Genomic DNA, 144,179 nt, shown 5'->3' on the forward strand with positions numbered 1-144,179 from the left:
AATGCTGCTCAAAACATTTTCCAGACCTCAGTACTGAAATGAGTTCCTCAATCTAGCTCCAAAGAAGTCAGGCAACCAAACCTGGAAATACATTCCCTCAACAATACCTTGGCTACTGTGTGACTATCATTTCTCCTGGTTGGGTGTACTTCAACCCAATGCGGGAAGAGACACACAGTCACCAGAACATATCTCAGCCCATTGCACACAGGAATCTTGATGTAGTCCAGCTGCATCCTATTGAATGGCCCTCCTGATCTTACTATGTGGCTTAGTGTCACTGCAGTTCTTTTCCCTGGCATACAATACATCTGTGACACAATCTTTCAGCCAATAATCTAAATCTGGGTTAAACCAGATCTGTCGAAACAATTTGACCATTGCATCCATCCCAACAAGTGTGGGACCATGAAATGCCTAGCCATTGGAGACAGCAAGCTATCTAGCAATACAGGTCTTCCCTCTTCTGAAATCCAAATGTAATCTTCTCTTTTGACACAACCTGCTTGGACCCAACTCTGATGTTCTGCCTCTGTCACTTCCTCCTGCAACCTTTTTACTTCTTCCAAGTATCAGCTGGTATTCACAAAAAGTTATATTTGGTCTCATCTTCACATTCATTTACCATTGAATGTTTGGCCCATATGACTACAATATTGCGCAACCTCATCAGCATATCTATTGTCAACTGTCACATAGTGATCTTTACTTATATGGGCAGAACACCTCACAACAGCAATGTTGGTAGGCAATTGCAATGCCTCCAACAGTCTCAGGACGTGCCCTGTTACATAAAAGGGATCCCGATGACTTCATATATCCCCTCTATGACCATAACTGTCCAGAATTATGGACAACACCAAAGCCATACTATCAGTAATAATCGTCACTTTCAGCTGTTCAGAAACACAGTAAGCTCTAGTAAGTGGGATCAATTTGGCCACTTGGGTAGAAGACGCCCCTTGAAGCCAGGAGGCTTCCACTACCCCCATAACTGTACAGACTGCATGGCCGCTCTAGGGGTTCCTCCATCACGTCTCAGGCAGGACTCATCAACAAACAATATGAGGATAGACTCAGTGGCTCATTTTGTATAAATGATCTTGGCTTGGTGCATAGTCCAGTGACCTTGAGACAGTCATGCTCTACTTCTCCATCACAGCTTTCATTTTCAGGCAAAAGCAACAGTGTAGTTGGATTCAAAGTAGCACACCTCTTCGAACAAAATAATCTGTTCATACTTGGTCAGTCGACAGTTATTCAAGCTTTGAGTGTGGTTACGCATGAACAATATCTCCACAGTATGGGGTACAAAACCAGTAAGGGCATGACCCATGACAATACTCTTGCATATTTCTAAGGTGACACTTACTGGTGTTACAGTTCTAAGGCATCCAGGCAGTCCTGCGATTATGGGGTCAAGAGTAGCAGAAAAATAAGCCACAGGTCTCCGTGCATGTCCATCCATCTCTGTAAGCACTGAGAGAGCGCCCTGCAAAAAAAGCACAAATGCTATGTTAAAATCAGGCATTCCCAGTGCCGGGGCATGATAGAGACTTTCTTTCAGCTTTCTTTCAGCTTCAGAAAGGCAACCAAGTAATCTTTATCCCATGGTAACAGATCCAACACATCCTTGTGTGTTAGCCACTGTAAAGACTTGGCAACCAGGGAAAAGTTAGATATCCACTGTATACAGTAGCCCGCAATTCCCAAAAACATCCTGACCTCTCTGAGTGGTTGGCGGATTAATTTTCAGAATCACCGAGATTCTCTCTTGCGACACCTTCCTCGCTCCCCTGTCAATGTGATGTCCGAGATATAGAACTTCTCTTTGACAAACTGCAACTTACTCTGAGACACTTAATGTCCATTCTCAGCCAAGTGGTTCAACAGTGCATTGGTGTCTTGATTACTAGCTTCCTGGGTTCGATCATCTGGTCATCAATATATTGCACTAAGACAGATTTACAGAGCATCATTAGGGACTCGAGTTTCTTTTTGCGGCTCTGATTAAAGATTGAGGGACTTTCTGTATACTCTGCCCCTGTAGGGCTCGGCACCATGCCAAAACATGGTCTGTAACTGAAAGGCAAAAAGGTACTGGCTGTCCTCATGCAAAAGGATAGAAAAAAGGCTTGGCACAGATCGATCACAGTAAAATACTCAGCCTCACATGGAATTTGAAACAGAATCACAGCTGGATCTGGTACCACAGGACAACAGGGAACAACAATGTTATTAATCTTTCTCAAACTTGAACTGTGCAGTACTTATCACTAAGGTTTTGCAAGCCCATGATAAGTGAGTTACATAGACTCCTCGTAATGTCATTCAAAAGGTATACAGCAGGAATATCGACGTGGAAATATCGACAAGCAGAAATATCGAGGTAAGAATATCGACTGTGTTAAATATCGACGAATTAAATATTGATGTAGTAAATATCGTTTGTTTAAAATAGCAGAAATATCGACATTGTTAAATATCGTTGTAGTAAATATAGTTGATATAAATATCGATGTAAATAATATCGATATTATGTTTTTAGTGTTATAATTTGTTTATTTTTTAATAGTTCTGTTATTTTTAATTTTTCTTTTAACGTTTTTATGTGAGTAATAAATGTAAATTTATAATATTTTTTATTAATTTTTTGTAAATATTTTAGGAGCGGGTTCTTGGTTTTATAAGGGATAAGGGTGGGTAGTAATATAAAAATTGTATGTTAAATTTTTATTTAAATTTACAATTTTACGGAAAAAATAAATATAATTTCGAAATTTTAAATTGAAAGTCGAAATTAATTAATATATTTTAAAATGTTATATTAAATTAAATGTGTGAATGTTTTAGGAGCGGGTTGTTGGTTATATAGGGGATAAGGGTGGGTAGTAATTTAAAAATGGTGTGTTAAAATTTTATTTAAATTTACAATTTTAATGAAAAATAATTTAATTTCAAAATTCGAAATTTGAAAGTCAAAATGTATTAATATATTAAAATTTTTTATATTAAATACAATGGGGTCGATTCCGATCCGGTAAAATCCCCGTCCGTACGACTCGTATCCGGAGCCGTTTCTGTACGACTCGTACGGACGCCGTACGACCGGACGATTCCGATCCCGATCGGCCGACCCGGGCGCGATTTGTACGGTACACGTCGATTCGTACGGAAAAGCGCACGATCACCTACACACCGTACGGCGCGTACCCCCCATGATCGCAGGGGTATGCGCCGTACCCCTGTGATCATGCGGGGTACGTGCCGTACACCCACTGTACATGGGGTACGTGCCGTACACCCACCGTACATGGGGTACGGTGCGTACCCCATGTACGCTGGGTGTACGGCACGTACCCCGCATGATCACAGGGGTACGGCGCGAACCACTGCGATCATGGGGGGTACGTGCCGTACCCGGGTGAGGGCGTTCCGTACCTGTTTCGGCGCGAACTCTGCGTTTACGACTGTTTTCGGCTCCCGTAGGAAAAGGGTCGTACGGCGCGTACCCGACACGAATCGTACTTGCTGGGTCGTAAAAACCAGCCGCGAACCGTAGTGATGTCGCGTACAGCCGGTTCCGAGTGAAACTCGTACGGAGATCTGAGTCGTACGGAGTCCTGTACGACTCGTACGGAGTTTGGCACCTGGTACGGATCGTACTTCGTCGTACGTACAGGACGTCTACGGGTACGATTCGTATGGGGAAAAAACTCTCCGTACGACGATTCGGAGCGCATTTTACCGGATCGGAATCGACCCCAATGTGTGAATATTTTAGGAGCGGGTTGTTTGTTATATAGGGGATAAGGGTGGGTAGTAAATGTAAAAACGTGTGTTAAAATGTAAAAAAAAAAATTTAAAATTTTTTTTAAATTTCACATTTCAAAATTTTAATTTTGAAATTAGAAATAAATAAATATATTAGTATTTTTTAAGTATTATAAAATGTGTAAATATTTTAGGAGTGGGTTGTTGGTTTTATACGGGATAAGGGTGGGTAGTAATTTTAAAATGTGTGTGAACAATTTATTCATTTTATATTTTAAAAGGAAAATAATTTTTTTATGCGAAATTTTAAATTTGAAAAAAGAAAATATGTAATATATTTTTTAATTTCATATTTTCAGAAATTTGTAAATTTTGTAGGAGTGGGTTTTTGGGTTTATAGGGGATAAAGGTGGGTATTAATTTATTAAATGTTTTGGAAATTTTATTAAAAATTAAAAATTTTATGGAAATAAATTTGTAATTTAAAATTTAAAATGTTAACGTTGGTATTTTTTACAAATTTAAATAATTATATATTATAAAATGTATAAATATTTTAGTTGTGGAATTTTGGGATTATAGGGGATAAGAGTCGTTGGTAATACCCAAATTGTGTGTTGAAATATTTAAATTTATAAAAATTTGAAGAAAAAAAAATATTTAATTTCGAAATTTTAAAAAAATATTTTTAAATTGAAAAATTTCAAAAATTCATATTTGTACTGTCCAGCATTTTATTTGAATTATGTTAGTTTTGGAGTTAGAATAGTAATTTTTTATGGTTTACTATCCAGCACTTTCCCTGAGTTATGTTATATTTGGAGTTAGAATAGTAAATTATTATGGTTTACTGTCCAGCACTTTCCCTGAGTTATGCTGGATTTGGAGTTAGAATAGTAAATTATTATGGTTTACTGTCTAGCACTTTCCCTGAGTTATGTTAGAATTGGAGTTAGAATAGTAATTTATTATGGTTTACTGTCCAGCACTTTCCCTGATTTATGTTAGATTTGGAGTTAGAATAGTAAATTATTATGGTTTACTGTCCAGCACTTTCCCTGAGTTATGTTGGATTTGGAGTTAGAATAGTAAATTATTATGGTTTACTGACCAGCACTTTCCCTGAGTTATGTTAGAATTGGAGTTAATATAGTAATTCATTATGGTTTACTGTCCAGCACTTTCCCTGAGTTATGTTAGATTTGGAGTTGGAATAGTAAATTATTATGGTTTACTGTCCAGCACTTTCCCTTAGTTATGTTATATTTGGAGTTAGAATCTTACCTTATTATGGTTTACTGTCCAGCAGTTTCCCTGAGTTATGTTAGATTTGGAGTTAGAATAGTAAATTATTATGGTTTACTGTCCAGCACTTTCCCTGAGTTATGTTGGATTTGGAGTTAGAATAGTAAATTATTATGGTTTACTGTCCAGCACTTTCCATGAGTTATGTTAGATTTTGAGTTAGAATCTTAAATTATTATGGTTTACTGTCCAGCACTTTTTCTGAGTTATGTTGGATTTGGAGTTAGAATAGTAAATTATTATGGTTTACTGTCTAGCACTTTCCATGAGTTATGTTAGATTTTGAGTTAGAATCTTAAATTATTATGGTTTACTGTCCAGCACTTTTTCTGAGTTATGTTAGATTTGGAGTTAGAATAGTAAATTATTATGCTTTACTGTCTGGAACTTTCCCTGAGTTATATTAGATTTGGAGTTAGAATAGTAAATTATTATGGTTTACTGTCCAGCATTTTTGGTGCTTTATATAGAGTTTGGAATTAGATTACTATTTTCTTTTAATTACTATATAGTTTTTTATTTACTTTAATAGTATTTGGAAATATAGTACTGACATTTGTTGGGGTTTATTTTTTTATACAATATTAAAAATAATTTATATATATAAATATATATATATATATATATATATATATATATATATATATATATATATATATATATTCTGTAATGTATTTTGAAGTATTTAAGATTATATTTAATAACATATGTATAAAAATTATTTACACTTTTTTTAACATTTTATTATTTATATCACATGCATGTAAAATTATAAAGTACCATAATAATAATTTCTTCTATAATAAACAGTCTTTTTTGTGTTAGTTCTGTTTGTAGATGGAAACCTTTATACATTTAAATAAAAATTACATGTGTATTTAGTGATGTATAACATTGCAGTATTTGTAATATATACATTGTACATTTTTAAATATAATGTTTTAATAATTAGCATATTACATTTTATTTCATTTTAATAAAATGTAATATGTTAATTAATTTACAAATATTTTGCATTTACAAAAGTATATACATTAAATTGTTAACATTTGTCTATTATAACTAAATAAAGATTTAATTTTGTAAACATATTTTTAATATACATTATTATTTTTATTATATATATTTTAACATAAAATAAGTAATGTATATTTTACAATATTCATATGTTTCTTTTAAACATTTTAAAAATCATAACAATTTTTAAACAACAATGTGATTAATTTTTGATTTGTTTTTATTCATTTTTATGGGGATTAAGTCCTATTTTTGTTTTAATTATGCTGCCATTTTGTTTTCTTTAGTTCACTTTTTAGACTATCTACATCGTTGTTTGGGTCATTTGTGAAGACGGAACCTCGCGGTTGGGAGCTGCTTCGTGTTTGTTAATGTAAGTTTCATTTTAATTACTTTTAAGTTACTTTTAAGGAATTTTTTAGTTAGTAGTAGTGTATATGTGTTGCTATTTGTGTTATTTAACGGTTTAAGTAAAATGTACGTGTTATTTAAGCACGTTAGTGATAGCGTACTTTGTTTACTTTCTAATATGAATGTAATGTTAATGTTTTGCATTTAAGTATTACTTTATGTATTTTAATCCGTTTTATATGTTGTTTATTTGCTTTGTGGGTTTATTATTTGTTTTGGGTGGGTTCTGTATGTACTTTATTTACAGGTGCCGGTTTTGGTGAACGGATGGAATTGCTCTCGTTTTAAAAAAATAAATAAAGGAAATTGTTGTTACTAGTCTTTTTTACTAGTTTATATACATTTCCTTTTTTTTCGGGATTTTGGTCCGTTTTTTATCGTGAATTATTTTTGGGTTTTTATAGTTCCGTTATTGAGAGAATTGCTACATTGGAATCTTTTTATACAGGTTTATTTTTTAATTTTTTGGGGTTTGTTTTCACTATGTGGATTTTTTTTTGCTTGGATTGGTTTTTAAAGCATCTATTTCGGAAAGATTCTACAGCTAAAGAACCGTAAGTAATTATTTATTAATTTTTTGGGGTGGGTTATGTTTATTGGTGAGTTTGTATTTTAATTAGTTATATTATGTCTTGTGATATTAATTTCTATTTTACATTACATGACATAATTTAACTAATATTAAAAAAAATGGTCTGTGTTATATATGTTTTTATGGTTTGCTATTTGTATTCTATTAAAGGATAGATTTTGCTATTAGATCTATGTATTCTAGACCTTGGATACTTGGGTACATTCTTGTTTTTTGTTGGAGGTATTCGTACATATTTATTGTTTGTTTGCTTAGTTTTGGTCCTATTTTTGTTAGAGATTGTTCAATTCTTAGCTCTTGGTAGCTTTGTTCTTTCTTGATGCATTGGATTAGTTTGTGAAGTGTTGGTTGTGTTCTTTCTATTGTGGCTTGGAAGGCATTATGCCATCCTTCTACTGCGTTGTTTGTTTTGGCTTGTGCTGTAGTGCTAGCGTAGACATTCCACCAGGGAATTTGGAATTTAGGTTGTCTGCGGTGACCTGAACGATGTAATCTTCTTACCCAGGTGTCTTCGAAATAGTCTAAGAAGGGAGTTAATTTTTTTTCATTACTGCGGTAGAAAAGACTGTCAATTAATAAATTGTAGTAATTTGCCACTTCAGTTGTTGGGACGTATGCTAGTGCTATTCATTTTTTGATCTGGAAAGCAAAGTTGCTGTTTGTAGAGTATTCTATACTTAAGGTAGATTTTTGTAAGTGTCTTCATATACTTTGATTGTAGTGATAATAACACCCTTGTATTGCAGTGTGTGGGTATATGTTCAGTATAGCTTGTGTCATGGCTATTTCAAAGTCTATTATGATTATTTGTGGATAGTAATTATCTGTTAAATCTGTGATTGTTGTTAAGATTTCTATCTAGGTTGCATTTGTTTTATTTGGCAGCAATGTATAAATTAAGGGGATATTAGTTTCCTGATATTCACCGTGGATGGTATAAAGTTGATAAAAAGGTTTTGGACACACTTTAAAAGTTCCGTCCATCATCCATGTTTCACAATTTTTTAGTTTTTGCAAGTTGCTATTTGTTGCAAAAAGTAGAATTCTTTTATCATGGCTTTGGTTATCATACATCAAGAATTTGTCTTCTTTATGGTTAATAGTATATTCAGGATATATTTTAATTTCTTTAAAAGTTTGAGGTGGAGGTCGAGTTGGATCAGATGCTCTTTTCGTTTTAGCTATTAATCGTTTCAAGTTGGGGATTGAGGGTAACTGTCCTGTTACGTGTTCTGGGACTTTGGTCAATACATTTTTTTGAATTGTAGTGCTTGTTTGTTGGGAGCCTGTACTTGCTTCTCTAAGTGTTTCTAATGCTTGCCTTACGTCTACTTCGGTCACATTGGGTGGGTGGTTATGCTCTCGTACATTTACAACATTGTTATCTACAGTTGTAGCTCTACCATAACATGCAGTTGAATAGTATTTGCTACATTTCCAATGTGTTTTATTATCTTTGACTTTTTCTTGGGTGTAGGTATAACCCATGTAGCTGAGCATTATTTTTCCTTTTTGAGATGTTATAAAAGTAGCTCCTTCTGCCATTTCTAGGGTAGATCTGTGAAGACATATATATGTGTTTTTAGTAAATATGTAATACATTTATTTCAATGTCTATGTTTAATTAGTAATTTTACAATTATACTTACAATGTTGTTTTTTCTGTTTTTCTGATGTCTTTATTTTTTTGTATTGGAGTTTTACTGTTGTAATTCCTGTAGTTGTGGTAGAGAACAGTTGTAATTAATAATATTGTTTGATACTTAGTCGTTTCTCTTTTGTTATCATTTATTTAAACTGTGAGTATACTTACTTAATTTTGTAGAAGCTGTTGTTTGCGTAGATGTAGTTTGGTAGATGAAGTTTGTTGAAGCTGAAAAAATAAGTATTTGTATTAGTTGTATATTATATTTTTATTCATTTATAGCTCAGACAATGTAATTTCATTTTAAACTTTAGTTTGCTATATCTTTATTTATCTGTTACATTTCTATGTAGGCATTGATAAGGCTGCTCATTTTTTAGTACATTTATTCATTGTGGCTGTTGTTGGTAGGTATTTTTTGTTTAAATAAAAAAAGAGAGCATTTATTTAGTTTAGGGAGTTTAGCTAAGTTTCTCGAGGCTTTAATAGTATATAAAATGGGAGTTTACTTACTTGTGTTGTAGTATAATCTGTTGTAGTAGTTGTTCTAGGTGAGTATTCTTTTCTCTTCAGCAAAGTAACCGTTTTTCTTCGAGTTTGTTCCAAAAATCGTAATTTTAGTTAATTATGTAATTGTTTTTATAGTAGTCAGTTAAGTATTTCTGCATTTTGATTGGTTTGACAACATTTATTTTAAATCCATTGGTTGAGAAGTTTAGTTTGAATTTGGTATCCGTTATTTTTTAATTAGGCTGTTTTATTTGTTATTTAGTAGTAGTATATAATTAAAGATGTTTTGTATGTGTTTTATATTTATGGTTTATAATTGTAAAAATGTTTATATATGTAATGTGTTTTAAAAAATAATAATTATTGAGTATATTTGAATTATTAAGTATGTTTATATTTATTAGTGTATTAATAAATAATTTATACATATTTCAAGTATAAAGTATATTTATATATGTTTGTTAAGTATTTATTTAAAAGGTAATAATAATTTAATAGTTATTTTGTTGAGAGGATTGTGTATTTAATGTTAAAGAAAAATGTCGATATTTTTTGTATTCGTAAATAGGCTGTATGTAAGTCGATAATAGTGGTGTCGATTTTTTTGGTGTGTTTAATATTATTTTAAGAATTTTCGATAATTTTGTAGTCGATGTAATTAAAAACAAAATTTTTTTAGTCGATAATAAAATATCGATATTTGTGTAAATCCTTGGTTAAGTATATGGTGACGATATTTTTGTTAACGATATTTTTGCGCCGATATTTTTGTAGGTCGGTGTTTTTGTTATCGATATTTGATCAGGGATCCATTCAAAATGCCTTATTGCTTCAATCACTCAATTACCGGGGTAATCCCAGCAATTGTTTTGAGAATCACATTTTACTGCTAAGTTCTGGAATACTTAGTGTTAGTTTTAACATTTATATGGACAGGCTCAACTCCTTTTATGAGACCAGTGTCCTTTCCTGCGAAGTCCCACACTTCAGGTTTCACTGTATCTCTGAGATCCAGTGACAAATCATCAGCTGTCATTAAAGGGTACAATCCAATGTTTGACCCTTGACTCGCAAATGGGAAATCAACATCTTCATCATGAGTCTGAAATTCCACACATTTAGACGTGCAATAAATGGTGCAATTTAACTTACACAGCAAGTCGCGTCCCAAAAGATTTATATAACTAGAATCACACACCACGAACTGGCGACTCTCTTCAAAGGACCCTATTATAACAGGCCATTCTGGTGTAAAGAAATTTGTTATTTGTTTATTTCCAGCTCCTACAACTTAGATTCTTGCCAAGAGGGGTAGGTTGGAATCTTCCGCTGTTGTAACAGTGGAACAGGTAGCACCAGTGTCAATCAAAAATGACATGGGGTGGCCATTCACTTCACCTTCCAATAATGGACCACTCTACCTCTAGGACTGCACAAGCATGCAATCTTTCTCCCCCTAGGACATTGTCATTGTGACAGATCTGAACCGTAACCCTCAAGGATGTCAAACACAGGAAATTGCTTGAATGGGTTTTGGTCTGGAAGGAATTCTGATTGAAATTCAGGACCTGATTAGAATTCAATCTGGGACAATTTACATTATGCTATGGAATCATAGCTTGAGGAATTGCATCACTGGGACTTGTTGTACATTAAGACTTTGCATTCTCCGTATCAGCACATTTTGTAGCTGCGTCTGTACAAACCCTGAATTTTGAACCTGATTCGCATTCATTACACTATTGGAATTAGGACGACATTCCCTTTTCCAGTGCCCTAACTTGTTACAATAATAGCATGGATTTGATTTCTTTAATTTGGCAACATAAATTCCAGTACTCGGGTCAGTTGGGACACCATGTTGAAATGAGTGAAGCAGAGGCAGGCAGCAAAGATAAAACAAGGTAGGTTTATTTCCATATGTAAATGCCCATAGCACGTCCTGTCGGCTTGGATCTGAACGGCTCTCTGTTGTTGTGACAGAATCCCTGCCCGCACTAATACTATGCATGTGGAAAAACAAGTTAAACAATAACAAGCATTATTACATTACATAACATGGTGAGTATGGACACTAATCTCGTGCTGTCAAAGAACATGAATGTCAATTTAAAGAAGGCATTCCATTATAACACGTCCTCTATCCAGTTGCGAATAACCATTTTTGTCCTGCATCACAGGAACTCCCTGCAGATACCACCTTGCATTGCACCTTCATTCTCCATAGAAGCTTAACCCTGATTTCCTCTCTGTGCAACATCAACTTCCCCTTACACCACTTATGCTTCATATCCAATTCATTCTACAATATTTTGTCTTCCTCAAGATCTTCTCAATTGACCCATTCTGCCAACAAATTAAATGCTGTTAAATCATCATGCTAACCTCAGGTCTCAATCCTTCCAAAAACCGAGACACAAAACTTCCCATATCCTTTGATTCAAGATTTTCCATTCACTGTGCTGTTTAAACACTTGCAACAATTTCTCATAAAAAGAATGCAGTCTCTTTAGGCTGTTGAGTATGTCAATCTTAACCCAACGAATGTACTTCGCCGCAATCTTTCCTTTCAAAAAGGTAATCACCTGTTGACACTCAAGATTTTCCATTCACTGTGCTGTTTAAACACTTGCAACAATTTCTCATAAAAAGAATGCAGTCTCTTTAGGCTGTTGAGTATGTCAATCTTAACCCAACGAATGTACTTCGCCGCAATCTTTCCTTTCAAAAAGGTAATCACCTGTTGACACTTTTTCGTCACCAAAGGCGCCGGGCATGAGATATCGGATTTCTCTGTGGCTCCTTCTCTGGCCTCAGCATAGCCACTTTACACTTTGCCTACAAATCACTCGGTACCACATTGTCCAAAAAGGTGTTCAAATCTATCAACAATACCTGTGAAGCCTTCACAAATTGATCAACTTGGGTGTACCACTCTACTGGCTTAACTCTCAATTTGGGGAAATCATTTGTTAATGATGCAAGATCACTCCTACTCCACGGTACATGAACGTACCCTTCACCAGGCACTTCTCTCAATGGGAAATTTAAGCACGTTCCCCATCTATCAAGGATGGAGGTGGATCTTCCTTTGCTAGTAACTAGAACAGTTATTGCGCCTGGAGCATTAGAAACAGTATAGTTAACAGGGCCAGAAATCCCCTGAACTGTCTGTCATAAGGTTCCGACTTGTATTTCACTGGGCGGTGGCTCTCTCTCAGCTTCTATTGGTAATAACACCACTGATTTCTTCAGTTTGGGTCACATTATAAGGAGGTTGGCTGGTTGAAAATAATACACCCAGAAAGTCAGCACTAGAATCCTTAGCACTATCTTCACCTGATCCCTCTGCACTCTCTACTTTAGTCTGGTTTTTCTTTTTCTCTTTCTGAGGTTCCTCTTTTGTTAATGCAGGGTATAACTTATCTCCCTCAATCATGTCAGTTCTCCATTTTGGTTGTTCTGCATCCGATCTAGCCTCTGCAGAGCTACAGTACGCCTTTCTGACTCTACCCTGAAATTTCTACTTCTCTTTGGAATTTGCTACATGCTCCCAGGTATTAAGTGCCTCGTACTCTGCGGGTCTAGGAGTTGGCTTCCCAGATTTTCTCAAATTATACATGCCGTATCATGGAAACATCAATACACCTTCCTCTTCAGTGATCTTATGCCATTTACTTAAACAAATGCACGTGTGGATCTCAACATTTATGGCCATATTATGACTTGCCGTGCGCTTCTTCACCTTCTCTAATAGGGACGCTCACATCTCCCCTAATCATATCTTGTGTAGCCATTTTTCAGCAATTTTATCAACAATCTCAAGTAGAACTCTTGTTTCAAACCAGGAAATAATTTATTTACCCACAATTCTCATTTGGCGTTAACAGCCAATAACAGCACAACCCTCTGTGACATAATCAACCAATCTCTTAGAAGATAGAATGGCTCTGCTATGAAGGGGTTGGATTGCAAAAGACATAGGATCATGCAGAGGATCAGTCCTGGCTTGTTTTGACCCCTCAAATACTACCCTGAATTGTGCCTAGGTCCAATTAAAGGATCGCCTTCACCAAGAAGCTAGATGAGGCGAGATGTGAACGCGATGGACAGAGAGGTAACCTGCCCCCTCGCCCTCACTGAGTCCATCGCCTCCGGTCATTGACCAACAGACATGCTTTCGACTTCCAATCAATGCATGGCACAAGAGGAGTTTATATATCCAAATAGTTTTTATTTCACATAACTTCCTCCCACCTCATTTAGGAAGATGCCAAACTCCCTTCTTCAAATGAATTACGTACATAGTATCACTGACTGTGCATCATGCATTAGAGGCTTTTATTTCACAATGTATTTTTTATTAATTCTCAACTGTTTAAGATAAAATGTTATAAATTGTTAGACTTTAGGTTTTAACAATGTTTTTAACTTTACTCTCAAAGCCATTACCTAACATATGAGCCTCTGTCTTTGTATACTGTTGCAAATGTTTTTTTAACAAATCATGCAATAAAAAACAATATATATATATATATATATAATCAACCAATAACAACGCGGCACAAAGGCCAACTATCCAAGCTCAGCACTGCATACTATGAAGTATTTTTCACTCCTCGCAGCGGCTCACTCTACTTTGCAATTTTTATGCGCACATTCTTTCCTCAACACTAAACAGGCATAAAACAAAACGCTAAGAAATTTCAATAAATATAATTTTGTCTTTTTCACTAAAAAAGTCAAAGTATTTAATCACACCTAGCTACACTTTCCGTCCTACTCAGACACAAACTTGATCAAACCTCGACCAGTGGAAATCACCCTGATCAGTGCACCTTCTCATGTGCGCAATAGGATCCACTGCACCAACCACACCTTACTCTCACACAAAGGTATATGTCCCTATCTCAAATGTGCAGCCAATGGAACCTCAAGACTAGCATCACAAAACTTAGCGGGCAAATCACAATACAGTGCATTTTATACTTATATATCCATGAATCTTAAGCTAAATCCAGCCCAATACTATCTTCAAGCATTAAGTGCATTCACATCCATACCACAACTAAAACATCATCCTACCACGCAATCTCCAAAAAACACTGGAAGTTTGACATACACAATTAAAACGTTCAACCCTATTAATACTCACTCGTTCACTGTTGCAACTCTTTTCTCAACAGCTGGAACTCCACTGATCCTCTGAATCGAGAAACAGACTTTAAGGGCTAGGGCTATGTTTGGACAAGTCTAGAATTTCTACAGGCGATACACTAAATCCCTTTGCTTCAGTATCTAACCATCCAACAAGTTACCATCTGAGAGAGCACTGGGCCTTACTGCGTCATAACTTAATCAAGTTGTTAAAGATTTTTCCCCATTGGTCGTATGGACCTTTATTAGCTGAGGTGAAGCATTGAAAGGGAGTAGACATCAACATTGCATTTCAAACTTGTGGAACCAATGTGATTCCACAATAAGGACCAGGAATCAATGAATATGGTTAGAAGGTTTTATTTAGATTACCAATCAATCCAGTATATATGTAAACCAAAAATAAGTTCAAGAAGTTCATCAATACAGTAGGTAAGCTGAAATATCTCAGTATGTTAGGGCACAGTGAGATATAGAATTGTGATAGCCACCATAATACAGAAACAAATTAAAGCAAATAGGTGTTCCATAAAGAAACTTCCCTTCTCTCTTCCAAACATAATTCAGAAATAGGGTCATCTATCAAGGGTCTCTAATTCAGGAGCATAGAAGGTGCCAGAATGATCGGACTTTAGTATAAGTCTTTGAAAAAGGAAATAAGTCACGAATTTCAGCGTTTGCAATCGCAATTTGCCTTGATACATACGGCCCTTAACTGTGTCAACACCAATTTAAAAGTAACAGAAGATTCAGAAAAGTCCTTATCTCCTTTCACACCACCAGAGACTAATCAAATCATTACTTGAGTGCATCTGCAACATTGCTCTAATTTCCCAATGCATCGAGCTGAGAATGCAATTCTCAACCTTGAACAGCATGCCATCCTGGTACATGATGAACAGAAGACCTCTTTTGGGGCACTTTCAATAAATAACTTTTGTCCTTTTCACTAAAGAAGTTAAAGTATTCAATCACACAAAGCTATACTTTCCAACCTACTCAGACACACACCTGAGTGCAACCTTGACCAGCAGGAATCACCCGGATCAGTGCAGTTTCTCCTTTGCACATCAGTATCCACTGCACCAACCACACCTTACTCTCACACAAAGGTATCTCAATTGTGCAGTCAATGGTACCTCATAACTAGCACCACAAAACGTAGCTGGAAAATCCCAACACAGTGCATTCCACACGTATATATCCATGGATCTTAAGCTACATCCAGCCCGATACCAACTTCAACTGCTCAGCATTAAGCGCATTCACATCTGTACTACAACTAAAACATAATTGCACCACGCTATCTCTGCAAAACACCGCAAGCATGACACACACAATTGCAATGGGCAACCCTATTAATACTCACTCCTTCACTGTTGAAACTCTTTTCTGAACCACTGGAACTACATTGATCCTCTGAATCGAGACATGGGCTTTAAAGGCTAGGGCTATGTTTGGGCAAGTCTAGAATTTCTACAGGAGATACACTAAATCCTTGTGCTTCAGTAGCTAACCATCCAACAAGCTACCATCTGAAAGAGCTCTGTGCCTTACAGCATAATCTCTTAGTCAAGTTGTTAAAGATTTTACCCCATTGGTCATATGGACATTTGTCAGCTGAGATGAAGCATTGAAAGGGAGAAGACATCAACAATACATTTCTAACGTGTGAAGCCGATGTGATTCCACAATAAGGACCAGGACTCACTGAATATGGCTAGAGGGTTTTATTTGGATTACCAATCAATCCAGTATATACGCAAACAAAAAATGAGTCCAATAAGTACACCAATACAATAGGTAAGATGAAATATCTCGGTAGGTTAAGGCACAACAAAATGAGATATAGAATTGTGATAGACAACATAATACAGAAACAATATAAAGCAAACAGGTGTTACATAAAGAAACGTACCCTCTCTACCAGCAGTTTAAAAAAGACAATAAGCTTTTCTCTAACTAATGAAACAATAAAAGATATGTAAGAAAAGTTAAACATGCTGGCAAAGCAAAATGCATTTTAATGGATGCCTGCAGTCAGGTGCACTTCGAATACATGTTTATACATGCATACATGTAACTTTTAGGAATAATTGTAAAACTTGAGTAAAAGAGTACATGTTTACATATGCAAATATAACTTGAAGTGTAAGTGTAAAAACGTGAATAAAGAATACATGCCTTCATGTTAAAACTGAACATTAGTGCCCACGTGTATAAATCTCTAGTTTCTACAAAGAATGCATATTCTTAGTGCACTTAAATGTTTCAGACACGTTCATGAAGTTTGAGATCACAGTTGATATAATGGCAAATGCAAGTATAAAATTGCATTTCTGTGATGATAAAAGGTGGAGTCTAAATTGTCCTGCTCCACATCTGAACTAGAGCAAGAGTATGTGTGTAAATTCTGCCGTCCTCATTGAATTTACTGTCATATCTTGGCAGCTCTGAGATTTGTGGGTCTGTTGGTGCTGGTCTATTCATGTGCTTTTCAATCCAATCCAATCTAATGATTCACAAAACCATAAAAGTACATACATATCATGAGAATAAAAAACATGTCATGTAAAAAATATATAAAATACATGCTCTAGTACAATTTTTTAGCTATTGGACTCATGACTGGCCACAGTGGTCCAGACAGGATTCCTGCTGATTTGTTCAAATTGTCACTCGAGTTCTGGGCCCTGATTTTAACCTGTATGTTTCATTTGGCAGCTCCTTCTGGTCTCCTGCTTTCGTGGTCATGGTCCATCATTATCCCTGAATATATAAATGGCTCTAGAGACTTAATGACCAGTTATAGGCACATTTCTTTGTTATTCTCGGTAGTCAAGGCGACAAGAAGGCTCATTCTGGAGAGGGGTATGTCATGAGCAGAGGACAGTTCCATTCTCTCAGATCTCCAGTATGGGTTTCTCCCGGGTCTAGGTGCATGCAATCAATGCCTAAACCTTTTTTATTATTTAGTAAATACACTGTGGCGAAAGCAGGGTCACTGTTCATTGCATTTATGGATCTATCCTCTGTCTTTGACTTGGTGAACAGATCCAAGCTGTGGCCCATCTTGTTAGATATAGTTATGGACACAGACGTCATCAACTTTCTTACTGAACTGCACAGGGGCATGAAGGCACAGTCCAGTACCAGCACTTTTCTTCTAAAGAGCGGGGTAAGACAGAGATGTACACTGGCCCCTTTTTTGCTCATGTTGTACGTGAATGATTTGGTGGCCAGGTGTTAGGCAAGCAAGTGGACTGTCCACGAGTAGGCACCCACCAGATTTCCGCACTGTTATATGCGGACGATAACTTTCTGTTGACAAGACTTACCCCGGCCCTTCATGCACTGCTGGATGGCTGTGTTATGTATAAGAATAGTCCTAACCTCTCAACCAATTACAGTAAATCTCAAGTAATAGTCTTGGGCTTCAGGGGGACTAAGTCAAGATGCTTACACGCTCAAGGCCACAAGCTGTCCAGGGTACAGACCTTTACTTTCCTAGGCGTCGTTTTTCATGATCGATCTATTTGGGCCCCACTGAAAAGATCTAAAAGACTAGCCTTGTCTCTCTCTATTGGGGCGTTTTTCTCCTTTTCCTCCAGAATCGATAGTAAGCCAGTGGCTGCAGTGACTAATGCCCACATGCATCAAAGTAAATTGCATTCGCAAACGGTGCGAATCGCAAAAATCGGACGTTTGCGAATGCAATTTCTTGTTTTTGGATGCATCAACTTTGAAGTGCATTTTCGCAATTTTAGGAATCGCAAAAGCCATTGCGAGTTCTAAAATAAATCGCTAAATTTGTGAATCGCATTTTTTTGCGAAAAAATACTATGCATGAAAATTCGCAAATTGCGATTTTTTCAGAAATCGCAATTTGGAATTCTTAAAATTAGAAGAAGTCAAACCTGGTGTTATTTTTTCTAACTTTGTTCACAACAGGTGACAATCATCAGGACTGCATATAAGGGGCCTCAGAAAGCATCCAACTGTTTTTCAGAATGGCAGCACTTTTCTTTTTGGCACGTAGGCAGAGGTTGAGAGCAGCTGCAGGATGGAGGAGAAGGTTGATACAAGAAAGAATATTCAGAGTGCGCATTACCTTACTAGGGCAGACTGAAGCAGAAATCTATGATAGGTATAGGCTCAATGCTCACTTAGTATTAGATTTAATTGAAGAATTGGACCTAATCTTGCAGAGGCAAACACGCAGGACACAAGCTATACCAACACATGTTCAGGTATTGTGTTCACTGCACCTCCTTGCTTCTGGGTCATTTCAGGGTGTAATAGCCATTGCTGGTGGTGTCTCCCAGAGTTCACTTTCCAGATTTTTTAATGCCTTTCTAAATGCCATGTTGCAAAGGATAAGGCATCACATAAAGTTTCCTAGTACACAGCAGGATTTGGTTAAAACCAAGTTAGATTTCTATAACATGGCTCATTTCCCACATGTTATTGACTGTGTAGATGGCACACATGTTCCCATTTGCCCACCCTCTGAAAATGAGTACATTTTTCCCAACAGGAAATACTTCCATTCTCTTAACATTCAAGCAGTTTGCAATTCTAAAACTATCATCACAGACTTAGTGGCAAGTTACCCTGGAAGTGCCCATGACTCCTACATTTTTAGACACAGTGCCATCCACGCAAGACTGCTTGCTGGCGAATTTGGAGATGGATATTTGCTTGGTAAATTTAATTTTTCAATTTGTAACACATCCATATTTAATATAGACACATGTCATTCGTGCATTTTATCTGTCATTATCATTTTTTCTAGGTGATAGTGCCTATGCAGTTAGGTCTTATATATTAACACCATATCTCAATCCAGCAACCAGGAAAGAGCGGCAGTATAACCATGCTCACATAACAACCCGCAATGTGATAGAGAGAACCTTTGGTGTGATGAAATCTCATTTCCGCATACTTCATAAGACTGGAGGAGCATTACAATATCGTCGAGAAATTTGTTGCAAAATAGTAGCTGCATGCGCAATGTTGCACAACTTAGCAACTGAGAGAGGCATAGACCTGGATGTGGAAGATGTACTACCTCAAAATGACAATCAGCCTCAACAACCCCCACCAAGATTACATGGACCAGAAGCAGCAGAGGGAAGAAGGAGAAGGGCAGAGATAATCCAACATTATTTCTGAAAAAGGTAAGAATCACACAAGACAATGTGGTGCATGACTGTAAATTATTTATTTCGAAGAGTAAAATTATTTTCTTTTTCTTCATGAAACTTAAATGCAATTTCATGAAGTTGTAAATGATTTTGCCATCATTTTAGCAATGAATGTATTTATATTTAAATGATTTGGGCACATTTTTATCAAACATATAACATCACAGAAAACATATTATTTCTTACGTCCACGCACACCTAATGCCTTCCCCGTATTAATCAAATTGCCCATGTCCATGTTGCTGGCATTAATTTGGTTCCTATTGCTACGGCGTGCCCCAGGTAAGCCATGGTCAGGTATGCCACTGACACTACTGCCAACTTCACTACCCCCCATTTGTGGCTGGTTATCAGGTGCAGAATCACTATGTATTTTTTCAACAGCATCATGGAGTGTCCCCATTCCCCTGGCAATCTCTACACAAATTTGCTTCATATCCAATTGCATGGAAACAGTCTGCTTGCAGAGTTGAGCAGTTGAGTTTGAAAGGCAAAACATTCCCCTGGTTTGACCCTGCATGCAGGTCTTTGCTACAAGGTGCCTTTTACCACTTCTTATTTGCTGGTTCTGTATCACTGTGCATAGTGTATCCAAAGACGTTGTTTTATACCCTTTCTCAATGACATTTGTCATTCTTTTCATACTGGTGTGCATGGCACCAATCTCTTTACTGATATGTCCAAGTTTTTCCTTCATAATTCTAATGTCTTTGCCTTGTAGGCGCTGAACTTTGAGGATTTTATCTTCCACAATACTGCTGGTGCTGCTACCCTCTACAGCTCTGCCACTATCTGATGGTTTTGACCGGCGCCTATAAAACTGCTGAAGTCTCCTTTGCCTACTCTGCCTTGTGTTAGTGGTTGCTGGAGTTTGAACAGTCAGCATGTCAGTGACATTTAAATGTTGATCTTCTTCTGTATCAGAGTGCTGCAGTTGGCACACTCTGTGTCTTTCCCTTCTTGGAAAAAGGGATGTTGATGTTGTTGCAACATTTGCCTCTTCTGTGTCTTGTCCTTCTTGATTGTTGTAATCTCTCGAATCATGTTCTATAATTTCTTGAAGTGCTTCTATGATTAAGAAAGTGCAAACAGTATGTTACTTTAAAGTTTGCACTGTTGTAAAAAAAATTCACAAAAGGTTTTGTTTAATAAAAAATAACATGTTGCCTGTCTACTTTGGTCTCATTAATGACTATCATTCATTTAAAGTCACTTGCTTTGTTATTTAATGATTATTATATAACAAAACTACATCTCCCATGATGCAATGCTTTCTGAGTTACAACTGTAAATATCCAGATTTGAAAAACGAAAATAGACTTCTACAATACTAAAATGATATTTCAGCAAGTACAACAACATTGGCAGCCCACATGCAATCTCACTGCACATTTAAAATCAAAATAACAAGTAAACTTACCTTCAGAAGGGGTTGGGAGCTCTGACGTATCAATGTCAATCACTCCAACAACAGCCTCAGTTAAAAGTGTGCCTTCCACCATGTCCTCCTGGGGGGTATTGGGCCTATCCCTTGGGGTGCCACCACCAGTTTTTTTTGCTGTTTTAATCCTGGTCGCAATCCTCTCTTTGGCACGACTGCGCAGGTCATACCAGCGTATTTGTAAGTTATTTATGTCACGATGTGCAACACCCACAGCATTCACCTTTGCCTGGATAGCAAGCCAGAGATTCCTTTTCACTGCTTCAGGAACCTTCAAAGATTGTTTCCCAAAAAGCTGTTCCTGCCTCTCAGTGACCTCCTCAATAAGAATTTCAAGCTCCTGATCACTGAATTTAATTTTTCTTTTCCTGGCTTGCCCCTCTTCAACTGCATTTTCATTTGCCAAGTCTCCAAAGGATTCAGACACACAGACTGCAGCACTGCCTCCAGGCAAAGCTCCAAAAACCAACTGCAAAACCTCTACCTCAAACCAGGGAGCAGCTGTGTGTAATTACTCTCCTGGCTTCCTGGCTGTTAACACAATCATATTCATCATGTGTGCGTTTTCGCAATTTGCGAATTCGCAAGATGCGAATTCGCAAATAAGAATTCGCTAAAATCTTGCGATTCGGTAAAAATTGCGATTTTTACCGATTTGCAAAAAAATTGCGAAAAAATTATGCATTGGAAATTGCGATTCTTTATTTGCGATTCTTTAAAAATCGCAAATAAGGAATCGCAATTTCAAACGTTGATGCATGTGCCCATAAGATCTTGCAGGTAAAATCGATCTCAGTAGCTACATTCATCAGTGATTTGTAATTGATTGATTCTACGGAGCTTCAAGTGGAGGAGAATGGGTTCTGCAGAAGTCTTTTGGCAGTCTCAATCTACACCCTCCTTTATGCTTCAAGAGGAGTTGGGGCTGCTTTAAGTATCGTACAATATTGCTCTGCGTCCCCTGATTAGGTGTCTAACCATTTGGTTGAGACCTGAAAATCTTTTAAACATGGAGATACTCTTGGCCTGTATGTAGCTTCAAGGGTGGAGTTCAATTTAATTGCTGGCATATATACGCAATGCCTTTGTCAAGCTAGGCAGAGCTGCCCTATTTGATTCACCATGCAATATCCTGAAAGCAGATATATCTTGGACTTGGAATAACTTTCTGTTCATGGAGGAAAGCAGAGAGAGAGGTAGTAGAACTTGAAAAGCCCCATGTGCGAGTACATGCTCAGACCCTAACAGGGCCTGCTAATGAACCCTATCTGCTTAATGTAGTGATGAAATAATTTATTGCATTAATCATTTTATTACAATAAATAGAAAATAGACATACATAAAAATAGAATAAAACAATCAAATATTTACCATGCGTAGCATCATAAAAGAAAAGATATATATAGGTTGTGATACCTGTCTTTGCATCTATATACAGGTCCAATAAAACCCATCTAGTCAAGTAATATTTTATAAACATGCTCTAAAAACTGTACCATCCTTCTGATTGCACTTTCCCCTGTGAGTCTAAAACAATAATGTATAGCCTCTGTAGTTGTTTTTATTTTGGCATTATTAAATATGGGGCGTAAATATAACCTCTGTGTGGGCACAAGTCTCGGGCAAATGCATATTAAATGTTCAAGAGTTTCCTTGACAATTCCACAAAGCCGACTTCCCTGAATATCTTTGAGAGCCTTATTCCATGTCCCTTCAAACTCCCCTATCGGAATATAGAATTGTCTGAACCTTATGTATTTCTGTTTATTTTAGCTGGTCAAATTCCATTCCAAGTATTCTTGAGCCTGCTGGGTATATGAATCAATTATTAAGTCTGTGTGTGTTTATATTTCCCTGCTTGTAGGCGATCTGAATTCCACTGTGATAGCTTTAATGTTTTCCCTATTTGTTTTTTCCGCACATCTCTGGTCATTCGTCCCATCTCCTGAATATCTGGCAGTTTATAATGGTCTATTTCCATCATTGTAGTAGAAAGTTGCAGATCTCTCACTTTTTTACTCCAGATTTCCTTCATTATTAGATGTTTCATTGTACATGAATCGGCCTTAGCACAATCGATAATGTAGTTAACACAACTGATCTTATGCAGCATTTCCAGAGATTTTAGGCCAAATTCCAACCTTATCATACAATGTGGAGTAGCCTGTCGATTAATGGAGTAAGGTACGTACGCTTTTCATAAAACATTTTTCAAAATCAAAAATCACTTTCTGATTCATAGCAGGAGATGCGTACAATAGAAACTGAATCATTTTCATCTGTACAGCTTTTAGAGATGGGATAATTGCATTAACTCCGCACAGTTTCATAAATCTCGTGATTGATTTTGTGATAGTTATTGATTTAACACTTTTCCAGACCGTGTGGTTTGACCATGATAACTTTTTGTCGAATGTTACGCCAAGGTCGTTATATTGTCCACTACCTCGATTGGAATGTCTCCTAAAGTCCACATTTTTAATGGTGCGGACAGTCCAAAAGTAACAATTGTTGTTTTAGATAAGTCAGCTATCAGACCATTCACTTTGTTATATGTGTCTAGTTGGTTCAGTTGATGCTGTAATCCATTAGGAGTTAAGGATAGGATTTCTAAATCATCGGCATATGCTAGGTATGGTATTTTTTTGTCCCCTAATTTAGGTGCCACACCCATATCTGAACTTAACACCTAGTCGATATGTGCAATCTACAAGGAGAATAATAAAGGCACAAGGAGACAGCCTTGTTAAAGACCGTTGGTGGTATCCATTTTTGGAGATAGTGTATTATCATGAGCCAGCTTCACCCTCACCCATGTGTCCGAGTGCAAGGCAATAATAAAATTTAAAAGGTTCAGATCAACCTCCCTTGCTGTTAATTTATTCCACAACCTTTGCCTGTTAACCTTTTCAAATGCAGTGGAATAGTCCACAAAACAGGCGTATAATGTTATTTTCCGCAAGCTTGCCTTTTTTGCCATCATGCCAAGGAAACAATGTTATCAAGGGTCGAACTCCCTAAGCGAAAACCAGTTTGTGTTATTGGTATTAATCATTTTTCCTCCACCCATGCCCTTAATTTATTCTGGAGGTGCTACGCAAACAGTTGCCCTTCAAAATCCAGCAATGCTATTAATCTATAGCTGGACGGATCCTCTTTTGGGCCTTGCTTATAAATCGGGTAAATAATTGCTCCTGTCCAGGAAGATGGTATTGTTCCGCATTTAGTTACCTGTAGGAACAACTGTTTTAACATCGCACTCCAGAATGTTATGTTAAATTTTATCAAGCCGATAGGGATATTATTAGGTCCTGCTGCCTTGGATGAGCGAGAACTCTTTATTAATTTGACAATTTCATCTTCAGTTATTTCTGCAAGTGAACCATCCACGTTAGTTGTCATATATTCACTTATAACAGATGATTTGTATAGAGATTTGACGTGACTTTCCCACTTATGACTTGAGACAAAAAAAGTCATCTGGCTGTTTATACGAATTTGTACCGTGTCCCGCCAGGGACCAAAAAGCTCGCTCATTCCTAGTCGAAATAGCATGATATGGTTTAGCATAAGCAGTAGCCACACTATCCTGCTTTATCTGTAAGTTCCTATTCTTAAATCCTTTCTTTTTGTCTTGTATTTTCATATTCCTCTCATTCGATATTGGAAGTTTTAAGATATTACGTATCTCCTTACGATAGATTCTCCCTGATTCCATTAGTTTTTAACTCTTTGTTACGTTACTTTTAATCGCGGCTCTTGTATACTTGCTACAAGACTGGATAATATATTTTTTAAATTGATTGCCAAGGCATCCGACCAGTTGTCTCCAGACTTTAATACAACCATGTCTTTCTCAGTACAGACTGTCATGGTTTTTTCTAGTTTTGATGCCTTAATTTGTAGTTTATTATTCCAGATAAGTCTTTTCCCATTTACAGTGGTCAATCTTGCACTATTGGCCATTGTGTTATTCTCCCAGTGATCGAACTTGAAACTGATGACTAACCATTGAGGTTCATGATCACTCTCGGCTCTAGGTAAAATGGCATACTTTTCGCATCAATAAAAATGGGTGTAATGGATAAATGTAAAGTCTATAGCGAAAGACCCCATCGGCCCACGTAATGTTACGGAAGCTGGTTGATCTTCCTTTAGTCTTCCATTAAGAGTTCTATATCCTGGATCAGTCAACAAGACATATGTATCTCAAGACGAGGTACCAATCTTTTTTACCTTGTTTTGTGAAGGACATACTACTTGTGGAATATTATAAGCCATATCTGGTTCATCCCCAGCTACAGGATTGTTCGTCAGGGGCAACAGAGTCTGATTAAAGTCTCCCTTTAGTATGACAACCATGTGTTCAATCATTGTCATTATTTTTTCCAATTTGTTCAATGTCGCTCAATAGCTACACTTATGCTTCACTAATTGAGGAGGGAAATAATTGTTAATTATCAAACATTTAGTAAGGTTTTGATATGTGAAAAGCTCCTAATTTTGTTCCCGGCCTTTTTTATTTGATGCTCAAAACCCGGGACAAAATCCAGGACAATATTGAAAACTCACTTTGTTGGACCTTCCTTATGTTAGGTCTTTCAGGAATACTTCTTGGCCTCAGATAGATACTGCCTCTCCCCTAAACGTGGAGCGTCAGCAGAAATTCCATTATTATCCTGTTCTTTCCTTGTAATTATTTGAAGGTTCTCAAATCTGATGTTATTTTCAGCACCTTTGTATGGAATTCTGGTACTTAAAGGTGGTTTTTCATATTCTGTTTGTCTATTGGCAGTTCTCAGAATATGTGGGTATTTACGTTTCTATGGCTGTCTGATTTTAATTCCTCAGTCGGTTAAGAAGTCTTTAATGTTTAGTATCTTTAGTACCACACTCTGAGATACCCATGTTGTTCTTGTGATTTCGTACTCTGTGTTGGCTTTTTCATCTGAGATAAAGCAAACAGCCGCTGATGAATTTGAGTAGAGTTCTTCCAAACTTTCAAAACAGTTTAATAACTTTAATATGTTTTGCCGATTTAATATGTCATGATAGCCTCCCGACTTATATACCGGTATAAAGTCGATTATACAATTTTCGTCACTACATGGAGATTCATTATGTGGTATCTGCATCTCTTGGCATAATTTCCTTTTATTTGGTCTTTGGAATTCCTCCCTCTATTTGTTGAATTCCCACAAAACATTCTCTTTGTACATTTTCCAAACCTGTACGATTATCCATACTCTCTGTTTTTTCCATATTTACGGTTTTTATTGAACAACTTGGATCCCTGACTTCCAGTTTTTCTCTTATCTCTAGTATCTCATTCATAATCTTTTTCAATAAGAGTTCCTTGTTGCTTTGTAATGACATAGTTTTATCCTCCTTCTGTGTACATAAGTTAACCTAGGAAGTACTAGTGTTTTCTATTCCCTGTTGTAATACTTCACTGTACCTTGCTGTGGTACAGTTATTACGTGTCGGCCATTTGTTCATATCTTAATGATGGATAGAGCTGGTGATGTCGATATGATATCGGTTACAGCCCTTGGTACTGTTTCGTGCTCTGATGTTTTATCAGTTGATATTGTAGCTTTGACTCGGTTAACTGAGAGACAAGATTTTTCTTGACTTGGCATATTTACATCGGACATATGAGCCCCATTTAGATTCTATCATTTTTTGTTTTGTTTACCAATTTGTTAAATATTGGACAGGTCATACTTTAGCACTGATGCATCTAGCGATGTTGGTTTGTTCTCGTTTTTTCCCTTGAGTTTTCTTAGTTTTTTTAATCACCTTTTGCTTAAGTAGGGAACGAAGCCCTCTTGATATCCATCACAATGTAATCCACTACGGGTGTTTATCTTCTTTAACGTTGGCTCTGACAATGTGCTTACAGCATCTTTTCTCTGATTGGGGTTGTAATTTATTACGTTACTTGTTTCGTTTTGCTTCTATAGACCTCTCTTCCGTGTCTGGAATGTTTTTTTTTTCATGCAATTCGCTCCGTAGTACCCAATTTTATTTGGTAATAGTTGTAATAGATCCACAATATCATCCATAACCTGTAGATGTTTTACAGCTTTAATTAATTCACCCATGTCCTGTTTGATTGATGACAATATTGCGGAATTATCCTTTATTGATATAATTTCTGCTGCCATCTGTCGATAATAATCGACCTGTTCTGTTAATAGCTTCGATTGTGTTGTTAAAATTTTCGACATTTGCGCCAATGTACTATTTATTGCCCCCATTGCAGATAGTACCGGGAATTTTGACGGCGTTTGACCCACCCCATTGGGTTTGCCTTCATTATTTTCCATTTCCTGACTATTTATTCCCAGGACCAGATCTTCTTTACTTCTTTGTTTTATAATTGAGCTGTTGGTTTTCATTGTATTACACTGTGTCCTCGGTGTATATATATATATATATACTTGATTTTGAAAATGAAGTTAATGAGATGGCTAAATAATCTAGCTCCCTCATTTGGCTAGATAAAATTGAAGCATTAAATGACCCATATGAACCCTCATCTTGATCAAGATTTAAATCAGCACTACTGTCCTCATTCCCTATTACATTTTGATCTTCACGACCATAGATTGAGTCTGTTTCCGAGATTGCTACATCTTTGCTCATTACATTATTTGCTGATTCTAAATTGCGGTGTACCCTTCTGTCCATTACGTCTACATCCTCATCGCATCCACGTCCATGCCCACATCTGTGTTTCTCTTTTCGGTCACTCCACACAAGGTAGACAAGGGGGAACCTTCAGATGTGGTTAGAGGGTCCCCTCCCTTTGTGTTTACCTTTTTATATTTGTTGCCTGCTAAGGTACACAGCACAACTGGTGTTGATTGTCTAGGCAGCATGTTAAATGTAGGCGATACGTTTTCTTTGTCTCGAGTAAGCATGAGCGCAAAATCCGCTCCGATCGCGGATTTTGCGGATTTTTGGTAAATCCGCGATCCGCGAACTCTCGCGGATTTACCGAGAATCCGCAATCCGCGATCGGAGCGGATTTTGCGGTCAAAAGTTCAAGCCTTAGCCTAATGCATAATTTACGATGGCGCCGGCAAGCTGCCAGCGCCATCCTCAAATGGTTACTTAATTAGCTTCGACAGGAAGCTCTAACAGATAAGATAAAGCAGGGGCTCGAGCGCCTGCTTTATTTTATCAGTTGGAGCTTCCTGTTGAAGCTAATTAAGTAACTTTTGCAGGATGGCGCCGGCAGCTTGCCGGCGCCATCGTAAATTATTTACAATGCTGAAAAACGGAGGTGTCTTCTCGAATTAATATGAGGGGCAGGGTGGAGGTGTCTTCTCGAATAAATATGAGGGGCAGGGTTCATTCTGGCACGACGGTCCTGGCACAAAAAATATACCTCAACAGGAAACACTTGCGGATATCAATAAAGCATGTGCCCTAGTTGAAGCTTAAATTCAGTGACTCATTCATCAGCCCAAAAATTAATCTGCTGCTCTGATCGGTCTCTGCCCTTTTATACACACAAGAGGCATGCTCGCATGGACGCCCCGTCCGTTTGGCCCCGCCCACACACTCGAGGTGTGCACCGTCTTCCCGCCATTTACCCACTATGATGGACATTTCACTCAAGGGACCCCTGCGCACTTCGGCGCGATTGCATAGTAACACACACTTGGTCGCTGGAACTAGTTGAAGCGCAAATGCAGTGACTCATTAATCAGCCCAAAAAAAATCGTGAGCATTGGGAGGCTGGGCAGATGTGCCTTCTTCCCAAATATATCATCGAAAATCCGCTGTGATGCTGCTCTGATCGGTCTCTGACCTTTTAGACACACAAGAGGCATGTGCGCTCGCGTGGAAGCCCCGTCCGTTTGGCCCCGCCCACACACTCGATGAAGCCCCGCCCCCAAATCCGCAAATCCGCTAAATCCGCGGATTTTGCGGATCCACGATCCGTGGATCTGCTAAATCCGCGAATCGTGGATCCGCAAAATCCGCCCATGCTTAGTCTCGAGTCATTGGAAAAGAATATCGCGCAACTTGTGACATAGATGTACTTGTGATTATACTTTCGCTCCAAGTTGCTTTGTCTTTTACTCTAAAGCCATAGCCAGCCAGGCTTCTTTTTCTCCCAAAACATTCCTTAATTGACTGCTGTTTCAGGACTTGAGAGTCTATTAAACCTGTTTAATCAAGGGGTAACCATCTTGAAGTATCCTTTGCATCTCCGGATCGAGTCTTATACGGTGAGTCACAGACAGAGATCTTCTTCACACCTCTCTTTTTTGGTATGGATCCACCGTGTCTTCCTTATGCGACGTCCTGATTATGGCACTTGGGCTTGACTCTCTCCTCATATCACTTCCTAAACAGGAATCCTTAGTCATAACTTTTCTGGGGTGTCATGCTTTCCCTTGAGACTCTTGAGTCCTTCTGCTTATATTTTGCCTCTTCTGACCCGAGGTTGCTGATCTCATTTTCATCCTCAGCTTAACCCCCTATATTGTACCAATACAATATAAAGGAGCTATGATTCGTAGCAATACTCGCCTTCTTTCTGCTGCTTACTCTGCTACCACTACTTGAGTTTAGCTGAGGTTCAGTGCAATTAAGAGAATAAAGTAAAGTAAATTAATACCACTGTGTGCCACTGTGCACCCAGAACCAGGACAGAGGGCCGAGCTCTAAATGGACACACTGACACTCTAACACTGACTGGCTAAAAGGACACTCTATGCGGCCACCCACGGCCTTGTGATCCCAGCAGTGATCTCAGGAGTCACAGTCACAGCTGATCTATGATCTGGGCTCTGTCTCTGACTCTGAGCCTATCTCAGTGCGCCATATATTCCCAGGGTAGCCAAATGCTCCCAGTGCCGCTGCTGCAGTACAGTCCCCCCACACTGCGACCTCACCTTGCTAGGCTCAATCGGCTCAATCGGCGTCACCTCCCTCCGGTGGCAGCTCGCGGAGGGGGACCGAGACCGAGAGCCTTGGTTAGAGCGATGAGCAGGGGATTAGGTGAAAATCCATGGCGGCACAACGGTGGCGGCTCCGTGTCGATAACAGAGCGCTTATCCACAACAACAGCCCCAACTCTCTGTTCGGCTTCATGTCGCCGCCTCATGCCACCTCCGTAAAGAAATGTCCACAACAGCGGGGGCTCTGGGCTTTGGGCGGCAGGACCTTTTCCGAACAGGGGGAGCGGAACAGCAATCCTCCATCCTCCGTCGTCGTCCTCCTCCTCAGCACAGAGCGTTCAGTGAGAGCGCAAAAACCTGTTCTGGATTCCACAACAGTGCTCCAGTAGAGGAGGTCTGCTTAATGTGCCCAACTGTCATCATTGTTTTCTCCTCACCAGATTCCGGTTTAATCAACTTCATTTGCTGCTGGCTCATGTCAAGCTCGGTAACCGGAGTGTGGAGTTGAAGCCCTATATTTGATAATTTTTCTGCACAGGATCTTATGCACTTTGTATTTTTCTGTGGCTTTTATGATGCCCCTCGTGGGACAATTCCATTACGACTGTTGAAATCCTTGAAATTTGTCCATGTTAAACATGCTCTTCTGTATCTTCAGTTACTTCTGGAGGCTCATGTAACCTATGTTGTGGCTTGCTTCCTGGCCTCATCTCTCAGGCTGCGGAAGCTGTAAGACACAGGACTAGAACCGCTATAATTTCTCATATGTTATGCACTTTACCGTCCTGGACCAGCCAGCTCTAAATGTGAGGCACTTTATTGCGATTTGCTTCTCTCTTATTATTAATTTAGGAGGTTTTAACAAGTATATACAGCTCTGTTCTGGTTTTTATATCTGCCTATCTTGCAATGTATGCTTATTTGTCCTGTTGGTCCAGCTGGTTCTGAATGTAATGCACTTTATTGTGATCTGCTGCTTTCTCATTATTATTTTATGAAGTTTTAACAAGCATATACCTCCCTGGCCTTGAACAGTTTAGGCGGCTCATATATTTGTGTTTTGCACAATCTGCATAGTTGTTTTTAACGGTTGTATGATAGAGGCACGCATAGCTAAACCACGCAGTGGTGTGGCTCACTGGTTAGAGGCGGCAGACCCGTAAGCAGAGAACGGCCCGGGACCAGGGTTCGATTCCCGACGTGGCAGGGTCGTGGACCAGGGTCAAAACGGACTCGATAATTCTTGCCTCGGTGCCTACTCTAACCAGGGAACACACTCGGCAACTCTGGGCATTAAGCTTGCCTCATCTCTACAACAGCCCCCCACAGACGCCGGGGATGCCTGGTTTCACCTTGGAAATACCCAGAAAGGGACCATCTCACAGGGAAAACCAGGACAGGTTCCCCAGCGGTCTTCAGCGCCAGGATACTCCTTGGAGTCGCAGTGCGCTTTACAAGTACACCCACATTTACATTTACGCGTGCCTCTATCATGTACCCCGAACCATGAATGCGTCTTAACCACGCTACCCTTCAACACGCATACTTTTACCATGCAATTTTGTGGTAAATGCATGAATTGTAAGTGCGTATGCGTGGCTAAGGTCGCCACTACCCTAACCCCTTCACCCAGCCCTGTCCCTAAAACTACCCCAACCCCTTCCACTGCCCTGAAACCTAACTAACACCCACCCCTAAAAACTACCCCGACTACCCATTGCCCCCCTTCCCTGTGGCCAAAAATCCTGCCCCTTTACACACACTACCCCAACCCCCCCACTACCTGTGCTGTCAATAAAACTAACCTAACCCCTTCCACTGCCCTGAGATTTACCCTGACCCCTAGCCCCAAAAACTACACCGACTACCCATTGCACTTCCCCTGCCCTGAGGCCTAAAACCCAGCCCCTTTACATACACTACCCCGATCCCCCGTGCTGTCCCTAAAACTGCCCGACCCGCAGCCCTGAAAACTACCCTGACCCCCAAGCCCTAAAAACTGCCTGACTACCTATTTCCCTCCCTCTGCCCTGAGGGCTAAAACTCTGCCCCTTTACATACACTACCCCGAACCCCGACAGATGTACTGTCCCTAAAACTACCCAACCCCCAGCCCTGAAAACTAAACGAGCCCCCAGCCCTAAAAACTACCCCCAACCCTGAAGACTACCCCCCAGCCCTGAAAACTACTACCCCAGCCCAGCCATATTTACCTCACTGCGTCCTCTGGCTCTCTTCGTGATGTCTTCCTGCTTCCACCTTCACCACAGGGGCAGCAAGCAGCTAGACCGCGCACTGCTTTAACCACGCATATGCATGGTTAAGGCATATGCGTGGTTAAGGCAAGCATGGTTGCGGTTGCATAGTTGCAACACAGGTGGCTAAGGAGGCGGTTTTCCTACTTTTTTTCGTTCTTAACCATTGTATGACTTAGGAACAATCTGTTTGTTGCACCTCAACATAATGTATTCAAGCGTGACCCACTGTTTTGCGCCATTGTAGTGTGGGGTCCTATTGAATACATGCTGTTTTGACCCTGATTTGCTTGCATGGTCTATATACTTGCTAAATTTGTATAACATGTTCATTCTATTTTTAATCATTTATAGTCCATGAATGTAGTGGTGAGCCAGCCTGAGATAGTACTAGCCCTTACTCTGTCTGTTTTTTATTGAATGTTTTATGCATTCGGATGCATTCTGTTTTATTGCCTGTTTTATGTTATGATGTTACAATGCACATTTATGGTCTAATCAGACCCAATAAAGTTATTTTGATGAGGATGGTCAAGTTGATGATGTCAAATGCAAGTATATAATTGCATTTCTATGATATGGCAAGTTGGAGTCTAATTTGCGCTGTTCCACATATGACCTGGCGAGAGAGCATGTGTGTATATTCTACCATTCTCACTGAATTTACTGCCATATCTTGAGATTTGTGGGTCTGCTTGTGCTTGTCTGATCACATGTTCTTCATCCAATCCAATAAATCTGTATTCAGCTTAACCATAAAAGTACATACATATCACAAGAATAAAAAAACATGTCATGTAAAAAAATCTAAAATACGTGAGCCATTATAATGTTAAAAACCAATGACATATAATCAACATAAAATAGTAAGTACATCGTGAAGATAAATAGTAAAAACATATGTATAACCTCAACCTGGTTTGTGACTCAACCATACAGTAAAAGAGAATGTAATTTATTAAAAAGGTCTAACTAATTTTCCTGACTTGAAACAAAAAGCTAGCTACAGAGTTACAGATGACACTTGTATTAAGTAGCTGAAGATAAACAAGTGTGACTCTGCATTGCACAAAATGTAAATGTTTGATTACAGGAATGATCAGCTTTCTCCTAGGTGTTCTTCAAAGATTGGCGCTCAGAAGGCTCCCCAGTGGCCCAGCCACAATATTGGCCTGCCCCTACGATGGCTGAAGGGAAGGAGGCTTCAACGGCAGGGTAGAGTACTGCTGTGCAGCCAGCTGGCTCGCTGAACTCCAGCGGGCCGCACAAGGCTTCATAACAGCAGAACTTGTTGAGTTGTCCCTGAACCGGCTGATCCAGTGCAAACCCCAGAGAAAACCCAAGAGATTCCTGGGACAATTGAATCAACTGAAAATAATACTAGCCAACTGGTAGCAGAGCCGAAAACCATGATGGACTTTGATACAGTAAGCAGGCGCCTGTCAGGAAGCCTCCCATGGAAAAATCTATCCAACAAATGAAGCCTACACCATGCACATCTTCTAAACGGCCACCTCCATTGCTACTTCAACTGTAGTCTAAAGCAACACATTTAGGGAATCTCCATCTTTACAAGGAAGTAGTAATTGTGAGGGAAGATATGGCAGCAGAGACCCACCCACCAATCAAACAATAGGATCTGCAGGCTCAGAAGAAAATATTCCCTCAAACAAAATTTGGGAGGAAGCGCCACTAGCATCGATAGTCTTCCGGTTATGGACACGCAGCACTGAGCGGTTAGGAACTCACACAATTTTATACGGGGCAGGCTGTATTATACAGATCTGCCACTAATTGATGAAGCAACTGCATTACTAATGCTAGTTAACACTGTACAACAAAAGTCCCATATTTCTAAGTCGGCATTAGAATCAGATGACTCTTTGAAGAGAATGGAGACTCTGCAGCAGAATTGACTATCTGCACTGCCTAGAGTCACTATAGATTCTAAAGTTATAAAATTACCAAAGACTAGCAAATCATTTCAAGCTTTGGAGGGGTTAAGCTGAGTATAGGCTCTGAGCTCGCTCCTTTATGTCAGAGCAACCCTTACCTATGCTCATTGAGAATAGTTGTAAAATGTTGGTAGTCCAGGCTACCCAAGAAACATAGGAAACCCAAGAGATCTTTCTTTCTTGTCCTTGTCTTGTTCTTATCAGAAGCCAAGAGTTTTACCTCTCATAGAAATCCGAGCCTGAGACAGATTTAGAGCATGCTGGCCCTTACACTATTGGTGCTGTAAATGGGACATTAACAAAAAATCCCTTTTGGTTATAAAAGATAGGCATAGGAGATGGATGATGGGTTTCCATAAGTGGATGAAGAGGAGGGAGGTGCTGAGGGTCTAAAGATGATAAATTACAGTGGGATCCGAACAGGACTGCACTCACCCCGACCAACTTAGTGATCAACCATGTAGAATCTATAGTCCTTGAAATGGCGCATGACAATTAGTCTTCTCCTCCCACCTCCTGTCAATGGTCTTGGTTTGCTAACAGAAACGGGGCTCCTTCAGAACCCTCTCACTCTCCTATATTTATAACCTGATACAGCTCCACAGGCAGGAGCAAAACCTCCCATCTTAAAACATAAGTTGGAATATTTCAAACAATATTGGTACAATGAATAGCCTTCCTAATGAGACAGAATCACATACATCCCTTTGCACACCAAACAAAACCAGGTTGAGAAGCAGGAGATTAAAAAAAAGAACTTAACTCTTAAGATGGAGGATCAGGGAACCAGATGCGCCTTAACAGACTTCAAATTCACTGTCTTCATTGTGCACCGCTTTAAACAGACTTTTCTCCAACTTAGCGTCACTTTTTGTGACGTTCCGTGGCACAGTAGCCTGCTCCACATTTACAAGGCAGCACTAAGCCATGTTTTGGGGCTTAATGGTGCCTTGTAAATATGGTTCCCTTTAACGGAGTGTTCTGCGTTAAAGGGGCGTGCAATGGTGTTGCTGGGGGCGTTCCCAGCAACATCCATGACATTTATGAGAAATCGTAAATCCGAGGCACTGCAAAAAACGTACGCCTCCCCAGGGGAGGCTAAGGGAGGCACAACGAGGAGAAATAAAAGAACGAGGAGAAATATCTTTATTTCTCCCTGTTTTTCCTTTTTCAATGTGTGCTGCATTCTGCTGAACACATAAAAAAAGGACCAAGCCTCTTATGATTGTTTTTGTGCAGAAGGATTTCCTTACAGCACAAAAAGAATTATCCCTGCAAAGCAGTCACCCTAGTACCATGGTGCAAAGGTGCCTGCGTTGGCGCACGGCAGCCCATTGTGTGCTGGCGCAGGGGAAAAGGTCAGGAATGCACTGTATTTAATAGATACGACGCATTCGCGCCTTTTTCTTTTGCCTTAGGGCAGTGCAGCAGGAAGGCAAGCAGCGCTTCCCTATGGCAAAACCTCATAAATGAGGCCTTTAGGGATTGGGATATTGACTGTCAATTGCAAAGAGTTCCCAGATTTCCTTTCTGAAAGGCCATTAGGGACAAATTAGCCAACACCAAGAGGCTATATTGATACACATATGAAAATATATCTCTCTGAAGAGTATATATCAAGCAGCACACCAGAGAACACTTATAAAATCCTGTTTTGTGGAGTTCTTTGTGATGTCAGCCTGTTGTCAAGAGACATTGGAGCACAGATGACAACTTCCTGAGCCTATGCCATCGATTCAGAGGGCTGGAACAACAGCTTTTCCCAACTTATGTCAAGGAAGGCAGCAGGCCTAGGGTTGCTCCCCACAGAGTTTTTTTGTAAGAACTTTTCCAAGAATGTGAAATCCTTTATGTACAATTCTGCTTATTTGTATTGAATCGCTTGAAATGATTCACCATTCATGGAAAGAAATATACTTCTCAGTCTTCTGGAAAAAAATGAAAGATACAATGGCCTGTGGATCATGCCGACCCATCTTTTTGTTAAATTCAGGTTCTAAAATATGCACAAGAAACTTATCTAACCATTGTGTGCCTGATGGACGCAACGTGGGTTTATTTCAATGAGAGGAAAAACTTCCTATGTCAACCAAGCAATATCTGTTATTCGATGCTGCTGGCACACAAGCCCAACCTGCTGAGATAATCTTGCTGGATGCCTAAAATGGCATTTGACTGGGCCACCTGACACTTCCTGTGGGCAGTTATGACCACCTTGCGCTTTGGTTCAATCTTTCTTTTAAGGATTTTTAAAAATTATTATTTGGTTTGATTATTTTCCAGTGTTTAGTGGTACATGACCGAAAAAGAGAAAACTAAAACCCCAACTGATAGATCATCAGTTGGTTGTTTCTGTTCAAGGGAGGACCTGGCCTGGCAATTCGGGTTGGACTGTTCCCATGGGGAGAAGGGTCAAGACTGAATTGCTTATGGCTAGATCTAAACTGGAATGCCATGGTGAGACCCAGATATCTGTACTGGGGGTGAATGTTTGACATTGTTCAGCATTCCATCCATCAATTGTTCTTTTTACAATCTACACACCCCTGGCAGAATGTCTTTGACGTAACTCAATAGGACCATTACTAGTCACAATTCAATGCAGTAGTCCAGATTGTCCGAACATGTGTTAACCACCTCCCTCCAAAATGCCTGGAATGCTTGACAATTTCGAGCCAAGTTTATAAAATCTGCATGTTCTTGATCACACCAGGCATAGTAGTGAATCTGGAGACCTCTATTTTAGCGCGTTTAGCAGGTTTTGAAATGACGCTGTGGAGGAATTTAAAATGGAACAGCTTGTGGTGGTTTTTCAAGGAGACTAGGTTGGTTTGTGTGCAACAGTATTGCCACTGAACCTTTGTAATCGTGATTTCTATATCTCCCTCCCATGAAAGTCTGGCAGGGTCTGTGTGTTGTGTTTTAAGTGAGACACAAGTTGTATGTAGCAGAGAGACCCATCCGTGGCTTTTATAAGGGCGGTTAGTGAAGTAAAGTCTTCCATTTCTTCTACAAATCCAGGGAGATGCTCTCTAATGTACAAGTATCAAACACACAAAAGGGGAGAGGGCCAAATTATTTATACTCCAATACCCCAGACCCCCTAAAAGGACTATGTTCACAACAACAGTGGGTATACAGAGTTCTTCAAAATAAGTGAAGGGAAATTCCCAATTTGGAAAAAACTGCCCTCACTCACATACCGAAGTATGTGACATGCTTCATCATAGGGCCTGCTACAAACGCCCTGGTGTAGCCACATCCAGGGCGGAGCATTAGGGAGTGGGAAAAAATAATAAATTTCCACGTTACAAGACGTACAAAACATTACGTAAATACGTACAATGAGTAACATACATAAGTGATACCGTGTATAGAGGAACACCTCGTGGATCAAAAGTGCGACACAAATAAGTGCAGTAAGGACGTGTGTTAAAACTGATTAGGGGTGCCAAAAGAAAGAATTACTTTATTAGAACCAATTATGGTACCCTTATCAGGATTAAAAGAAAAGAAAGGATGGGAAAATGCCTTATTGAGAAAATGAGGTTTCTCAAGGCTTCCCTCCTACCACTGCTCGAGTCAACATGTTTCGACCATAGATTTGTGCCCCGAAAGTTCACCCTGGTCTTCTTCAGGACTGTCGCAGTAGGATCCACCGGTTACCCTTGTCTTAATAAGATCCTTGGGTAGCCCAGCTAGGTGTAGGTCACTAGGATCCGTACTCTGGTGGGTCTGTTTCTAAATTAGTGGAGGAAGTATCCCTATATGAATCATGGGAAAACATTCACGAGTTTAAACAAGTCAGAAACTCTAACTGATGGCCGCCCAGGGAGTTTTTTGCCCATGAACACAATCGTTCAGTACGGCAATTACCGCCAAAACATACTCGGGCTCCGAACCACCGCGTAGTACAAGAACAGATCAAGTGGGGTCGTCCTGTGGACTGACATGATGTTTTCTACAGACATGAATTTCCCATGGTCATATATGTTATCAAGTTCATGTAGCCACCCAACTTTTCAGGGTGCTGTGCATCAGGTTTTCGTTGGTCAAAGGCAGGAGTGGGTTCTGTGATATCAGGAGCTCTGGTGAGTAAATAAATGGGTATCCCAGGTGCCGGGCCAGCCTTGTCAATGTCCAGCAGGTTGTGGAGACAGCCTTTATCTGTAGGTATGCCCTTTGGTAATATTGCCTCAAATGGTATATTATCCGTTTGGTCAGGTTTGGGTTTAAAATAAGGCAGTTTAGCATCTGGATGGTACCAGTACCTGGCAAAGTGGGCCCGAGCCATCAGATAATACAATTCATAGTCTGGAACTTCCAGCACACCTTTCTCGTAGGATAGTGGGAGAATGTCCCATCTTACTCTGGATTGTTTGTCTGCCCACGCTAATTTAAGCAGTGGGCTCCTTTGAGTGTGGAAACCATGTTTTGTAAGTGGGGGAGGTATGTTCATGAAAAGATATAAAAAGTGGGAAGCGCCCCCATTTTTAAAATTGCGACTCTATCCGCAAGGGACAAAGGGAGATTAATCCTAAAATCTATCTGGGTCTGTAGGCGGCCCATGGCTGGACCACATTTAAAGTGAAGGTTATCTCTCTATCCATATGGAGTGTGATGCCCAGGTACTTCACTGAGTCAGTCATCCATCGCATAGGAAATTCCAAATTTGTTTGGAGTGTGGACTCTTTGAGGGGGAAAAGCTCAGACATGGACTAGTTGATAGTTAAGCCAGAAAACATGCCAAATCGATGCAAACACTCTATCATAGTATGTCAGCTTGAATAGTTTGTATGGGAGGCTTGTCAGAAATATTCTTTATCCAGCGAGGAACAAGGCAAGAATTTCATGTAACTTCAAGCTTTTTGCCCTATATCTGTATCCGTATATTCAGGTACTCAGAACTCTATCTACTATCCCCTCTATAAACAGGGATAGGAGTTAGATGATTGGCATACACCGATCATAAAGCAATGTCATCTTTGGACCTTCTATAGCCTTAGCAGCCATCAAACAGGCAGCAATAAAGTATGGCTGGGTATCAGGGTACAAGTTAAATACAGACAAAGCTCAAATTCTGAGTAATGTACTTGCAGACAGCTCATATACACATTTTGTGGCATCAGCTATTTCTTTGGTTGTTTAACGTTCTACTTGCATGGAGGAGATTATCAAACTAAACTATTTAAAAAGTCTCTGGAGTTTATGAAAGCATGGAATAGACTCTGCTTAGGGCTTCTTGGCCAATCGAATGTTATTAGTAAGTAATAAAGAGCTTTATTCGATTTTAAAACAAGATAAAATCATAAAAGCGACATACATAATAAACATTTTCATTATACAATCATAAAAATAGACTAAAAGTAGTATTAAACAGTTTGTAAATGAGTACCAAATAAAGTCTTTTTATAGCTACTGTTGAGAAAACGTTTGAGTAGACCAGCTAATTGTATGATAACAGACATAGAAGCTATAGATGGTTCGGATTCCAGCAAGAATATTATAATACAGTATTAAGACTATAGTTATTCATGGGAACGTCGAATTTTTAAGCAATTTTTAAGGAACATAGCTATACTTTTGGCATTTGATACTGTTTCTAAATATTGTAATGCCAGAAGGGCGGGGCGGCATCTTCTCAGGCCCTGTGACAACAGTAATGGAGTTATCCAGCGTTTACGTGGTAGATCATAAAACTTACAGAACAGTACTACATGAATATTAGACTGTTCTGAAATACCATCGCAAGGGCACCGGGTGATTAAGGAGGACCAATCTTGTGTCCTTGGAAAAGTAACCAGACGAAAGAATATATTAAATCTAAACCGTGTCAACATATATTTTTCATAGTTGGTCAAACAGTAAGTTAGATACGGTTGAATGCCCTGAATACATTGGATATTTAAAATGTGTCGATTTGAGACTTTATTAATTTCTTGGGCTATGCGTAGCTCTCTTAAATGTGACAGACATGTTGATCTTAGGGTCTTTCTAGTAACAGTATTTAATAGCGTGGGTTCATTAAAATATAAAGAAAGATTCAAATCCCTGAGAAAGTCATGTACAAAGGACAGCCACAGAATATTTGACCAATTGTCTAGGCCCAAACAGTCTAAAATTAACGCACGAGTTAAACACATTGTTCTGTTGTCCAAATACGGTGCCACATTAAGATTGGCTGAATTTTTATGTAATCGGCTATATAATCCATACCCCATTCAATATGACATGCAAATGTTGGAGAACGCTGTGAAACGGCCAACAGATAACAAATCAAAATTTTCTCCACCCTCTGCAAGTTATCCACTGGTACATAGCCCCACACCCTGGCGCCATAGACAGCTACGCTATGACACTTCGCATAATATATTTGCAAAAGTTCTTTTGGGGGAGGCTTCCCTACTTTGCGTGAAAAAGCAATTAGGGCGGATGTTGCTCTTAAGAATAGAAGGTGCCTGCTAACGATAGCCGGTTTCCACGAAGAAACACTATCGAATAAAATGCCTAAGTAGGGGTATGTCTTTGTACATTCCAACTTAGAGTCTTTAATAAATATTGCTTTTTCTTAGCTATTTTTTTCCCAAGGTGCATAACAAATGTTTTTTTAATATTAACCTTTAGATCCAATGAGGCCATAAAGTTACAGTAGGAATTTAACTGTATTTGAAGTTGTAGTGGGGTTCGCGCCATGATCACCGCGTCATCCACGTAAAGTAACGCAGAAATAGGACGACGGGCGATAACAGGTAAGTCCTGACTCCCCTCTAACATGGCCTTCTCAAGCCCATTTGTACAAAGGTTAAATAAGAAGGGAGCCAAGACACATCCCTGTCTGACCCCCTTTGTAACTGTAAAGGGAGGGGTAAGCTCCCCATTCATCCCGAATCTGACCCTGGCTGTTGCTCCCTGGTACAACTCGCGTAAGAAGGATACTATCGGGAGGTCTACACCTAGTTCTATTAGGATTTGTCAGGACCCGAATTCTTGGTTCAATTCTTTCCTGGCCAAAGACGGCGCATTCTGAATTGCCACCTATGAAGAACACTTGGTCTAGTAGGGTACAGTCGTGGAGACTTAAGATGGCCGCCGTCAGCGCCAGAGCAGAGGACAGTAGACGTTCCAGTCTTCCTGTCTATCACCACTGAGAATGCGATGTGGAGCGCGAGAGTCCCCGGAACGGCGCACTTCACTGAAAACCCTGACCTGAGGTGTTCGTTATTCCGGGTGCTAAACAATTACTGAAGTAAACTTGAAATTCCTGAGAGAAGATTCCGCTAGTCATATATCCTTGCTGAAACGGCGTTTGTCTCGGAAACTCGGCGCACGAAGCCAAGCGCGAGTACCCTGTGAAACTTGCCGTTATTCAAAGACTTTTCGTCCGGAGTAGAAATCAGTGCAGCAGAGCAATAAAATCCTGAAGAGAAACGGTGTAAGAGGAGGTGGCCGATAGAGGAGTTCAGAGGAGATTCGCTAGCGCTGGAACACAGACTAATAAGAAAACTAAAGCTAAGTGAATATTTCCAATACTAAATGAAAGTTCCATGTTAACTTACCTGTCCTGAAGGGAATCTATTGAGCGTTGAAATCCTGTAACAGAAAAGAAAGAGGTTAAGATCGTCTGGGAACTACAGTAGGAGAATTCTTAGTCATGAAATAAATAGAACACGAAGTACAGGAGTAAACTCACCACAGAAGCGTCTAAAAGGGGAAGGTTCTCATCCTGCAAAGAATAAGGAAAGGCTTGAATGTTCCCCCTCCAGAACTGATTGAAAATACACTTAATACAGAAACCCAATTAACAGCAGTCACCCTAATTTAGTGAAGTAAGTGCATTTTCGTATCCCTAGATAAATCAACCCTTAGCTCATTTTAAAAAGAAACTAATAATTCTGTTATCTTTTTATACAGTAACAACTAATTAGAGGTGAAGAGAGTCATAATCCAAAAACAAACCAGAAGAGGAGCTCAGGTCCAGCAGCGCATGGGTGGGTGAGAGTAGATGGAATAAAATAGTAGAATAGCTAGATAGTTATAGTAGGGCAGAACTGTAATGTTGTGTTGTTGTTTTAGGTTTCCATAAAGACAGTTCACCCAAGAGCAGCGGACTGAAGGAAGCAGCGCTGGACAAGTCTCTTCTCTGTTTATTTTTTATTTTATCCAATTCCCCCGTCCCTTCAAGTAATGATGGAGGGTTCTGAATAAAGACCTACCAGCATTGCTGAGAGGGATTTGGGTTCTAGCATCTCTGCTCCTGTGCAAGAGTCAGCAAGTCTATCAGGTATTTGAGTTCTGACAGAGTGAAGTGCCCAAGTTGCCTTCGCACCCGAGCAGAGATGGCGGAAGGAATTGATGCCCAATCCTTAGGAACCATTTTAGATGCAATTCAGAAGGAATTGGGAGCGGTAAGGGAGGAAAATCGAAATCTAAGACAAGAAGTGATTAGTGCTAGAAAGGAAACTGCCGAATTAGCATTAAGATTGCGCCAACCCAGTAGTTTAGAGAGAGAAGCCATGAATCCAGTACTGGAAGCTACCAATAGATCTACCACACAAGTGATACATTCCCTTTCACCAGTTATACCATTGGCTGCGCCAGAGAGATTTAATGGGGATCCACAGAAGGCGCAAATCTTCCTCTCTCAGTGCTCATTACACTTCATGTGCCCCCCTTCTATCTTCCCAGACGCGCAGTCTAGAGTGGCTTTCATACTCTCATATCTGAGTGGGGATGCAGCTTCGTGGTCTATGCCCTTAGTCACTAGAGATGACCCCTTACTGAGGAACTTCGAAGACTTCAAAAGAGAATTCTTACGGATATTCGACCGACGGAGAATCTCTCGGGTGGTAGATAATGAACTGCTTGCTTTACGGCAAGGAAATTGAGACTTAATTGCATATCTGGCCCAATTCAATAAGTTGGTGGTGGAAACCGATTGGCCGGAGAGCAAGAGAGCTGCAGTATTTTATCGGGGGTTAAGAGACGAATTAAAGGACACTCTGGCTCAGATTCCCAATCGCCCCACCGAGATTTCAGCACTTATAGACTTGGTGTTAGAGATTGATTTTCGTCAAGGAGAGAGGCGTGGAGAAAAGAAGAAAGACTTCAAGATGATACCTCCGCGTTTTGACCGGGCCCGGTCAGCCGGCGCAAGAACTTCAGAGGCTCACGCTGGAGTCGAACCCATGCAAATTGGAGCAATAAGAGGCCCTTTGACCAAGGAAGAAAAGGAGAAAAGGAGAGCAAATAACCAATGTATGTATTGTGGATCCGGAAGTCACTTAGTTCGAGATTGTCCGAAGAAACCTAAGGGCACTTTCAAGCCGAAGGAAAACTAACGGCACCACCTGTGAGAGGAGTTGAGCGGGTGAGTGCGACACAAGAGATAACTCCACATGAACATCAAGTGGCTAATACGCTACAATCAGCGGCTCCGCATTTGGTTCTAACTATGGAAGTGAAATTCGGACAGACTACCCTAACAGAAGTGGCAGTAATGATCGATTCGGGAGCCACCGGAAATTTCTGCGATCTAAAGTTTGCCGCCCAAGCTGGAATACGGGCCATCCGAAAGGCAAAGAGCGAGCCGGTTAGAGCAGTAGATGGGACAAATCTATCTTCAGGACCAATTGTGAGTCACACGGAAGTGGTCCAATTGACGACCAGTGATGGACATCAGGAGAAACTTCAGTTTAATTTAATCGATGCCCCCCAGTTCCAGCTAATCCTTGGTCTTCCGTGGCTGACGGAGCACAACCCCACTATCGACTGGAGTTCTAGAACCATTATAATGGAGTCGAGTTATTGTCATGAGAATTGTTTTGGCGCTGAGACCAGATTAGTAAAGAATAACCCGGCCCAGACTTTGTGTACCATTGAGCACTCCATGTGTGTGATCGATGTTCAGGAAGTTCCAGAAGAATACAAGGAATTCATGGAAGTGTTCAATGAAGTGGAAGCGGAACATCTACCCCCACATCGAGTTTATGACTGTAAGATTCAACTAGAGCCAGGGGCAAATTTGCCATGCAGTCGAGTTTATGCCCTGACAGAGAAGGAGCACCAACACCTAAAAGAGTACTTAGATAAATATCTTGCCAATGGATTCATACGGCCGTCCCAGTCACCCGTCTCTTCTCCCTTATTTTTCGTACCGAAGAAGGAGGGAGATTTGCGGACGTGCATCGATTACAGAGCCATCAACAAAATAACTAAGAAGAACCGGTATCCTTTGCCCAGTTCCCTGCCGTTCTGACTTCCCCTGCGCGCAAATCTCACAAGACTTAACATACCTCTCAATGTCCGATGCCATCTTAGGCCACCAATAATGTCTTCTGATTATCTCCTCCGTTTTGGCTTCTCCTTTGTGACCAGCTAATTTATCATCATGACACTCTTGCATCACTTGTTGCTGCAATTCCGTTGTCCGAAGGTACAAGGCATTCCCATGGTAGGGCATTTGTCGAATTATCTTCCTGTTAGCATCCTCCTCCGCCCAACTCTGCATATCCTCGGAACTCATCACATCTGCTATCGACTCCTGTAGTCGAACGGCTGTTGTGGCTCCTATGATCTTATCGCTGGGAATGATTGGCTGAATATCTGTAGTGTTTCTTTGGAGCTCAGTTCCAATCCTGGACAGAGCATCTGCTTTCCCATTTTGAGCTCCGGGGCGAAACGTAATCACGAAGTCATAATCTGCAAAATACAGAGACCACCTTAGTTGACGTGGTGTGAGGGTCCTGGCTGTCTTTAAAAATTTTAAGTTGCGGTGATCCGTGAACACAGTCACTTGGTGTCGGGCTCCCATTAAATAGTGTCGCCACTCCTTAAAGGCGTCCTTAATCGCCAACAGTTCCTTCTCGGTTCCTTCGGCAAAACAGTTAGCGGCCCACTTCAGCTCCCAAATTGTGAAAATACATGGAATACCTAAAATTGTCATTTCAGATAGGGGTTCCCAATTTGTGTCCCGTTTTTGGAAGGCCTTTATGGAAGGGTTGGGAACAGAGGTTAGATTCTCCACCAGCTACCACCCCGAGACCGATGTGCAGACAAAGAGAGTAAACCAAGAATTAGAACAGTATTTGAGGTTGTTCCTTTTAAAAGAAGAAGGGAATTGGTCAGATTATTTGTGGACAGCGGAGTTTGCTCACAATAATGCAAAGAACAGCTCGACAGGTTTTTCCCCTTTCTTTGTAAACTATGGCAGGCATCCGAATGCTACCATACGACAAATGGAAATGGCAGTTCCAGCAGTTAAGGAAGTCATGTCACACCTGCGAGAAATCCAGCAACAGACTAAAGAAAATCTACAAGCAGCAAAGGAAAAGTACAAAAAATATGCTGACCGGAAGAGACGAGCAGGACCACCCTTGGTTATTGGAGATAAAGTCTGGTTGAGTACCAGAAACTTGAGATTAAAAGGAAACAGAAAGTTCCAACCCAGATTCATTGGCCCTTATCCTATTGAGGAACAAATTAATCCGGTTACTTTCCGACTAAAACTGCCACCTAAGTTAAAAATACACCCAGTTTTCCATGTATCACTGTTAAAGAAGGCTTCAACTAACCTGAGAAATCAATCACCTCCAAGACCAATTCAATTGGAAGCAGGGACTGAGTATGTAGTAAAAGAAATCTTGGACTCTAAAAGATCCAGAGGCAAGTTGTACTATCTAATAGACTGGAAAGGCTATGGCCCAGAAGAACGATCCTGGGAACTAGAGAAGGATGTTCATGCTCCAAGATTAATAAAATCCTTTCATCAACGATTTCCTGCTAAGCCAGGAAAGAAAGAACCTGCCTTGTTGGGGGGTACTGTCAGGACCCAAATTCTTGGTTCAATTCTTTCCTGGCCAAAGACGGCGCATTCTGAATTGCCACCTATGAAGAACACTTGGTCTAGTAGGGTACAGTCGTGGAGACTTAAGATGGCCGCCGTCAGCGACAGAGCAGAGGACAGTAGACGTTCCAGTCTTCCTGTCTATCACCACTGAGAATGCGATGTGGAGCGCGAGAGTCCCCGGAACGGCGCACTTCACTGAAAACCCTGACCTGAGGTGTTCGTTATTCCGGGTGCTAAACAATTACTGAAGTAAACTTGAAATTCCTGAGAGAAGATTCCGCTAGTCATATATCCTTGCTGAAACGGCGTTTATCTCGGAAACTCGGCGCACGAAGCCAAGCGCGAGTACCCTGTGAAACTTGCCGTTATTCAAAGACTTTTCGTCCGGAGCAGAAATCAGTGCAGCAGAGCAATAAAATCCTGAAGAGAAACGGTGTAAGACGAGGTGGCCGATAGAGGAGTTCAGAGGAGATTCGCTAGCGCTGGAACACAGACTAATAAGAAAACTAAAGCTAAGTGAACATTTCCAATACTAAATGAAAGTTCCATGTTAACTTACCTGTCCTGAAGGGAATCTATTGAGCGTTGAAATCCTGTAACAGAAAAGAAAGAGGTTAAGATCGTCTGGGAACTACAGTAGGAGAATTCTTAGTCATGAAATAAATAGAACACTAAGTACAAGAGTAAACTCACCACAGAAGCGTCTAAAAGGGGAAGGTTCTCATCCTGCAAAGAATAAGGAAAGGCTTGAATGTTCCCCCTCCAGAACTGATTGAAAATACACTTAATACAGAAACCCAATTAACAGCAGTCACCCTAATTTAGTGAAGTAAGTGCATTTTCGTATCCCTAGATAAATCAACCCTTAGCTCATTTTAAAAAGAAACTAATAATTCTGTTATCTTTTTATACAGTAACAACTAATTAGAGGTGAAGAGAGTCATAATCCAAAAACAAACCAGAAGAGGAGCTCAGGTCCAGCAGCGCATGGGTGGGTGAGAGTAGATGGAATAAAATAGTAGAATAGCTAGATAGTTATAGTAGGGCAGAACTGTAATGTTGTGTTGTTGTTTTAGGTTTCCATAAAGACAGTTCACCCAAGAGCAGCGGACTGAAGGAAGCAGCGCTGGACAAGTCTCTTCTCTGTTTATTTTTTATTTTATCCAATTCCCCCGTCCCTTCAAGTAATGATGGGAGGTTCTGAATAAAGACCTACCAGCATTGCTGAGAGGGATTTGGGTTCTAGCATCTCTGCTCCTGTGCAAGAGTCAGCAAGTCTATCAGGTATTTGAGTTCTGACAGGATTGACCACAGCCTTGAATGGGAAACACTGTCAAAGGCTGCGGTCAAGTCCACATAGATCAGGTGAAGATTACCTTTCTTGGCCTGATCATACTTCCAAAGTAGAAGGGAGAGGTTCAGAGCCTGCCCCACAATACCAAGCCCCTCCCGGAAACCATATTGCAGGTCTGTCAAAATGTTGTTATCCTCTGACCAGATCCGTAGTCTATCTAGGATCAAACGACCTGCAACTTTGCCAAGAGAATCCAGGAGGGAAATGGGCCTGTAGCAAGCCGGGTTGTTGCGATTGCCCTTCTTAAAAATGGGAAGTAGGATAGAAGTTGACCAAGATTTTACGAGACCCCCTTTTAGTGCTGCTTCAATTACTCGGGTTAATACTGGTGCCCAGAGTTCTTGGGTGTGCGTATAAATATCTAACGGTACGCCGTCCGGCCCCGGGGCTTTACCAGACTTCGAGGATGTCAGAGCTTCAGTTCTTCAAGGCTAAAGGTTAAATCAATAGGGTATGGTGATATATTTGTACTTGCACTTGGGTTAACAGCTTCTGCTAGAAATATTTTAGAAAAGTAAGAAACCCATCCATGTGCATTAATTGCAACCTCTATACTAGGACCAGTGTTCGCATCATTCAAAAAGGGTGAGTTGACCACTTTCCAGAACATTTTACTATCCTTCCTGTTGCAGCTCTCATGTAGCTTTGCCCACAGATCTTTTTTCCTTTCCTTCCTGCATTCTGTTTTCGCCAAATTATAGAGTTTTATCAGCTTCCTAATTTCAGGCTGATCCCTCTCGGATTTGTGCAGAGCCCTTTTTAAATTTGAAAGGGCTTTGCGACATTCAGAATTGAACCACCCTTTTTCCTGAGACCCAGTCTACTTTTGCTTATGGAGCAGCTCTTTTCTAATTACTTCAGCAATATTAATAAAACTAGTTAAAATATCATCGACAGTGGAGTGCAAGTTTAAGCATGTTTCTAGCATAGGAAGGGCTTTGGTAACGACATTAGCTGTGATTACATCCCGGTCTACTCTGGCCCATTTTACCGAGTAGCCGTTGATTTTGTCTAAAGACAGGGCTCTTTGGTTTAGCAACCCAGGGTTACCTGTTAGGTCACGTCCTGTTGATACTGAAATAGTGACATTGTTGGAAAAATGATCACTACTAATGTCATTGCCAGTATTAAATGTAATCAGTTCGTCCTTCATATGGTTAGAGATCAAAATAAAATCAAGTGTAGTGTTACAACCCCTCCCATGAAAGGTAGGGGAGAAATCAATTGGGGGTTCCACTAATTCTTTTGCAAACCCCAGTCATAGGGTAAAAAAAAATTCGCTCAAAATATTCCCAGCACTGGAGTGTGCGAAATGCGTCATGGGGCTCCCATCCTCATCTACAATTCCACAGTTCGAATTAGTATAGTCTTTACATACCAATTAATCAGAAGGAGGGATAAGGGATCGAGATCTCCGTTTCATTCCCCAAGGTTAGTTACTAAGTTATCAAAAAGGAAACGGACACTAGTTACACCTTATGGCCATTGGCATAAGGAATACAGGTCAGAGTAGCCTCAAAAAACTCTAAGTAATGGTTAGAGAAGGTGCGGTATATCTGATTCATCCGCCCCACATTAGAGTTGTGGCAGTTATCATAGGCTACTCCGAAGTAGTGAATTTGCCGGCCTCACCCGAGGCGCCTCTGGTCTAGGGTGCAGTGTCCAGAGAATTCAGAGTGAAATAAGGGGAGTGTAAAGAAAACTGTGCAAAAAAGGAAAAAATAGTTAAAAATGGCAAACGACCCAGAAGTTCTTTAATGAGGGTTAGTTCATACCACATTAAAAAATGGTGATACGATTTTTAGACCGAGTTATTGGGTCCAATAGTATAATTAATAAGGTACGTCGACATGTTTCAGCTCCTTGGGCCTGGAGGGGTCTGTGGAGCTTTCGTCAGGACTAACAACAAATAAAATTGTACTTACACAATTTGTGCAGTGGTATTACACATATAGGTACTCTTATTTTGGTTATATGATTCGGGTATTTTCCTCCAAAATCTGCAATGAGATGAGATAATGTACACAGATTGCACACACCCACACACCTTATTTATCTTCTTATAACGTATCATTAATCATGATCTAGTCTGGTTAAACGACATTTTCCTTCTACCAAAACATTTTTGCTTTTCTTATATAAAAGGCAATACACATGGGAAGTAGAAATGCTGATATTGTTAAGGCTTAAAAGATACTGGTCTGCGGCGCAGGTTTGGATTTCATTTACAAACGTTCAGAATTGAGTGGCTAGTAGGTCTCATATTGCACAAAGCCATACACAACATTACAGGAATCAGGCGCCTGTGATATTCATTTTGTTTACATAAACTTTAAGACGCACTGAACTGTTTAAATTATGTAGCTTAGTCAAGTGTTAAAATGCAGTTGGAAAGAAAGAAAGAAAGAAATTTGTTCCACAGTCGCTCGTTCAGATTAAATACATCCGAGCGTTTTTTACAAATATGCTCCGGCGTTTGTTAAAGTGGGAGGTCAAAAGGTGCTGGCAAACATATTTAGCTTTTCAACAATAAGTAGGGATATGCAACAAACGTTAAGTAGGGATATGCAGCAAAAGTTAATCGCCTACCTGAAACCAAGAGCACTCCTGCTTCGCCAGGGTCTCGCTTGCAGGGTCAAGCACAGAGCTGTTTGCAAAGGAGATTCCATTAGGCTACTTAAAAGCGTGCATCTTACCGGAGTTGCAGGAGCTCAAAGGGTGCCGGCGCCATTACCCGCGTGTTTGGAGAATTCCTGCCTTGTGCTGGCTCTGCCCCCGGGGTGTAGCTCAGGTTGTGAGCCCTGATCTTTAAAGGGCCATTGGCAGCCGTGAAAACGTGACGTGTTTCTTTCTTCTTTATTTTTTTCAACAGCGCCTAGCTAACTTTATTAGTCCATCTCAGGCATTAAGACTGAAGAGAATGTTCGTATGGGCTCAATTAGCGTTTTAAATATGGAATAGGGCAGATATGAGACAAGCACCAAAGGAATACACGGTTACGTATAGTCTTATTATGGTTCATAGAGATACAGGGTTACACTCTTATGTTTTCCAAGAGGGTCAGTTGGCAAATCGGTGCCAAGGGATGGCATCGTTCAGCCCCTGGTCGCATGTTTTAAGGCGGTCCACCCACCTTTGTTCTTTTTCAAACAACCTGCGTTCACAGTTACTGTTTTTTTTTTTTTTTTTTTTTTTTTTTTCTGCAAGCATTTCGAGTACTGTCCAGTGGAGCTCTTCGCAGGAGTGGCCTGTCTCTACAAAGTGGGCGCAGAGTTTGGTGGTGTTTTTCTTCAGCCTGATGTTACTTTTATGCTCACCAATCCTGAGCTTAATTTTGCGACAAGTCATCCCGATATATTTCTTGTTGCATGGGCAACTGATCATGTAGATGACATGTGTGGAGTTGCAATTCGTATGCTGGCGCTGTGTCCATACCAGTGTGTCCGTCAGCTGCAACGTTTTTGATACTGTAGTCGTTTTGCAGGCTACACAAGAGCCACAGGGATAATGGCCAGTCACGGGGTTCATGGTAACACTCCTCGTGGTTACATGTTGTAGTTTCTTCACTGGGCGAGTATGGACCAGAACGTCCTTGATGTTCTTGGTTCTGCGATTTGCAAATCTAGGCTTGGGCCAGTTGAAGGCTCCAGTATTCAAGATATGCCAGTTTTTTTTGATCATTTTGTTTACCTCATATGTTTGTGGGCAAAAGGTGGTGACACATGTGGTCAGATCTTGTATTTGTGTCTTGGGATAACTCTGTAAGAGGCACTCCCTGGGTTGATTGCTTACTCTTTTTTTACAGTACTTCACTGTTTTGGCGGTGTAGTTCCTTTGTAGCAGCTTATGACTTAGATCTTGTGCTTGAGTCAGGTAATCTTCATTTCTGCTGCAATTTCGCTTCAGCCTCAAAAACTGGCTGAAGGGAAGATTATCCCTTAAAGGCTTGGGGTGGTAGCTCTGATATGAAAGCAAACTATTCTTGGCAGTGGGTTTTGTGTAGGTTTTTGTCTGGAGGGTGTTATTTTCCACAAATATTGTGAGGTCCAAAAAATCTAAGCTGCTATTGCTTGAAGAGTGAGTGAATTTCAGCCAGGGGTCGAGGTGGTTAAGCCAGTGTATGAATTGTTCCAGATCATCTGTAGTGTCCCAAATCAGGATCACATCATCTATATATCTCTTCCAGTAAAGGATACTGGAAGAGAAGATGTTCGCTGCGTCGTGGATATACTGGCGCTCGAAATTGCTCACGTACAACCCCGCTACCGACGGGGCAAAGGCACTGCCCATCGATGTGCCGTGTGTTTGGAGATAGAGATCTTGCTCATAGGCGAAAAAAATTTCTTTTAATGCTAGTTTGCAGCACTCGAGGATGAAATGTCTCGGAGTATTGTATTGCCACTCTTCAGCATAAAGAATATCTTCCAACACTTGCAGTGTGTCGTCTTGCGGCAAACTAGTGAACAATGATTCCACATCCAAGCCCACTAGGAGCATTGTTCCTGGATCAAATGCTTTGGCTTGGATCTGTAACAACAAGTCCCGGGTATCCTTTAAATATGAGGGCGTTCGTTGTACTAGAGGTTTTAAAAATTCGTCCGCAAATTTTGAAAGCGGCTCAAGGACTGACCCTATTCCAGACACTATAGGTCTCCCCGGAGGAGGGGACCTATTTTTATGAGTTTTCGGAAGTGAATAGAAGTAGGGGATTTTTGGTTCTGGCGTGATCAAGTAATCAGCTTCTTTTTTGGTTACCCATCTTTTAGTCTCTGCTTCATGTACCATAATCGATATTGTATTTTGCAATCTTTGTGTAGGATCAGTACTGAGTTTTCTGTAGAATCTTGTATCAGACAGGAGGGTAAGACATTGATCGTTATAACCGTCTTTACTTAAGATTACGATCCCTCCCCCCTTGTCGGCAGGTTTTACCACTATTGACTCATTCTGTCTCAAAGAGTCAAGGGCTGTACGTTCCTTTATTTGTTGTTAGTCCTGACGAAAGCTCCACAGACCCCTCCAGGCCCAAGGAGCTGAAACATGTCGACGTACCTTATTAATTATACTATTGGACCCAATAACTCGGTCTAAAAATCGTATCACCATTTTTTAATGTGGTATAAACTAACCCTCATTAAAGAACTTCTGGGTCGTTTGCCATTTTTAACTATTTTTTCCTTTTTTGCACAGTTTTCTTTACACTCCCCTTATTTCACTCTGAATTCTCTGGACACTGCACCCTAGACCAGAGGCGCCTCGGGTGAGGCCGGCAAATTCACTACTTCGGAGTAGCCTATGATAACTGCCACAACTCTAATGTGGGGCGGATGAATCAGATATACCGCACCTTCTCTAACCATTACTTAGAGTTTTTTGAGGCTACTCTGACCTGTATTCCTTATGCCAATGGCCATAAGGTGTAACTAGTGTCCGTTTCCTTTTTGATAACTTAGTAGTCTTTACATACAGCAATATTGAAATCGCCGCCCCAAATTAAATTAAAGGGCAGAGAGGGACATCTATTCCGGTGCTCATCTAGAATAATGGATATCCTATTAAGGACTTTCTCAAAATCAGGTGGCGACAGATTGTTAGAGAAATTTATCAGAAAATATGTATGTCCTTGGTTTACTGAGAGTTTAATTAACTGATAATTCTCATCAGTAGAAATTTTTGCCATTTCCTCAAATGTAAGGGTATTGGATACATAGGCTGCTAAGCCTTCCTTTGGTCTACCAGCAAGAGAAGGTCATGCGCTTGACTGGAACAATCTATACCCCTGGAGGTGAATTGCGGTTAATGACCATGTTTCCTGGCAACATACTATATTATGTTTTCTAATTATTTCTAGCCAGTTAGGTTGGCCGACTTTAGAACGCAAACCCGCAACATTCCAAAATAGGATAGAAAGAATCAGGGTAGTAGGTGGGATTGGAGTATCCATGTTGCGCCCCTGCGATAATGAGGAGGCTTCCTGTGTTAAGTTCTTCGGCCCTGCGATCAAAACAGTAGTATCTATATCCTCAATTGGGCAATCTCTAGCGGGGGAAAAACTGCCACAGTAATCCTTCAATAGAGGTACCTCTTGGGGTGTTCTTAATTTGATTGGGTAAAACAAAACAGGATTATCCTCAAGAGATGGAGTAAATGAAAGTCATTCAATGTCATCTAAGCCTGATAGAATGTTAAAACGATTTTGAGTAGGAATAGAGAATGGTCTTACTATCGGTTGGTAAAAGGAACTGCCCTCCTGAATAGAGAAATTACTCCAGATAACCTGGAGGGTTAATATAATTGTTCTGATAACAAGGTGTAGTTCTAAAATTCCTGCTGAGTGGGTTGAGACCTAATAAAAGCATCCTGATATTGGGATAAGGGCCTAGAATAGTCAGCTCTTAGGTCCAGTTGGGGCCTAGGATAGGTGGCCTCACGATGTAGTAGGGGTCTGATGGTATCATCCTGATAGTGGACCTGCGACCTGGGGTTTGTGGGGTTTATCAAATTTCTGGGATAGAAATAAGTCAAATCACGGGGAGTAATTAAATTACTACCAGAAGGAGGAGATCAATCTAAAATTTAGCTAACTGCCCTTGTGTCTCTAAAATGTATTATAATAACATCCCCTGTAATGTTCTTTATGCTTGGTCCTAACCAGGGGAGGCGCCTAACAAATAAAATTTCACCATTCACATTAGGGGGAAGAGGACGATTTTTCCTAAGCCAAAATATAACTTTAGTTTTTTTAGCTGGTTTTGATTTTTGTTTTTACTCTCATTCCCATCCTCCAGAACCGGAACTCCAGTGAGCACCACCACTAGTGGAACTGCTTCTGGAGGTAGTTCCACATTGTGTCTCTTAGAAGCGGGACGCTTCACTGGAGCTACCTTACCGGGGGTTTTGTGGGGATTACCCAGGGTATTAGACTTTTGAACCTCCTATGCCAAATTATCGCTGTTTTTCCCCTTTAGCCTCGATGTTTTGGAGGACATTGGTTTTAAATTTTGTATATCTATCTGGTTAATAGTTTTATTCACCATTTGATCGATAACAATTGGGGGCGATACAGTGGTTGTAGTCAGTAATGGAGTAACTGAAACACTCCTAGATCCTTCTTTAATTTCCTTAATTGCCTGTTCTAAATTACCCAATTGTTGCCCCATTTTTTGTAGTCTCTCTACCAAAGGCAATGTGAGAGACCTGACTAATTTTTCAATGCTTCCCAATAAAGCAATACCAGTTTGATCTAGTAAGGGGAAGGGAGATTCAATAGGTAGTATGGGTGAAGAAGGTACAACCAAGACGGGGCTCATAGATTTGCCACGATCTATACGGCTGGTTTTGTTTATCTGTAATTTACTACCCCCCTTTTTCCTTCTTTTCGGGGGAGGGCCTTGCAAGCGTGGTTTTATTGGGGGTTTGTTGCAATTTTTAGTAGCCTCGACCACTGGAGATGGTGAAGCTACCAAAACTTCTACCTCTTGCGTCGTATTACCTGTAGATACAGAAAGATTTATGGGCAAATCATTATTTGTAACAGGAGGGGGGGTAATATCTTGTAAGAGTAAAGGAATGCTGTTTTCGATCGAATCTTCAGCGTCCCTACTTTCGCAATAAATACTAGGGAGCGGAGACAAGGCTAACTGTAGCTGGCCCAGAGAGGAACGTCTGTTCTTAATTAGCTCAACCGATCGACGTCTCTCTGCCCGTCGTTCAGCGAGGGTAATGTCCCTGTCCGTACCTCTGGTAGCCCTGATAAAATAATTATCTAAAGTCCCTTGTTTTTCTCCTCCACCCACTAAAGGCGTTATAATTGGGGCAGGTAAGGACATTATATCAGCTTGGCGCTATAATTTAAGATCACACAATAGCAGTCACATAAATACAGATCTAACTAAAAGCTCTCAGTCCTCCAGGCCCAATTGTTAAAGCTGAAAAACAGTTATCTTATCAGAGCGTTAGCCTGGACGAACGACTGAAAGACATAAGCACAATCTAAAGACCGTTCGTGCCTCCCCTAGGATTACACATCTAAGGGGGGGGGGGGGGGCCCGGACCAGGCTCTTTCGGCCTCTGAGGGCCTAAGAGGGCCCGCCCTTTGCCCGGGCTTCGCCCGGCGCACGCCCGCGCCCGTCCCGCGTGCGCGGCTATAGGCGTGCCTAAATACAGGGGAGGAAGAGGGCGGGAAGAGTCACAGGTGCGGCTGATGGTGTTTGCGCTCAGCCCGCTGGGACTCGCAGTCACGCACCCTCTGGTCACGAAAAAGGCACAAAGTCAGTCTCTCCCCGGTAGTGCAAATCCGGTTAAAGTTCCTCACAGGCTCCTCGAAGGTTCTCTCCTCTTAAGGTCAGGAAAGCTGTATCCGCCACAAAACAAAACGGCTGCGAGCGGCGCCCGCGAAGCGGGGGCCGCGAGCCCTAATAAGGTGCAGGGGAGGAGGAGGGCGGGAAGAGTCGCAGGTGCGCCTGATGGTGTTTGCGCTCAGCCCGCTGGGACTCGCAGTCCCGCACCCTCTGGTCACGAAAAAGGCACAAAGTCAGTCTCTCCCCGGTAGTGCAAATCCGGTTAATGTTCCTCACAGGCTCCTCGTAGGTTCTCTCCTCTTAAGGTCAGGAAAGCTGTATCCGCCACAAAACGGCTGCGAGCGGCAATCGAATGTAATTAAAAGGATTGCCCCCCCTGTGAATTTATATATTTTTCAATCAATTCCCTTTTTTCTTCCAAAAACATATTTCATAAGAGCTGAGTCTAGTTGATAGCGCTTTATCTGCTAGTATAAAAAAGCTTGGTGTCTCATTTGCTGCCTGAAACCGGTTCTAGGATACTTGTTTCCAGTCCAGGGAGGACCTGGCCTGGCAGTTCAGGCTGGACTGGTCCCATTGGGCGCAGGGTCAAGACTGATTTGCATATGGCTGGGTCCAAACTGGCATGGCGAGCAAAAAAACTATGGATTTAGGCCCAGATCTCTGAACTGGGTTGAATGTATGACATTGTTCTGCATTCTGTCCATCAATTGTTCTTTTTGCATTTGTTTCATTTGCTTTGTCCAGCTTCCCCATAATAAAGGAGGAATGACACTTCCATCACAGTGGCTGTATTTCATTGCTGCCTTTCTATCTGTGCCGGAGATCTTCAAACGTTAGCTGAGCCCTCCCCCCCCCCCCCCTCCAAGCTAAATGTTTTGAAATTCGGCCTCCTTCCAACCCTTTATGGAAAGGAATATGGGATTGGAAGATGCAGGGCTGGGCACAGGTGATGGAGCAATTGAGATCATTTCAAGGGTACCTTTCCTATAGCTCGTAGTCCATATTGAATGAGAGCCTTATAAAAGGACAAATGCATCAAATAAAACAAAACAAGCCACAAACCAACTCTATGAAACTTTCCAAACCTGGGAAGACACTGTCCCCGTTTATCTGGGCATATCTCTGAGATGATATCTGATGGTGAATTAATTTTTCTAAACACCTGTATATTTGGAATATCACAATAATTGGGAGCTAGTACAACCACCTCGATGGAATCCTCCTGAAGGTATATAGGAAGGTAGTGGAAATTCAGAAAACAACTAAAAATGTGGGTACTGATATTTTAAGCAATTACTTCTGCAAACCTCACTGGTACAATATTTGTCATATAAATAGACACTTCTCTTCAAAGAAACCTGACCCAACAGAACATACCAAACTGAACACCCCATTCTACTCCAGAGAGTAAGCCTTCACTTTACTTAGTTTAATATGGCCCTACTACGTCTCAAAGGGCCAGGCAACAACCCTCTCAATTCCTACCTGATCCTTACTTTATTTTGGTGACTCTTTTTATATTTGAAATGTTTCGCCTTAACACGACGTTAAAACATAAACTCGCAAATTTTATTTGAAAAAAAACCATAAGCATTTGCATGTAGATTTGCTGTAGCTGATGTAGGCCTGCATTTTAAAATGGCTAACACTTGTTGCAAACCTGCTTTGTAACACATGAACATTTTAATTCTAGGTGAATCTGGAGTCCTAATACTGAAATGCAATATTCTTTTCTTTCCCAAGAGGAGAAATGTTTTCTTCACATTGCAATAATCATTGAATGTTTTAATGAGTAGCACACTTACAAAGACACCTGCAGAGTGCAAGTTGATCCCTGTATTTCATCTTGCTACATATAGTGGAAGTTTGAAGGACTCTGACAGAAGTTGTATTGTGAGGAATCCTGAAAGACTAACAAGCATATATTTGGATCATTTTGCTTTAACCTGACTGGACAGTCCCATGAGAAAACTGTGTGTAGGTGTGTAGTATATTAGAATTGTGTGATATAAGTTAGTGAAGTATAGATTATTGGGCAGACAGGTTTTCTATGCAGCTTAGAGCAAAATAGGAGAATTAGAGCACTATCACAATGAAGGAACTGACTTTTCTTTGCCCTTCCCTTTGAGCTGAATCTAGGCTGGTTTGTCCTCTGATAGGACTTTGAGTTAATTTTGAATTGTATATTAATCAAGCATATGCGTTTTGATCATTAAAGAATACTAATCTGACTTTTGACTTCTGTAAATCCTTATCCTTCAATCAATCAATTAATCAATCAGGGAATTGTAAGCGTGCTACTCACCCGTGAGGGTCTCAAGGCACTGGGGGGGGGGGGGGGGCAGATCTGTTTAGCCGAAGAGCCAGGTCTTGAGGGTCTTTTTGAAGGTGTTCAGGGAGGGGGCGCGTCTGATGTCTGCCGGTAGCTCGTTCCAGGTCTTGGCTGCAATGTGAGAGAAGGATCTTCCACCTGCTCTGGCTCTGTGGATGCGCGGGGTTTCGGCCAGTGCGAGGTTGGCAGATCGGAGGTTTCTTTTGGGTACGTGGAAGTTGATTCTGTCGTTGAGGTATTTGGGTCTGTTGTCGTGTAGGCATTTGTAGGCGTGAGTGAGGATTTTGAAAGTGACTCTTTTCTCCAAGGGGAGCCAGTGGAGACTTCGTAGGTGTTGACTGATGTGTTCGTGTCAGGGGATGCCGAGGACGAGTCTGCCAGCGGTGTTCTGTATTGTCTAGAGTTTACGGAGTAGGGACTTGTTGATGCCGTTTCCATATTCCAGTCTGCTGGTGATGAGTGCGTGGGTGACTGTCATCCTTGACTCAGGGGGATCCACTCGAAGGTCTTGCAGGGGATGCAGAGGGTGTTGAAGCAGCTGGAGGTGACCGTGTTGACCTGTCAGTTCATGGTGAGTGATTAATCAAGTATGATGCCGAGGTTCTTTGTGTGGTCTGAGGGGGTAGGTGGGCTTCTGAGGTCAGTTGGCCACCAGGTGCTGTCCCATGCAGAAGGGGTGGTACCGAGGACGAGGACTTCTGTCTTCTCGGCATTGAGCTTCAGGCCGCTGTTGGTCATCCAGACTGCGACGTCTTGCATTCCTTTCTGGAAGTTGAGTCTGGCAGTGGTGGAGTCTTTGGTGAGGGAGAGGATGAGCTGGGTGTCGTCGGCGTACAATATGATGTTGAGGCCCTGTTGTCGGACGATGGCTGCGAGGAGGGCCATGTAGATGTTGAAGAGGGTGGGGCTCAGGGATGAACCCTGTGGGACTCCGCAGGTGATTTTCGTGGGGTCGGAGAGGAAGGGTGGGAGTCTGATCCTTTGGCTTTTACCGGTGAGGAATGATCGGATCCAGTCCAGGGCTGTTCCTTGTATGCCTGTGTTGTGTAGTCTGATGACTAGCAGTGGGAGACGGTGTTGAAGGCTGCTGATAGATCGAGTAGGATGAGGGCTGAGGAGTGGCCTTGGTCCAGGAGGGTGCGGATGTCGTCTGTGGCGGCAGGTAGGGCACTCTCTGTGCTGTGGTTGATTCGGAATCCGGATTGGGACGGGTCGAGGACGGCATTCTCTTCAATTAATCGTGTCAGTTTCCTGATGACTGTTTTCTCTGCAACTTTGGCTGCGAAGGGGAGGAGCGAGGTGGGTTGATAGTTTTTGAGGTGGGTGGGGGTCAGCTGTGGGCTTCTTGAGCAGAGGTCTGACTTCTGCGCACTTCCAGTTGTCTGGGAAGGTGCCTGTTTTGAAGGTGGTGTTGATGGTACGCTGTAGTTTGGGTGCAATGGTGGCCGCAGCTCTGTGGTAGATGTGAGGGGGCAGAAGTAGGTGGGGGCCCCTGAGTGGATGCTTTTCATGGTCGAGGATTTTGTTGTGGATGACGTTCCTCTTGGTTGCTCTGATCTGGTTGTGGTGGTTCGTCATGGCGTCCATGTAGGTGGTGTGGCTTTCCAGTTGGCTTGGTGTTTCTCCAGTTCTTCTCCAGGTGTCTGCAGGTGCGTCTGGCTTCTTGGAGAGCGGTGGTGAACCAGGGGGCTTCCCTGGGGCGATGTCTGTCGAGGTTGCGCAGTGAGGCGAGCTTGTCTGCGCAGTCGGAGATTCAGGTGTGGAGTTCTCTGGCTGTGTTGTTTGCGTCGGGTGCCAGGTGTGGTTATCTCGGATAAGGGTGGAGTTAAGTTGCTCATTGGTAAACTTGCTCCAGTTCCTTCGTGAGGGGCATGGGGCTGGTTTGGGTGCCTTGGGTTTGATGATGGCGAAGTGTACGCAGTGGTGGTTGGTTCATGGCAGCTGCGTTGTGTAGCTGAATTGGATGCTGTTTCCTGCTGCGAAGATGGGGTCGAGGGTGTGTCCTGGTCGGTGTGTTGACGAGTTGTTGAAGTCCGATGCAGGCGAGGTTGTCACATAGGATGGTTGAGTTGGGGTCGCTGAGGTTGTCAAGGTGGAAGTTCAGGTCTCCAATAAGTATGTAGTTTGTTGAGGCGCTGGCGTGGGGTGCGGTGATGTGGTGGCGAAGGGTGTTCGGGGACCGGGGGGCCGGAGGGTCTGTAGACGAGGGTTTCTCGGAGTGTGGCTTTGTGGGTGGTCTGGATCTTGACGTGCAGGTGTTCGGCAGAGGGGAAGGTCTTACTGTAGGTGGTGAGGCAGAGAGTGCTCTTGTGGGCGATGGCGAGGCCCCCTCCTGGGTGGTTTGGGCGGTCAATAAACCTTTATGATTTGGAAATGTAATACATTTCTGTCTTTTTTGAGCAGCCTGATGTGCTTCACTTTTATTGAATGTATTATTTTGTAGACCAAGCTCAGTTATGAACTTCAATTTATCTGATAGTGCTTTATGGGCCCACAACATTTTCACAAAGAAAAGCCCAAACAATAACAATGGAAGATGGCAGTAGCAGCCGGCATGGATAGTGGGTGGCGGGGGATGAGGGTGTGGGGGTGGAATGTAAAAAAAGAAAGGAAGAAAGAAAACCTACCTTATCGCCTCCACATCTCTCCAGTCTCTCCTCTGAGTTATGACTTGGCCGGAAAAGGAACCAGAAAGCACCAAGGCTCCCCTGACCAATCACAACACTGCAATGCAGCTTTGTAATTGGTCTGAGTGCCGTGGTTCAACGCTCAGCCAGGAAATGGGGGTTTGGGCATGTTTTCCATTCAGGCTGTAATGCTGCCTGCATGGAGAACATGCAAAGTGTGGACATTCGCAAGCTCTTGGAGTGGGGAAATCACTCCTCCCCTGCCCTGCTCTGAGAGCAGAGCAGCCACGCCAGCCAAGGCCACAAAGCAGCAGGAACAAATACAATTATAATAACATTCAGTTATTATCATTTTATTTTTCTTTAGTTACACTGCTTAAGAGCAGTAGGGCGATGCTACTCTGCCTTAGCGAAGGAGCCACCACTGAACGATGGATGAAGGACTATGAAAATATCGGGAGGCGAGTGACAGTAGTTTTACAAAAACCTAATAAAATAAAGAAACATAACTGTTCCTAAAAGTTGTGCGTGCCTACAGAGTCTTTTTTACTGATGTGGCCGGCTGTTCTTTACTTCCCTCCAGTCTCTTGACTACCTCAACTGGCACATAGCAGCAACCTAGCAATTGAGGCATTGCACTCTGTCGAAATAGTTTGTTGTGAAACTTTGCACTGGCAAACATGAAGTCTTTACTACCTGGAAAAGCATCCAAGGCTCCCCGTGCTTCCTCTCTGCTAATGTGGCTGGTTGAACTGCTCAAGGTGTGACTTGGACTTAGCCATCAATGGCAATGAGCTATGGCTAGTACTGAGTGAAAATGTTAGAGACTGATTGCTGCTAACATAGCTAAGTGAGCTGATCATCTGCTATTGAATAGCAAAGGATAATTCAAATTAGCATGGCCCTGTATAAATGGTTAGATTAGTTTGTTATTATTTTAGCTGGTATTATCACTGTTTGTGAAGTAAATTTATTTTGAAGCAGGAGTATATCACAGGTTATTCTTGTTCATTGCATGACTTCTTTAAGAATGTACTGCATCAGAAGTGTTTTAAAAATGTGATCTAACCCATCATGTGTTCCTTGCAAATTAAGCAAACCAAGAATCACCAAGACAGTGTGCTTGAACCAGTCTGTCTTAGACAAAAGTTTGGCAATATTGTGTAATGAAAAACTTTGAAAAATGTTGCTAATTATGTATATTGTGAAAATTGTGAATTCACCCACAAGATTGCAATTTTTCACAGGGCAAATTACAAGCTTTCTGCTCCGAATGGCATGGAATCAAGAGAGTATTTTAGTACCAAAGTTCTACAAAGTATTCATTCTTGTAGGAGAATTGTGAAGCTGCACAGATGCGGACTGAAAAAGCTGCAGCCAGGCAGGCAACGTATCCCATCTCGCATGTCCTTGACATATTTTCCAGAGATCTCAGAGCTGACCCAGTTTCAATCCTATTTATTTATAAAGGTACATATTTTTTTAGGAGGTTTTGAGTCCTAATGCATATTTAGCACATCAAATATCTCAACCATGCAAGGTTTTTAGTAGATCAAGCAACAATTAACTATTGCCCATGGTGGAGAAATGTCTGAAAGTAGGGATGGATCAAGAATGGGCTATTAGAAAAATGGCTGACTCATAACTAGAGGATTTAAGTCATGTAAGATAGGAAGACAGCATATTATGTCAGTGCTTGCCAGGGAGAGGGTGTTGGAACATGGCCATAGGTTTCGAGGCTTCCATGCACTGACTATATTTTAGTGGCGTCTTATAAGCATCCTTATTAAGGTTGCAGAAAATAATAACCACTGTGCTTTCACCATGGTGATGGCATGGGTGAATTCATATGTACTAGCGTTGTGTGCAAATGTGCAATTTACCCATCTTGCAAATTAGCAAGACTAATCAAATAAATCGCAGAATCCCATATCTCATCCCACCTGAATTTCATTTTTGTCTGGCAGATATTGGAACTAAAGTGGGACTGAGAAGGACATCGCTAAAGTGGTTGCAGGTTCTTATTTTGAAAGATAAAATTGGATATATAGCCAGGTGAGTGCCTGCTCATTTCTCTTACCTCAAGGTGATCAGCTAGCATTGATCCAGGTGTGAATCATGTATGGAAGTAGTCATGAAAGCACCAGTGACTTAACAAGGAAGCCATGGGCCCTAACACAAGGAAGGAAACAGGCTTCCCCATCCCGTAGGGTAGTAAAAGGCAAGTATAATTGTGGGTAGCGCCCTCCAGCAAAATGATAGGATCAGGTATCATTACACCTGCTGCCTCTGTGATAGCAACACTCTGTCCTGTATTTTCTAGCTTCATTTTGTTTCTCAGTTCCACCCTCTCGCACTTTGACTCACTTCTGCACTGTTTTCTCCCTTCTTCGCTGTCTGCTTCTTCCATCTAGTGGGTTCAGTGACACAATAGTGAGGTCAACAATATTGTTTGGCACATATATTATGTTAAAAATATTGCTTACCAATATATTGTATCTCTATACTTATATTGGTAAGCTCAAAAATATCTGAAAAGAGGGGGCGTGACCAGCAACATGGCTGAGTAGGATGTGTGCCTGCGCTGCTCTGGCTACTTACATTGATCCGACGACATTAATGGCGGCCTGAAGTCCTGACACCCGTTTGCCATCCACGGGGGTCCCTGCTCCCCCCCGGACAACAACGAGCGCTGCTCAAGAGCTCCGGCGCCCCTGTTTCAGAGGAGGTGACGATCTGATCGGAGGCCTCGGTATGCGACCCAAGATGGCGCCTCTGGGGTGCTGGGAGTAGTCGGGGTGCAGCTGGTGGTACCGCTGATCACCGGGCACATAGAATCTGGAGCGGTGTTTTCCGCCTGCCCGGTTGGGATCGCAGAGGCGGACTGGGGCTCCGGTGGGACGCTGCATCGGTCCCAGGGAGCCGGTGAGGGGTCCGGAGGAGGAGAAGATGCCGGATTTGGTCTGTCGGCCCATCTGAAGCTTGCCACGTTGCAGGGTGCGGGCTGGCCCCGAGAGGAGCGGCACGTACAGTGGAGGCCCTGAAGGAACCAAGGCGGTGACTGGCTCCGGCGTGAGGCGGCCGCCCCGTCTGCCTACCCAGCCGGGGAGTGGTGAAGCAGTCTGGGCCGTGAAAGCTGAGTGCAACTAGAGGTTTCCCTGGAGCCGCGAAGTGAGTGCGGGGAACCTGGAGGCCCGGCGAGACTGACGGGAGGGGGCCGACATCCCGACGGGCTTGAACTGAGACCTGGAGCAGCCCATTCCCCCCCCTCGCTCCTTTGTTCTTGTGGTGCAAAAGGCCGTGGCGTGAGGAGGCCTCCGACCGCTCGGGAGACATAGGAGGGTGCTGCACAAAGCGGAGGCCTATATTGAACACCCTATTTGAGACCGCCACGCTGGAAGGTGAGGGCCGGCCCCGGGGAGAGCCCCACAGACGGTTCTGAAGATCCCGGGGCCGCGGCTGGTCACGGCACGTAACGCCCGCCCCGTCTACCTCCTTGGGCGAGGGCCGGAGAGACAGTCTGGGCCCGGCGAGCTGAGTGAGTCAGGAGGTGTCCGCTGAGCCACGGCACGGGTGTGGGAGAGCCGGAGGACTGGGGCGGATTCACGGGGGGCCAGCATCATTGCGGGCCTCATTTGAGACCTGAAGCGGCCCGTTTCCCCCCCCCTCTGTCCCCCTTCGCTCCCCTGTCATTGTAGCGTGGAAGATAGTGGAGAGAGGAGGCCTCCAGCGGTTTTCAGGTGGCAGCGGAGGGCACTGCCCGGATCGGGGGCTCATGCCACACATCCCTCCGGCGGCGGGAGCAGCGACAGGGGTTGTGCGGGTCAACAGAGGTGGGCGAGCTCAACTGGGGGCACTGACTCCGCCTGGGACATTTGGCATCCTGCTTGGGGCGGACTCCACGAGGTGCTGGGAGTTTGGCATGACCTCCTGGGTACTGCTTCCAGTGAACCCTAGCGGTCCTTTTGGGGATTCCCCGGCTGGGGGTGCGGAGCACCCTGTTTGCCTGCCGTGCCGGGTTTCCCCCCTTCCCCGGCTTGGAGCGGGGCACAACCATAGATTATCCTTGGAGCCCGGGAACAGTGGTCAGTGCGGCGCCTGGTGGAAGGCGGGGGCTGAGAGGCCCGCCTGAAGTGGGCTTTGAATTGTGCTGTGAGGCGGAGAGACATTGAGTAGTGCCTGGACAGCGTGGTCCCTGCAGGCGTGTGGCCACCGAACAGAGCAACATGGGCAACAAAAACATAGACCCTAAGCCCCCCAGACAGGGAACACTGGATCGTTACGCCACAGTACCCCCCCCATCCCCGGAGTGTGACCCTTCTGGAGCTTGTTCAGACACGGCCCTACTGATGGGTGCCATACAAGCGTCCAGAGAGGCCCTGGAGAATAAAATCGGAGAGGTGGGCACGGAGGTGATGCTACTAAGGCAAGACCTCCGAAATCTGGCGGAAAGAGTGACGGCTTCAGAGACTAGAATAGGGGAGGCCAAAGATACCATACAAGACTTGAAGAAAGGTATGGTGGACCTGCAGTCCTCTCACAAGCAGCTTCTCTGGAAGGTGGACGGTGATGAAAACAGGGCGAGACGCAACAACCTCCGCTTTGTGGGCTTTAGAGAGAGAATTGAGGGTGCAAGCATGGCGGTGTTCCTGCACTCCTGGCTTTTACGCACTTTCCCAAAGGATACATTTTCGACTTGTTTCGTAATAGAAAGGGAGCACCGAGCGCTGCTGGCAAAGCCACCGGCAGGAGCGAGGCCTTGGCCAGTCATTGCTCACTTTCTGAATTTTTTGGACAGAGATATGATTCTCCAGGAAGCTAAAAAACTTGGGGAAATCCGCCTTGAAAATGCCCAAATAATGATTTTTCCTTTGACTCGGTTAAGGCTAAACTGAGAGACCTCCGCATCCTGTACATGCTCCTATTCCCTGCAAAGCTGAAAGTGATTTACAAGGAGGAAACATACTTCTTTCAAAATCCGGAAGAGGCATGGCAGTGGCTGGAGGAGCGCCCTCCTCTGTCAAGACAAACATCTGGGGTCCAGAAGACACCAGCTATGGAGAAACCCGTGGAAGGCCCGAGAGGATCACCAAAACCGCAGAGATTGTGGCAGAGACACGGCAGCCGAAACCTGGCAGTTACCCCATAACCCAAATCCAGATCTGTACGGAGGAGGTAGCGGAACACTGCCTCTCTGTACTCTAATCGACCGATTGGCTCCCCGTTCAGCTGCCTAGCGGAAAAAGAGCAGTCGGAAGGGGAGGAAGAGCCTAGATGTATCTCCTCCGAGGGAGAAGAATCGGAAGGGCACTCACTGCATCCCCTGGTAGTGGCAATAAACGATATGGAACAGGAGACTACACAAGGGACGGGGGCCTCACAGGGGGACCCCTTGGACTCCAATTCGTGAAGATGGGACAGTAACGGCTGACCGAATATTGACTATGTGGCCATGGAGCATGCAAGTTGGACACCCTCTCCTGCTTGCTTTGTTCTCTTGGTTTAACTTTCTTTCTTGTTCTTACCTGCTTGTGCCTCTACCTTTTTATGTTTCTCTTTTAGAGGTCTAGAGCGGGTTCCTCATTTTCTGGGGTTGAGACTGGGTGGGCGACAGACCTCCTTAACCTGGACAGCTGTATCTCTGTCTCTTGGATGGCGATGGGACTGGAAGGGGGCGGGGGATGGGAAGGGGGAGTTACTGAGGTGGATATGCATTGCTATTGGGGAGGGGAGGGGGGAATTTTTGAATGAGTTTTGGGGGGTTCACAGTTACTTTTTTAAAGCATGTCGCAAAAAGAAATGCTCCATAGACCTGCATACCACACACCCGACGCCTGCCCGCGCATGAGCAGGTCGGGACTGATGTCTCCTGAGTTGGTGGGTGGCCCCAGGACGCCCGCGCACGATAGTGGTACTGTCAAAATCCTTACGTGGAATGTGAAAGGCCTGGGCAATAAGATAAAATGGGGGTTGGTTATGGCCTTTGTCAGAAGGGCAGCCCCTGACATAGTCCTGCTGCAGGAGACCCATTTACACGGTACACGATGCGGGTTCCTGGCTAGGGGGTCGTGCAAGGTTCTGGCCCATGCAGGGTACACGTCGGGCTCTAGAGGGGTTGCCATATTGACTAAGAAGTCCCCCCCTTTTGCAGTCACACGAACATGGACGGACCCACAAAGTACTTAGGTGGGGATCACGGGAACATGGAGACGCCAGAAGATCACGATAATTTCTGTTTACACACCACCCAAACTCCAGGCTAGAACCCTAGCGGGAGTAGTTGATATCCTTTTGAATACACCAGACACACTACATGTGGTGGGAGGGGATTTTAATGATGTTATGTACGCCCCTCTGGACAGGTCAGGAGATCGGACAGATCCTCTGGCATTGTCCCCTCTGGCGAGATACATTGACATGTTAGGACTGACGGACGCCTGGAGATGGCTCCACCCGGACGCTAGAACTTACTCTTATTTTTCAGGGGCCCTCAAGGTGTATTCTAGATTGGACTATGTCTTCCTTCCCCGCCATGCTCTTAGCACAGACGATCAGGCAGAATATCAAGTGCGGGGCGTCTCGGACCACTCGCCGCTTTTAGTTACAATAGGGACGAGACATAGAGCAGGGGGCAGGAGTTGGTGACTGACGGCATGGGATCTCCAGAATAAGGACTTGCTGCGGGGATTTAGGGCGGATACGAAGGTGTTCTTTATGGAAAACCTAGAATCAGTAAAGTCGGGGGTGATTCTATGGGAAGCTTTTAAGACAGTCATGCATGATAGGGCCCAGAATAGGTTAGCGTGGGAGAAGAGGAGAGTGCAGGGTGAACTACACGACCTGGAGACTCGTATTTTGGAACTTGAGCGGCGGCACGTGGTAGGTCGTGCCGCGCAATCTCTTAGACTACTACTGGATGCACAGCAACAATACAAGGCACTGGTGACGGATGAAGTCAGAACGCAGGCACAGGCGACCTTGCATAGATTGTATGATGTGGGGGATAAGTCTGGAAAACTCTTGGCGTGGCTGAGTCGTAAAGAGCAGGATGCGAGATGGGTGGAACAGGTGTCAGATGCCCAGGGCCACACTATGCGGACTGATGTCCAGGCAGCGCCGACATTCGCAGCCTATTATGAGGAGTTCTACAAGGCCAGAGACCTAGGCTCGACGGCGGAGGTAGGGCAGTATTTGGACAGCATTGAGACCCCCATCTTAGCGGAGGAGGATCAGGCGAGTCTGGAGGAAGAGAAAACAGTCACAGAAGTTAGGGAGGCTTTAGCTAAACTTCGCCCGGGGAAATCTCCTGGTCCGAACGGGTTCCCTGCAGAATTCTTTAAAAAAAACAGCGGACCTACTCACTAATCACCTGCTGGCCTTGTTCATGGGGGCGGTTCAGGAGGGCACACTGCTGCCAGATCTACGTATGGCCACAATTATACCATTCTATAAACAGGGTAAGCCGCCAGAGGAGTGCGCGTCTTATCGCCTCATCTCACTTCTGTACGTGGAGGTTAAACTCCTGGCGATGATTCTGGCGCTGCAACTGAGGCTCGTGTGTCCAGATCTGGTCCACTTGGATCAGACGGGCTTCCTGCCAGACAGGGCAACCAGGCAAAATTTGAGGAGGACCCATATCTGGCTGATGGAGGTGTGTGATCGCCCCATGTGTTTCTGTCTCTGGACGCCGAAAAAGCGTTTGAGGGAGTATTGCTTACGTTTGGCATCAGTCTGAAGTTTAGGAAGTGGGTGAACCTTCTCTATACTGACCCAAGGGCGAGGGTTAAGGTCAATGGGGTGTTATCAGCGGACTTTCCCATACAAAGAGGGACCAGGCAAGGGTGCCCCCTGTCACCGCTATTGTTTGCCCTTCCCATAGAAATAGTGGCATGTGAAATATGGCTTGACAGAGGGATAACAGGGTTTAAAACTGACCGGAGCCATGCAGTCGAGGAAAAAATATCGCTATACGCGGATGATATCCTCCTATATGTCACCCACCCAGAGGTCTCGATACCACGACTATTCACCCTGCTGAGCCGCTATGGCTCCCACTCAGGATACATGATAAACTGGCATAAGTTGATCCTGTAGAGCCCTAGGGGAGAGAGCATAGGGCCTACCCTGCCTGGCGCGCTTCAGGTAACGGGTGAGGGGTTTACATATCTGGGGATATATGTGACGAAGGACCACTAAATCTCATTTCAGAGAAATATTCAGCGAGTCCTCGCAAATTTCGCTAGTGATGCTGCCAGATGGAAGACCCTCCCCCTTATGATTCTAGGACGTGGGGCAATGTTCAAGATGATAACCTTGCCACGGTTCTTGTACGCCCTACAGAATGAGTATTTCCCCCTCCCCCAACAGGTTTTTAAAGAGATAAACGAAGAGCTTTGGGCATTGCTTTGGCTGGGGAAACAACCCAGGATAGCCCTAGAGACACTGCAGAGGAACCAATACAATGGGGGGGATCTCCTTACCAAACATTGAGGCGTACTATTGGGCGGAACATTTAATGCCAATAAATGACTGGCTCCACGCCCCAGCGCACCACCCCACATATAGACTGGAGAGAGGGACTATGGCGTACCGCACTTGTCTGCACTACATATATGGAGGTAGGGGAAAAGAGAAACTACTCTCAGCAACGCGTGTGACTGTGGAGCTGTGGGAGACGGCGACGAGGAGGATTGGCTGGGCACACCAACCGATGAAACATACCCCGATATGGCATTGTACATGGCTAAAGGAACTGCATAAGTTGAAATGGTTTAAAAGATGGGATAACATTGGTATCTCTGTTTAGGGAGATCTGCTAAAAAGGGGTGCTCTGAAGTCCTTCCAGGCGTTGAGGGTGGAGTATGGATTACATCACACTCAGTACTTGAAATACGCGCAGGTACGTCATGCATGGAGGGCGGAAGGGGCACTCTCGAGGCCACTGCCGGAGTATGCACCGCTTGAGGGCCGTCTGCTGCAGGAGCACACCCCGATTACCTAGTTTCCCTGACCTATAAAACTTTGATCAATAGTATGCCAGACGGACTGATGAAACTGAAAGATACGTGGGAACTAAATCTGGGGGAGATGGACACACTTGATTGAGAGACAGCCCTGATGCACCCTAGGGAAGTTGCGATAAAGTCTCAGCTTCGGCTCATACAATTTAAAATCCTCCATAGGGTCTATTATGATAGACATCGATTACACCGGATGGGGCAGGCCAGTGACCCTAATTGTCTGCGCTGTGGGTGTGCGGAGGGAGACTTTTATCAGACCATCTGGGACTGCCATGTTATCCAGGAGTACTGGGCCAAGATATTAAGGGAATTAAGCGGCATACTGGAAACGGCCCTCCCGGTGGAGCCTAAATTGGTTCTATTGGGAATAACAAATGAGGTGGATCTGAATCGCCCACTCTTAATTTTCCTTTCGCTGGCTATGGTGGTGGCCAAGAGGGATGTGGCTCGGGCTGGCGGCGCCCCTATGAGCTAGATGAATGGAGAAGAGGCATGGATTTCTACATGGCAGCTGAGAGGGTCACATACAAAGCTAGAGGTTGCCCCAAGAGGTTAAATAGAGTGTGGGGGAAAAGGTGACGGTATTATGGTCTAGACGGGGGACTATGAAAGAGAGAGCACAGACCACCCTGCGGTCCCGACACATGTGGGGGGGTTACGGATGGCTATGTTCACTGCAGCGATAGGTGGCACATTGCTGTATCCACGTGTAGTGTTCTTTTATGTGAGATTCTGGGGAGGGTGGGCGGAGGGTGGAAGGGGGGTAGGGTATGGTGGACGAACTTGCAAATAAAAATAATTTTAAAAAAAACAAAAATATCTGAAAAAAAATACTGTTGACACTAATTTCGTCCAAAAATATTTTAAAAAATAGATTATCTAATATAAGTTTAAAGTATACTTCCACTAAAATATATATATATATATATATATATATATATATATATATATATATATATATATATGAAAACTCCTTTTTGGCTCAGCAGCTGCTAAGTCTCGTTATGCTCTGGCCGCTTGGCGACAGTGGTTCGTATGTAGGTAACAAACCTAACCATTAAATCGAAATTCTGTAGTGTTAAGCAGCAGAAAACACACAAACTCTTCTTGCGAAAAAAGGCCTTTATTCCAAATGAAAAGGCAAACACCCAACGCGTTTCGGGGATTCTCCTCCCTTGTTCACGAGTGACAGTGTTTCTTTAGTGATAGGTTGAATTCAACCTCTCCTTCACGTGCCATTCAAGCAGTCAAGAAATAGATTTTCTTGACCTTAAAATCAAGGTGATTGACAATGTACTCACTACTGTTCTGTTCAGAAAGGAGACTGCAGGGAACAGTCTCCTCCATGCTCAAAGCTGTCACCCCAAAAACTTGGTCAACTCAATACCGTTGGGTGAATTTCTTAGGGCCAAAAGAAATTGCTCCAATGAAGGAGATTTCACCAATGAAGTTAAGACCATGACAGACAGATTCATAATCAGGGGATACAGCAACAAATGCATAAGGTCAGCAATTGATAAAGTCAAGACAATAGACAGAGACAAAATTCTGCAAGAAAAGAAGGTTGTAGATGACAAGGTCACCAACACCACTAGATTCATTACTGATTATCATGGCCAGACAAGAGAGGTTAGAAAAGCCTTCGATAAATACTGGAATGTCCTCAGATTGGACAAAGATCTTGCCACAGGTATCGGTTCCCACCCGCAGATCACTTTCAGGAGAGCTAAATCTCTCAAAGACATTGTCTGCACCAGTCTTATCCCCGGGAAAACTACACGTAATCCTGTCAAGGGATTCTTTGTCAGCGGGAAATGTAAGGCCTGAAGACACAGTACGAGCATTAAATCCATCAAACTTTCTAGAACACTGGAGGCTTTCAAAATCCTGTTGCACACTTCTTGCCATACTGACTATGCTGTCTATGCCCTCACATGCCCATGCAAACGTAATTACATCGGCAGCACAAAACTTCATGCTAAAGACAGGGTACTACAGCACATGAGGGCAATCACGAAAAAAGACAAGAGTTACCCCATAGCCAGACATTTTGAGGATCACCACAAGAGTAATGCCAATCTGTTGTCCTTTTGTGTCTTGGTGTCAGTCCCTCAGAGAGAGAGGGGAGGTGACAGACTCCAAGAATTACGCAGACTTGAGTCGAGATTAATTATTAAATATCACACAATGCAGCCGGGTGGGCACAACTTGGATGAAGAGTTAGAAGTGCACCTGGGTTAAGCTGCCCCATTTTTGTCTGCAATGTGGTATCATATCATGTCCATCGAGCTCGTTAAATTTTATAGTATGTGAGATGTTTGTCGTTTGTGTAATTAATTGATATACACTTGTTTTTACCTTTTACCTTTTCACTCTGGTCACACCGTTCTGTTTTTTATTTTACCAGATCTCTGAAAGGATGCACAAGAGAATTCACTGCACCATCATTTAACTTTATGACACGTATGGCAGTTGAGCACGTATAAATTGGGACATTGGCGCTGTACCACCCTGTTGCGACGATTATGCCTGATCAAGTATGCTTCTTGATTATGCCCACTGGGGCGAAACTGTGAGAATTAATACCTTTGCCCACTGGGGCGTGGTTGTTTTGATTTAACACTTTTCATCAGCGGATATGAGTACAGTTCTGCGAGGTTATGTTATGTTATGTTATTAAAATTTCTAGAGCGCACAGCTGCCCCAGCAAAGGGGCGTCCTGGCGCTTTGACAGATGCTATAACATAACACACTAAAAAGATTAGCCAGAAACTGGAAAGAGGAAAGTTTTAATGGCCTGCCTGAAGGCAAACATATCCTCAAGAGCACGAATGTGGACTGGTAGCGAGTTCCATAGGCCAGCCGCTAGAACCCTAAAAGAACGGCCACCCATCCTGCTCAACCTGAAGCGTGGGCAGACAGCCAAATGGAGACCCTCCGATCTTAAAGATCTCGATGGCACATAGGGTGTAAGCAGAGTAACAAGTGCCGGTGGCGAAGAAGTTTTCAAAATTTTGAAGGCCAGACACAGCGCCTTGAACTTGATTCGCTGTCTGACCGGGAGCCAATGCAAGGCCATGATGGTGCCCGACACCGAACAGTGTCTGGGAAGGCCCACAATGGCTCGTGCCGCGGCATTTTGTACTCTTTGGAGCCTAGAGGCCTCCGCTTGATTCACCCCTAACAACAGTGAGCTACCGTAGTCCAGCCTAGATAGTATTGAGGCCTGAACTACGAGCTGTCTGGTAGGGGGATCAAAGTACTTCAAGACTGGCCTAATACCACGCAGTATTCCATAACATGTGGCAGCCACCTTCATGGTGTGGTCCTTGAAGGAAAGTGCAGAGTCTACCCAGACTCCTAGATTTCTCACTCCAGCCACTGGAATAGGTGTGACACCAAGCTCTGACGGCCACCACTGATTACCCCATAGCTCAGCTTGCTTCCCAAGAACCAATACCTCCGTTTTGGTGGCATTCAACTGGAGGCAGTTGGTGCGAAGCCAGCTTGCTACTGCCAAGAGACCCGCACGGAATCTCGAAGCTGCTACCTCGGGGTCTCCGCTAAATGTCACCGCTAGCTGTGTGTCGTCCGCATATGAGGCCATCGTAAGGCCCCACTGTTTGACGACACCAGCCAACGGTTTCACATAGAGATTAAATATAGTCGGGCTCAGTGAAGATCCCTGAGGAACCCCCGTCTTCAGGGGGTAAGTAGTGGATTGGCCAGGTGGTATAGCCACTTTAAAAGTACGATCAGCCAGAAAGGACCGGAACCATTGGAGAGCGACATCCGTCACTCCCGCCTCCTGTAAGCGCTGGATAAGTATTTGGTGGGACACAGTATCGAAAGCAGCGCTTAAATCTAATAATATAAGCGCTGCGGTATGACCCATGTCAAGTACCTGGCGAAGATGTTCCAAGATGTAAAGTAGTGCCGTCTCGGTACTGTGTCCTGACCTAAATCCATTCTGGCTGGGGTCCAAGATCTGGTTGCAAGCCAGATGCTCGGACAGAACCGAGTTGACATGCGCTTCTGTTACCTTGGCAATCCACGGCAACAGGGAGATAGGTCGGTAATTTTCTGGCAGTCGGGGGTCAGAATTTGCTTTTTTTAATATGGGGGTAACCACTGCCTGCTTCCAGGCCGCGGGTACAGTTCCAGAAGACAGGGACATATTAATGAGATCCAGTATGGGATTACGACACAGCGGGGAGAGTGTATTAATGAAGGCAGGCTTCAGCGGGTCCGCCGGGGAACCTGATTTGACCTTGAGGCTGAGTCTGTCAAAAGCCTCAACCGACAATTCAGGTAAGATAGCCAGAGGCTCATGATCCAATGTATCAGAGACAGTGGCTTCTCGATCCTGGTGGAGTGTGTCGAACCCGTGATATATTTTTTCCACTTTCTCCACAAAAAAAGAGGCCAGTTTATCACAGTGTGAGTCTGTGCAAATCGCCTCTGCTGAGGATCTATTTTTCATTAGGTCCTTCAGTACCTTAAAAATCAGTTTTGAGCGGTTGGTACTGGTGGCAAATTCCTGGGCATAAAATGCAGCTCTAGCTCTGCATATAGCTCTGTGATAAAACTTTAACTCAGTGAAATACCGGATTTTCTGGGCCGGGTCATATGAGCGTCTCCATTCCCTCTCTGTCTTACGGCAGGATCTTTTCAATTCTGCCAAAGACTCGTTATACCAGGGGCTAGGTACTTTTGTTCGGCCTTTCGCCCATCGTAAAGGTATCAGAGAGTCCAAGGCGTCAGTTACCCACAGGCAAAACTGTTGGTAGCCTTGTTCCACATTGGTGAGATTGTTTAAAGGTTTCCGCTCTAATATACCGTAGAACTCCTCCAGCGTAAGTTTATACCACGGCCTTTTAAGAGTTAGCCTTTCCCTGGATATAAACGGCTTGTCATGGACCGGGCAAAGTGCCTCTACAAGTAGATGATCAGTCCACCCTATCCTCCTTGGATCTGACACCCTTAACCCCTCGAGTGTGGAAAAGAAGGGGTCAAGGATATGGCCTCCAACATGAGTTGGACGGGTGACAAGCTGAATAAGTTGGAGAGCTTCCAAGTCAGCCAACAGGGAGCTAACGGTAGTGGATGACCCATTATCAAAATGGATGTTAAGGTCACCCAGAATATTAAAGTTGGCACAGCCCAATGCTATAGGACTGACCATATCGGCCAAGGCGGATCTAAATACCGAGTCATTGCCGGGGGGGCGGTAGACCAGCAGCCCACTGAAGGTGAACTGATGGGAGAAGGCGACTTTAAAAATGGCGCTTTCACATGCGGGTAGTCCTGATGGCTTCCATTCTGCTGGGAAGCAGGATTTGACAGCCATAGCAATGCCACCACCTCTTGTGGTCCTATTAGAGGTGAAGATGGTATAGTTCTGGGGAAATGCCAAGTTCAATATGGCAGAGTCAGAGTCCTGAAGCCAGGTTTCTGTCATTAAGAAAACGTCTGGATCCTCTTTATCTATCAAGTCATAGATGGACAGGTGGTGCTTTACAAGAGATCTCACATTAAGACACCAAATACGGAGATCTCGCGAAACAGCACGAGGCCGTATGACAGGGACGACGTTTTCCAAGGATCGTATTTTGGTTGGGCTCTTAAGAGACCAGCCTTCACAAACGCAGCTGTAAGGGCCAACTAAAGGGTCCACAGGCTTACACACAGAGCTTCTGGACCGATGACCTATGGCCAACAGCTCCGAACGTGTATAAAATATCATACCTGGCAGCGCGATGAAACGCTGAGATAGCAATTACGACCGAGCCTGCCCTGCCCCGCGCTGCCTCGACGCGGACGAGCGCAGACGGGCAGGACTCAGGCACGACTCCGGCTAAGCGACGGCGTCCACAACTGCGCGTCCCGCTGCGCGGGAGGGGGGAGCTTTAAATAGGCTCTCCAATCGTGGCGCGAGCGCGAGGACGCTCCAAGATGGCGCCTAAAGCTAGACTTACTGCCCAATCCAAGATGGCGCCCGCAGTGAGCCACCCCCGGGATCCAGGCCCGCCAAAACGGCAGTGCGGGAAACAATTATGTGCGGAATGGGGACGGGGGCAAGACCCTGTTAAAACCAGGGGAAAGTGCAGAAAAGAAAGAAAATCAAAATACAAAATCAGGTAAATTAAAACAAGCGCGCTAGCAATAGCGCTGGCAACAGCAAATATTGCGCGTTAAAATCAGCATCTGTCAAGACCTGACAAGAGCCAGGGTCCGCCTTAAATAGGCTCTCCAATCGTGGCGCGAGCGCGAGGACGCTCCAAGATGGCGCCTAAAGCTAGACTTACTGCCCAATCCAAGATGGCGCCCGCAGTGAGCCACCCCCGGGATCCAGGCCCGCCAAAACGGCAGTGCGGGAAACAATTATGTGCGGAATGGGGACGGGGGCAAGACCCTGTTAAAACCAGGGGAAAGTGCAGAAAAGAAAGAAAATCAAAATACAAAATCAGGTAAATTAAAACAAGCGCGCTAGCAATAGCGCTGGCAACAGCAAATATTGCGCGTTAAAATCAGCATCTGTCAAGCTGGGACTGTTTAATATAATTTATTTTGTTTCTAGGCACTAGCACGGGGTAGCCCACTTGGGCGTAATTAAGCAATATCAGGCACACCGCCTGCTTGGTTCAGGGCCTAAAAGCTTATTTAAGCTGATTTATTTTTATTAAATGTTGTCATGTATTGTTTAACATTTAAATAGATAATGTGCAATTTTGTAATGTCTGAATACTGCCTTCAAATCGTGTCTACATTTACTTTGATATTTGTAAGTTTCAAATGTGCATGATAGCTCACTTTAGCATACCTGGGAGTCTGTTTATCATGTTTATTCACATGTGACCATATTTAAAGCACCAATACACTGACACTCACGCTCATGACCAAGAGAAAGTTTTTTCTCGAAACGCGTCGAGTGGAGCTGAAATAAAGAGCTCGTGATTCTGCAACAAGCTGGCCTGGACATTCCTTTTTTACCAAAAGTGTGGATACAAGTTTGGAGAGATTTGGGATTCGCTATCCCGTCTGGGCCCTCCGTTGTGAGTGGCAGGGGTTCAGAGCGAAAAATAGCTTTGGATATATATATATATATATATATATATATATATATATATATATATATATATATATATATATATATATATATATGAAAACTCTTTTTTGGCTCAGCAGCTGCTAAGTCTCGTTATGCTCTGGCTGCTTGGCGACAGTGGTTCGTATGTAGGTAACGAACCTAACCATTAAATCGAAATTCTGTAGTGTTAAGCAGCAGAAAACACACAAACTCTTCTTGCGAAAAAAGGCCTTTATTCTAAATGAAAAGGCAAACACCCAACGCGTTTCGGGGATTCTCCTCCCTTGTTCACGAGTGACAGTGTTTCTTTAGTGATAGGTTTGTAACTGACATGTGACATGATTACTTAAAAAAAAATAGAAAGCAGACTCATACCTGCTAAAACAAAGTGAATAAAATAACCGTAGTAGCACATTAATTGCGGGTTATTTCAAATCATACTCATGATATTTCTTCATATTACTGCGAGATAATTTCTATGCCTTCACTGATATATTCAGCTTCCCAACGGCATTATATAACATTACCTCGAGGCCTTGCATTTTTCAGATTTTGTGACACCTATTACATAGTTCGATATCAAGGTTTCACTTTTTGATCTCACAAAATGACTTCTAGTTAGTTGATCTTTAAGGGATGGAGCTTTTTTAAAAGAGTTGTCTAATTTTTCACTCAGACTTCCCCCTATGTCCGGATCTTTTTTGACAATGTCCCAATAATAAATCTCCTAATTGAACTGTGTTCTTTGCTATAGGGGATTATTAGCCTGGCTTGTTACTTTCTTTCTCTTGTTTGGATTATATGCAGTGGTTTCTCAACGTTTGTGCTTGTGGGATATATATATATATATATATATATATATATATATATACATATATATATAGTCACTGAAAAAACATAGGTTTCAGGCCTTATATAGTTAGGAATTAGCATTTAAAAAACCTTTAAAATTCACTCAAAAAACTATAAGTTTTAGGGGTGTTATAGTTAGCTGGACATTTCACTCATACAAAACCATTGAAATTGCTCCTATATAGTTAGTTGTACTAACTATATTTCACGCACCCGCAATCCACTGCTGATGATGTCACATATTACATCATTCATGACATGGTCAGTGACATCACTGATGACATCTCAAATGACATCACTGATGACATCACTGATGACATCATCCAGTGAATGTGGTTTGCTTCGTTATTTAAATATGCATTATATATATAGCAATTTGCATTGAAGAATGAGTGGATATATAAAAATAAATATTTGGATGGAGGATTTAGTAGCAGTGTAATTGACTGTTTACTTGACCAATTTATAGTGTCTCACTAAATATAGTGGATAGTGACTAAACTGTTTGAATATCTGTATCACTTTGTCAGTTGTTGTGTAAACTGGTTCTCCAGTTGGTTTACTAGATATGTGAAAGTCTGAATTAGTTATTGATTAGTTAACTGAGTATTTGTATGGGAGAGTGAATGTGTGTGTGGTTCGGTGGGGGGTGTGTGACTGCCCAAAGATGTGTGAATAGTTGATTCACTAGATATATGAAGTTAAAACTACATGTTCTAACAGTTGTTTGGGTGAGTGAATATCTTTATGGGTGTGGTGATGAGCAAATATATTTCTCAATGGTACATGTCCAACAAACTAGAAAAATAAAAGGCAGTGTATGTGTCAGTTGTTGTATATTAATAAGTATACATAAGACTCAAGGATTGTGTGAGTGACTGTATGGATAACTTTATACTTGTAATAATGATTTTATAATTCACTAAGTATGACTTACTATCTAAATGAATAGATGAAGTTGTGTTTGTATAAGTGTGTAGCTAAGTAAATATGTAAGTATGATCCATTGTTTGCATAAGTGAGTAGGATGACTTCATATGTGAATAGGATGTGTGCTGGTGTGTAATGTCGATTTGGGTGTATACGTATTTTTGATAGTGTTCTATTGTTCACTGACAGCATGTATGAGTGAATCTACAGGTAAGTGATTAAATGTGTGTATACATCTAAAATCACTGAGTGGGTTTTTAGATACTTGTATTGCTGTAACAATGGATTCAAATATGATACTCTTTATTTTACAAAGAGTGATGAAAGATTTTACTAGTGTATGAAAAGGTGTATATGATTGTCACGTGGATGATGTCATCAGTGATGTCATCAGTGATGTCATTTGAGATGTCATCAGTGATGTCACTGACCATGTCATGAATGATGTAATATGTGACATCATCAGCAGTGGATTGCGGGTGCGCGAAATATAGTTAGTACAACTAACTATATAGGAGCAATTTCAATGGTTTTGTATGAGTGAAATGTCCAGCTAACTATAAAACCCCTAAAACTTATAGTTTTTTGAGTGAATTTTAAAGGTTTTTTAAATGCTAATTCCTAACTATATAAGGCCTGAAACCTATGTTTTTTTCAGTGAATTTCAAAGGTTTTTTAAATGCTAATTCCTAACTATATAAGGCCTGAAACCTATGTGTTTTTCAGTGAATTTCAAAGTTTTTTTTAATGCTAATTCCTAACTATATAAGACCTGAAAGCCCACCAGGAATCTCCAGTATGCGCCAGGGGACTGCATTGCAGAGAGGTGTAATGAGGCCACACCCTTTTTTACACCTCTCCGCAACGCAGCCCCCGTGCATGTTTGAAGAGGGGAAATTAATTCCCCTTGCATACTGGGGGTCCCTGGGGGCCAACTAGCCCACCTTGAACCTCCAGTATGCGCCAGGGGGCTGCATTGCAGAGGTGTAATGAGGCTATGCCCCTTGTTACACCTCTCTGCAACGCAGCCCCCTGGCGCGTTTGCAGAGGGGGAACTAATTCCCCTTGCATACTGGGGGTCCCTGGGGGCCAACTAGCCCAGCAGGAGCCTCCAGTATGCGCCAGGGGGCTGCTTTGCAGAGAGGTGTAATGAGGCCACACCCTTTTTTACACCTCTCTGCAACGCAGCCCCCGTGCATGTTTGAAGAGGGGGAACTAATTCCCCTTGCATACTGGGGGTCCCTGGGGGCCAACTAGCCCACCTTGAACCTCCAGTATGCGCCAGGGGGCTGCATTGCAGAGGTGTAATGAGGCTATGCCCCTTGTTACATCTCTCTGCAACGCAGCCCCCTGGCGCGTTTGCAGAGGGGGAACTAATTCCCCTTGCATACTGGGGGTCCCTGGGGGCCAACTAGCCCAGCAGGAGCCTCCAGTATGCGCCAGGGGGCTGCTTTGCAGAGAGGTGTAATGAGGCCACACCCTTTTTTACACCTCTCTGCAACGCAGCCCCCGTGCATGTTTGAAGAGGGGGAACTAATTCCCCTTGCATACTGGGGGTCCCTGGGGGCCAACTAGCCCACCTGGAACCTCCAGTATGCGCCAGGGGGCTGCATTGCACCGAGGTGTAATAAGGCTATGCCTCTTTTTACACCTCTCTGCAACGCAGGCCACTGGCGCGTTTGCAGATGGGGGACTAATTCCCTTGCATACTGGGGGTCCCTGGGTCATATCTGCCCAAACGCCGAAATTTCGAACGATTAAAAATGACTTTTCTTGAGAAACATTTGGATTTGGATTATCATGTCCTATACTTTGGAATTTTTGAAAGACTGACTTTGAGGATGCTATAAATTACTCAAGTCTGCCCTAATTGTGTGGGTAAAATTGATGCCTAGTCACTTTGAATAAGAATGTACTTACGTCTCGTCTAACATTTGGAAGAAACATCTAGTTATATGACAACAGGATACCGACATAACTTGAAGGAAATAAGAACGCCCTGAAGAATTTCTGTTGTACAGAACGAAACGCGTCAGCTGGCTGTGGTCCAAAAGTTAAGGAAAATAAAAGCATTTGAATATACACCAAGATTCAGCGCCTCAATAAGGACTCTAAGTGATATGATTTGATTGGACTTATTGTGCAAGTGGTGCTGTGCCAAACTTTGGAATATTCTCCACTACTCTCTACTACTTACTCTCTACTACTCCACTACTCTCTAATACTCACTCTCTACTACTCATTCTCTACTACTCTACTACTCTCTACTACTCTCTCTCTTCTACTCACTCCCTACTACTCACTATCTACTACTCTCTACTACTCACTCTCTACTACTCTCTACTACTCACTCTCTACTATTCACTCTCTACTAATCTCTACTACTCACTCTCTCTCATATCATGTCCATCGAGCTCGTTAAATTTTATAGTATGTGAGATGTTTGTCGTTTGTGTAATTAATTGATATACACTTGTTTTTACCTTTTACCTTTTCACTCTGGTCACACCGTTCTGTTTTTTATTTTACCAGATCTCTGAAAGGATGCACAAGAGAATTCACTGCACCATCATTTAACTTTATGACACGTATGGCAGTTGAGCACGTATAAATTGGGACATTGGCGCTGTACCACCCTGTTGCGACGATTATGCCTGATCAAGTATGCTTCTTGATTAAGCCCACTGGGGCGAAACTGTGAGAATTAATACCTTTGCCCACTGGGGCGTGGTTGTTTTGATTTAACACTTTTCATCAGCGGATATGAGTACAGTTCTGCGAGGTGGGACTGTTTAATATCATTTATTTTGTTTCTAGGCACTAGCACGGGGTAGCCCACTTGGGCGTAATTAAGCAATATCAGGCACACCGCCTGCTTGGTTCAGGGCCTAAAAGCTTATTTAAGCTGATTTATTTTTATTAAATGTTGTCATGTATTGTTTAACATTTAAATAGATAATGTGCAATTTTGTAATGTCTAAATACTGCCTTCAAATCGTGTCTACATTTACTTTGATATTTGTAAGTTTCAAATGTGCATGATAGCTCACTTTAGCATACCTGGGAGTCTGTTTATCATGTTTATTCACATGTGACCATATTTAAAGCACCAATACACTGACACTCACGCTCGTGACCAAGAGAAAGTTTTTTCTCGAAACGCGTCGAGTGGAGCTGAAATAAAGAGCTCGTGATTCTGCAACAAGCTTGCCTGGACATTCCTTTTTTACCAAAATTGTGGATACAAGTTTGGAGAGATTTGGGATTCGCTATCCCGTCTGGGCCCTCCGTTGTGAGTGTGAGGGGTTCAGAGCGAAAAATAGCTTTGGATATATATATATATATATATATATATATATATATATATATATATATATATATGCACGAATGCAGCTCTCTCACCCAACCAGCACGCAGCAGCCGCCACAGCAGTAAAGGAAAGAAAGCCACGCCACTCCAACGTCCGTTATGGGCTAAAAAAACGATTTATTTAGCGCTCAAGGCCACCAGATCTTACGCGTTTCGGGCGTCCGCCCTTGTTCACAGATATATATATATTCACTGAAAAAACCATAGGTTATAGACCATATATAGTTAGGAATTAGCATTTACAAAACCTTGAAAATTCACTGAAAAAACCATGGGTTATACACCATAGATAGTTAGGAATTAGCATTTAAAAAACCTTATTTTACTCACACAAAACCAATGAAATTCCATATATAGTTAGTTGTACTAACTATATATCACGCACCCGCAATCCACTGCTGATGATGTCACATATTACATCATTCATGACATGGTCAGTGACATCACTGATGACATCACTGATGACATCTCAAATGACATCACTGATGACATCACATCACTGATGACATCTCAAATGACATCACTTCAGTGAATTTCATTGGTTTTTTAACAGCTAATATCAAAACCTTTACAATGTATTCTTCTTTAAATAGAAAAATATTTTTTACATGTTTTTAATACAATTTTTTTTATTATTTTTTTTGTTTCGCTCCCGGTACGCGAACCGGTTAGCTTCCCGTTAGCTCAATCCGGAGGCGCGGCCCGGTCCGCGAACCGGTAAACGTTCCGTTTGCGCACCTCTCGCGTTAGAAAACAACATCGTGACGCGTCGCGTCAGCATGACGTTTCGCGTTCTCGCGTAATACGTCATATTACGTGCTACGTTAGCGTACCCGGAAGCGCACCGGTACGCGAACCGGAAGCGATCCGCGGCGCGGCGCCGACCGCGTAACGTAAACACAGCAGGTCATGTGTAATAACACTTTTCATTGGTTCATTTCACTTTTGGTTTCCTAATGATGTAATACTAGGTCATGTGATCTAAAATGAACACTTTTCATTGGTTTACAACTTTTGCTTTTCCCAAATGATGAAAATCCCTCCTTCTTTCCTCACTCTGACTTTCATCTTGGTGAGAGAAAGACACTTTATTTACACTTTGACATGGCTTCAGTAGTAGCTTCAGCTGGTTCTAACCCACCACCTCCACCAAATCCAAGAAAGAGAGGACCACCTGCTGAAGTAATTTTGCAAGAAGAGGAAGAACAGGAAGAGGAGGAAGAGGAGGAAGAGCCAAGGTTTTTGCCAGAGGAGCCCAGGAGGTACAATCGAAAGGAGAATTACATTTGGCAATTCTATAGAATTCCTGAGGGGCAAAAAAAAGTGAATGCACGCTACGTGTTTTGCCGTATATGCGGTGATAGATTGTCAAGGGGAACTGAAAAAAAATACAGTTACGGCAATCACACTATGCATCGGCATATGAGTAGGTGGCACCCAAATAATTATAGTGCTGCCCAGCTACGTGATGAGCAACAAAATCCCCTCCCAATGGCAAGAAGATCGGTTGTTCCAGAGGTGTCGGGACCAGAGGCGAGGGAGATGATCCCAAACATCCAAATGTTGTTTGGGCACGTCAAGCAAGTGTGCGTGCACTGTGGCGATTTCATCTGCTACAGGGAAAGTAGCATCATTTTGATTATGAGAGCTATTCAAAATCATGTTAATGTTTGTCCGAGACGCCCCAAAGAATAAATTCTTTTTTTTTTGTTGCTCCTGTTGAGCCCTTTACAATGGATCGTTTTTGTTTCCCCCCCCCAAAAAAAACCAAAAAAAATTTAAAAACGTTCAGAAAATACAAAAAAAGTAAAAAAATGTTCAAAAAATACTAAAAAAAATATAAAACAACAAAAACATAAAAAAAAGTTCTTTTCAGAACTACCTCCCCATTATAAAAAAATTGGTAGAATATTTGGAACTCTGCCAACCTCTATTTCTCTTAGTTCGCTCCCCGGAGCGCTACCCGGTACGCGTACCGGAAGCTAACCAAAAAAAATATTTTTTTAAAAAAAGAACAGTAAGTATAAGGTAAGCAAACAGACAGTTATGTGAAAAGAAAGACAGCTCTAGGGAGTAAACAAGAGATACTGTTACCTACAATCCACTGCTGATGATGTCACATATTACATCATTCATGACATGGTCAGTAACATCAACAGCAGTGGATTGCGGGTAACAGTATCCTTAGTTTACTCCCTATAGCTGTCTTTCTTTTAACATAACTGTCAGTTTCCTTCCCTTATAGTTACTGTTCTTTTTTAAAAAAAAAATTTTGGATCAGTCATAAACAGTGACATTAATAGAAACAGAGAGAATGAACAAGAGTGAAGAACTATGGTCCTCCTCAGCCACCCTCAGAAAACCAAGGGGGTCAAGATACATCTACCGTGCCCCCTTCTACCCATTCTGAACATTATTTGCCCTCCATCTTGTATCTTGATTCGACCGAAACACAAAATGGTGGACTCCCGTAACGCTGCTGGTTTGCGAACCGGGCCACTTCCCGGGAAGCGGTCCAAAAAAAAAGGTGGGAAAGTAATTCACAGACACTAAGAGTAATAGAGACGGAGTGAGTGAACAAGACTGAGGAACTATGAGAACAGAGGGACTGAGAAAAAGAGTGGAAGGATTGAGTAAGTAGGTAATAGAGAAAGGAATGAGGAAAGTAGCAAAGGCAGGAAACTGAGGGTTAAAGAAGTGAAGCAGTGGATCTAATAGTAGGTGAATGTGATAGAAATGTAACGAAAAGAGTACAACTATTTACCTTATAATTGCCGTTAAATTAATCACTTTTTATTTTTATACTTTCAATCTGTGAGAGAGAGAACCAACATTTGAAAAATATTAAAACATGTATTTAAAAATTACAAAAGACAAGGGAAAAGATTGAAGGACAAATAGTTTTTCAACAACTTTGACACTGACAGAAGCTTCTGCTTCTCCAGGTCCCCTACACAGTCCTAAAGATATACATTTTAAACTAACAGTATCTTGATGCAGATGAAGTGAGGCCTATCTTAAAACATGGTGCATCTTTTGCATTGCTCTTGTTTCAGAAAAGTGTCGCTTCAGGATGCCAATAACATGTCTCCTATCCAGAGATTTGTTTGAGGTGAGGCCTACTCAGAGTTCAAGATGAGATTTACACTTGTTGAAGTGTACAGAGGAGATAATATCTGTGAAAGTCTACCAATGAAGTGAGTCATGTCCACTGCACTCTTCAACAAAGTAGAAACCTCCTATGTTTCCCTGGACAGACCTAAACTTGATCTGCACAATGTGATTCATAATGATAGGAAACACAGGTGATGTAATTCAAATATGTGCAATTTATTTTGCTCATTTCACAATCACATCACTTGTGTTTCCTTTGCTTAGGTATCTCATTGTGCAGATGTAGTCCAGCATATGAAAGAATACGTAGAAGTGCAGCACTGCATGCAACAACTTTGACACTTACAGAAGCCTCACCTTCTCCATGCGTCCTACACAGTTCTACATATACATCATAAATGCAAACAGTACCGAATTAATTATACATGTTAAATGGTTTATTTTTGCTGTTCTCAGAATGTATCAAAATTCACTAAAAACAGTGACTTGAAGGTATTCATCATGTAACAGCGGGGAAAAAAAAACACAATCAAAATGATTGTGTTTAAAAAACCCATACAACATCAGAAATCAAAATTCAGAACTCCTTAAAGTTAACTTACTTTCCATGACGTCCAAGGATGTCCTATGAACAGCTTACACTCTTTTGTGCTGTTATTACTTTCAGCCCGCCACTTTCTGAAAGAAAACCTCCATCGTTTTTAAAAACACGTTACATGCAATAAATGACTTCTTGCTCTCTACCACTATTTTCCACAAGGCCAAATCTAGTCAGAGCCATTTATAACTCTTGGATTTCTTGTAAGCCAATCCCATCATTTGGCATTTCCGCAACTTTCAGAATTAAAATGTTGAAGATCATTTTCACAATCCTGGAATAGTAATATCTTCCCCTTCTTGCTCAGTCATGTTCTACATTTCCTATGACACTGATACTGCTTAATATGAAGCAGACTTACACTACCTCTATGACTACAACAATTATTTAATTCTCTACATCACTTTTAATCACAAAGCAATGTAAAACAGTAGACAGCATTGCAGACTTACATTCCCTCTACTCCATGTTTTGATTGGCTGCTTCAATTAGCTTATAAAAAGAAATTGTTTTTCTGAACTCATTCAAAGTGCACATATATCTCCATGATGTCCAGTCCTATGATTAGAAGTTATGTCTCTGAACTACACTTATCCTCAAGGCCAAATTGTGTAGGAGCCATTAGAACTTCTTGAAATTCCACAGAGCACATCCCGAGATTATTTCCCTAAAATTTTGGTTTTAAAAACACCAGGTAAGAGTTTTTAAGGTCATACGGCAATTTTTTTTGAAAATTAAAACAGAATCATTGCAGAATGACCAGCCATTTCTAGACTTTAAATAAGCTGTGTAATGTCCTGATGATATTGAAGGGCCGTCATGATATATAATTGCTGTAGTTACAAAAGTCCTTCCTGATATTGACAACTGCGAAGCTACAATTTTTTTTATTAAAGTTGTCAATTTTGTTCCATCAGGCCTACATCGTTGGAACATTAAAATGACGTACTGGCCATATGTTCGTATAAATAATGTGGACATCATTTCAGATTTACATTGGCTACACTCCATGTTGTGATTAGCAGCTTTTACTAGCTTATTAAAGGAGACTGATTTACTGTCTGGCAAAGTTAAATATATAAATCTTTCTGAGTCTACACTAGTAGTACTTGATATCATACAGTTCTCGCAGTCATGCTGCCATTGATAAGAAAGCCCAAACAGCTGATCTACATCTACACCTTCAGCATGTAATACATCAAGCATATACATTAAAAACTCCTGACAATCTTGCTGAATATTTTGAGAGAATTGTGTTTGGCCTGAACATCTGTCTAACAGATTTCGAATTTCAGACACACTTTCTATGTTTCTTCTATCAGTGGTACATTTCTCTAACACAGAATTTAACAAACCGCAAAATCTTTGATCAGAATTGACCACAATCTCTTCTTTTACATTTTTTAGAGAAAACAAAACATTAATTACTACATTAGCTTAGCAGTTGACACCAGAACTGTTTTCAAACTGAAAACCAACAACATCTTCAACAGAATCCTTTTTGTTTCTGCTTGTAATTTTAGGTTCATTCACTTTTTGTCTTTTTGCTATAACCTCCCCAGTATTGTTCTCATTTCTTCGTTTCCGGCCTACCAGACGTTTCTCAAACAAAGGAAACTGAGGCAAATGTGGCGCATACTCTCTTCTTAACCTATTGTATTCCTTAACACAATCTAGATCTGCACAAATGTTTGTGACATCACACTCAATCAAGTACAATCCCGATAAAGTTCTAACTCGTGACAATGCCACATATGCCATACCCTCCTTGAACACAGAACTGCCAATATTCACCAATGCACTGTCTACACTTAAACCTTGCGATTTATGGATTGTCACCGCATATGCCAAGCAAACAGGAAACTGCTTACGGCGAACATATAAGTCTTTTACAAGCAAAAATCTAGCAGAACAACGAGCAATTAGCTGTACTTCCTCAATGCCATCAAATTTAATTTTTAAAAATTCAATTCCATCTCTATTTCTGTATTTCACAAAATCAACAACATTACCCATTGATCCATTTACCAGACCTCTTTCAACATGTAAATTCTTTCTTAAAATTATACGGCAGTTCAAGCACACATTCAGAGTCTTTTCAAAACCTGCAGTTTTAGATATACTCTTCTCTAATGAATCCAATTTTGTTTTCAGATTCTCAGACAAAATAATTGTTGATCCCATATGCTCTACTCTATCAATAGCTTCCAGTTTCACAATCTCTTGCTTTTCTAAATGCAACATTTTGTTGTTAAATTTGGCACATTCTGCAAGAGTTGGCATCAAACATATTCCAGATTTCTTTTCAGTAATTTTCTGAAAAATATTCTCAGGCACAACATCTTGTTCTGGATATAAATTTGACAGTAATCGTGCATGTAAAGCTTCTTTCCCATGCTCGGTCACTTTTCCAATTCTAACATCTTGTAGAATAGTCTTGTAAACTTCATCCTTCGCCTGACGCATATTTTCATGCAGTTCAGCATAATTGAAGTTTAACCATATATTGACGTTGCCAATGCTGCCTAGGCACTTCCTGGTATCTTCATGCGTGAGCATTTTGAACACAGGTTGCCCTTTCACTGGTGTCAGCTGCAAAAGATCTCCGAAAACAATGATGTGTTTGCCACCAAATAACACATCATACTCTGTTTTGAGAACTTCTTGCATCCTCAAATGCACAAAGGCAAGCATGACATTGGAAACCATGCTTACTTCGTCAATGATAAGAAGTTTCATTTTCCTCAAGATTCTTGAAACTTCAAAACAAGCATCTCCAGATAGCTTGTGATATTCTAATTTGTTGTCATGCTCCACTGGCAGCATCAGTAAACGATGTAAAGTAATCCCTTTATTATTATGTGCTGCCAGTCCAGTTGGAGCAGTGACAACACAAGACAGCGATGACTCTGTCCTTTCCTGCAAATAGCATGAAATTGCTTTAATGAGGAAACTTTTTCCAGTTCCCGCTTCTCCACTCACGTACAGTCGGACAGGCTTCAACGACGTACATGAGCACTCTTTCTTATCATGACTTAATCCATGATCAATTTGCATGGTAACTTCGTCATATATTTTCCTCTGCTCAACGTTGAGTTGCCTTTCCAACTCTTCTAAGTTAACCGCATCCTCTTGAGCATGTGCCATGGCTCTTTCCACTTCATTCATAGCAGTGGCAGCTTCATTTTCGATAAGAGGTCCTCCTAGTGGATCCTGACTCAATGAAGCAGAACTCTGACTGTCCTGAGAACTGTCTCTGGCAATCTCGGCTGCAATCGTTGCTTCCTGCTCAATTTCCGCATTCAACATTTCTACATATTTGGGAAAAGCAGGACATTCTATGGTCTCCTTGGCGGCATTGAAAGAGTCTTCGTAACAGAGGAAATCTCCAAGCAGTTCCTCTTCTGCACGCCAAGGCTTGAAAAGTTGCAAAAGTGCTAAATAGAAAAACTCCTTTTTTTCAGGAGATTCGCCACTCAATTTTCGATGGTTTACCAAGTGGCATTTTCTTTGCTTGACCAGACATCCCTCACTTCCTATTACAGCATACACTCCTTTCTCAGTATCTTCTTTGATGTTCCTCTTGAATATGTAATTTTGCAGAACCTCATACAGACAAACATTCTCGAGGTGACTGCTTCGATTTGGATAATATGTATCCAACATGTTTGTCTTCAAAATGTCGGTACTGTTTGGCTCCTTTTCCGCTAAATACTCAATTTCCCGCACAGGTTTGAGAACTCGATTACGCGTTGCAGCAAGACCAAGACTCGCCCAAACGATACTCCTGGACTTGGCATAGAGACTTGCTGAAGACAACCGGTCAGAACATTCGTACGCTCCGATTTCTCGATGCGACAACATTTTCAGACTGAAACTGTACAACTTCTTGCTGAGGCTCTTTTCATGGGAAATGTCCTCCCACATATCCTTCAATTCTGTCTTCTCTTTTTTGGTGATGTAAGACGTCACATACCGAGCCACAGCCATACAGTTATCAGCCACAAACTGTATATCCATGTTAGCATTCCACATGGACAAAATCACCGGGTTGTAGTCGTTGATGTACTTGGACTCTTCGTTCCTCTTCAAATTGTATGTGTTTTTAGGTGATTTCTTCATCACATTATGTCGCAGCGAAGACATCAAACTGTTTACTCTTCCTTTAGAAATCACCGGTCGTGGAAAGCCGAAACGACATTTGGTGTAGAACTTGTCTTTGTTTCGGAATTTACGACGGCAGTACTTTCCACATCGATGGCTTTGGAAACGCAGAACTTTTTCTCTTAGGCTTTTCTTCTCCTTTGCGTTTGGAACAGCACACGTAGAATACTGTTGGATGAAACTCATCACTGAGTCTTCTGGATCCGTTCCAAATTTAGGTGCATCCTTGATCCACAGCAACATATGTATATGAGGAGCACCTCTTGCTTGGTACTCCTTTCTCCAGAAAAAATCCAACACCTCTCCAAGAGGTGGATTCTTCTTATTCATGATGAAAGACATCATAGCTTCAAATCTATGATTGAAGTACCTACATACATTGACTGGATCCAAAGAGCACAGTTCTCCGGGTGTCTTGAATTCGATGTTATCTACGTTAGCATTTGCCTCTCGTAGAAATTGAAGTAAGTCTTCCCAGCCATACTCGGCACAACTCAGAGTGAGGAACCATGTGGGAGTACCTAAGTTCCTCAGCATACATTTTAAATCACCATGACGACGGTACCAGTACTCATTAGTACCACGCTGACACGCCATGAGATTAATCAGGTGAGAATCCAAAATACTATCTTGGACATTGACTTTATCCATAAAATCACTTGCCGAGATGTTTTGCATGTGTATACCACTTTTCAAGATGTGGTTCACTGCATATGACAGTCCAGACAGATCGCTTTCAAACAGGAGATGAAACAAATAAGGAATGCATTGTCGAAACCTAGCATCTCCTGCATACAATCGCAAAGTCCGGTATTCAGAAGCAGGAATTTGATGAGGTCGCTCATCATATCTTCCTCCCTGACCTGTTGGAAAAAGCTGTGGGAAACACCGAGCTTCCAAACTTTCCTCCCAAACACTAATGGGACTCCCTTTGGCTTGTTTCATTTGAAACAACTCAATAGCATTCCCCATGACTTCCTTGGAATGCAAAGGATGAACACTATAATGTTCATATATTTCTTCACTAGTAGAGGGTTCTACTTTCTCAATTTGACCAGCACACAAATCGCTATCCTCTTCCTCACTTGCTTCCTCTTCTGCAACATATACATTCTTATAGTATTTATTATTTTTTTTCAAATACAATGTTGCCTTTTTAACTTTCCTAACATCTACTAAATCTTGCCATATTTTCTTATTCTTTGTCGGAACCCCATTAACTAAGATAACCAGAGGTTCCTCTTCCACTTTTTCTACTCCAATTGTGTTAATGTTTTTCTTGAAATCTAGAGGCAAATAAACAACTCTTCCCTTTAATCCTCTCTGTAAATCTGATGGAGGCAATTTCCCTGTCTTTGGCTCCATTCTTACAATAGCCTGAAAGGGATGGATACTTTGAATCAAAATAGATTCATAAGTATTTAAGTCCTTCAATTCAGAAGGAATCTCAACCAATTCCAGATTATTATGAACTGCTCTAGCAGGCATCTGGTTTTGTTTTAATTTGTTACAACAATAAGTACACACACGTTGATCCAATCCCAAATCAAAAAATTTTCTACCATCAAGTATGTTGCAAAATCCTTCCATTCACTATTATTTTCCCTTTCACTTTTTGCATATAAATCCACTAACTTAGTCTGATTCTTATAATAAGTGCGTCTACAACACACACAAGTGAAATTAGGCCTCTCACTTGATTTCACGTCAAACGTCGCAATTTCCCTCTGGAAATTATCTGTACTGGAAACCTGTACACTATCTTCCACATGACCCTCTACTTCTTGCTCAATTTCAACATTCTCCTCTTTACTTCCAAAGTAACAAAACTCAATTTCTTCACATATATTCTTCACATCTATTTCAGAACCATGCAAAAGAGCAGCGCATAATTGTTTCAGCATAATTGCTGGACTCTTAGCATAATACAACATTCTAACTAATTTCCTCACTTTGTTATGATGCACTGCTAGCATCCTGAAATGATGAAAAACACTCTGGCATACTCTCCTGGAAAGACAAGCCAGTGAATGACCATGCAAACCTGTCACTTCTCTTACTCTGCAAGGATCTAATTCTTGCAACAACATCATTTTCTGCTTCAAACTTTTTTTGTTAAATGACCGTACAAAATCACAAAGCAAATTGATGGAATCCTGTCGCACACTGCAAATACTACTACACTTCCAGGTGTACACAGGACCCTTAGCACGTCTTCCTAAAACCTCATTACCTAACAACTCTTCTGCCTCTGTTGTCACAATTTTTTCTTTTTCAACTGGACAACCATCTTTCACTTCATAAGCACGACCACTGGTGTCAACTGCATGCACCAAATCATTATCCTGGAAATAACTCTCCTCATTAAAAAATGCCTCAGAGCTTGAACTATGCATCCATTCTCCAGAAAAAACTTCACAAAAATTACTACGATTAACTATTCTCTTCCATCTACTATTTTTTTTCTCTTATAAAAAACTAGTTTCTGTTGACCTTTCTTAATATTTTTTAACAAATTGCCAATTATCCTGTTGCGGAACATTCGTTTACGAATCTCCCTAAACTGTTGTTTCCTTCTACTATCATGCACAGATTTATCTCTTGCTCTAGCAGTAACATTTTTCATTGTCCTTTTCTTTCCATTTGATTTCCTTCTCGTTTTATGGACTGAAACATTTTCTGTAGTAATATTTTTTTTATTACAAATATTTCTTATGAAATATTTAGAGCTCTTACCCGGTGCTTTCTTCGTGGCTTGAGAAATCTTTTTGTTAGAGGACTGCTGCGTTTTTTTTTTCACCTGCTGTCTTTGACGTTTTGCAGCCTTTATCTGTCTTTGTATTGTAGGCATGGTGAAATCTTGAAATGATCTGCAGTTGAATCTGTGGAAAAATATAATAAAAATGTTAATAAACATTATTACCAAACAGTAAATCAGTAACAGTGATCAAAAACTTAACACACTACTTGACATTTTAATTTGAAGATTTTTTAGTCATTGGCAATTTTACAATACAGAAATACCAGAAAAGAAATGACATTTATATTTATGTTACCTATGCTATTTTATATGTGAATCTGATCTAATTTTATGAGCATATTTTAATATTTTATTGAAGACACTACACATAACCTGTTTTTGAAGGTGTCTTTATTTTTAAATTAAACGGTTTACCTTTTTACTTTTTATTGATTATAAATTTTAAAAATAAATGTTTATATTTCCAAAGGCTCAAGCAGGTCAGCTTCCCATCCTATATCATATAATTCGGACAAATCTGCATCCTCATCACGCTCTTCTTCATCCTCAGGATTTAAATCATCCAAAGGATCAACATCCACTGATGTTTCAATTACAAGTTCAATGATGAGGTCAAAATCAACTGATTGCAGATTGTCGCTCATGTTGAGGTTGTCTTTATCTTTAAAGAAAGATAACAACAATGAGATGTTGCAGAGTAAGAAACAAATCTCAGAGATTATAATAGTAAAATTGTTTAACAAGATTAACATTTTGCAGCTATTATTTAGCCATGTCCAGCAATGCTGAGCAGGTGAAGCCTATGTCTAATTTTTAACTGAACAGGACTCATCTCTTCTTAACCTTGGATAAGCCTCACCGACTCTGTGTCCCCTGCACATACTTAAATGTTAAAGGGCAGATTTATATTAAATGGCACATCCCCAGGCATGCACCAGTTAATGTGCACCACTGCTTTACCACCCATGGTGTGCCGCATTTACAATCAGATAGGAGAAAGCTGCGTCAAAACCCTGCGCCTGCTTGAAGCTGGCATAGGTCTTGACGCAGCATTGTGGAGATGGGGCACCCCTGAGCCTTGCTGGAGCTGCATCGCACTTGCGATACAACTCCAGCAATGCGCCACCTTTACGGCACAGATGCGTCACGCATCTGTGCTGTTTTTGTCCCATGCTGCGCCGCATTGTAAATGCAGCACAACATGGGTGGCGGAACAGCGGCGCAGGATGACTGTCACATCCTTGGTGATGCGCCAGTCATCATAAATCTATCCCTAAGCTTCTTATCTTGTTACAGATGAACTGCCATATGTATCATCAAAATATTTTACATTTTCTAAATAGCGAATTTTAAGGAATAAATAGCGATTCTTTACCATTCCTAATTTGCGATGAGCAAATTGCTAATTGCAAGTTACCCATTCATTTCCATGGCCTAGGAGGCTCATATGAATGAAGGTTTAATTTGCGATTAGCAATTTGCTCATCACAAATTAGGAATTTTTCCAAGGGTGCAGGGGTGTCTCAAGAACACCCTGCTGCACCCCTGAAAAACAAATTTGGGGGCATATGGCACACATACATGCCCTAAGGGCATGTGTTGGCGTCATATGGCACCTTTTGTTTTTTTGAAAAAAAGCTTTTTGAAAAGAATTCACAAATTACCACCAATTTACCACAATAGTTTCCAAATCCTTAATGTCATTTTTTACATAGTTTTTGTTTGATACATTGCATTTAAGTAGTCACAAAATTTGCAAATCCTTCAGTGCAATTGCAAAAATAAGGAATAGCAAATTTTGCTACTCCTTATTTTGCATCAAACTTGTTTGATACATACCATTTGTCTAATTAACATTCGCAAAGGCAGAAATTCATAGAATTTTGATCTTTGCAAATGCTAATTAGCTTGATACATATGGCCCCAAGTGAGGCCTGTCTTGCGACATGGTGCATCTTTTGCATCACTGCTGCTTGGGTTTTATGTGGTACGTTTTTTTTACACCATGACATATCTGCCTCAATGCATCAATTTGTAATGTTGTCGCCTCATAGCAAATCTTTTGCACCACCGCTGCATCATAAAAGTGACGCACAGTGGCACAAAAAAGGCATACACCTATCATAAATCTGTCCCTAGCATTTTAAATGATTAATCCAGGATGACAATAAAGTGTGTCCTATCCAGAGGTTTGTTTAAGGTGAGGGCTACTCAGGATTGCAGATTAAAGTTACGCTTGATGAAGAATACAGAGGAGATAATACATATAAAGGCCTACCAATGAAGTAAGTAATGTGCACTTTATTGCGCCAGTCATCATAAATGTATCCCTAAGCTTCTTATCTTGTTACAGATGAACCACCATATGTACCATCAAACTATTTTGCATTTCCTAAATAGCAAATTTTAAGGAATAAATAGCAATTCTTTACTATTCCTAATTTGCAATGAGCAAATTGCTAATTGCAAATTACCCATTCATTTCCATGGGCTAGGAGGCTCATAGGAATGAAGGTTGCAATTTGTGATTAGCAATTAGCTCATCACAAAATAGGATTTTTTTCAAGCGTGCAGGGGTATCTCAAGAACACCCTGCTGCACCCCTGAAAAAGAAATTTGGGAGCATATGGCACACCTACATGCCCTAAGGGCATGTATGGGCGTCATATGGGACCTTTTTTTTTTTTGAAAAAAATGCTTTTTGAAAAGAATTCGCAAATTACCACAAACTAGAAGTTGGTGGTAGTTTCCAAATCCTTAATATCATTTTTTACATATTTTTTTTGGGATACATTGCATTTAAGGAATCGCACATTTTGAATTATTGACATTTTAAGTCATTTCCACATGTGCAGTGTTTTCAAAATATAATTTGAAAATCGTTTTTGGGGAAAAGTAATGGTTTGCAAATTTATGACAAGGACATAATGGTGTATGCTTCTCTATAAGGCATTTCAGTGTCTCTGATGTCATTTTTCCCATATTACATTATAAGACCTTTCCCCATGGAGCACATTCCTTGTAAATATGCTCCCACCTGTGCATTGCGAATTTAGATTTTGACTGTTTCAGTCACATAGCCATGTTGAAAGTGACCCAAAAAAATTGCAAACGTTTTAAAATAACACATTCATGTGTCTTAAGGACATTTTAAGTCATTTCCCCATGGACAATGTTTTCTAAGTGGCGCAAAAGAGGTATACACCTATCATAAATCTGTCCCTAGCATTTTAAATGATTAATACAGGATAAAAATAAGATGTAGCCTATCCAGAGGTTTGTTTAAAGTGAGGCCTACTCAGGATTGCAGATTAAAGTTACGCTTGATGAAGAATACAGAGGAGATAATACATGTAAAGCTCTACCAATGAAGTAAGTGATGTCTACTTCATTGCGCCAGTCACCATAAATGAATCCATAAGCTTCTTATCTTGTTAGACATCAACCGCCATATGTATCATATAACTATTTTGCATTTCCAAAAAAGCAAATTTTAAGGAATAATTAGCGATTCTTTACCATTCCTAATTTGCGATGAGAAAATTGCTAATTGCTATTTTACCCATTCATTTCCATGGGCTAGGAGGCTCATATAAATGAAGGTGCAATTTGCGATTAACAATTTGCTCATCACAAATTAGGAATTTATTCCAAAGGTGCAGGGGTGTCTCAAGAACACCCTGCTGCAACCCTAAAAAAGAAATTTGGGGGCATATGGCGCACATAAATTTTAACAACATTCCTTTACCTCAACAACGATTTTCAAATCATAACTTCAAAACACTACACATGGGAAAATTACTTAAATTGTCCTTAAGACACATAAAAGCGTTTTTTGATTGGCTTTCCTGCATGGCAGGGTCACTTTTAACATGGCTATGTAACACAAACATTCAAAATCAAAATTTTCCATGCACATGTGGGAGCATATTTACAAGCAATTTGCGCCACAGAGAAATGTCTTACACTAAAATGAGAAAAATAACATCAGGGACAGTCAATTGCCTTATAAAGAACCATACACCATTATGTCCTTGTCATGAATTTAAAAACAATTCCTTTTCCCCAAAAACGATTTTCAAATCATAATTTCAAAACACTGCACATGAGAAAATGACTTAAAATGTCATTAAAACACATGAAAGCGTTTTTTGATTGCCTTTCGAGCATGGTTGGGTCACTTTTAACATGGCTATGTAACACAAACATTCAAAATCTAAATTTTCCATGCACATGTGGAAGCATATTTACAAGCAATTTGCGCCACAGAGAAAGGTCTTACACTAAAATGAGAAAAATAACATCAGGGACCGTCAATTGCCTTATAAAGAAGCATACACCATTATGTCCTTGTCATGAATTTAAAAACAATTCCTTTTCCCCAAAAACGATTTTCAAATCATAATTTCTAAACACTGCACATGGGAAAATGACTTAAAATGTCATTAAAACACATGAAAGCATTTTTTGATTGGCTTTCCAGCATGGTTGGGTCACTTTTAACATGGCTATGTAACACAAACATTCAAAATCAAAATTTTCCATACACATGTGAGAGCATATTTACAAGCAATTTGCGCCACATAAATCATAATTTTCTCCTTAAAGCACACTATTCTCTATCTAAATTAAAGAAATATTTTCTCACCTTAGCAAATACTTTGAGTTTGAAAACAGTCTAAGAAACACACCAATTTGTCTTCAGCAGAGCAAAAGGTATGCACTCCACAGTCTGCAGCTATCAAAAGCACAGAAATGCTGTAATTCTTCACACATATTTCTCATGTCACCCATTCAAAACTCTTCCCTCACTTTTTTTCAAATGAAAACCCTTCCCCCTCTGCCCTTTCTGCCTATTTTCCATAGCAACCACCTCTTGGAAAAACTCTGGTGTTTGCAAGTTCACACAACAATGTTGCAATTGAACTCTGAACTCTCATTGCACCTGCATATCCAGTGCATTCTTTCATTTAATGATTTTTTATTGACCACTCAAAATACATCTTTCAAAGAACACATCTGTGCACCCTAACTTTCTGTTTTCATCAATCAAAATCCACCAATCACTGTTACTGCTTCATGAACACAGAAACTCCACAGTTTTTTTTTCATTTTACACTCTCATTTTTTCAACTGCCATTTCATTGCCACACTTCATCTGACTGCAGGAGAACCTTCTCTCACCATGTTTTCTGTCTGGATTGTTGGTCATAGTTATATTCACTGGGCTCAAAGGTACGTTGAAAGCAGGAATTTACCTAACCTCAATTTACAAGATGTGGAAATTAAGTGGTTTGGCCACAGAGGATTAAAATGTCACCAATTGATACCATTGGTGAAAACCTTTATGCATTTGCCAAAACCTGACCTGTTAATTGTGCACTGTGGAGGTAATGACTTGGGCACTTTGACTGGTGTAGGTCTGGAAATGCTTTTAAAGGACACCTTTGAGCAATTAATGGCACTTTTTCCTCAGACTGCCTTGGTATATTCAAACATATGCCAAAGACAGAAATGGAGGTGGTCAAACCAATTTTGTCCACAAATTGAGAAGTCGAGGAAGCATGTAAACAAATCTGTTTCAGCTTACATGAGAGACCATGGAATGGGCTCCCTGTACAACAATAACTTGCGTTACTACATGCAAGATATCTACAGAGGAGATGGAGTTCACTTCTCAGATGAGGGCAACAGAGTTTTCACTCTGAATTTAAGAATGTGCATTGGTACCTACTTATAAGTACCTAAATGTACCATAAACCCAAAAGCTCTTCTCAGAGCTACCCTACATCTAATCACTCACAATTATTATTTTACTCTAACTTTTTTCACTAATTTTCAACAAAGTACGCTCCCTGGGACGCTACCCGGTACGCGTACCGGGAGCTAACCTCGCGAATTTTTTTTAAAAAAATGTTTTTTTTTCGCACATATAAACCTCCTCAGCCACCCTCAGAAATCCTAGGGGGTCAAGATAACTCTACGGTGCCCCCTTCTACCCATTCCGAACATTATTTGCCCTCCATCTTGTATCTTAATTCGACCGAAACACAAAATGGTGGACTCCCGGAACGCTTAAGGTCCGCGAACCGAGGCGCTCAACGGTTCGCGTACCGGGTCGCTCCCTGGGAAGATAAAGGAAATAAAAAATAATCAAAAAATCCAACAATCAATTAACATACAGCATTTGAAAAGACTATCATTCATTTTTCATTGTAGTACGCTCCCCAGAACGCTTCCCGGTTCGCGGACCGGGCGCTAACCACGAAAAAAAACAAAAAAATTTTTTTTTTTTTTTTGCCCCGCGAGGCCCCTTTAAAACCTCCACATTAAACCTAGGGGGTCAGCGAGGATCTACTATGCCCCCTTATAGTTATTTCCCCCTTTGTTTTGGCCTCCTCTTGTCTCTCGATCCTACCGAGAGACAAGATGGCGGCCGCTCCGGACTGTTTAGAATGTTGACAGACACCGGAGAGCCAATCAGCTTCGCTACGCGAAGTTCCGGTACGCTTAAGGTCCGCGAACCGGGGCGCTGCCCGGTCCGCGCTTACAGATATATATCTTTTTTTGAACGTTAATTTCTCAAAATCCACTGCAGCACATATATTGAGACCTACAAAAGGCACATCGGGCTACCAGTCCCTACAATTTAGCCAAGTATCGTGCAAATCCATTCAGCCGTTCGGGCTAAAAGTGAGGCTAACCGCCCTATGGAAAACTCAATGTTAAAAACACGTTTTGGGACCCCCCTTTTTTCTCGGCCCCCCCTGGACAAACCCCCCCCAAATTTTCAGGGGCTGCTCAGAAACAAAATGTTCCATTTTCCAGAACATTTCAGCCAATTCCGTCCACAAACGCCAAAGTTATTAGACATAGAATTTTCAAAAATCCCATTGGGAAAAAATCCTAACTATATATACCTACTGGCGACCGCCAGTAGGTAATATATATATATATATATATATATATATATATATATCTTGCTCCTCGTCCTCTTGTCCTTAAACAAAGACACAGCACTCACGGGGGGGAAGTCATAGGTTTTATTTCAGACTTCCAAACGCACCAGACGCGTTTCGGCTTGCGCCTTCCTCTGTGGTATATATATATATATATATAAAAACTCCTTTTTGGCTCAGCAGCTGCTAAGTCTCGTTATGCTCTGGCTGCTTGGGGACAGTGGTTTGTATGTAGGTAACGAACCTAACCATTAAATCGAAATTCTGTAGTGTTAAGCAGCAGAAAACACACAAACTCTTCTTGCGAAAAAAGGCCTTTATTCTAAATGAAAAGGCAAACACCCAACGCGTTTCGGGGATTCTCCTCCCTTGTTCACGAGTGACAGTGTTTCTTTAGTGATAGGTTTTTAACTGACATGTGACATGATTACTTAAAAAAAAATAGAAAGCAGACTCATACCTGCTAAAACAAAGTGAATAAAATAACCGTAGTAGCACATTAATTGCGGTTTATTTCAAATCATACTCATGATATTTCTTCATATTACTGCGAGATAATTTCTATGCCTTCACTGATATATTCAGCTTCCCAACGGCATTATATAACATTACCTCGAGGCCTTGCATTTTTCAGATTTTGTGACACCTATTACATAGTTCGATATCAAGGTTTCACTTTTTGATCTCACAAAATGACTTCTAGTTAGTTGATCTTTAAGGGATGGAGCTTTTTTAAAAGAGTTGTCTAATTTTTCACTCAGACTTCCCCCTATGTCCGGATCTTTTTTGACAATGTCCCAATAATAAATCTCCTAATTGAACTGTGTTCTTTGCTATAGGGGATTATTAGCCTGGCTTGTTACTTTCTTTCTCTTGTTTGGATTATATGCAGTGGTTTCTCAACGTTTGTGCTTGTGGGATATATATATATATATATATATACATATATATATAGTCACTGAAAAAACATAGGTTTCAGGCCTTATATAGTTAGGAATTAGCATTTAAAAAACCTTTAAAATTCACTCAAAAAACTATAAGTTTTAGGGGTGTTATAGTTAGCTGGACATTTCACTCATACAAAACCATTGAAATTGCTCCTATATAGTTAGTTGTACTAACTATATTTCGCGCACCCGCAATCCACTGCTGATGATGTCACATATTACATCATTCATGACATGGTCAGTGACATCACTGATGACATCTCAAATGACATCACTGATGACATCACTGATGACATCATCCAGTGAATGTGGTTTGCTTCGTTATTTAAATATGCATTATATATATAGCAATTTGCATTGAAGAATGAGTGGATATATAAAAATAAATATTTGGATGGAGGATTTAGTAGCAGTGTAATTGACTGTTTACTTGACCAATTTAGAGTGTCTCACTAAATATAGTGGATAGTGACTAAACTGTTTGAATATCTGTATCACTTTGTCAGTTGTTGTGTAAACTGGTGCTCCAGTTGGTTTACTAGATATGTGAAAGTCTGAATTAGTTATTGATTAGTTAACTGAGTATTTGTATGGGAGAGTGAATGTGTGTGTGGTTCGGTGGGGGGGGGGTGTGACTGCCCAAAGATGTGTGAATAGTTGATTCACTAGATATATGAAGTTAAAACTACATGTTCTAACAGTTGTTTGGGTGAGTGAATATCTTTATGGGTGTGGTGATGAGCAAATATATTTCTCAATGGTACATGTCCAACAAACTAGAAAAATAAAAGGCAGTGTATGTGTCAGTTGTTGTATATTAATAAGTATACATAAGACTCAAGGATTGTGTGAGTGACTGTATGGATAACTTTATACGTGTAATAATGATTTTATAATTCACTAAGTATGACTTACTATCTAAATGAATAGATGAAGTTGTGTTTGTATAAGTGTGTAGCTAAGTAAATATGTAAGTATGATCCATTGTTTGCATAAGTGAGTAGGATGACTTCATATGTGAATAGGATGTGTGCTGGTGTGTAATGTCGATTTGGGTGTATAAGTATTTTTGATAGTGTTCTATTGTTCACTGACAGCATGTATGAGTGAATCTACAGGTAAGTGATTAAATGTGTGTATACATCTAAAATCACTGAGTGGGTTTTTAGATACTTGTATTGCTGTAACAATGGATTCAAATATGATACTCTTTATTTTACAAAGAGTGATGAAAGATTTTACTAGTGTATGAAAAGGTGTATATGATTGTCACGTGGATGATGTCATCAGTGATGTCATCAGTGATGTCATTTGAGATGTCATCAGTGATGTCACTGACCATGTCATGAATGATGTAATATGTGACATCATCAGCAGTGGATTGCGGGTGCGCGAAATATAGTTAGTACAACTAACTATATAGGAGCAATTTCAATGGTTTTGTATGAGTGAAATGTCCAGCTAACTATAAAACCCCTAAAACTTATAGTTTTTTGAGTGAATTTTAAAGGTTTTTTAAATGCTAATTCCTAACTATATAAGGCCTGAAACCTATGTTTTTTTCAGTGAATTTCAAAGGTTTTTTAAATGCTAATTCCTAACTATATAAGGCCTGAAACCTATGTTTTTTTCAGTGAATTTCAAAGGTTTTTTTAATGCTAATTCCTAACTATATAAGACCTGAAAGCCCACCAGGAATCTCCAGTATGCGCCAGGGGACTGCATTGCAGAGAGGTGTAATAAAGCCACGCCCCTTTTTACACCTCTCTGCAACGCAGCCCCCATGCATGTTTGAAGAGGGGGAACTAATTCCCCTTGCATACTGGGGGCCCCTGGGGGCCAACTAGCCCACCTTGAACCTCCAGTATGCACCAGGGGGCTGCATTGCAGAGGTGCAATGAGGCTATGCCCCTTGTTACACCTCTCTGCAACGCAGCCCCCTGCCGCGTTTGCAGAGGGGGAACTAATTCCCCTTGCATACTGGGGGTCCCTGGGGGCCAACTAGCCCACCAGGAGCCTCCAGTATGCGCCAGGGGGCTGCATTGCAGAGAGGTGTAATGAGGCCACACCATTTTTTTACACCTCTCCGCAACGCAGCCCCCGTGCATGTTTGAAGAGGGGAAACTAATTCCCCTTGCATACTGGGGGTCCCTGGGGGCCAACTAGCCCACCTTGAACCTCCAGTATGTGCCAGGGGGCTGCATTGCAGAGGTGTAATGAGGCTATGCCCCTTGTTACACCTCTCTGCAACGCAGCCCCCTGGCGCGTTTGCAGAGGGGGAACTAATTCCCCTTGCATACTGGGGGTCCCTGGGGGCCAACTAGCCCAGCAGGAGCCTCCAGTATGCGCCAGGGGGCTGCTTTGCAGAGAGGTGTAATGAGGCCACACCCTTTTTTACACCTCTCTGCAACGCAGCCCCCGTGCATGTTTGAAGAGGGGGAACTAATTCCCCTTGCATACTGGGGGTCCCTGGGGGCCAACTAGCCCACCTGGAACCTCCAGTATGCGCCAGGGGGCTGCATTGCACAGAGGTGTAATGAGGCTATGCCTCTTTTTACACCTCTCTGCAACGCAGGCCACTGGCGCGTTTGCAGATGGGGGACTAATTCCCCATGCATACTGGGGGTCCCTGGGTCATATCTGCCCAAACGCCGAAATTTCGAACGATTAAAAATGACTTTTCTTGAGAAACATTTGGATTTGGATTATCATGTCCTATACTTTGGAATTTTTGAAAGACTGACTTTGAGGATGCTATAAATTACTCAAGTCTGCCCTAATTGTGTGGGTAAAATTGATACCTAGTCACTTTGCATAAGAATGTACTTACGTCTCGTCTAACATTTGGAAGAAATATCTAGTTATATGACAACAGGATACCGGCATAACTTGAAGGAAATAAGAACGCCCTGAAGAATTTCTGTTGTACAGAACGAAACGCGTCAGCTGGCTGTGGTACATAAAGTTAAGGAAAATAAAAGCATTTGAATATACACCAAGATTCAGCGCTTCAATAAGGACTCTAAGTGATATGATTTGATTGGACTTATTGTGCAAGTGGTGCTGTGCCAAACTTTGGAATATTCTCCACTACTCTCTAATACTTACTCTCTACTACTCCACTACTCTCTAATACTCACTCTCTACTCATTCTCTACTACTCTACTACTCTCTACTACTCTCTCTCTTCTACTCACTCCCTACTACTCACTATCTACTACTCTCTACTACTCACTCTCTACTACTCTCTACTACTCACTCTCTACTACTCTCTCTCTACTACTCACTCGTTACTACTCACTATCTACTACTCTCTACTAGTCACTCCCTACTTCTCACTCTCTACTACTCACTCTCTACTACTCTCTCTCTACTACTCTCTACTACTCACTCTCTACTACTCACTCTCTACTAATCTCTACTACTCACTCTCTCTTACTCTCTCTCTATTACTCTCTACTACTCACTCTACTACTCACTCTCTACTACTCTCTACTATTCTCTCTCTCTGCTACTCACTCTCTACTACTCACTCTTTACTACTCTCTACTACTCACTTTCTCCTGCTCTCTACTACTCACTCTACTACTTACTCTCTACTACTCTCTACTACTCACTCTCTACTACTCTCTACTACTCACTCTACTATTCACTCTACTACTCTCTACTACTCACTCTCTGCTACTCTCTCTACTGCTTTCAACTACTCACTCTCTACTCTATTACTCACTCTCTTCTCTCTACCTCTCTCTATTTCTCTCTCTACTAGTCTCTACCTCTCTACCTCTACCTCTCTACCTCTACCTCTCTACCTCTACACCTCTACACCTCTACCTCTCTATACACGCACACATATACACATATATATATGCATATATATGCATATGCATTTATGTATGTGTATATATATATATATATACATACATATATAAACATATATAATCTGCATATCTATATAAATACAAATATAAATGCATGCATACATATACATATATGCATACATATGCATGTTATTTACATGAAAGTTTTAAAAACACTAATAAAAGCAAAGCTAAAAAGCCACCCCATTACAAACAGAATGGCTTTAACTTAAACGAGGGCGAGATCTATTGCATTTTCAATGCTTGTTTACTTTGGTTCCATCAAGAAGGCATTCAGATGTGTCACACATTTGCCATAAATTCTGAATGTTAGCACTCTAGTTGCTCATTAGATCACTGTAGTAAAGCTACTGCTCACCAGGGAAGTCTGCTGCTAATCACACTTTCTATGGCAAAATGAACCCCCTCATTTTGTTCCTTTTTAAATTAAATGTTTTCAGACTTACCACTTCATTCCAATCAAGATGGCTTCTGGTGTGCCATACTTTTGTCATAAGTAAGACTGTTAGTGCTCTAGTTGTTCTTTAGAACACTCTGGGACATTCTGTCATTGGGCTATACTTGGGCTACATCTGGGTGATATTTGGGCTACATTTGGGCTCTTTTGTCTCTGGTGGCCATTTTGGGAGACTGCATGTCAGAATTTTTGAATGAAATAGAAGAGGATTTCTGCAGCAATAATCATACTTTGAATGGCAAAATATACCCCCTCATTTTGTTCCTTTTTAAATTAAATGTTTTAAGAGTTACCACTTTATTCCAATCAAGATGGCTTCAGGTGTGCCATACCTTTGTAATAAGTAGGACTGTTAGCGCTCTAGTTGTTCTTTAGAACACTCTAGGACAGTGGTTCCCAAACTTTTGACTCCTGGGGACCCCCATTGAGTCACCACTGGAAGCCGGGGACCCCCAAGGAATTTGTATGAGTTAAATTTCAAATATTAAAACAGTAATTAAAAAAAAATACACGTGTGCACACAAAATAAATACTCAAAGTACTAAGGATTTTGGGGCCAGATGTACGACCATTTCATTTAGCAATTGGCGACACATTGCGAGTGGCAAATTGCGAGTCGCTAAATGAAATATACAACAGTGTGTTTAACACTGTTTGGGATTCCCAATGGGGTCGCATATTGCGAGGTTCAGTAATATTAATGAGCCTCTGCAATTTGCGAGCCCATTGCGAATGCCAGCCCTCCCAGGTATGATGGCCTGCTGGGCTCAGCAGGCCACCATCAGGCCACCATGTCTGGGACTGCTTTTAAATAAAGCAGTTAAAAAAAATGCAGCCCGTTTACCATGCATTTAAAAAAAAGAAAATGAAACGTTTTCGTTTCATTTTCTAAGGGCAGGCAGAGGTCCCTGGGACCACTGCCTGCCCTTAAAAAATAAGGTTGCATGCATTTGCAAAGGGAAAGGGTCCCCTGGGGACCCCTTCCCATTTGTGAATGCATTACCATCTACTTGAAGTAGGTGGTAATTGAGAGTGTTTTGCGACCGCAACCGACTGGTTGTGAGACTCGCTATTTGGAAGGGAATGCCCAAATTGCGACTCGGGAAATAGGCAATGTACATGGCCCAATAGGTTTGTGCATGCGCAAACGGGTTCACAAACCCGTTTGCGCATAAAAAAACGGATCGTACATCTGGCCCTTAGTATTTTACATTGAAGAAATAGCCCTCTGTCACATGTATTTCATTTGTTTTATAGCATCTCTCATACCATTGTAGGATGTCAGAGCACTTTACATCACACGCATATAGAGACATTGAACCATACATGTAAATCAGTGTGTATATAAAATGTTTAAAGATTGCTTGGTCTGAAAAACTCAGGATTCAGACCATAACACAGTGGCTAGCACTGACTTTAACATTAAAAATGTATTTCCACCCAAATACATCTTTTTAGCAGCATCAGGATAATGAATAACTGGGGAAAAACATAAGTTACTAACTGGTACCATGCAGTTTGCAAGTAGCTCTTTGATGACAGTTTATAGGTCCCTGTGCTACATTACGATTGTCACTTATGAAGTGCACAGTAACGAAAGAATCTCTGTGACAAAAGCAGTAACCACGAACCTATGCACATAAAATACTGCTTTTTAAAATGCATGTTACACGTTCTTTGCAGTAGGCACATTGACCCTCTGTGCTACATTAGTTAAGTCAAAGCTGCCACTGAACAAAACTCTCCTCACACTCCAGCAGGTACATTAATCACTGGCATTATCTTGACACTTTTATTGTTGCTGGGAAGCTGCTAATTATACAAGAAACTTTTCTGTGCTTTTAAAACAAACTGTTGCCTACGGACCCCCTGGGAATGTGTCACGGACCCCTGGGGGTCCGCGGACCCCAGTTTGGGAAACACTGCTCTAGGAGGCTGCAGTAGAACACAAAGGAATCAACTGACAGTCTCTGTCCATGTTGGATGTACATGTTTTACTGAGAATGTCAGACTTCATGCTCACATGACTGAGAAAGATAATGTGAATTTACAGAAAATATGCTTTCAGTTTAGCTTATAGATCTCCTTCCAAAACACTGTGGGAAAAGCATGAGATTATAGTTTTCTTTCAAACATGATATATGATATCCCAGCAGAAGGCTTTTTCACATGGTAAATTCCCCTTAGAACACACCACAACTCCTAAAATGAGTATGGTACCATCAACAAATGATTTATAATGTAACTAAAGTCCTAAAACCCTCTATTAACTACAATGCTTTTTAATGAGGTGCTATCATGTATATTGGTCACAAGATGGCTGTCAACACTTCTTGGATGAAGTGCTGACAGCCAATCAGATCTCACGATGAGATGTGTGGTTAGGCTCCCCCAGATATATATGTGTTTTTGAAGTTAATTTTCATAAAAACCAGTGGAGCAATTTTCACCAAATATAGCAAAGGCACTTCTGCGTACCAGTCCCTACAATTTTGCCAAGTTTGGTGTAATTCCGTTCAGCGGTTCGGGCTGTAGCCTTGTCAGAACGTCCTATGGAAATTAACATGGGGAAAACACGTTTTGGGACCCCCCTTTTTTCTCAGCTCCCACTTCACGAATCCCCCCGAAACTTTCAGGGAAGGAGCGCAGCGTAGCTGGCCAAAAGTTTGGAAAATTACATGCAAATTCCTCAACCGGCGCCAAAGTTATTCCCAATAGAATGTTGCAGATTTCCTATGGTAGCTGGGTCCTAACTATATATACCTGCTGGCTATCGCCAGTAGGTAATATGTATATATATAGGAAGGGATCCTCAAGTATGATATGTGAAGTCAGTCTGATATGTTCTCTAATGCTTTTCTTCATCTTCACTGGTTTGGGTGGTTCACATCACAGATAAGGATACTTATCCTTTTATTAATGCACATTGTTTCAGTTTTCATTTATGTTGGACTTAAGGGGTGATTTGTAACCCATTTCGGTCTGGGACTATACACATTTTTATAAGACCATGTCTATGCTCACTTGGGCCTGATGTACACTTAATCCCTTTCTGCCTCCCTATACTACCCATGCGTACATCCATCTAGTTTGGATTTGTTCTGGAGAGTCCTCACCTCTGTCGCTCACTTGGGCTTGATCCTCCAGTTTCCCTGTCTCCCTCATTTGTGCCCTGTTATTGCTTACCTGCACCTGTGATAAACTCTGCGCATCTGATACCATTCTAATTTGGCAGCTTTTCCCAGCTTTGCCGACTTGCTATCTGTGTGCAGTGAATAGTGGATTTAAATGTTTACTGGTATTTATTGGCCATCTGATGGGGGCATTGAACAGTACAGTTTCTTCAGTTGGTGGTTCTATGCATTTTCAACATGTATTTGTATTTTCACTGCATGTACTTTCAGCCAGAATTAATTCCGTTGTGGACCCCCTGCCCAGTGTCATTATTTTCCCTGCACTTGCAATAGATTCTGCGTATCTGATAATAATATTACAACATAGCAGCCGTTTCCATTTTTGCCCACTTGCTGTCCCTGTACATTCACACAAGTTTTCTTAATTTGTTAACAGTTGATTTAACAGATTATTTGTACTTGCTTGACATTCTGTGGGGATGTTAACCTGAACATTACTGTTTTTTTCACTGGGCTTTTACCGTATAATTACAATGCTTGGATTTCAATCTGTCCGCTAGAGTGTTGGTAAACAATGTAATACAACCATGTGTCCTTTGTTGATGTTCATGTCACTCTGTTTAAGTACACTCTCACTCTTCTGTATTCTCTTATGTGATCAAGAATGTTATGTCAGTCGAAACGCATTATGAGTTTTGTGCTGTAAAAATCCCTTACGCTGGAATTAATATCAACCAATTAATAACGGACAGGACAAATCAATTAATCCTTCCAATGGATTCTAAATATTATCCACTAACTTTTATGAATTTGTAGGGACAACACCAGTTAGTATTTCAAAAAGATTTTTATATATATAATTGCATAGAGTTTCTTTTATGACAATACATATATATCTATATACAAAAAATTATACAAAAAAATATACACTTTACGATCAAAAAATAAACCTGTACATATATACAACTTCATTTTTACCCAAAATTGCTACTATAGATGCCAAACTATTATTATGAGTAGCATTCCGTATATCAGAGATAGCCCTGAGACAAAGAAAAACCAAATGAAGGAAATCTTTATCCTTTCTACAATAAGAGGGTTTAGTATCTATAGTCTTCATTTGCCCAGATGAATTTGGAGTAATAGGGCCCCCCTTTTACTCTTCCAGTAAAAATCCCTTTATGCCATAGGATAGGATTGTGTCCCGAGTGAGTGTTTATCTTGTTTGTTGTTCGATATATATATGTGTGCATATATATTACCTACTGGCGGTCGCCAGTAGGTATATATAGTTAGGATTTTTTCTCTATGGGATTTTTGAAAATTCTATGTCTAATAACTTTGGCGTTTGTGGACGGAATTGGCTGAAATTTTCAGGAAAATGGCACATTTTGTTTCTGAGCAGCCCTTGAAAATTTGGGGGGGGTTCGTCAAGGGGGGGCCGAGAAAAAAGGGGGGTCCCAAAACGTGTTTTTAACATTGAGTTTTCCGTAGGGCGGTTGGCCTCACTTTTAGCCCGAACGGCTGAATGGATTTGCACGAAACTTGGCAAAATTGTAGGGACTGGTAGCCCGATGTGCCTTTTGTAGGTCTCAATATATGTGCTACAGTGGATTTTGAGAAATTAACGTTTAAAAAAAGATATATATCTGTAACAGCGGACCGGGCAGCGCTCCAGGACGCGTACTTTTCGCGCAACGGAGCTTTGTGAAGCGAAGCTGATTGGTTCTCCGGCGTCTGTAAACATTCCAAACAGTCCGTAGCGGCCGCCATCTTGTCTCTCGGTAGGATCGAGAGACAAGCGGAGGCCAAACTGAAGGGGCAAATGACCATAAGGGGGCATAGTAGATCCTCGCTGACCGTTTAAGTTTGATGTGGAGGTTTTAAAAGGGCCCCGCGGGGCAAAAAAAAATAATATAATAATAATCGAACAGCTGAATGGATTTGCACGAAACTTGGCAACATTGTAGGGACTGGTAGCCCGATGTGCCTTTGCTAGATCTCAATATATGTGCTCCAGTGGATTTTGAGAAATTAACGTTCAAAAAAAGATATATATCTGTAACAGCGCACCGCTTCGCGTACTTTTCGCGTTACGGAGCTTTGCGAAGCGAAGCTGATTGGCTCTCCGGTGTCTGTAAACATTCCAAACAGTCCGTAGCGGCCGCCATCTTGTCTCTCGGTAGGATCGAGAGACAAGAGGAGGCCAAAGCGAAGGGGCAAATGACCATAAGGGGGCATAGTAGATCCTCGCTGACCCCCTAGGTTTGATGTGGAGGTTTTAAAAGGGCCCCGCGGGGCAAAAAAAAAAAAATAATAATAATAATCGAACGGCTGAATGGATTTGCACGAAACTTGGTAAAATATTAGGGACTGGTAGCCCGATGTGCCTTTGCTAGGTCTCAATATATGTGCTTCAGTGCATTTTGAGAAATTAACGTTCAAAAACAAGATATGTATCTGTAACAGCGCTCCGCTTCGCGGAGATAAAATTATATGTGTATTACCTAGCTGTTGCTAACACCAGTTAGCGACGGCTAGTAGGAGATAGCGACCATCTTGGGCCCCACTTTGCATGTGAGTGATATTTATCACTAATGACATGCAAAGTGGGCATGCCAAGATGTTAGCGACTGGAAACAGTCGCTAACATCGCTATCTCCTATTATCAACTTTTGGAAATATTCGAGATAAGCGCGAATATCTCCAAAAGCTAGCACCTGCCCTGAGCAGTTCTTAGCCATGTTATCCAATGGGAGGTGGATAACATGGCTAAGAGCATTAGCTCGGTAATGCATGAATATCGCTGAGTTTTCAGCGATATTAATGCATTGCGGTCGTTTTTTATCGTATTTGCGATAAACCTTGATAATAGCAAGGTTTATCTGCGATAATTTCTGACGGTAAAAAAATCGTTGCTAAGCATCGTTAGGGATAAATATCGCTTAACTTTGGTAATATGCCCCAACGTCTGTTAACGTTCGATTCGAAGGAAATCAGGAAGTGTTGAAAAACATTGTCTGCGCCATCTTGTCTTTTTTCAAATGCCACACTTTTGTCGTGCACGGCAGCCATTTTAGATGCCTTGACCAGACCCACTCTGTGCACGCTGTCGATCCTTAGCATGGCTCCCCACCCTCGCAAGCATCTCCCCCAGGCAGTGGTCACCCCCGGTCTCTGTCTTATGCATGGGTAATAAACCTCCCCCCATCTGCGCTGCTCTTCCCTGAGAATCACACCCTGTGCCCGCCCGACACCTCCCTTTCGCCCTATTCACTACCGCACCCTCTGACACTCCTTTTCCTCTTTGTCCGATTGTCCAGGCTGGTCCTAGGGTATCAGCTAGCCCTGCAGATGTAGTTTATGGCCACAGCTGTAAAGAATCACCCCTCTTCAAAGGAGTTATAGTAGATCAAGGCCCACACTCGATGAGATCCGTCACAGCAGAAGCGTTGCTATTATCTGAAAACCATCCTGTATTGTGATTGGGGAGGGGACCGAGCCTGAAGCGGAAGATTCCAGGGATGACTCTTTGTACATCAAAGTTTTTACAATTATGTGTCACATTAAAAATATATAGCACTCCGACAAAGTAGTAAGATTATAAAACTTTAATAATTTATAAATATATACAGGAAAACAAAAATAGTAATAACATATAAACATTTTTAGGGAAAAACAACGAAGTAGCGGTCGGCTGTGCGAATAGTCCCAACGCAGCACAACGTCCAGATTTCCGGCGTGGGTCGTCGCGGGGGGTGGGTCATCAGTAGCAAACTGTTGTGCGAATAGTTCCAAGGCAGCAGAACGCGCTGAAATCTAGATGACACGAAAGTGATGTCTAGTAAGTTGCCACCCAGCAAATAACGGCGTGGGGCGTCGCGGGGGGTGGGTCATCAGTAGCAAACTGTTGTGCGAATAGTTCCAAGGCAGCAGAACGATGGCACCAAGGTGATGTCCAGTAAGTTGCCGCACTGGTTTTGGTATCCTACAATGCTGCTCCGAATAACGGCGTGGGGCGCCCCGGGGGAGGCGGCGTGAACGGGCCTCTCCAGGTGGAGTGTCATCTGTTGTAGTGGGGCGCCCCTTTACCGTTTCAGTTGCCATTCCGTCCGTTTTTGGTCCACTGTGTCAAAAGCCGCAATTCAGCTGAGTTGCGCCCACTCTTGCGGTGCAGCGATAGGCGGCTGTCACAGGACTCTCAAAATGGCGGCAGGCTGTTTCCTTTTTGGGCCTGGTCCACTGAAATGGCCCTGGGACACCTTGGAAATCGGACGCTTGTCTGCTAGGTCTTGGACCCCATTCTCGAAAGCGTCCCCTCCGCCTTGAGAATTCATCAAAAGTTTTGGGGGCCCCGACTCCTGCAGGCTTCTGGTGGGGAGCGGCTGCCATGATTGCTCGCGGAATGACCACGACTGAGCTACGAGATGGTGGTGCTCTCATGCTGATGCCAGCTTCAGTCTGAAACATCCAGAAACAAGGTGGGGCTTTCATCGTTTGGGAAAAAAAAAAAGTTTTCATCCAATGAAAAGTGTTGTTTTTAGGTCATATGATCAAGCCTTCCATCATTAGGAAACCAAAAGTAAAATGAACCAATGAAAAGTTTTATAAACAAGTCACATGACCTGTTATGCGGCATAGGGTATAAAATGCGGAGAAAATACGTTGGCACGTGAGGCGGCGTCAGTAGCGGACCGATGTGCGAATAGGCCGAAGGCAATACAACGCGCCAAGATCCGGATGGCACCGAGGTGGTGTCATAGTTGAGAGTTCTGAGCAGCGGTTGTAACACTGTCTGAAGCTTATTTGCAGCTGCTGCAGCTTCACTACGCGCCAAGATCCGGATGGCACCGAGGTGGTGTCTAGTAAGGTGCACTGGTGTGGCCATCCTACAATGCTGAAAGTCGGCGTGGGGCGCCCCGTTGGCCTGTGAGTTTGCGTCAGTAGCGGACCGATGTGCGAATAGGCCGAAGGCAGCACAACGCGCCAAGATCCGGATGGCACCGAGGTGGTGTCTAGTAAGTTGCCGCACTGGTGTGGCCATCCTACAATGCTGAAAGTCGGCGTGGGGTGCCCCGTTGGCCTGTGAGATGGCGTCAGTAGCGGACCGATGTGTGAATGGGGCCGAAGGCAGCGGAACAATATTTTCGGAATAGAAGACACCACTAGGCGCTGAGATGCCAAGATCCGGATGGCACCGAGGTGGTGTGTAGCAAGTTGCCGCACTGGTGTGGCCATCCTACAATGCTGAAAGTCGGCGTGGGGCGCCCCGTTGGCCTGTGAGTTTGCGTCAGTAGCGGACCGATGTGCGAATAGGCCGAAGGCAGCACAACGCGCCAAGATCCGGATGGCACCGAGGTGGTGTCTAGTAAGTTGTCGCACTTCTTTGGCCATCCTACAATGTTGAAAGTCGGCGTGGGGCGCCCCGTTGGCCTGTGAGATGGCGTCAGTAGCGGACCGATGTGCGAATGGGGCCAAAGGCAGCGCAACAATATTTTCTGATTTGAAGACACCACAAGGCGCTGAGATGCCAAGATCCGGATGGCACTGAGGTGGTGTCTAGCAAGTTGTGGCACTGGTGTGGCCGTCCTACAATGGTAAAAGTCGGCGTGGGGCGCCCTGTTGGCCTGTGAGATGGTGTCAGTAGCGGACTGATGTGCGAATGGGGCCAAAGGCAGCGCAACAATATTTTCTACAATATTTTCGGAGTAGAAGACACCACAAGGCGCTGAGATGCCAAGATCCGGATGGCACCGAGGTGATGTCTAAGTTACGGACCGATGTGCGAATGGGGCCAAAGGCAGCACAACAATATTTTCTGAAGAGAATACACCACAAGGCGCTGAGATGCCAAGATCCGGATGGCACTGAGGTGATGTCTAAGTTGCGGACCGATGTGCGAATGGGGCCAAAGGCAGCGTAACAATATTTTCTGTATGGAAGATACCAGTAGGCGTTGAGATGCCAAGATTCGGATGGCACCGAGGTGATGTCTAGCAAGTTGCTGTACTGGTGTGGTCATCCTACAATGCTGAAACTCGGCGTGGGTCGCCCCATTAGCCTGTGAGATGGCGTCAGTAGCGGACCGATGTGCGAATAGGCCGAAGGCAGCACAACGCGCCAAGATCCGGATGTCACCGTGGTGGTTTCATAGTTGAGAGGCACTTCATCTGCAGTGGGGCGCCGAGATCCGGATGGCACCGAGGTGATGTCTAGCAAGTTGCTGTACTGGTGTGGCTATCCTACAATGCTGATAGTCGGCGTGGGGCGCCCCGTTGGCCTGTGAGATGGCGTCAGTAGCGGACCGATGTGCGAATGGGGCCAAAGGCAGCGCAACAATATATTCTGAATTGAAGACACCACAAGGCGCTGAGATGCCAAGTTCCAGATGGCACCGAGGTGGTGTCTAGCAAGTTGTGGCACTGGTGTGGCCATCCTACAATGGTAAAAGTCGGCGTGGGGCGCCCTGTTGGCCTGTGAGATGGTGTCAGTAGCGGACTGATGTGCGAATGGGGCCAAAGGCAGCGCAACAATATTTTCTGACTGACACCACAAGGCGCTGAGATGCCAAGATCCGGATGGCACCGAGGTGATGTCTAAGTTGCGGACCGATGTGCGAATGGGGCCAAAGGCAGCGCAACAATATTTTCTGAAGAGAAGACACTAAAAGGCGCTGACATTCCAAGATCCGGATGGCACCGAGGTGGTGTCTAGCAAGCTATGCAGTTGAGTTGTGTGCGCACTTGCGGCGAATAGGTCGAAGGCAGCATAACAATGTTTTCTGAATAGAAGACACCACAAGGCGTTGAGATTCGGTTACCACCGGGGTGATGTCTAGCAAGTTGCCGCACTGGTGTGGCCATCCTACAATACTGCTCCGAATAACGGCGTGGGGTGCCCGAAGGGGGGGGGGGGGAGCCGGCGTGAATGGGCCTTCCTAGGTGGAGGCTCGTCTGCTGTAGTGGGGCGCCCCTTTACCGTTTCAGTTGCCATTCAGCTGAGTTTCGGCTGCTGTTGATGCTACAGCGACAGGCGGCTGCAAGAGGACTCTCAAAATGGCGGCCTGTTCTTTGGATTTGGGCCTGGTCCACTAAAATGGCCCTGGGACACCTTAGAACTCCGACGCTCGATTTTTTTTTCCTTTCCTGTACATGCAAAAAAAGGTAAATGCCCGGTACGTTACACGCTTCATCTGCCACGATGAACTCTCCAGAGGAACCGAAAAAATATATAGTTGTGGTAACTATACCATGCATCGTCATATGGAGAGATGATGGCACCAATTAATTATAGTGCTGCATAAAAGAGAGATTTGGAGGAGAACCCCTGACCTGCTAGTACATTCATCAAAGAAGTGGCACTGAGAGCTTCAGAGGCAAGGGAAACTGTCCCAAATATTTAGAAGAACTTTGGAAAGATTAAAATGACATGTTTAGATTGTGGTAAATTAATTTCATGTGGACAGATGAGTGTTACTCTAATAAATACAGCATATGAACATCATCATAGTCGATGGTTGGTAGAGACATTTTGACTATATCCTGGACCTGCCCGTCCTCGCCCAAAATGGCGCCGGAATAAATGGGACTCGTAACTCCTTGTTGTGTACTGGTTGCAGAACCTTGAAATCACGAGATACGTATGCAGTTTTGAAGCACATGGCGGGCGGGGACGAGAATTGATTGAATATTTCGACATCCCTATTGATATTAAGTTCTGATGTGTTATTGATTACTGTACTGTTGAAAGTTCGAATTAACGTCACCCATGGTACTTGCCCGCAAATGTATATCTAGATAATTTTATTGTAACTGGCCCTGTCGTATTTTAATTATAAAACGTACGTCCACCGATTCCGTAACTGTTAGACACCTTAGTTCTTGCAACCTAATGGCCCGACCGTTACGTTCTTCTACAGTGTAAATGTCTATTCATCATATACGATTACAGTTTGCTCCGTGGCAGGCCCACGTGGTTATAGGCTCGTATTTGTATAATGAAATTTTCACAATAAAGGTTTTTAAAAGAAAACATGGTAGTAGTATATACATTGGTAAAGTTTTTAATAATAGTCACTGTTTTAGAATCATTAAAAGGCAAGTGAAATAAAGCAGACCAATTACATGAAGGGTAAAAGGTATAATACGAAGGAACGCAGTAAAGATAAATGGTCAAGGGCGGTTGTGTTTTCTATTCCTGCAACATAAAGTGATCGATAAGAATCTCATATTCAGGCGTATCGGCGACTAAGACAGCAGGTCGACCCTCTTTTGCTCAACGGCTCCGTCATGGGACGAAGAAACGCTCTTTTTCTCGAAAAAAGAATATATTTTACTTGCAGGACAGTTGTAAAATTTCCGGGAACGTACATTAGCCTGGAACATTATAACATATATTTAAGAAAAAATAATGTTCGGAAGTAATGAAAAGCGTAATTTTTAGGTGATATGACCAAGCCTTTCATCATTACAATAAGAAAAGTAAAATGAACCAATGAAAAGTTTTATTAACAAGTCACATGACTTGTTATGCTTACGTTACGCGCTGCGCGCCCCGGATGACTTCCGGATGCGCTAACGCGGCGCGTCATATGACGCATTACGCGACAACGCAGGTCCAGAATATAGTCAAAATGTCTCCACCAACCAGCGGTCGGAACACAACCCCTTTCAGCAGGCTAAATAGTTCTGTTAAATGACAACAGAAGGGACAGGCAACAAGAACCATCAGTCAAAGAGGGGAGGGCTAGTTCTTCTCTACCGGGTTACATTGGGGCGCTACCGGAACTGATCGAATTGGTAGTCTACAGTGTTTCTGGATGTTTCAGACTGAAGCTGGGGTTAGCATGAGAGCAGCACCATTTCGTAGCTCCGTTGTGGCCATTCCGCAACCAATCATGGCAGCCGCTCTTTATCGTTATTTTGGGCGGGGTGGGTGGCGGAGCCGAGCTGTTTTGCAGCCATCATTGTGTGGAGTTCAGTTCATCTCACTAGTTTTGTATTTGTCATGAGGGGTTGTTCCTAATGTTTCTATTTTAGCGAGGTCAAAAAGAGATCCCATTAGTGGCCTACTGATTTTGCTCGATTCCTTTTCTTTTTTTTTTACACGATTTTTCGTTATCTGCAAAGACTAAACAGAGTATTGCCACTCTGTGTTTGTTTGTAAATAGAGAATGAACCAAAGAGAACTAATTCTAAAACAGTAAATACTTGGATAACAATCAATCAAATGGAGAGAGAAGCAGGCACGACGGATTACAACGGGGGCAAAGGCCTGCGTTAACTACCTTTCACTATCTGCAAAGAGAGAGTACTCCTAATAGAAATGAGGGGGGGGGCACCATTCAAAGCAGATCAGTGTGCATAAACACGAAAATGTTTTCACTTACCACGTACTTGACATTCGAGAGCTTATGATATTTGCTATTAAAAAACCATTGAAATTCACTGAAAAAACCATAGGTTATAGACCATATATAGTTAGGAATTAGCATTTACAAAACCTTGAAAATTCACTGAAAAAACCATAGGTTATAGACCATATATAGTTAGGAATTAGCATTTAAAAAACCTTATTTTACTCACACAAAACCATTGAAATTCCATATATAGTTAGTTGCACTAACTATATATCGCGCACCCGCAATCCACTGCTGATCATGTCACATATTACATCATTCATGACATGGTCAGTGACATCACTGATGACATCACTGATGACATCTCAAATGACATCACTGATGACATCACTGATGACAACATCCAGTGACTATGTTTCTGTAAAGTTAAAATATGTCTTACATATTGAAGAATGAGTGGATGTATAAGTGTCTGGATGAAGGATTTAGTAGGTGCATGCCTGACTGTATGATTGAGTGATTAAATGTGTCTCACTGAGTGCATGGGTTAGTGACTAAACTGTCTTAATTTGTACATCATTATGTCTGTTGTTCTGTAAACTGCTGCATGTGTTGATCAGTAGCTATATGAGTAACTATATGGGTTATTGATTGGTTGCCCAAGTATTTGTATGTGAGACGGAGTGTGTGTGTGGGTGGCTGGGAGGTGTATGACTCTGTGCATAGATGTGTGAGCAGTTGATTCACTAGATGTATGGGTTCAAAAGTGCATGTGGAAACAGCTGTATGGGCGGTTGACTGTGTGCATGAGTGTATTGGTGAGTGAATGGATATCTCAGTGCTGCATGTCAAAGTAAGTACATATGTAAAACACAGTACATGTGAGAGTTGACATATATAAATAACTGTGCATAAGAGCCAGTGAATGTGTGAGTGGCTGTATGGATCACTGTGAACTTGTATCAGGGATTGTATAATAGAGTAAATATGTGTTAGTATATGTTTGAATAAGTAAGGTGTGTATAACTGTATAGTTGAGGAAATGGAGGTGTGATTGATTCTTTGCATGACTGACTAGGTATGTGAGTAACTCCATGGATGAGTGACAGTCTGTGAGTGTCTGTTTACACTGAGTGTATCTAAGGTTATATTAGAGTCTGAAGAGGTTCATCGTATTATCACATGAATGATGTCATCAGTGATGTGATCAGTAATGTCAAATGAGATGTCATCAGTGATGTCATCAGTGATGTCATTTGAAATGTCATCAGTGATGTCATCAGTGATGTCATTTGAGATGTCATCAGTGATGTCATCAGTGATGTCATTTGAGATGTCATCAGTGATGTCATCAGTGATGTCACTGACCATGTCATGAATGATGTAATATGTGACATGATCAGCAGTGGATTGCGGGTGCGCGATATATAGTTAGTGCAACTAACTATATATGGAATTTCAATGGTTTTGTGTGAGTAAAATAAGGTTTTTTAAATGCTAATTCCTAACTATATATGGTCTATAACCTATGGTTTTTTCAGTGAATATATATATATATATATATATATATATATATATATATATATATATATATATTATACTTATATATATGTGTGTGTGTGTGTGTGTGTGTATAACAATTATAACAAAAGAGGACAGAGAGAGAAAAAGTGGATTTGTTCTCCCTATACACTTATATTTGAACAAATGGAATTCACAAAAGTGTGAGAGTGATCCCTACAGTGGTGGGTAGCACACAGTGTTTTTTAAAATAACCCTCACACACCAAAAGGACCCTTGGTGTCATGCTTAATCATTGGGGTCTTCGCACCCCTCTACGGGATGCGGCGTGCTACTAACCTACGACTTCTTATTGGCTATTTGTGGAGCATGTGGGGTGATGTAAGGGTTGGTGAGTGATGGGGTTTAAAGTGGATAAAGTGAAGTTTAAAAAGGACCTGGCACGTGGGATATGACAAAAAACTTTAATGTTTCCCTGTGCTGGTACTATTAAAAGGGGTGATAGGCGAGGTAATTTGTAATTTAATATACATTACCTCTGGTGTGTGTCAACATGTTTTGGAGCAGAGCTCCTTCTGCAGGACGGGTTGCACAAATCCCCACCTTACTCACGTTAGTTAAAAAATCTGGTAATTTACAGAAAAGTGAAAATACGAATATAAGAGGCTAATATGTGCCTGGGATGTGGTGGTCCCTAGGGCCATATATGGATCTAGGAGGGGGGCTCCTTATTTGCACAACACGCTCTTTCTATGGAAACTACATCCTAATATGTGCATACACACACACACACACACAGTGTTTTTTAAAATACCCCTCACACACCAAAAGGACCCTTGGTGTCATGCTTCAACATCGGGGTCTTCGCACCCCTCTACGGGATGTGGCATGCTACTAACCTACGATTACGCGGGAGCTCTTCTTATTGGCTATGTGTGGTGCATGTGGAGTGGTGTAAGTGTTGGTGAGTGGTGGGGTTTAAAGTGGATAAAGTGAAATTTAACAAGGACGCACGCGGGATATGACAAAAAACGTTAAAGTTTCCCCGTGCTGGAACTGTTGAAAGGGGTGATAGGCGAGGTAATTTGTAATTTAATATACGTTACCTCTGGTGTGTGTCAACATGTTTCAGAGCAGAGCTCCTTCTTCAGGACGGGTTGCACAAATCCCCACCTTACTCACGTTAGTTAAAAAATCTGGTAATTTACAGAAAAGTGAAAATACGAATATAAGAGGCTAATATGTGCCTAAATATCTTTGTTATAGATTTCTACAATAGAGAACCTGAAACAAAAGTATAAAGAGGGGAATAATAGTTTGGAAGTTTGACAATACAAATCCAACATTGCAGGTTCAGTGACCTAGAAAAAATGGTGAGGGTAGCAGCAACTAGACAAGTAATGTCATTCTATTGGTGATGGTGCACCCTGTAAAAAAGAAGAACGGAGACAAAACACACATAACATTGAGACATAAAACACACGCTCTAGTAATATAACCTGTAAAGGTTTTAGGGGTCAGTTGTTGTTTTTAGGAAACTGAAGAATCAATATGCATTAATTCATACTTGCTGCCAAAGTTTGGTTTGCATCATGAGCCTCCGAATGTTGGGGATCTGCAGTGCTTATTAGCACCCCGCAAAAGTAAGGTTCAATCCTTAAGTCATGCTTACATACCACTTACTTGTAGATGTTCAAAAATTGCAGCCACCAGGTCTTTACTCACTGTTACGAGGGATTTCCTGCGTCCGACTTTCCCACAACGCAGCTCCGAGGTAAGTGAGGAGACCTACAAAAACTAAACACAAGTACAAGAGTTTACCACAACACCCGCAACTTGGAACAGGAAGCAATTAAACAACTTGCAGGAGCAAAGATATCATTATAAAACCTGCTGACAAAGGAGGGGCGATTGTGGTGCAAACAACAACTGCCTATGATCATGAATGCCTCAGACTCCTATCAGATAGGAGGAATTACACTGTCCTGCAGAAAGACCCCACTGAGTCAATACGTACAGGCATATTAGGTATGGTGGAAGAGGCCCTGGCTCACGACTGGCTGTCCAAAAAAGAGGCGGATTTCCTAATCCAGACGGCACCTAAAATCCCTTACTTCTACACCAAACCTAAAATACACAAAAGCCTTGATGCACCACCTGGTAGACCTATGGTCTCAGGCATCGGTTCAATTCTTGAACCTTTATCCCGCTTTGCAGACGCTTTCCTGCGTCCTCTTGTACAAGCTACCAACACATATCTAAAGGACACCAAGGTGGTTCTCCAGTTGCTGCAGAATTTTCCTTTTGACCCATACTCATTTGTTACTGAGCTTGGACGTGGAAAGCCTATACACAAGCTTACCCCATGACGAAACTCTTTCCATCATTGAAGAAGTTCTATTTTCCACTCCATGGAAATATCAAACTCCCAGAAACGTTGTCCTTGAATATATCTCCACTGCACTAACAAAAAACTTTTTGGAGTACAACAACACACTATACTTACAGAGCCACGGTACCAGGATGGGGAGCACCTTTGCTCCAAGCCTGGCCGGCCTATACGTACACCACCTGTAGACACAAAGAATCCTTCATACAGACAACCCCTTCAGGAGTAACATACTGGTTTGGAAGCGCTATATAGATGACATTTTTGTCATCTGGCAAGGCGACTGACAATCCATGACCCAATTTATGGTGTGGCTCAACACTCAAAACACATTTCTGAAATTTACGAACTCTGTCTCAAAGTAAAAGCTAGTATTTCTGGACTTGAATATCTACACGGAAGCTGGGTTGCTCAAAACAACCAGTCACTTCAAACCAACCGCCAGGAACTGTCTCCTACGATATGACAGTTTCCATCCACGACACCTCCGTGAGAATCTCCTGTATGGCCAATTCCTCCGCCTTAGGAGGAATTGTACTGATGTAGGGGAATACAAAACACAGGCGGCAGACCTTAAAAAGAAACTTCAACAGAGACAATACCCTGCCTCAGTGATCAACAAAGCCATGAAAAGAGCCCGCAACAATAATAGAGAGGCCCTCCTCGAAGACAAAGTACAAAAAGAGGCCAACCAGAAAAGATCAATCTGTGTGACAACTTACAACACGCATTCCAACGAAGTATCCAAAATCGTCAACAAGCATTGGCGTACTTTAGTGTGTGGTGATCTGGAATATGAAAAACCCCTATTTGCACACAAGCGAGGTAAAAATCTCAAAGACATACTAGTCCACACCCGCCCTCAGGTGAAACACTTAGGCCAACCTACTCTACATGGGGTACAGGGGCACCACCCATGTGGCAACTGCAGTAGCTGTCACCTGACTAAGAAAAGTAGGCAATTGTCTTTTAGGAATGGAACGTCATGGAAACAAAGAAAATTCACGAACTGCAACAGCAAGAACGTCGTATATATGATCATATGCCCATGCAGTCTTGAAAATATTGGGATGACCACAAGACCAGTCAAAACCAGGATAAATGAGCACAAGAGCAATGTAAGGTGCAAAAAAAGCACAACAAAAATGGCTACACATTATGTGAACGAAATGCACTGTGTGAATGACCTGAAATGGACCATAATCGAACAGCTGCCCTCAGACAAAGGTCTTTTTGAGAAAGAGCAACGATGGGTGTTCCGGCTGGGCACCCATTTGATGGGTCTTAATGATGACATTCCGTGGGGCCAACTTAAGTAACCAACTCACTGTAAAAAAGTAGACTAAGCACCAGCAAGTAGCCCCCAAGTGTCTAACTACACGTCCTACTGGTATTGCTTGATGCGTGCAACATTTGAATCCCACTCCATGGGACTGCCTTAGAATGCGTATTAACTACCCAATGTGCACGTACAATCTTGCGACCCTGAACAGGCGTTATATCACTGCTGCCACCCCAACCTTTTATATAAAGCATACAGCATTTAACCACTCTCATGAAATAATTTAATGTGAATGTGCATGCAGCATTCGAATTCCACTCAATGGAATTGCCTCAGTATGCATATTAGGTATTTAATGTGCACTTACACCTTCTTGACGTTATATCGCTGCTGTCTCCCCTACAGCATTCTAATTACAACGGATTTGTTTTGAACTCACAAAATGACTTTAAACTTATTTGTGCATGCCTAACACTATGAAGCTGCACTGCTCTGTTGTCAATAATCTTGCAGCAGGGTGATTATCTGCGCATGCGCAGGGCTAGTGAGACCATGTCTCACACATCCGCGCACGCGTCCCTTTTGGCCACCCGCACCAACGACACAGAGGCACTTAATCACGCATGCGAAAGGCTAGAGACACTTCGTCCCGCCTCTTGCGCATGCGCCCCAAACACCCGGTTTAGGAAACACTACTAGCATAAGGTGTAGCCTCACGAACGGTCCGGAATGACCGTATTGGGCATTTTTCCTTTCCGTTTTCAATCTATTACCTTAATTACCTCGGAAACGGCCAATCAGTATGAGTATTTAAAGCGCCGACCCAATGCCCTCCTCACTTACCTCGAAGCCGCGTTGTGGGAAAGTCGGACGCAGGAAATCCCTTGTAACAGTGAGTAAAGACCTGGTGGCTGCAATTTTTGAACATCTACAAGTAAGTGGTATGTAAGCATGACTTCAGGATTGAACCTTACTTTTGCGTGGGGTGCTAATAAGCACTGCAGATCCCCAACGTTCGGAGGCTCATGATGCAAACCAAACTTTGGCAGCAAGTATGAATTAAGGCAACTTGATTCTCCCGTTTCCTAAAAACAACAACAGACCCCTAAAAACTTTACAGGTTATATTACTATAGCGTGTGTTTTATGTCTCAATGTTATGTGTGTTTTGTCTCCGTTCTTCTTTTTTACAGGGCGCACCATCACCAATAGAATGACATTACTTGTCTAGTTGCTGCTACCCTCCAAATTTTTTTTAGGTCACTGAACATGCAATGTTGGATTTGTATTGTCAAACTTCCAAACTATTCTTCCCCTCTTTATACTTTTGTTTCAGGTTCTCAATTGCAGAAATCTATAACAAAGATATTTAGGCACATATTAGCCTCTTATATTCGTAAATTTTCACTTTTCTGTAAATTACCAGATTTTTTAACTAACGTGAGTTAGGTGGGGATTTGTGCAACCCGTCCTGAAGAAGGAGCTCTGCTCTGAAACATGTTGACACACACCAGAGGTAACGTATATTAAATTACAAATTACCTCGCCTATCACCCCTTTCAACAGTTCCAGCACGGGGAAACTTTAACGTTTTTTGTCATATCCCGCGTGCGTCCTTGTTAAATTTCACTTTATCCACTTTAAACCCCACCACTCACCAACACTTACATCACTCCACATGCACCACACATAGCCAATAAGAAGAGCTCCCGCGTAATCGTAGGTTAGTAGCATGCCACATCCCGTAGAGGGGTGCGAAGACCCCGATGTTGAAGCATGACACCAAGGGTCCTTTTGGTGTGTGAGGGGTATTTTAAAAAACACTGTGTGTGTGTGTGTGTGTGTATGCACATATTAGGATGTAGTTTCCATAGAAAGAGCGTGTTGTGCAAATAAGGAGCCCCCCTCCTAGATCCATATATGGCCCTAGGGACCACCACATCCCAGGGCCAGCTCCTGCTATGTCCCAGGGTTCTCACCCCTGGGAAATACTGTTTGCTATGGCTTGGCAGGCGCTTTACCGCTCCTGCCAAGCCATAGCAAACTGTACTCTGTTGTGTGTGCCATTCACACAGACACTTACGCTCCAATAGAGACACTCACACACCAACTCACTTACCCAAACATCAACTCAAACAGCCATACACTCACTCATACAGCCACTTACACAATGAGTAACTCACTCATACAGCCATTCAGACACAAACTCACTCACCCATACAGTCACTACACACCCAGTTATCCACCCATAGAGCCACTCACTTCACCACTCACCCATACAGCCACTGACACACTCACTCTCTCACCATTACGGCCACTCACACAACATCTCACTCACACACACAGCTACTCACACACCCATGTATTTACCCATACTGTCACTTCAACACCCATACACACAAGGATACACACAGTCAGACAGTCACTCACATAATATATGTTAGAAGTAGAATCCCTCAGTAGTAGTGCACCTAGTATTGTAATGTAGCTTTTGTAGTATGTCAGTTTATATGTTTAACACCCATAAACTCTTAAAAGCACTTACACTCACTTGATGATGTCATCAGGGATGTCATTTGTGATATCATCAGTGATGTCACTGACCATGTCATGAGTGATGTAATATGTGAGGTCATAAGCAGTGCATTGCGGGGGCGTACATTATAGTTAAACCAGGTAACTCTAACTACTGAATTTCATAGCTTTTGTACAAGTGAAATCTGTGCCTAAGTAAAACGACCCTGTAACCTTAGATTTTTTAAGTGAATGTGTATATATACACACATACACTCACACAACCTGTGTGAGTGCACTTAGCCTGGGGACATCCTTTTCTTGATACATTTAATACAGCTGCCAGACCATGAAGTTGCACCACCGCAAAAAGTACAGCGGATCCGTGGCATGTTTATTTGAACAGCAATTGCAGATCCAGGTTGCTATGGAATTTGAACTGACTTTGTTTGACTCACACTGGCAGTAAGAAGTATATTTTTATTTTGGCAGGTGGTTTGGCTGCAAACCCACAAGAGTAATATTTGGACTCCCAATCCCACAATGCACTGGAACTAATTATGTACTCTCCTGAGACTGATATAAAATCATGGGGATATATTGGGAGTGAAGTTGCAGTATTTCACCTGCCACCTTTGAGAAAGGACGTCAAGTACGAAAGGCGTCAGGCATGGGACTGCCTTGTGGTGTGTAGTGATCTGAGCTGGTTTTTCCAATAAAAGCCTTTCAACCTGTGGGCACCCTTTTCTTGATACATATATATCAGTAGCGGTCTGTGGAGGGAGTTCCGCGGGGCGGTGAGGCGTGGCGAGGGAGGGGCAGGGTGGGGGTAGTAAACACCAGAATATGGATGATCGGAGGTAAGTAAACAATTAACACCTTCCGTGCGGTGCAGATTTACCCCCGGTGCTGGACCCCAATGCAAATGGGTGTGGTCATGACGGAACGGTTCCGTCATGAGCACAGCTCGACCGATGCTCATGAGGGAACCGTTCCGTCATGAGCATCGAAGGGGTTAAATACAAAAAATGAATTTCGTTGTGCACACTGCATCGCATTATATGTATCATGTGCAAGCAATGTAGATATATATATATATATATATATATATATATATTTTTTTTTTTATATATGCAAAAAAAGAAGCTGAAAACCCTGGGCAGTTCCCAAATGTAGTTGGAGAGCAACTCCTGTATAGAGCACCCCACAATATGTATGTATAATATATACAGATTAAAACCATAAATATAAACAATTCAATAACAGAAACATATTAATTAATTTAGACAATAAATTACATATTACTCATTTAGAGCCCCAAAGGCACATTTACCAAAAATACTGTAAAGAGTGGGAAAAGCGTTGGACTTCGAAGGGGTTAAATTTACTATTCCCACTCCAGTCTGTGCTACAGTAGACAAAGTGTTGGACTACTAAGAGGTTACATTTACTAATGCCACTCCAGTCTGTGCAACAGTAGGAAAAGTGTTGAATTTCGGGAGAGTAAGATTTACTATTCCCACTCCCGTCTGTGCTACAGTAGGGAAAGTGTTGGACTTTGGAAGGGTTACATTTACCATTCCCACTCTAGTCTGTGCAACTGTAGGGAATATATATCGCTTCAAACACATTACATATTTGACCTGCCCTCAGGACACCCCCGCGCCGCACGGCCACCAGCTGTAGCGTGTGCGTTTCCTCCTCGCTGCTGTTCTCAGCCTCGCTGAGCCCGCCCCGACAACCCCGCCCTCCGCCGTAATTACGTGATTGTTTTGGTCTCTGCCTGTTTTTCTCTCGTTCTGTGCTTCATTCTGTACTGTCTGTCCCCCATATTGTTGCTAGATTGCCTGTTCCCATATTGTCTCCCTCCCCCCCTGTGCTCCCCGCCACGCTCCCCGCTTCCCGCCGCCTGCGTGTGGCCACGCCCCCTTTTCCCTCGGTACCCTCCCCGCGCCCGCCTCCCAGCTGCTCCTCCCTCCCTCCCACTTGGCCAAAAATGGCGACCGTGCGGCGCAGGTGAGTGTGACCTGCCCTCAGGACACCCCCGTGCCGCACGGCCACCAGCTGTAGCGTGTGCGTTTAGTCCCCGCTGCTGTTCTCAGCCTCGCTGAGCCCGCCCCGACAACCCCGCCCTCCGCCGTAATTACGTGATTGTTTTGGTCTCTGCCTGTTTTTCTCTAGTTCTGTGCTTCATTCTGTACTGTCTGTCCCCCATATTGTTGCTAGATTGCCTGTTCCCATATTGTCTCCCTCCCCCCCTGTGCCCCCCGCCCCCTGCTTCCCGCCGCCTGCGTGTGGCCACGCCCCTTTTTCCCTCGGTACCCTCTCCGCGCCCGCCTCCCAGCTGCTCCTCCCTCCCTCCCACTTGGCCATAAATGGCGACCGTGCGTACGTGCAGCGGGCGCGCCGATTGTGCGCCGAAGGCGCGCCAAAGGTAAGCCTGTCTGCGCCCGTCCGCGCCTGGATCGCGCCCAGTGCCAGGACCCCTGGCCCCCACCGACGGAAGACGACCCGACTGACCTACGACGCCACCGAACTCTTCGCACTCAACACCGGCGGGATCCCTGGCTGCTACCAAGCCACCCCGAGGCGCATCCACGGACCCTTCAGCTGCCACTCCTGCAAGTTCTCCTGCTTCCGGACCTGCACCACACCCGCACCCACCAAGCCGAGAACCAACAGCAACCACCTGAAGTGCATCCTGATCAACACCCGCTCCGTCCACAGACACGCCGTCGAGCTCTGGAACCTCCTCGACACAACATCACCAGACGTCGCCTTCATCACGGAAACCTGGATGAACGCCTCCTCAGCGCCCGACATCGCCATCGCCATCCCAGACGGTTACAAGATCATCCGGAGGGACTGCGGCAACCAGACCGGAGGAGGCATCGCCATCATCCACAGGAACACCATCCGCATCACGTGCAACTCCGACGACACCCTCACAGCCGCCGAACACCTGCACTTCCAGATCCACACCGACCCCAAGACCACCCTCAGAGGCACCCTCATCTACAGACCCCCGGGACCACGCACACAATTCAGCGAAGACATCGCCGACTTCATCAGCCCGCACGCTCTCCCCTCCGCTGACTACATCCTCCTCGGGGACCTCAACTTCCACCTGGAGAACAACAACGACCGCAACACCACCACCCTGCTGAACAACCTCGCCACCCTCGGGCTCAAGCAGCTGGTTACCACCCCCACCCACTACGCCGGACACACCCTCGATCCCGTCTTCTCCTCCAGCAAAGCCATCTCCTTCAGCCCCTGGACGGACCACAGCTGCGTCCACTTCAGCTACAAGAAGAACACGATACACCACCACCAGCAACAGGTTGCACGCAGAAGATGGAACAAGATCACAGCCGACCAGCTCGCCGCCTCCCTGAGCCAGGACCCCCCGCAAGCTCAGCGAACCCCAGCCAGGCCGCCAACAACCTCACAAAGTGGATCAGCAACTGCGCAGACGTCCTCGCCCCACTGAGGACCCCGCCCAGCAGACCCGGCAGCAAGAAAGCACCATGGTTCACCGACGAACTCAAGAGCTCCAAGAGAAACTGCCGTGCCCTCGAGAGAGCCTGGCGCAGAGACCCAACACCAGACAACATGACCACCCTCAAGCTCGCCACTCGAAAACACCACCAACTGATCCACACCACCAAGAAAACCGCATTCAAGGAACGACTGGACAACAACGCCCACAACAGCAAGGAACTCTTCAACATCGTTAAAGAGCTCTCCAACCCCAGCGCCGGAAACAACGACATCACCCCATCACAAGACCTCTGCAACTCCCTCGCCTCCTACTTCCACAACAAGATCACGGACATACACAACAGCTTCAGCACAGAGTCAACGCACCCCACGACAGCACCTGCACCCCCCACCACTACCCTGCGCGCCTGGACCCCGATCAACACCGAGGAAACCCTACGCACGATGAACTCCATCCACTCCGGATCTCCAACCGGCCCTTGCCCTCACCACGTCTTCAACAAGGCCGACTCCATCATCGCACCCCACCTGCGGGAAGTCATCAACACCTCCTTCGACACAGCGACCTTCCCGGAGAGCTGGAAGCATGCCGAACTCAGCGCTCTACTGAAAAAACCATCAGCGGACCCCACCGAACTCAAAAACTACCGCCCCATCTCGCTCCTCCCGTTTCCGGCCAAAGTCATTGAGAAGACCGTCAACAAGCAGCTGGCCGCCTTCCTCGAGACGAACGGATCCCTCGACCACTCGCAGTCCGGCTTCCGGGCCAACCACAGCACCGAGACCGCCCTCATCGCAGCCACCGACGACATCCGAGCCCTGCTCGACAACGGGGAAACAGCGGCCCTCATCCTCCTGGACCTCTCCGCGGCTTTCGACACTGTCTGTCACTGCACCCTAGAGCAGCGCCTCAGCAACGTCGGAATCGAAGAGAAGGCACTAGACTGGATCATCTCCTTCCTCGCCGGAAGGACTCAGAGAGTCCGCCTCCCCCCCTTCAGATCAGAAGCTACCGAAGTCATCTGCGGCGTTCCTCAAGGCTCCTCGCTCAGCCCCACCCTCTTCAATGTCTACATGAGCCCCCTCGCGGCCATCGCATGCCAGCACAACCTCAACATCATCTCTTACGCCGACGACACCCAGCTGATCCTCTCCCTCACCAACGACCCCGCCAGAGCCAGCCTACACGAAGGGATGAAAGACGTAGCCGAGTGGATGAAGAACAGCCGCCTGAAACTGAACTCAGGCAAGACGGAAGTCCTCATCCTGGGACCTTCGCCCTCCGCCTGGGACAACTCCTGGTGGCCCCTCGCCCTGGGCAGCGCACCCAAACCAACAGACCACGCACGCAACCTGGGCTTCATCCTGGACTCCTCCCTCTCCATGACCAGACAAGTCAACGCCGTCTCCTCGTCATGCTTCAACATCCTGCGCATGCTACGTAAGATCTTCCGGTGGATCCCCACCGAGACCAGGAAGACGGTCACCCAGGCCCTCGTCACCAGCCGACTGGACTACGGCAACTCCCTCCACGCCGGAACCACTGCCAGACTCCAGAAGAGACTCTAGCGAATCCAGAACGCCTCTGCAAGACTCATCCTGGACATTCCCCGACACAACCACATCTCCGGACACCTGAGAGACCTGCACTGGCTCCCCGTCAACAAGAGAATCACGTTCCGACTCCTCACCCACGCACACAAAGCCCTACACAACCGATGACCAAGATACCTCAACATCCGCCTCAACTTCTACACTCCCACACGCCAGCTTCGATCAACCAACCACGCCCTCTCCGCCGTCCCCCGCATCCGAAGACCCACCACAGGAGGAAGATCCTTCTCCTACCTCGCCGCCAAGACGTGGAACTCCCTCCCGACCCACCTCCGCCTGACCCAAGACCACCTCGCCTTCAGGAAGCAGCTCAAGACCTGTCTGTGCGAGCAGTAGCGGACCACCCCCTCCCCAAGCGCCTTGAGACCCTCCGGGTGAGTAGCGCGCTATATAAATGCCATGATTGATTGATTGATATTTGAATAACCCTAATAATGTATAAACAAAAAAATATAAACTCTTAATATAAACAATATTAATTTGCATAAAAATGTATATTACAAAATAAAAAATAATTATAAAATGTACAGATTTAATAAACAATTTTATTGTTAATTGTCATTTAGAAATTAATACTTAATTATTACTTAATTACCTTCCCACCCTATACTCCTCCAGAACTAGCAACCCTCACCTAAAATAAAACTAAAATAAATCAATAAGAAATAATGTACATTAATATCAATCACACTTTTACTTAAAAATTAATACCCAAATAATTACTAAATATTACACACTTAACTTTCCACCCTATCCCCCTACAAATCCAACAACCCGCTACAACACTATAAATAACTGTTAGCAATTAAATAAAACAATAGAAATCATTTAAAATTACAAACTATATAAATAATGTATAACAATTATACAAACAATAACACGTAAAATTAATACATGCACTAAAACACATTAAAATAATTATTACAAAATGATATTTTTACCAACTATCTTATTGAAAACGACATTAAAAACAACGATATTAAAAGCAACGATATTACCTACCTAAAAAACGATATTCTTTACAACGATATTTCTGCATCACAACATTTTTGTATCATAATATTCTTTCTGATATTTCTGCTCATAATGTTTTAAAACTGGACATTTTGTCCAAATGCCGTCTACTGGCTGCTCGTCTTTTTTCCTCCCCTGTCTATCATCTGTCTGTATATCAGGCCTCTCTCCTCCTCTCATGCCTCTTTCACACTTCTCTTTTTATCACCTGCCACTTTTATCATTTTCTATTGCTTCATCACGTCTCTCTCCCTGCCCTTCCTTTCACTTTTCCCTTTTCGTCGTTGCCTCCTGTCAATTGTTTGTGGCTCTCAAGTTCGCCACTGCTTTGTTTCTCCGTCCGCAATTATAATCAGCGGCCTTCTGCTCAGCGAAATGAAAAACACATGGCGGCAGGATTTTGCTTGGCTGCTCACAGCTGACAGCAATGCAGTTTTCCTACTAATTTTGTTCCCGGAGAAGAAACTGGCTGCAGCAGTTGCTGTGGTATTTTTGACATGCCCTTTACAGGCTTTGCAGAACAGCCCTGCCTGCTTGCATCGCAGGGAGGGTGGTTGTGATGGACAGGGTGGCTCTCCAGCCCTTTGGACCTGGGTGCTACTGTACCAGCTGCTCAACTGATAGCTAGAGATGGGCAAACCAGTACATTAATAGGGAAAGGCGAGTCATGGGTCTGGCTTGGCTCTACTGAGAGAGCGCAAATTGGGAAAAAAATATAGAAGTGCACCATATTTACAAGCACGTTGTATCAGTTTAGTAAAGATTACATAAGAGTGTCGAATTTATAGAGTGAAAATACATAAGAGTGTTTAATCAAAATAGAATGCATATATCAGTGTGAAAAGCTAATGTAGGAGAGTGTAGAAATGTTAGAAGGATGTTGAAATCCCATGTTATGTGGCTGTTGTAGAGGAGAATGTAATTCTGCTAACGTAGAAATGTGTAGGCCACATGGCAGTTCACAGGGAACGAAAGATGCTGTTACACTCTCATATAATGTGGATTTTAATGTTGTTATAATTCAAAGTATTATTGATCATAGAACTGAAATATATGTTTTATAGAAGTGTTTCATATAAACCATTGTGTGTAATAAGTTAGAATATTGTTTAGACTAAGAAATTAAAGGTTTGCAGAGTGCACAGGCCCGTTTCATGTAATTCTAATAGGCCTGAATAGAGAAAGTCATTTCTTTAGATCTGCACGTGCTAGTTAAAGGAAGGTCATGTTAAGCATAAATTGCGGAGCCTGCTCGAAGGGTTTACGAATTAGAAGATACGGTGGAGGCCGGAATTTGGGGCCCACAGTACAAGTGTCTGTTTGCAGGTGCGAGGAGGTTCCAATCAAGAGAGTGATGAATAGACTTTTGTTCAGGGAGCCAGGCACAGGCCTGGAGGAGGCTTCAGGAATTTCCTGGGGGTTACCGTCCTGCCGGAGAAGAGCCTGAGAAGCAAGGTCACCACGCTAACGATGGGCCCAGAGGAGTATCAGCATGGAAAATGCCAGAACCGACACCACGTGAGGGGCGTCTGTAAGGGGCGTCTCTATTGTAAATGTGATTTTTGTATTAGGGACAGCACCCCTGGGTGGAGTTAGAGCAGATGGTCTGAGGAACCTAAGAGAGCGGATGGGTAGGCAGATAGGTTAACTGCGAGACATCGATTCACAACGAAGACTAAGGGAAGTGTGTGATCTTCTTTGGAAGTCACCACGGCTGACACCTTTTTAGGTTAAGATTTTGCTAAGTAGGGATGTCACTTAGTCTAGTGTAGGGACAGTCTAACCTGAATTTTTCCTTTCTGTAAATGACTCACAAGTTACAACTTGTGTCTATTCTTGCAACTCTGATGATTCTTGAATTGGGTTTGGTGATATTCTTCTGCCGACTAAGAGCATTTAGAAAATTCATGTTTGTATTGATACCTGTATATCTTTTAAACCTTATTTTGAGATGTTTGTATCTCCAGTTAACTTTGGCTTTATAATAAACTTTTAAAACTTATTCGTGGTAGGTGGTTCTTTAGAGTGGTGTAAGTCCTTAACTGTTTGACCTAGTAGTGGATTGCCTTTTACTCTATGACAGGTACCAACGATTTAGTCAACCTGAGTTGGGATCTAGATCTATAACAATAGACCACAAATCCCGCGTTAGCAGTTGGTAGCAGAGTGAGGATGGTTACCTTCTTGAGGAAGGCGATCTAGACTAGGTTAGATTACCCCAAGGTCCCTAGAGATCGAGAGATGAGCAGCGGAAGAATCGCCTGCCGAAGAAGGTGCTGACGGTGCGAGAGAAAAGCAGCAGGGTCGGACGAGAGTGAGTATAACAAGGGTCATGCGTTGACAGATTGCGGTGTTTTGTGTTGTATCTGTATTGTAATGTCATGCGGAGTTGAATGCCTGTAGTGTGATTGAGAGAGGGTTGTGAGCGCGCGCAACCTGGTAAACTGGGAAATCTTAAGTTCGGGGAAGAGCTTAAGTGGTTCGGGTGTATCGAACATCCAGAGTATTTGTCGACCAGAGTAAAGGGGGTCATGAGGTACCATTGATCGCCCGCAGGACCGAGATAGGGGGAATGCAAGAGTGAGTGTGTGGGTAACGGACGCAGGTCGAAAGTTACTGTGTGCAAGTAACCTATCAGTTAAGGCGATTGTCTGGACATACACGGAAAGACATTTCGTCAGTTAAGGTGACAATTACAGTTAGACTGTGGGCGTACAGTCAAGGAAAGTGATCGCTTGGTCGGAAGTAATAATTTTTCAGAGTATGAATGGGACGCATGCATGACAGGGAGACGAGCGGAGAAAGGAGGGGAACTGCTGCAAAGGGGACGAGTGACGTCAGCGAGAGCCGCGCTGTGATAGGCCGGTTGGTGTGAAGCCGCGCTGTGATAGGCCGGTTGGTGTGACGTCAGCAGAGAGCCGCGCTGTGATAGGCCGGTTAGCGTGAAGCCGCGCTGTGATAGGCCGGTTAGCGAGAACTGCGCTGAGATTGGTGGATTGTCATCAGGAAGTAAACGAACGCGGAGAAAATAGAAATTTTGTAGGTTTTGAACATGAAGTGTTTTAAATGTTTGAGAGCGATCTTTAAGAGAAAAAGAAGAGAATCTTATTACGGGGAAGAGGCACCGCCAGAGGGTACACCAGCTCACTATATGGCAACGAATGTTGGGTTGCATACTATACTATGGCTTGGTACTTGGAGTAAGATTACAGAAGGGAATGAGGAACTGACTTTTCCAAAATACAGAACGTTTAGACTAGAAGTGTTACACCAGCTGAAAGCAGTGATGTCCTCATTGAGACCTTTGCCCAGACCAACACAGTTTGAGGCCCTTAATGCGTGGATTAGGGCGGCGCACGACAGGAGTCAGAACAGACGCCAGGAAAGGGTAAGGCGATCAGTAAGGGCAGTGCAAGATGCCAAATGGGATGAGGAAGCCAAGAAATGGAGGGTACAGACGATTGAAGTGGATAAGTTGTACCCAATGAGAGAGGTTACAGGAGAAAAGAGACCCATAGAAGAGGATGACGAGAGCGAGTCGGAGGATGGCCTAATAAATAGATTGCTGATAGACAGACCGCCTCCGGACAATAGGGAGATAGAAAGTACGGAGCTCCCAAGGGAAGATAGGGTTGACATAGAAGGGAATAGGTCACTTCCTATAACGAATTGGGTACCTACCAAAGGTGAGGGGACACCTCAACATAGTCCAGTACAGAGTGTAGTCGGAAGGGTTGTGGTGCAGAAGATACCAGCAACAGAGAGGGTTGAGCCTTATGGATTGCCAGATGCTCTTCAAGTACCCGTTACCATAGGTCCTATAGTGTCGGTTTATCATCCAGAGAAAGGGAGAGAGGAAGAACAAGTACGGCTAGACAGAGAAAGAGTTGAGATGGAAAGAAAGAATAACACGACGAATGCGTGGAGGCAATTGCCAGGACCGATAACGTGGAGCACCCCATTGGATTCAGCAGTGGATCCCGTAACAGAACAGGGGGGTCAGAGAGGACCGATGGACCTGAGGGGACCACGGCCGAAATCCTATAAAGAGCTGAGGGCTGACTTGAGAGAATGGGATAGGTCCACAGAAGCACCAAGCAACAGGTCAAGAGCAGAACCTGAATGGGGAAGTCGAGGCAACGGGACATTATCTCACTGTGGGGCTAGCGAAAGCGGTCAGGAGTGGGATGGTAAAAGTCAGGAGAGCAGAGGAGTTACACGTCATATTGACGGTGGAAATGGGCAGGAGCAAAAAGACAGAAGTACGGAGTGTGGAGAGATGTCTCGTCTCATTCAAAGTGAGGGAGACCAAAGGACACAAGAGTACAGGGATATGTTTAAGTGCACTCACCACGCACCTGATGATAACGTACAGCATTGGAATCGTGGGAACAAGGGGAACCGCGAAGGATCTTGCCATGTGTCGAGAGATCAGAGACCACAGGCAAATTGCGAAGGCATGGGGAATAATGGAATGTCTTACCATGCACCTAGAGAAACCAGGCAGAATGAGAAATGTGGGACTATGGGAAATAGAAAAGTGTTTCACTATACACCCAGAGAGGATGGAACTGCATGGGACCTGGAGAGATGGGAGCATGGGAGGACTCCCCATAACACGCCGGAGCCCAGACGTAGGACTCAGAGCTGTGATGGGAGAGATGTAAATGGACTCTCTAGAGATAGCGTACTGAAGGCTGTGATAAAAGCCAAAAGACTCGATGTGACCAGCTTAAAATCTGACCTGGACGATATAATAGAGGGTGTGTTGCCTTTAGAAAGGATTGACATATACGAACAAGATGAGCTGCTGTTTATAGCAAAGGATATTACTCGGAAGGCGAGGGCAACTCATGAGAAACTGTCTGAACTGGCAGAGAAGTATATGGTAGACTTGTCCAGCACAAAGGCATTGCAGGGTAACCATAGGTTGCATTATTCAGATCAGGACCTAGATGAGAGGAGGACAACTGGATTAAAAACACACATAAGGGAACTGATCACAGGAATAAGAGCATGGAGAGATCTGGACAAATGGGAAGAGAGATGGTCCAAAAGGGGAACTGTTAGGCGGAGCGTGAATGCGATGTCTCCGGAGGGAAGGATAATGCAGATGGAGGCATTCCCTTTGCGAGAAATAGCGAATGGGAGTGATGTACACGTGCCCTGGAGTAGGGGAGATTTAGCTGCATTTACCAACTCATTTCCGAAGTTAAGGGAAAATCCCGTAGAGTGGTACAAGCAGGTAGAGAGGTTGGTCAAGATTTCAAAAGTATTGTGGATTGATTTGAACACCTTATTCGACATTGTGGTCCCAGGAGACTTGTGGATAGCATGCAAGGTTAGTGTCCAATGGCCAACTGCTGAACCAGAAAGGAATGCTCTTACTAATGGACCGTCAGAAAGTGTAATGTTAAAATATGAAAGGGTGATGACTTGGCTGAAAGAGAAGGTGCCACCACAAGATATAGATTGGGTAAAAATAGACAGAACAAGACAGGAACCCAAGGAGACAGTTCATGAGTATTATGAGCGATTGTTGAAAACGTTCAGACAATACAGTGGATTAGATGTAATGGATCCCAAGGATATAGGACAGTTTGTATCGAAATTTGTTTTGGGGTTAAGACCTGATATTTGTTTGATGATTCAGCAACATTTAATTTGTTGGCAAAACAAACCTTGGGATGAAATTTTGAGATACGCAAGGTATTGCAGTGATGAAATAGATTCCAAGGCAAAGAAATTGAAGGAGAAACTGATGATGGTGCAGATGCAGTCAGCTGGAAAGGGCGGGCAGCAGCAACAGGGAACAGGGACAATGGGGCGGAAAACAAATAGTCAGAATAAGAACAACGAGGAAAACCTGAGACCTAGAATAGACTTTGCTACATTGAAAAAAACGACAAAGTGTCACCAGTGTCACCAGGTGGGACATTGGAAACGCGAGTGTCCCTATAACCCTGAAAACGGAGAACTAGAAGTAGAGGAGGAAGTTCAAGAAGTTCCAGTTCAAGGGGTGACAGTGCCAAGGAGTAAGGTGGCCAAAGGGGGGACTTCGGCTCCACGAGCTCAGTTCCCGCAGCCACCAAAGATTACGATAGGGGGAAAGATCCATAGACAAATGCCTCTTTTTGTAGACGAAGAATAGTGTTACTACGTCGATCCATTGACGGGACGACGTGTAAGTAGAGAAGAGGACTGTACCCTCGGGGCAGTTCTAGAGGTGGATCAAAGAGGACCGTTTGTTGAGGCTGAAGTGGGAGGGTGTCCTACAACATTCTTAGTGGATACCGGAGCTACTCGGTCAACTTTGAGATCGGCAGTGGTTCCAGATCTACCAATGTCGGGGGAAACTATTCAGGTGGTAGGAGTCGCAAATAGGAGAATGACTAGCCCTTTGACGGAACCAGTGTCAGTGAAAATAGGAAACTACACCAATGAATACCAGTTTGTAGTGTGTGATTCAAGTCCTGTGTGTTTGTTAGGAAGGGACTTATTGTGCAAACTGAATTGCACAATATACTGCACACCTCAGGGAGTGGAGGTACAGACTACAGACGATGATGCTACTTTTAAAGTTGCAAATTCGAGAGTATGCGTAGAACTGTATCCTACCCTGACTGTGGAGGACCTTCCTTGGGACTAACGAGATACAGTGTCATCAGAGGTATGGGATTTTACTGGAGAAGAGATTGGATTGATCAAAGGAGTAGAACCAGTGAAGATCATGGTAAAACCAAATGTTGAGTATCCAAGAACGCCTCAATACAAATTGACCCCGGAGACGATTGCAGGAATAAAACCCGTGATCGACTCTATGATTCAACAGGGAATACTGAAGGAAATCGTGGGTAGTCCATGCAACTCCCCGATTATGGGTTTGGAAAAACCTAGTGGGAAATTTAGAATAGTACAAGATCTTCGAAAGATTAATAACATAGTTGTTTCATGTTGTCCAGTGGTACCGAATCCATCAGTGATATTGTTTCAGATACCATTCCAAGCTGAGTGGTTCACAGTGATAGATCTTTGTCAGGCCTTCTTTTCAATTCCATTAGATGAGGAGAGCCAGTATCTTTTCGCTTTTAAGCTGGAAAATCGTGTTTTAACATGGTGTCGTATCCCCCAAGGGTATACAGAAAGCCCATCAATTTTCAACCAGCTATTGAAGAAAAATCTTGAAAGTCTAGTACTGCCACAGAACTCAGTTCTGGTCCAGTACATAGACGACCTACTTGTTGCGTCAGGTACGGAAGAAGCTTGTAAGATAGATACCATCGCCTTGCTGAACCATTTAGCTGAAAATGGGCATAAGGTATCTCCGAGCAAATTGCAGTACTGTCTGACAGAAGTACAGTACTTGGGTCATCGGATAGAAAAAGGAAAGCGCAAGGTGTCACCAGATAGGATAGAGGCGATAATGAAGATGAACGCACCTACGACACAGAGAGAAGTCAGGATGTTCCTAGGAATGGTTGGTTATTGCCGACAGTGGATAGCTAACTTTTCACTGAAAGCAAAACCCTTATAAAAACTGACGCACAAGGAGGTGAGTGATCCGGTACCATGGGACAAGGATTGTTTGATGTCGTTCCTACAGCTGAGAGAGGACTTGTGCCATGCTCCTGCTTTGGGGATGCCTGATTACGAAAAACCATTTTCACTTTACTGCTGCGAAAGAGAGGGCTGTGCCTTGTCAGTTTTAGTACAAACTCATGGAAATGCCCGTAGACCAGTTGCATACTTTTTGGCTACTTTAGATCCGGTAGCCGCAGCGTTGCCCGGATGTCTCAAATCCGTTGCTGCAACAGGTGTCAGCATTGAAAAGTGTGAAAACATTGTCATGGGACACCAATTAGTGGTGTATGTACCGCATTCTGTAGAACTGTTAATGACCAGGACCAAGACACAGCACTTAACCAGTAATAGGCTCACGCGCTACGAGCAAGTTATTCTTGCTGCGGAGAACGTGACCCTTAAGAGGTGCTCTGTTTTGAATCCTGCTACATTGATGCCACTTCCTAATGATATAGAAGGTGAAGAATGTGAAGATCACGATTGCCTTGATGTGACTGAACTATGCACCAAGCCAAGACCAGATATTGTGGATGAGCCGTTGACTGACCCTGATGAAATTTTCTTTGTTGATGGCTCATGTTTAAGAGACGATACTGGTCAGTTGAGAGCAGCTTATGCTGTTTGCACCATTACTGGAGTTGTGGAAGCCGCTTGCATGGAAGGAGTACACTCCGCTCAGGTAGCCGAAATCATTGCATTGACACGTGCCTGTATAGCAGGTAGAAAAATTAGAGTCACCATTTATACCGATAGCCAATATGGTTTCGGTGTAGTTCATGATTTTGGGCAAATGTGGTCTCAGAGAGGTTACATGACCTCCTCTGGTTCGCCTATTCGGAATGGGGAATTTGTGCGACTGTTGTTAGAAGCATTACAAGGACCAGCAGCGATTGCGATTGTTAAATGTGTAGCCCACACCAAAAATACAGATTTTGTGTCGCAAGGAAATCGATATGCAGACGAAGTCGCGCGATATTGCGCGGAGCAAGGATATTCTTTCACGGAGGTGGAAGTAGGTGGGACTCAGGAAAATACAGAGTTAAACATGGTGCTGGAAACAGTAGATACTTGGGAAGATTTAAAATACATGCAAGAAAACGCACTTGTTTCTGAGAAAAAGGCATGGGAAACAGCAGGCTGTGTGAAAGGTGAAATGGATTTATGGGTTTCAGCAGATGGAAGGGCAGTATTACCTGAGGAATTAGTGAGTCCAATGGCACGACAGATACATGGTCCAGTTCACTTGGGAAGAGATGCCTTGCTGAGGTTATTTAGGCAGACTTGGTATTGTCCCAAGTTTAGGATTGCAGCAGAAGCAGTGTGTAAACGATGTGTCACATGTCAGCAATTGAATGTAGGGAAAAGAACACCAGTTACAATGAGTCACATTGGGAGGTCTGGGGGGCCTTTCAACCGAATGCAATTAGATTTTATTGAGATGCCAAAAGTCAACCGCCTCAGGTATGTTCTGGTGGTTGTATGCATATTTTCCAGATGGGTCGAAGCATACCCTACACGCAGGTGCGATACACTCACAGTAGCAAAGTTGTTGCTTAGAGAGTTGATCCCGCGCTTCGGGGTGCCGACCTCCCTGGAATCAGATAGAGGAACTCATTTCAACAGTGAAGTTGTGAAGATGCTTTCATTGATCAGAAGTTGCACTGTAGCTATCGACCAGAAGCTTCAGGTATCGTGGAGCAGATAAATGGGACTCTGAAGTCCAGAATAGTCAAAGTATGTTCATCGACGTCCTTAAGCTGGCCTGATGCTCTGCCCTTGGTACTCATGAGTATGCGTAGTACACCAGACAGGAGGACAGGTCTCTCTCCACATGAGGTGTTGATGGGGAGGGCAATGAGACTTCCGTCTGTTCCAACTACAGCTTTGTTGAATATTACAGATGACCTGATCCTGGATTACTGCAAGGGACTGTCTGACGCCATTCATTCTGTGTCTCTTCAGGTGCAGGCTGCTGAAGTTCCATCTTCCAGAGACCTATGTCACGATTTGTGCCCTGGTGATTGGATTCTGGTGAAGAAGCACGCCCGGAAGAACTGCCTAGACGTGCGTTGGAAGGGGCCCTACCAAATAATCCTGACAACGAATACTGCTGTAAAGTGTGGAGGGCTGCCAAACTGGATACATGCCTCCCATACTCGAAGAATTCCAGCACCCCTAGAAGAAACAGCTCCTCTCACAGATGAAAATCCAGATGTGGACGACGAACCAATAGAGGGGATCAGTCAAGCTGTGGGGGTGTCGGAAGAAGTTGGGAGCGCTACAGATCCAGAAGAAGAAAGACAGGACGGCAGTGAAACTGAAGTTGCCACTGAAGGAGAAAGTTGCTGTGAATACGGCTCAGACACAGATCAGTACCAGAGTGATCAAGAACCGAGTGTGAGGACAAGAAATAGGAGAACAAGGCGTGGAGAAGCTAGTTGGCCTGAAAGAAAGCAGAGGCCGAGCTTAAAGTCAACTCCAGAGAGGACTCTTGCTCCTATATCTGAAGGCTCGGATCTAGACGAAGGTGCACAAAGACTGGAACAGGAAGGTCCGAGAAGATCGAGGAGAGTGCGAGTGCCCTGCGGAAGATACGCTACTCCTGAGTGGACCTACCTAGCTGCAGATGTCCTGTGCACAAAGATCCGGGGGGGTGAGGGAAGTGCTACTGATCAGTACTGACCCAATCATAACATTGGAAATAGTGTTGTTGATACCAGGAGTGGAGGTCGAAGGGTTGCTGACATTCACTATTCCCAATCCTCCCCTACTGAGCAGGATAAGAGACATGGTTTTAAACAGACTAGAATTTCCGACTTCTTGTTCAATGGGGCCAACACCTGATGAGATCATTCTTCGTTTTGAAATATTGGAATACGTGATCAGAGCTTCAGGAACACGTATAATTCCAGATTGCTAAAGACTTTGTAAATAAACAGATTGAGAGATAACCTAGCGCCAAGTGGAAGAAGAAGAAATTTAGGGACTTCCATTTAGTGGACGGAGAAGGGCTAGGGTTGTCCGTTGCTATAGAACTCAAAGACTGATCTTGCAGAAGGGATTATCAGATTCCAGGTGTGGTTCGGAAAGACTGAGTAAGCAAAGAAAAGAGACTTTGTGTTGTGAAAGAAAATCAGAACTACACTATCTTGAGAACATGGAGGCTGGCAACCCGAACCGCAGGACAAAATGCATAGTAGGCACACTTTTAGTGGGAGTAATTTTTCTCATAGTTTTAGTAGTTACCATATCATATGTAGTGGGACATAGAAATGAAGAGAAAGCAACAAAGGAAGCAAAAATTGTATCGATACAGAAATCTACTACTGCTGGTAAAAAGGGGGACAATACTGAGAAAGATAAAGCTTTACTAGCAGGAGAGACTCGTAGGTTGCATGTGGATGAATCACAGGGAAATTTCAAATCAAATGCATATGCTAAATTGCTTTATGAATATATTGATGCTATGGAGGCGAAAAATTGTTATGTTTGCATGCAATTGCCAGCCTCTGTAGACGAAGGTATTAGATATCATCATCTTCCATTGACTTATGGAATCACATGTAGTTTGTTGCTGAGCATATTTTATGAACGTGATGGGTTTGAGTATTATTTTTCAAATTTTGATGCTGTTTTACCAGAAGTGCCAAACTACAAGCCCTTGAACAAGTGGGATTCTTATAAGAGTGAAGATAGATTACAGAAATGTTTCATTCCTTGGAAAACGTTGGATACTTCACATGCCCGAAGAAATAATTTGACTTGTAAAGTGTCAGAAATTGAGAAAAAGTTTATAGGGCAGGTGGATGATCGGTATAGGAGACAGAAGATCTTAAAAGCTTCAGGCCAATGGAAAACAGATTGGACCGAGGAAGAAAGGTCACACCAAAGAAAGGGTAGTAATGGTCCAATAGCATTAGATCTAGAGAAAAAGGGGAAACTGTGTATACATAGGGGTGAAACCTATTACGAGAATGTGTTTGTGGGAGAAGTAAGTTGTGAACATGCTTTTTAATTAGAATATTATAACAAGGACTTCTTGAAGGAAATGCAGGTGATCCCAAATGTATATTTTGTTTGTGGAAGAAATGCATATGTGAAACTACCGGATAATTGGTATGGATCATGTTATTTGGCAATTGTCTTCCCCAAAATATACCATGCTGAGGATTTGGAAATTATAGAGAGAGGAACTCAAGCTAGAGGAAGAAGGGATGTATACTATGAGGAGGTAGTTGGAGACGTATTTGGTGCTATGTTTCCTCTTTTAGGGATAGCACTGAATGATGTCAAGATTAGGAGATTGGCAACAGTTGTAGATAGGTTGTCCGCTAGTACTGCTAGATCATTAATGCTGGTGGAGGGAGAGATGCAATCGATAAGGGCAATGGTTCTTCAGAACCGACTTGCTCTAGACGTTCTGTTAGCCAAAGAGGGAGGAGTCTGTAAGGCTTTGAAGGTTCAGGAATGTTGTACTTACATTCCAGACAATTCAAAACCTCTAGAAAAGTACATACGGAACATTACTGAAATTCATCATGAAATAGAGGATTTGACACAGATAAATGTGTGGGAAAAAGTAGGTCAAGGAATGGGTAAAGTTGGAGGTTGGTTTGCCAACCTAGGAAAGGGTTTCATCTGGTACATACTGAAACCTATCATCATAATAGTGATTTGTTTAATCACCTTGTGGGGATTGGTGCGGCTGTACCAATGGTATAGATCAAATAGGTTGCAGAGATCCATGAGAGAGCAGGAGAGGAGATTAGCTGCGATGCAGGATAACCAGTACAGGAGTCTGAGGGCTCTAGAGATGATGAAACGAGGGAATACTGCAACGAGTTCAGTTTGAATCAGTTCATACCTCAGGGATGGTGTTGTGATGGTGATGACTACTAAAAGTCATCAAAGGGGGGACTGAGAGAGCGCAAATTGGGAAAAAAATATAGAAGTGCACCATATTTACAAGCATGTTGTATCAGTTTAGTAAAGATTACATAAGAGTGTCGAATTTATAGAGTGAAAATACATAAGAGTGTTTAATCAAAATAGAATGCATATATCAGTGTGAAAAGCTAATGTAGGAGAGTGTAGAAATGTTAGAAGGATGTTGAAATCCCATGTTATGTGGCTGTTGTAGAGGAGAATGTAATTCTGCTAACGTAGAAATGTGTAGGCCACATGGCAGTTCACAGGGAACGAAAGATGCTGTTACACTCTCATATAATGTGGATTTTAATGTTGTTATAATTCAAAGTATTATTGATCATAGAACTGAAATATATGTTTTATAGAAGTGTTTCATATAAACCATTGTGTGTAATAGGTTAGAATATTGTTTAGACTAAGAAATTAAAGGTTTGCAGAGTGCAGAGGCCCGTTTCATGTAATTCTAATAGGCCTGAATAGAGAAAGTCATTTCTTTAGATCTGCACGTGCTAGTTAAAGGAAGGTCATGTTAAGCATAAATTGC

Source organism: Lissotriton helveticus, chromosome 8 (assembly GCF_964261635.1).
Source record: "Lissotriton helveticus chromosome 8, aLisHel1.1, whole genome shotgun sequence".
NCBI lineage: Eukaryota > Metazoa > Chordata > Amphibia > Caudata > Salamandridae > Lissotriton > Lissotriton helveticus.